General features: G+C 38.5%; 3 protein-coding genes and 1 long non-coding RNA gene across 14 annotated transcripts in view; 3 read left to right on the forward strand and 1 right to left on the reverse strand.

Moving 5' to 3' along the window:
• Positions 1 to 1,999, forward strand: part of naf1 (nuclear assembly factor 1 homolog (S. cerevisiae)) — a 4,691-nt gene extending 2,692 nt beyond the window's left edge. The window contains exons 6-9 of the mRNA XM_065290132.2: positions 670 to 830; positions 940 to 991; positions 1,150 to 1,240; positions 1,508 to 1,999. Of these exons, the coding sequence (XP_065146204.1) occupies positions 670 to 830; positions 940 to 991; positions 1,150 to 1,240; positions 1,508 to 1,839 (636 nt within the window). The 3' untranslated portion in view covers positions 1,840 to 1,999. The remainder of the gene's footprint in view (positions 1 to 669; positions 831 to 939; positions 992 to 1,149; positions 1,241 to 1,507) is intronic.
• Positions 2,000 to 6,372: 4,373 nt separating this feature from the next.
• On the forward strand, positions 6,373 to 46,548 carry ccdc136b (coiled-coil domain containing 136b). Of its 2 annotated transcripts, none has more exons than XR_010544719.2 (10): positions 6,373 to 6,413; positions 6,609 to 6,806; positions 26,501 to 26,815; positions 27,197 to 27,271; positions 29,847 to 30,158; positions 34,117 to 34,234; positions 34,420 to 34,681; positions 34,932 to 35,066; positions 37,956 to 38,020; positions 41,889 to 46,548. XR_010544719.2 is itself a non-coding variant. In XM_065289958.2 (10 exons), exons 2-9 carry the CDS (start codon positions 6,752 to 6,754, stop codon positions 38,009 to 38,011), a joined length of 1,377 nt encoding a protein of 458 aa, XP_065146030.1. In that variant the 5' UTR covers positions 6,373 to 6,413; positions 6,609 to 6,751; the 3' UTR covers positions 38,012 to 38,020; positions 41,889 to 46,548. The 2 variants fall into 2 exon arrangements, 1 of the variants encoding a protein (XP_065146030.1); XM_065289958.2 differs by having other exon boundaries at positions 37,907 to 38,020.
• On the reverse strand, positions 35,993 to 37,900 carry LOC141282020 (uncharacterized). Its single transcript, XR_012336543.1, has 2 exons — positions 37,556 to 37,900; positions 35,993 to 37,488 (listed from the first exon to the last, which is right to left on the reverse strand). It is a non-coding gene; the product is annotated as an uncharacterized lncRNA (long non-coding RNA).
• Positions 46,549 to 47,145: 597 nt separating the features above from the next.
• On the forward strand, positions 47,146 to 110,093 carry flncb (filamin C, gamma b (actin binding protein 280)). Of its 10 annotated transcripts, XM_065289946.2 has the most exons (50): positions 47,368 to 48,988; positions 72,680 to 72,928; positions 77,326 to 77,423; positions 78,258 to 78,408; positions 79,959 to 80,077; positions 80,197 to 80,274; positions 80,485 to 80,647; positions 80,847 to 81,047; positions 82,009 to 82,131; positions 83,764 to 83,901; positions 84,002 to 84,128; positions 84,244 to 84,380; positions 84,504 to 84,697; positions 84,783 to 84,896; positions 85,064 to 85,207; positions 85,422 to 85,545; positions 85,706 to 85,866; positions 85,970 to 86,060; positions 86,138 to 86,307; positions 86,389 to 86,506; positions 86,585 to 86,847; positions 89,728 to 90,325; positions 90,405 to 90,578; positions 90,699 to 90,861; positions 91,747 to 91,907; positions 92,151 to 92,318; positions 92,432 to 92,555; positions 92,995 to 93,151; positions 93,288 to 93,404; positions 96,318 to 96,507; positions 96,671 to 96,694; positions 96,893 to 97,140; positions 98,401 to 98,493; positions 98,786 to 98,885; positions 99,509 to 99,649; positions 99,797 to 99,925; positions 100,278 to 100,451; positions 102,390 to 102,551; positions 103,072 to 103,275; positions 103,381 to 103,533; positions 103,623 to 103,745; positions 103,992 to 104,237; positions 104,549 to 104,818; positions 104,985 to 105,122; positions 105,200 to 105,315; positions 105,623 to 105,755; positions 105,871 to 106,047; positions 106,134 to 106,352; positions 108,570 to 108,776; positions 108,928 to 110,093. In XM_065289946.2, the coding sequence occupies exons 1-50, from the start codon at positions 48,610 to 48,612 to the stop codon at positions 109,113 to 109,115; spliced, it is 8,439 nt and encodes a 2,812-aa protein (XP_065146018.1). In that variant the 5' UTR covers positions 47,368 to 48,609; the 3' UTR covers positions 109,116 to 110,093. The 10 variants fall into 10 exon arrangements, with proteins under 10 accessions (XP_065146027.1, XP_065146025.1, XP_065146018.1 ...); XM_065289953.2 differs by lacking the exon at positions 103,992 to 104,237 and having other exon boundaries at positions 47,147 to 48,988; XM_065289948.2 differs by lacking the exon at positions 98,401 to 98,493.
• Positions 110,094 to 144,179: the final 34,086 nt, after the last annotated feature.

Here is a 144,179-nt window from a genome sequence, read left to right on the forward strand (position 1 = left end):
GTCTGTACCTTTAAATGCAAATGAGCTATAGCTCCGCCCTCCATTACCAACATACATGGAGTACTTTCAGTTTAAATAGATCTGATTTATACAGTCTTAGACAATAGTATCTAGTGGACAGAGTACAACTTGCTGAGGGTGGAAACTATGGTAATGCAGGACTGGAAGTGGGTGGGGCTTTATCAGTGTGACCTCACATTGACAAGAGAATCAAAAACGGCATGTCTAATGAGACTGCTTTGGTTTATTAAGGATTAAAAAACAAGGAGTGGGTGGATTTTTTTCACAGTGTTTACACACTGCCAACAAACATTATGTCCAAATCAGTGATGCGCAGGTTGATCCGAAATGAGCGGGTGCCTGCGGTTACGAGTCATCCAAAAATATTTTTAATGATATTCGGGTCGCTGTCGGTCAGGTTGTTTGAAATAAAGATGCCTGTTAACTAATTTAAACAATTACTACTTTTAAAAAATGCGGGCCAGGCAGCGGGTCGGGTAAACTATTTATTTTTTTGCGGTCAGAGTTGCAGGCGGGCGGGTTAGTTGAAAATGTCGGTCGGATGCGGGTTGTTTATATATTGACCCGCGCATCACTGGTCCAAACACCTTGTTAAAGTGGATTTTGAATAATAGGCACCCTTTAACTAAAGCTGTTTTGTTTTAATAGGTTTTTGAAGTTTTTGGGCCTGTTTGTCAACCCTATTACGTTTTGAGGTTCAATTCAAAAGAAGATATCGACAAGAAAGATCTCAAAATCCAAGACCCGGTTTACTTTGCCCCCAAAATTAAAGATTTCACAGACTACATCTTTACAGAGCGATTGAAATCGTAAGTACCTCGACTGAAAAATCTAACTCTTTGATGTGTCAATAGTGTTGGGTTGATATCCTCAACACTGTTTTGCTGTTTTATTTACATATTTTTTATCTCGAACTAGGACCAAAGGCTCGGATGCATCCTGGAAAAATGACCAGGAACCACCTCCCGAGGTGAATGTGGCCAGTTTTATAACAATTGTTTGGAAATCAGGTCACCATCAGCTTAAATGTTGCAGATAGTGAAACGCTTGTCTGTATTATCTCATGTCTGTTCTGTTCACAGTAGTTGATCCTCTTTGCTGATTAATTTTCACTCTTTGTGTTTGCAGGCACTAGAGTTTAGTGATGATGAACAGGAAAGACTGGCCAAACATAAGTTGAAAGAGCAAAAGAGACGCCAACAAAATGATTCAGACACAGGTGGGTCCAGTAAGAACGCTTTAAAATGGCATTTTACTTATTGGCCCATTTTATTTATGGGTACAATAAAGATGGGACAGAAAGTAGTAGAGAAATGTGGGATTGGGGATTCTGTAAGTTAAAAAATAAAAGCATGATTCACATTTAGTTTTAGATACTTTCATATTTTAAGAAAATGGGACCATGCCTGTAAAAACCAATATAAAGTTGCTTAATGTTTTCTACATAAAATCATTCTTGATGCTCCTCCTCTCATTTTCTTACCAGATGATGAATCAGAAAGCCACAAAGCTCCGCCCCCTCAAAAACCATCTCGGCGGAAACCACGACAGAACCGCAACGTTCCACGCGGGCAGCATCACAATCGTGGTGGCGGTTTCCATAGCAACTATCACGCCCATCCTCACTTTCCACCTCCCGACTACATGTTCCCCCATCCTGATCCACACCGGTTTCCCTTCCAGGGCCCAATGTACCCACCCTATCCCAGACCACCACCACCCTTTCACATGGGCATGCCCCCGTGGCCCCCAGGGGCCAATCAGGGCTTTATGTTTCAGCCGCCACCTCCTCCCCCACCACCACCATCTAATCAGTAAACCTGTGACTTTAATCCACCATACAACGTTTAACCTGCGCCCTATGAAGGGATTATCATCTTTGCATACTAATTGAATTGTATACAGGTGTATAGTGTGAATGAAACAGTATTGTATATTATTAGAAATTAATTTTGTATTAAAAATGATTAATTTCTCATTTTGTAGTCTCTTTGTTGATTTCAGTGTACTGCTGAAGATAAACAGGTTGAACCAGAATGGTTTGATGGTTATCCTGGTCTATAAGTTGCTTGGAGATAAACAAGGGAAGTCCATGCACTTTTCATCTGAGTCCAAGCAACAAGTCCAAGTTCGTTGAAGATCTTTGGAGTGGTTTGGGGCATGTCTTAGGCGGCGGAGAGATCCAAGAACCATGGTGAACTGGTTTAAACTGGTTTAATCAATTAGTATAACCACAGGGGACCAATAACAGGGTTCCCACATGTCATTGAAATCTCAGGTTTGTGAATCTGGGGGAAAAATTCAAGACCCTGGGAAGTTTTTGAAAATATACATATATACGGACAGGTTATTGAAAGTGCTTGAATCTATTTTATGCAAGAAGTTTTAAGGAAAAAAATCCATATTATTCCCTGTGTAGTGTAGGATAATATCATAAACATTCTAGACTTTTTAAGCACACATGCTATACTGTTCGCTTTAAATGTTTATATCTTCTGTATGTGAATGTTGATTCATACCAAAATGATTTTTTGCATAGTTGTGTTTGACAAATGAAAACGTCTCCCTGAGAAGGGAACGAGACGCTGCGTCTCCCTCGCCATACTTCCTGCGTCCCTGTATGCCGTCTTTGGCAATATTTCAGATAGCGATATACTTACTGGCTCCCGCGTCACCCTGTCTTTGTCGTTAAGCCTCACCATTGGTTGAATTTGATATACACATTCAGACGCACTTACACCTGGAGGCGTCCCCAAAGTGTCACCGCAGTGACGCAGCGCGAGTTCCCTCGAAAGAGAACTGTAACAATGTATCTTAAAAGGTAACACAATGTAACCTTGCTCTCACTTGAAATGTGTCCCCACATTTAGTCCTTGAATTTGAGGGTATTGGACATAAAAAGTGCATGAAAGGTCCTTGATATTGACGTTAACTAAGGTGTGGGAACCCTGCATTAAGCTACGATGCAATAGATGCACCTGACATGTTTTCTCGTAAATAAGCCTTAGACTACAAGACTCCATGCCAAGATTTACCAGATTTGAAGCAGAAGTATTTGATAAACATATAAAACGTGCCAAGAGAATTTGCTTGAAATCTTATTTTTTTGATTGGGTGGCATTTAGAGGCTTTTGCAACTGAACTGCTCATATATAGGATGATTTTAAGTTGATTGGGACCATTTTGCAAATCATCTGAATGTCAAAAACTGAATGTCTGAATTCACCCTATATATAAAATGTAAATGTAACCCAAAAGCGTGGTGCTTCATGAAGATCTTTTGGTTATTAATATAGCCAGATGTTGATTAAGAATTGCATGCATTTTATTAATCCAGTCCATCCTGTGACCCTAAAAGGCACACGTGTCATGTTTGCCAATATTCATAATAGCATCAGCTCTCTGGTTTATCCCATTATTCCATATCCTTATCACCTTGTTGTGTTTCCTCCTGATGTTATGGACCTTCCGGGATGCTCTTTATTTTTCTCTGTTGTTGTGAAGCTGTGATTCTGACCCCAGTAACTCGAGCGCGGGGACTCAAGGTCGTTGTGTCCCTGAGACTGGCAGAGCTCAGAGCTATGCAATCCATTTGGGATCTGGCAGTTTCATTTCCTTCCATGGACCACCTGGACCGAAAGTGTGCACTGCGTTTGCTCTATGAACCATTGAACCGCTGAAGCGGGAAGGAAATTGGTGTCATTTATCTTACAGGGACATCGATTCTTCATTGTATCAGATCGTAAGGCCTTGCAGGTCTCTGTGTGTTTTTAAAAATACAAGTAAGTGCTTGATGTTTTTTGGAATGTAGGGTTCAACATTGATTCCTGTTGGTCTTATGTGGAGCGTTTGTTTTGAAGTGACAAAAGACTGGTTGACAAGAGTTAAAGGGATAGTTCACCCCAACATCTTTCTCACCCTCAAAAGTGTTATTTTGGGTTTTCTAATATGGGAGTGAATGGGGACCGCCACTCTCAGTAACCAGAAAACCATTCAAGCTTTCAAAAGACCCAAAAGTTTAAAATAAAAAACTCCACTTGTCTTGTGTTATATATTTTAAGTGTCCTGAAGACATTTACTCCTCTACATGTTTGCTATGACATTACCTAGAACAGATCTGTAAATAAATCCAAGTTTACACTTTGTACAGGACCTGTATCTGTTTCTGAGGATGCCCTTTACTGTTCTCATGTCTCGTTTAAGCTTCAGCAGCGATTCTGTCTCCATCCAGCTGTCCGCTTGGTTGCCAAGCAACGCCATCAAATTGATGTGACATGGAGTGGCAGCTCATGCCAGGTTTCACCATCACTTCCTAACAAATGCTTTGGAAAATTATCATGCAGTCCATGCAGAAGATTTGATGGTCAGTATTATAAAGAGAGATTGGGGAAAGCTGACACTTGTATAGGATGAGATCAAGATAAGCTGTCTAAGATTAGAAGAAAGCCTAATTATATTTTAGGATAAAGCTTAGTACAAAACGACACAAAAACAAGTTCTGGAAAAGATGTTGTCTTCGGGGGGTTTGCATTGCTGTGCAGTCACGTCTTCATTGGAAGTTTGCCACATCTGATCCAAAACATGCTGAAAGCATCCATGTGAGATGGTCATGTTGTTTCAATGTGACTTTAAGAGAGTAAGTCGCACTCATAATGTAAATATCTATCTTTTCCAAAGCTACTGTGATGTGTCATTTCTTTAGTATAATATCCCTAAAAATAATACAAATTCTGATTGGCTCTTTTGAAAATACCATTATAAGCTGTGCCATTACAAAATGCCTTTATTTAGTTAAAGGCTCTATTCCCATCTGGCAGATAACATCATATTAATACATTGCCATAGACACCAACATAATCCATTATAGTTCCATTGAAACCAATACAATTCCCATTATAGTCATTTAATCCATTGCAGTGTCTGTAATGGTCTCTGTTGTTTCCCAGTGAGGAAGTAATTACGTTAAACCATAATATTTACTGCCCCTAAGACTCTCTGAGATTCACGTATTTTGTAGTTTTAAGTTTAAAAGATGAAATATTAGTAAAATTTGAACAATAACTTTCCATTTCAAAGAAAGTATAAAATAATGTGTTATATAATGTTTTAAAGGGCACCTATTAAGCAAAATCCACTTTTACAAGGTGGTTGGACATAACATGTGTTGGCAGTGTGTGAACACAACCACCATACGAAAAAATCCACCCGCTTCTTGTTTTTTAGTCTCATTAGACTAAATGTTTTGATTCACTTATCAATGTGAGGTCATACTGATAAATCCCCACCCACTTTCAGTCCTCCATTACCGTAGTTTCCACCTACAGCGAGTTGTACTCTGTCCACTAGATACTATTGTCGTAGACTGTATTAATCAGATCTATTTGAACTGAAAGCACTCACTGTTTGTTTGTAAGGAAGGAAGTGAGGAGCTGTAGCTCATTTGCATTATTTATTTGCATAAAGATACAGACATTAAAACAGCGTGGGTCCACCCAAATAAAGTAATTTTAGACCTGCTATAATAAATGATCTGTGCGCTACTTTAAGTTGAAACTTTACACATTAAAATGCCATAGTAGGTGCTCTTTAACGTAATCTACTTTATAATGGTCCTAAATTAACCTAAAAACCTTAAATTATCGTAAGTGTGGTTTTTAATTTATTAGACATATAGTGGCATTACAGAAATAGTTGACCCAAACATGAGATTTCTGTCATTTACTGACCACTTAGCAGTGCAAAGGGTCACGGGTTTAACACACTAAAGATCTGGGGCACCATTCACTTTTAAAGTAGGAAAAAATAATGCTATGAAAGTGAATGGTGCCCCAGATCTGCTTGCTTTGTCTCTTCCTTTGTGTTCAGCAGAACAAAAATATATATATTTATACAGGTTTGCAACAAAATAAAGGTAAATGAATGTTGAAGGAATTTTTATTTTTTGATTAATTATAAATAAAACATTTTGCAAGAAAAAATACAATTTTGCAAGAATTAAACCAGCAAAAGATCACATTTGTGACACTGCAGCTTTGAAAAAATACATCCAAAAATGTGATTTTGGCCTATGGTTGGTCACTATAGTGAGAGAGTTGCAAATTTGTGGATACAATGGTTTAACAACCAATACCATAGTTAAACCATGGTTAAATTGCGTATAGGGGCCGCCCTTAAAAGTTTCCTGATTTGTGTCTGTGATAAACTGAGTACAACAATAGTTAACAGATGAGAAAACGCAAATTGAGTTTAAACGATGAAGGGGGAGCAAGAGAGCGCGAGGGAGGGAGTGAGCGAGCGAGCGAGAGAGAAAAAGGAACGGGAGCGCGCACTCGCGCAGTAAACGACAGATAACGCGTGAAGCCGTCACTGTCCTGATCCGGATCCCATCAAAGGTAAGAAAATTGCTTTCCATGAGTGTTTACAAGTAATTTTACACCTTTATCGCGGTGCCATGCATTGTTTTGGCGCTTTTGTGAGGTGGAGACAATGAGAAAGAGAGAAAATAACACAGGAAGAGCAGCAATTCGTTTTCATGCAGGATGTTGAATTAATCCGTGCGTTGGTTTGTGTTTGTTTGTGTGTTTCAGGATGTATCGACCGTTGCGGTACAGTGTGTGTGGAGATTGACATTTCTCCAAGGGCTTTGTGCGTTTATTATCACTGCGACTGCTTCATCCAGACCCCCGCCCCGCCCCTCGATCGTTTCCTGACGCCCGTCGCCACGGCAACCATGGACTGCGGATTGCGTTTGCCGCCCGTCATTGAGGAGGTCCTGGATGCTGCAGGTGAGATAAACAATACAATCAGAGAAGATGTAATAATGTTAATGGTTATTATGGGAATTTTAATGGTTTTATAGGAAACTAAAATGGTTTCCGTGGGTCTTTAATGTGTTGGCTTTTATTGGTGGGATGGGCACCATTGGAACACACTTGAATCGTATGGGAATAAGACCCAAAACAGAGTACATAATAGTAAACAGATTATAGTGGTATTTGTTTTATTCAGCAGGAGTGTGATGATGCTTGAAAATTATTGTTAGTTTTTTCCCTCTGGATCTTTCATACTTGGTCTGATGTGAAGCAGAAGTTTATGCTTAGAGGAATGAGATGTCTTGCTCTCTTTGTCTCATTAGAGAGAGAGAGAGAGAGAGAGAGAGAGAGAGAGAGAGAGACAGCATCAGTATGTCTGTGAATGATTCATCACACAGTTATGTGTCACAGCATATCGACTCTTGTGTGAAACTCGCGTCAGAAAATGTGGTTCTCATTAGACTTGGAAAAATCAGACAATTACTAGACTGTAATTATCGAAAGTGTGGTTTTTAGTTTATTAGACGTGGCATTAAAGGAAAAGTTGACCCAAACATGAGATTTCTATCATTAAAGGGTCATGGGTTTAAACCCATGGCACACTAGAGATAGGGTTGGGTACCGAAAATCGGTGCCAATAGGGAACCGGTTCTAACGTAAACGGTAGTAACCAGACCGAATACGAATGAAAAATTCGGTGCCTGATTTCGGTTCCTGACTTTTCTTTACCGCCACCTGGTGTTCCGATATGAAGACTTCAGATGCAAAAGCCTCTAAAATGCCATCTGAGATTTTCTTCTCAAATTATCATTTTTATCAAGCTTGTATGTTTATGTTCAGTTATTTCACTTTAATGTCAATGAAAATTACATATTAATTGTCATTAAAGTGAAATTACTGATCCAAAATATATGAGCTTGATAAAAATGCTCATTTTAGAAGAAAATCTCAGATATATATATATATATATATATATATATATATATATATATATATATATATATATATATATATATATATATATATTATAAAAAAAGTTCCAGTAAATAAAAGTTGGTTTTTTTGACAACGTGTGTGCCTTTTTTTTCTAAAGTACCGATATAAGAACCGTTTAAGAACCGGAACGGTTTAAGAAATACCGAGTAGGTACTGGTATCGAATAAAACCCAACCGATACCCAACCCTAACTAGAGATCTGCGGCACCATTAGGGTTGGGCATGGTTTAAAATTGATCAATTCCGATTCAAAATTTGTTTCTCGGTTTTGATTCCAATGAAACGCAATAAAACTTAAGCCTTTAATCTAAAAATGGCTTGGTTATTTTTGAACCATAATGGGTAAATATTGGACATAACACACCGCTGGGTTAAAATTGACCTAATGATGGGTTGTTTTAACCCAAATGTTGGTTTATTATACACCATGGAAACCGAGAAACAAATTTTGAATCGGAATTGATCAATTTTAAACCATGCCCAACCCTAATGGTGCCGCAGATCTCTAGTGTGCCATGGGTTTAAACCTATGACACTTTAATGATAGAAATCTCATGTTTGGGTCAACTTTTCCTTTAATGCCACGTCTAATAAACTAAAAACCACACTTACGATAATTACAGTCTAGTCTAGTTTATAGTTAAAAAATACTTTTTTGGTGCCATTACTTACAACTGAACAAAAAAGAGGCTATATAAAAACTTTAGGAGCTGTAAAACTTTTTAGCAAACATGGCTAGGCTAGCTCAAAATGATTTTTAAAGGGGACATATCATGAAAATCTGACTTTTTCCATGTTTAAGTGCTATAATTGGGTCCCCAGTGCTTCTATCAACCCATATGTACACTAGATGTAGCCTTGGCTATGGCAGTTCATTAGACCAAGTGCGTAAAAAAGAGCTGCCATCTTGAAACATGGGAACCCCGCATCAGCGTCATTGTAGGCAGTGGTGTAACGGAAATAAAATCACCATAAATTGTCATGAATGCGATTTTCTTGGTTTTCTTTTGGTTTGTTTCAACAGTCAGACATGTATTTAGCATTGAGTCCAGAAAAAAATAAAAGTTTTGATATTTTGAAAATCTACTTTTTCTAACTATAATGGATAGTTCTAGTCCATGAATTCGAAGTACAGGTGGAGATAGCAGCTTTACCTAGCTACTTCCTATGACAAGACCCCTGTTCCTAGATGGCGGCGGTTTTGACGCATGCTTAGAACCCCAAGGCGACATCTAGTGTATATATCTATGCTATCAACCTAGAAAATGTGAAAAAGATCAAACCAGTAACTTAATTTTGGTAAACCATTCTCTGCAAGCCATTGAAATTTGGCTCCCTTTGTGATGTCAGAAGGGGATCTTATTATAATAACATCGCCCCTTAATCTGCACTGGCATTTAGTGCAGAGATCCACACATTTCCAAGTCTTGTAAAATGTCCCCTTTAAATAAATCCCCCTTGTAACGTAACACCTACCTAAATGATGGTGACTCAACAACAGAAAATGCATGCAGGCCTTTCACTATAAATGATGTAAATGTGTCAGTTTTTTACTGTGTTTTCCTTTCTTTCGCCATTCCTGTCGACTATTGAAGAGTACTCGGCAGAGTCGGCACTCAGGGTGCACAACGCATCAAACAGGGTGCATTATTTTAATTCGATACGATGAACCAACCATAGATGCTTTGCCGTATTGCTGGTGACACCCTAATCTTGCAAAATAATAGTTTGTTACAAATATTACACTTATTTTTCTCTTTTTCTGATTATGCAAAATGCAGCCACTTTAAAAGCGACTTCCACTATGGTCCATTTTGTGAACTGACTTTTAGTATTTGAGCGGACGGTCCTGCGCACCGTGCAGATGACGTGAACATTATGTTACCGTGCGGTCCGGAATTGTCAAGTGGAATTGAAATTGTAATTTTATAACAAGGATCCGATTCCTTTCTTATGAATCCGATTCCAGAATTGGAATTGAAATTAAATTCCCAATTCACTTTTATAGTAGGAAAAAATAATGCTATGGAAGTGAATGGTGCCACAGATCTGCTTGGTTACAAACATTCTTCGAAATTTTCAGCACTAAAAAAATATTGTTAAAGGTTTGCAACAAATTGAAGGTAAATGAATGATGAAAGAATCTATCGCTTTAAGGTTGACATTTACTGAAACTCTTCCTCTCTTTTGTATCTCAAATCTCATTTACATTTTGATGTATTGTTTATTTATATGGAAATAAACCAGCTTGTTTTTGTAGTGAAAAGGCTTTGAAGGTATCACAGAGGGATTGTGGGTATCCAATCACTTGTTTGTCGATATGTTGCATGAAATCTAGTTTATTTCACATGTTTTGTGCATACATTAAATGCATTAAAATTCACATCATAGATCTCCAAACACCTTTGATAGCTATTTTATTCATGGGCCAAAAAGACGGCTTTATTCTACCTCTGATCAAAAGCAGCACCACGTGTGATCTTCAAAGCTTCGCTCCCACCTTCTCCCTTTCTGTTATCGTTCTCCTACGACAAAATACACCAGGATGCTTTCTGATTTTGTGTTATTGCAGTACATTAAGACATATGTTTCTGTAGGTGGACTTTTAGATGGAGAGATAGAGGGAGGTTTATAAGATCGAATAACGGCAGGGGATTGATCGAGAGGATGGTTTTAGCACAGCACACATATTCTGTTGTTAGCTGTGCTTCTGTGACAATTCGCCCTAAATGTCCTGCTTATTTTAACATCAGTAATGCTGCTGCTTCTGCTCCATACAGACACTCACCCACAAGCTCCACATTATTCGAATGCCACTTGCATTCCCTGTCCACCCCCAGATGATGAAAACACACTTTTTTCCCAACGCCTACGTACTTGGGATCCATAGCGCCCACATAGTTTGGATCCGGCCGAGCCCTAAAGTTTTGCTGCTGGAGTTACATCTGTTCTTTTTCTTCAGTTTCTTTTCGTCACTTTCAGTTTTTATGTTTTCGCCCGTGCAAGTTCCTCTTGGTGAATACATCTGATAACTGACGCTATGTGATTGAAAGGCTAGATTAATTTGACCCTGCAGTAGATTTTTTCACACTGATAGCCGCTTGTGTTAAAGGAATGTAGTTCTGGGTTCAGAACAGGTTAAAGCATCTGAAACATGCTGTCAATTGCAACTGAAAGCAGAAAATAGATTTTGTACGTATTTTACAAGTTGGCTAATTCGTATGAATACGTACGAAGTAAAATGAATAAAAACTTACAATTATTAGAAAAAAAAACTATAATGACACCCCACCCCTAACACCAACCTCACAGGGGCGAAAGAAAATAATACAAAAATATCCGAATGCAGTCGTACAAATTAGCCACATGGGAAAAAATTGTGTTAAAAACATAAAACATGCACTACAGTAGATACATTTAAGGGCTGTTCACATTATAACGATATCTATAATGTTAACTATAACTATATTAGCGTCCACACCACCAGACGATAATGATAACTTTATGCTAATTCGCTCGTAAGGCGCAGTACTTGCGCAAATCATTTACCTTCAATTCTATTAACTAATATTGCATATTTCCTATAATAAAAATGCTTGTAATTGTTCTAAAGTCATTAAATGTGTAAATATGCTAATATATTGTTGTAGTTGTGGTTAGGGCTGTGAAAAAAACCCGATACAGCAAACTATCGTGATACTTTTTTCACGATAGTGTATCGATATTTCAATCTCTACTATCGATATTTTAAAAAATGTATATAATCCCTCTGTGTGCGTCAAACGACCTCCTCTGCCGCTGCTGTAGTTGTCGCTGTCCAATATATGTCTGTCATATACGGCCAATGTCTCAGAAGTTAGCGGTAGTGAAAAAATGACAGAACATTTTTAAAAAACACCTGCAGCTTTCGTGTGGATGCACTTTGGCTTAAAAAAAAGTGTTAAAAATCAGCTCTATTTTTTACATTTTTAAAAAAAAAGGAAAAAGCATTGCAATGTATCGCAACATGCAACGTATTGTATCATACCGTGAGGCCCTTGCAAATACCCAGCCCTAGTTGTGGTGTGAACTCCGCTATTCTCGTTATAATAAAAGTTTATTAAAACTATATTTTTTATAATTACAGTTATTGTTACACTGAAAAAAATTATTCATTCAATTTACTCAAATTTTTAAGGTAAGTGGTTGAAATCTTGTGGCGATATTTAAACAAAAGTTTTTTGTTTTGTTTTGCCCTTCAAATTTTTTTTTTTAATGTAGCTTAAATAAATTGATTGCAACCACTTATCTTAAAAAATTGAGTAAATTGAATGAATATTTTTTTTTAGTGTATAATGTGAACGGTAGTGTGGGGGTTAAAGTATTGCAGTGGGAGAAACTTTACAAACTTTACAATATATAGTTTAGTGTGTGTATAGCCTCACATTAAGTAAGGGATAATGTAGAGGCAGCCGGTAGTTATTGGGAAATAAGCCCCGACAGTGTGATCAGGACCCGACGCGAAGCGGAGCGGTTTTTCTTACTTGCCACATAAGAAAAAAAACTGGACATGAATATGAATTTGAAACATTTTATTGGCATATTTGTTTTAAATTAAAATTTTTATCCTTCCGCGAAACTTTGCACAGATGCATAAAATGATCGTAATACCTTATTAAGATCCTCTGCTTCATACTTGTCTCCATTTTTTTCTCTTTTAACCAGTCTTTGAGAAGTTTTAAAGCCCATTCTGTATTTTTTTGTGTGTTGGCTTCGTAGCTGTCATGCTCTATTTTGTCAAGTTCAGTCTCAGTAAGCTCTCTGTGTCTTGTCGTGGTTGTCGAGTGTTTGTCACAAGATGGCGCCAAACAGACAGTAATCTTTATTGATCTTTATTGGCGCGGAGCGATTTTACTCGTGCAAGTAGTCCGGCTATGCGTTATTATTTTGGAGTGGTTATTATTTGAAAAGAACGAACCTGCAAATGTCTCAACTGACCAATCAGAATCAAGCATTCCAGAGAGCCGTGTAATAAAATTAGTTAATGAAATGTCTTCCTGTCTGTGAAATGCAGACTAAAGTCTAACTTCTAACATTTCTTCATTCATTCATTTCAAATTAAATTCAATCTTTTACATGATAACGTTGTCAATATTATTTATTATTATTATTTAAAAATGACTTTAGCTGGGTTTTCACAGACTGGGTCACAAAATGAATCTTAGTTGTGCATGCCATAGATGTGGTCAGTAGATATGGTCTTTTTTCATGCCAGAACATTCTGTTAGGGTGGAGGTTTGTTTTTATGCAAATGTTACCGATGTTTGCATATGCTGACCTCTGAACTTAAAGGGTGACACAAAGAAGTCATATCCCAGCTTTCCTTCCTCCACATCTTCTCCTTTTTCTGTCCCATGGGTTTCCTCCCTTTACTTCTGGCTAGGTTTGTCTCAGATGTGAGGAGTGACTCCTCAGAAGCTTCTAGAAGAGCTGACGGTGGAAATCTCAAGGACAGATCTCAAGTAATATTACGCTCGGTTAGCAAGAGAAGTTTCATGCTGAGAGAGAAACATTGTATACGCATTGCACCGGTTAGTGAGAGCTCACAAACTTGGAGTCCACTGGGAGAGATAACTTTCAAGTTTCTACTTTCAGAGATTCAAAGCTTGTATTTGGTTATTTTCTCTCTTTCAGCTTCTAGTGTTGTGTGCTCTGTGTGCTTCTACTTTACCCAAATACCAAATGCAACAAAAACTATTTATTTTCTTAATATTTTCCCTGACACATTGTGTATATTATTCATTCATGAACATTAGTGGTCGATCGATATGGGGTTTTTATGGCCAATGCTGATATTGAGATCAGCATACTATAAATGTAATTATAGTATGTGAATGACAAACAGGAAATCTGTGATACTAAATAAACATTTGTTATGCATAACATTTATAAATACATCCTTTTTACAGTAAGTACTTCATAATATTTACAAGACATACAAGACACCTCACTGTTACTGTTTGAAGAAGACTTTACTGCACACCAAAGTGTTTTTATTACGAACAATGAATTTAAGCATTGAGTGCCCTCGAAAAAAGAAGTCACCGACCGCCACTGAAATTAACCATGGTTTTACTACAGTTAAAAAAAACATGGTTACTGTAGTAAAACCATGGTAACCAAAAAATAACCATGATTTTGACATCCATGGTTTTGAAAAACCATATTTAAACAATGGTTAGTGTAATAAAGCCATGATTTTGCTGATAGTAATCGATACACCAAAGAACATGGTTACTACACTTTTACCACAATAAAACCATGGTTAATTTTTGTAAGGGTGTTGCTAACTGCTTACCCAGTTGAAAAGAGATGACCAAAGTTTGTGTGATATTCTGGATTGGGTTCTTAAGTTTTAGTCAATGTTAGTCTATGTGGAAATATTTTCCACAAAGGGCAGATCAGTTTTTATCGTTAGTTTAATAAACATTTAATTGTTTAATTGTAGGGATGCACCGATAGGATTTTTTTGGGCCGATACCGATTTAAACAGACAACTTCTGGCCGATACCGATGCCGATACCGATATTAAACACTTGTATACAATACTATACAGTTAGTCTATTTGCTAGTTTATTTCCGCATCAAATTATTTTTACTGAACATGGATTGGATCTAATTAACATTCAACTGACCAACATAATAAGAGAGGCACAAATTAAGCTAAAACAAATATAATAAGACAGCATGACAACCTTCAAAGGTGGTTTTTGCTATTCAGCATTTATTTTATTAACAACATTAACTAATTTTTTACATATAATGGATTTCTTTATGCAGTTTATTAATAAACAATCGGTATCGGCCTTTCTCGTGCTATTGCCGATATGCCGATGGTTTCAAATTCATCAAAAATCGGCCGATAAATATCGGCGGCCGATACATCGGTGCATCACTATTTAATTGTTAATAGACATCATTGATTTTCTAAACAGATGCCATGTCAGAACCAAACACTGCATTAAATGTTAATTAAATGGTTGGTTAGATGTTGTTACATGTTACAAAACTGTTTCGATACCAACTTTGTATACTATACGTTAGTTAGGGCTGCACAATTAATCCATGCTAACTTAGTTAGCAATGATGCTTTTGGGAAACGCACCTCTGGTTCGACGTGTCCTTAGCCAATGCGGTTGTAATTATTTGTGATTTACCTTATATTATTTGGTTTTAGATGCTAAAAAATTACCATACAGCTGCTTCACAGAAAGTTATAAAACAATGTAAAAACTATTAATCGAATAATCACAATTAATTATCAATGTGATTAATTGGCAGTTGTGTTTTTTTGCTACTATAGTATAGATAAGCACAGAAAGGTTTCAGTAGGACCTTTGTTGTATTTTTAGGCCTTCCTTTTGCGTATGTTAGAAAGAGTAAGCAGCAATCTTCTCTTCTGTTATTTTCTCTCTCCACCGACTCCCTCTTTCCTGCCCCCTCACATTTCTCTCTCTACCTTTCTTCCTACCCTCCAAGCTGATGTGAATAATTCATGCCTCTCTTCACTGCGCCAGAAACCCGACACGCTTACGTATAGACATTTAAAGTACTCTAATGCTTCTGGGATTCGGTACTTAAACAGAAGTCTCGCCATTCCTCTGCCAAATTCACAGACTCCTCGATTTGAATTCATGCTTTATGACGTTGTTTACTTTCTTATTCCAGCGGAAAACAAACGCAAGTGTCATGGTGGATGTTTATGAGTGCTGTTGGAAGTGATGTGTGTATATACACTTAGCGGAGGTTAAGATTGTTTGGCTCTATTGAACAGAATGCAAAAATCCTGAGTGTTGTGCAAACACTCACAACAGAAATAAAGATACGTTATGATTGTATTCCAGTGGTTTAATAGGTAGAGCTAAGGCTGGATGATATTGACCCAAATTCATATCTCTGTAATTTTGGGATGGATGGCGATATACTCTAGATATCTCAGTATTTTGATGAGCTATGGGTGGGCGGTTTTGAATGATATTCATATCTTTGTGATTTGGGGATGGATAGCAATATATGCACAGATATCTCGGTGTTTGTGCCGCTAGGGCTGGACACTAATGATTGGAAATTAAATCTCATACATTTTGGGAAAGAGTGTTGAAGATAAATATATCTTGAGCTATTTTTGTGCAATATTGCCTGCATATTTCTGTATTTGTGGGGTGATTGCCAGAATCCAATAGATATAAGCTAAGGCTGACCGATATTGACTGAAATTAATATCTCAGTTATTTTGGGATGGATGAAGACATACCCTAAATATCTCACTATTTTGAAGAGCTAGAGGTTGGCGGTATGGACTGATATTTAAATCTCTGTAATTTGGAGATCAGTGGTTTTCAAACTTTTTTGCTGTGTGGCCCCCTTGTGTAAGGTACATCCGTTCATGGCCCCCCAAAGAAAATGTATGACCTAAAACATTCTAAAACTAAACATTTTAATTTTAATCAATTTAAATTATACAATGTAATGTTGTTGGTTTAATTTGAGGTTTAATTACACATAATTTATGATATTTTTATATTTTTTAAAATGTCATTAAACTGGGGCCCTTGACACAATCTTGCGGCTCCCCAGTTTGAGAACCACTGCGCTAGATATCTTGGTGTTTTGTGCCCATAGGGCTGGACGCTATTGATTGGAAATCATATCTCATTAATTTTTGGGTTAAGTGGAGATATATACAATAGATATTTCGGTATTTTGATTAAGGCTGTGCAAAAATATCGATACAGCTAACTATCGTGATAAATTGTTCCGCTATAGTGTATCGATATTTCAATCTCTACTATCGGCATTTTTAAAAAACCATCAAATCCCTCTGTGTGCGTCAAACGACCTCCTCGGCCACTGCTGTAGTTGTTACTGTCCAGTTGTCTGTCATATACGGCCATTGGCTAATGTCTCAGAAGTTAGCAGGAGTGAAAAAAATGGCAGAAAATTTAAAAACAGCTGCAGCTTTCAAAGCCAACATGTGGAAGCATTTTGGCTTAAAAAAATCTGCTTTATTTTTACATTTTCGAAAAAAAAAGGAAAAGTATCGCAACATGTACCGTACCGTATCGCGACACATTGCGCAAAGAGGCATGCACCGCGATACGCACCGTACCGTATCGCGAGGCCCTTGCCAATACCCAGCCCTAACTTTGATGAGCTATGTCTGGTCAATATTGACTGCTTATTTCAGTATTTACAGGGATGATTGCCATCCAATAGATATCTTGGTATATTAGTAATCTAGGGCTGGCGGATATTGACTGCAATTCATATCGCGGTAATTTGGGGATGAATAGCATATACTCCAGTTTGAGAACCACTGCCCTGGATATCTTGGTGTTTTGTGCCAAGGGGGGCTGTACACTATTGATTAGAAATCATATCTCATTCATTTTGGGGATGAACGTAGATATACGAGAGATATTAGTATTTTGTTGAGGTAGGTCTGAGCAATATTGACTTAAATGTAGGGCTGGGCAAAAAAATAGATTATTCAATTAATCGTTTTTTAAAACGTGGTCAATTCAGAATCGATTCTCAAAGAGCAGAATCTATTTTTTTCTTTCATATTTATTTCTGCAAACATTGAATGAAAGATTTACGTTAATCGAATTACTAGTCTTCTTCACTAGGTGTCACCCTCTTTTTTGCCTTGCGCGATGTTACCAAGGAGCGAGAGGCAAGCCTGTCATTCATTCATGGTTTCAGGTGCTTCATCGATTTTATTAATTTCCCACTTGTAACCTGCTGTTCACTGTTCTTTTTATTAATATATTATTTGTATTAAATCTATATTCATTGAGTTGAATCGAGTATAAAAACCAGCCCGAGAACCAGAATCTAAAATAGAATCGAAATCGAATCGATTTGATAGCTTGTGAAACGAAATCGAGTCGATCTGGAAAATCTGAATCGATACCCAGCCCTACTTAAATGCATATCTCGTTATTTGTGGGGATGATTGGTGGTATCTTATTGATACCTCTGTGTTGTCGTTGGCCTGGAACATGGCAGTATTGACTGCAATTCATATCACGGTATTCAGAGGATTAATGCCAATATATGGCTAAGAAATGACTTGAAACTTTGGAAATGCAAAAGAAACCCCATATAGTCAACATGTGAGATTTTTACTGATAATGTTCTCCTAGGGATGGGCGATATGGCCTAAAATCCATATTGCGTTATACATTGCAGCCTCTTGCGATAGCGATATGTATTGCGATATAATAATTTCAATAGACTCGTTTCCGAACAGGTTATATAGACCCTTACAAAAGCCAAACTGCTAAAAAAGTAAGTAAAAGTAAACCGTTATGGCCAGATTAGTCTTGTTACCTCTCTTAGCTGGAACTTTTGCCTGACACACTCTACGTCAGGGGTGTCCAGACTTTTTTGTGTGGTGATCTACTTTTAAAATGATAAAGCCGACAAGATCTATCTGCTAAAAAACATATATATATGCATGTTTCACAATTACTAGACCATAATGCCAATTTCGCGCGTGGAGCAGCAGTTAACTTATGTAACTTATGGCTTAAATCCAAAAAATAGATGTTGCATCTGTCTTTTTCGCGAGTTCCTCTGTTTCGCTGACGCTTTCATCCATGTTTATTCGGCTGCAGCTCGTGGCTCTAAAGTTCGCGGGTAGATTGTTTCATTAACATGCATTATCGCGATAGTGCAATAGATTTAAAATCTCTATCGTATGCCAATTTTCTATCGTTTATATTGCATATTGTTTATATTGCCCATCCCTATGTTCTCCTCTGCTGTGACTTAAATTGATTTCACATTTGTGGTGTGTCATGAGGTGACAAACTAGGTATAAGGTCAGTAACACCAAATTTTGCAAACGGTGGTCACATGATTTGTATCTACATTTGCATATTTTGCATTTGTGTATGTTTTATGCAGCAGCAGGTGTCTGTTACAGGCCCCTCCATAACCCCATTCCCAAATATCCATTTTTTACCTCCTCTGTCATTATTATTTAGTGACAGGCACCATTTAGCTGGCTTACTCTGGGTCCTGTGTAAGACACATTGCAGTCTATTCTTATCCTGTGGTTATTGCAGCACAAAACAGCGACTGCATCATTTCCCTCAGTCAGTTATCCTGCAGCTTTCACCTCATGAGTACGCTTGACTTCATCACAGCTGTTTAGCATTATGACAAGTATAACTTTTAACCTATTACCAAATATGCCTGATGCATTTTGAAACAATGTTGTTGTAATCGCTGTTTTTGGCAGTAGCTTACTACTGATAAACAGCATTGCAGTCACGGTTTAATAAAGAGAAGGAATGAATTCTTTGCATGGTTGCAATTGTTTGTTTTTTTGTTAGCCTAGGTGTTATCTACTCTTTGGCTATGTCTAAGAGGTGATAATCAGATATAAGAAAATATGAAGGCATGCTTGACGTACATCCCGTCTGTTGAGATGCTTATATCCAAGTTGTCAATTATTGAAGACAGTATTAGGGTTGCAAAATTTTGGGGATTTTTTTCAAAGCTGGAAACTTTCCATGGGAATTAACGGGAGTATATGGGAATTAACTGAATGAATGGTAATAAACTTGGAATTTGAAATCATTCTGATTTCTGAAGGATTTTTGATCAAATAAATCCACGGCCCGATAATCGTAAGTACACTGTAAAAAAAATCCGTAGAAATTGCAGCTGGGTTGCCGGTAATTTACCGTAGATTTAAATTTATGTTATTTACTGGCAACATTTTGTTCAATGTTGAATGAACATTTAACATTTACAAGTCTTTGTCTTTACAGAGTAAAACTAAAAAAACAGCATCAAGCAAAACATTCTGGGAAACAAAATCTGTAGCAAAAAACAGAAAAAGGTTGATGATGATTTCTGGTTCCCAGAATGCTTTGCATGAGGCTGTTATTGTATAGTTTTATTCTGTAAAGATAAAGACTTGTTAATATTTAAAATTTATTTAACTTTGAACAAACTCTTGCCAGTAAATAACATAAATTTAAATCTACGGTAAATTACCGGCAACCCAGCTGCAATAACATTGTAATTTCTACGGATTTTTTTTACAGTGTATCAGGATTCTTCAAAATCTGTATTACCTTGCATGCATGTCTGCTTATGACCAAACAAAATGTTTATTTATGTTTGTATATGATAAAGTTTATATACATTTTCCTAAATTTCTAAAATAATTCCCATACATTTCCGTAAATTCCCATAAAATTTTATTAATTTCAATATATAAGGTATAGTTCACCCAAAAATGTCAATTCTGTCGTGATTTATTCACCCCTAAGTTGTCCATCGAAAAAAAGATATATTTTCAAATATAATTTTAAATATATTTCAAAATATACAAAAAATGCCCCTATATATGAAATATATAAAGCATTTATATTTACGTTGCACTGGAAGAAAAACTTTGTATGTTGTAACAGGTTTAAAAATATTAAAATTAAATATATTTTTATGTGTCAAACTGCAAAAAAAATATATACTTATAATTTAATATTTTATACATACTTATACATTTTATACTTTATACATTTTACAGAAACGTTTATATTTTGGCAGGGAAACATTATTTTTTTTGCCATATGGGTTGTAAAATTAGAAATATATTTATTATTATTAATATATGTTAAAGGGTACATTTCTTGGGACTTTTTTAAAATGTCAAATAAATCTTTGATGTCCCCAGAGTACATACATGAAGTTTTAGTGCAAAATACCATTTAGATAATTTATTATAACATGTTAAAATTGCCACTTTGTAGGTGTGTGGAAAGTTTATCGGAAATTTAACGGAAACTTTTCGCCCCTTTGCAACCAGTATAGATATGTACTTCATCGCTTATGATTTTCTTGTTTACAGGACTCAGGAAACTTTAAAAGGTCATAATATGCAACATTTGGGGTACAGATATGTAAAATGTTTTGTACCAGTATGTATATACCTTTGACATTTTTTGAAAGGGTACCATCCCAGTGACAGCAACGCACCATTTTTTTGACAGTGTATGTGATAGTGTCTTTGGCTTAGATTTATCCCAAAATCCTTTCCCTTTTAACTTGATTGTGTGTTTATTGGATTTATTCTGAGCCTGATTTTCCCAGGGTTCGTTAGGGATGACTATTAATACTTTTAAAACTCTTAAAATTATTTTAAAGGAGTGGTTGTGTTACATCAAATGCTTAAATGTAAAGGATGTATTAAGGTTAAGGTCGGTGTAGTGTTACCCCGGGCCAGCAATGGCTGTGAGAGCAAATCTATAAACAGGAAACTGATGTCACCATCTGGATTTCAGCCACACACGTGCACTTCATGAACAGACTGCTATGCGTGTATAGTCTGGTGTATAGAGAAAAGAGAGAACAGTGGAGTTTATTGTAGATTAGGAGATAAATGAAACACTGTCTTATGTATTAGGAGCAGATTATTCATACGGCTGTAGTGACCCCTGTTTCTGAGAGATCGAGCTCTGATTGGCTGCTTGCCGATACTGTTTTACATTCAAACTACATACATGTGACTAAAGTCTCATAATTTAATGATGCGATGAAGAGCATCAAAGTTTAATTTCAGTGTTTGAAATGACATGATCAATATTAAAGATTTTCACAGAATGATCTTTACATTATGTAGGATGATTTTATGTAGTAAACAGTAAATCACAAGTCTTTAGCTGGGTTTTCACAGACAGGGTCACATATTGTATACAGTATACACTGCAGTGAACTGTACGCTAGTTTTTTTACCCGTACTTGCCTGTAAACAAGTGAGGAAGTGTGCGAGACAAGGATGAAGAGCCATTCTGGCATCTAAATAGTGTCGTTGTTTGATTGATTTTGTTTTTGTTGAGTAAAAAAACTTATTTGCGCCAGCACCGTTGGCCAATCTGATCCTGTGAGATCAGGCCAAGTGTGTGTTTATGTGTGATGGGTGAGATGGGACTTTCTGTACCACAACATTTTGTACCACTAATAAAAAATATCAAATCTCACCCTGCAAACATGGAGATAACTTGCCCAAAAAATTAAGTAATGTTAGTGTGAACTAAAATAGGAGTACATTTGACTTCAAATTTCTAGTATTCCAACTAAATTTGGCAAGTTTGGTAAACTTAATTTTAAGTTGATTTAACAACTTAACTCATTGTTTACTTATAGTTTTTCTATCTACCTAGAAAATGTAAGAAAGATCAACCCAGTAACTTAGTTTTGGTTCTCTGCAAGCATGTGAAAAAATAGGTAATTGAAATTTGTCTCCCCTTGTAATGTCATAAGGGGATCATATTATAATAATACCGCCCCTTAATCTGCACTGTCCAACCACAGCACTGCCATTTAGTGCAGAGATCAGATCATTTGCATTTTAAAGGACACACCCAAAACAGCACATTTTTGCTCACACCTACAAAGTGTCAGTTTCAATATGTTATTGTAAATGATCTATATGGTATTTTGAGATAAAACTTCACGTATGTACCCTGGGGACACCAGAGATTTATTTGACATTTTAAAAAAAGTCCCAAGAAATGTCCCCTTTAACATATATTCAAAATGTATTTCAGGGGCAACAAATATATTTCTAATTGTACAACCCATACGGCAAAAAAATAAAAAATGTTTTCTGGCCAAAATATAAAAGTTTCTGTAAAATGTATAAAGTATAAAGTGTATAGGTATGTATAAAATATGTATATTTTTTGTAGATGAAAATATATTTAATTTGTATATTTTTAAACCTGTTACAGGTTTGTAACATAGAAAGTTTTTCTTCCAATGCAACATGAATATAAATGCTTCATAATATAGGCCTATTTCAAAATATACATAAAAATGGCCACAATAGCACATTTTTTTACAGAGCCCCTAAGGGGACATGGAGCAAAAATTAAATAAAGTTTAGTTTTGCGTGCGCACGTGAAACTATCGCGTGCTCACGTAAAACATTCGCGTGCTCACGAAACTAAGCTAAACTTTAAAAAAAATTTGAAGGGTTTCGTGTGAGCACATGAAAGTTTCACGTGAGCACATGAAACTAAACTTTAGAACTTTACTCCAATGTCACCTTAGGGGCTCGATAATTTTTTGGCCATTTTTGTATATTTTGAAATATATTTAAAAATATGTATTTTTTTGCTGTATGGACACCTTGAGGGTAAATAAATGATGACAGAATTTTAATTTTTGGGTGAACAATCCTTTTAATATAATTTCACATTTGTTTATATTTTTCATTCTAACAGCAAATGTCTTCATTACATTGCATTCAGGAAACCATTTGAGGAAGAAGATCAAAATCTATGTCAACCTATTTTGTCCATTTCTGTTTTGCATAACAAACAAAGCAGTCTTTTCTTCGGCTGTTTCCTCAAGCAGTCACCAATACACAAACAAAAACAATGAAGTTAGGCCTGTATGCTGTCAGGAATAGAGTTATTTACTGTCAGGGTCATTCTCACCTTTCAGATTATTTGATTTGTGATGCAGTGAACAGTGAGAGATGTTACAGTTTGGGTGTAGATCAGAATATCAGAGATGAACTGTATGATCATCTTAACCTATGAAGTTTCTCTGTCCCTACAGAATAATTCATAGTTTGGATGAAGCTGATTGGTTGCTATCAAAGCTGTCTGTAATCCTGAGAGCTTAAGACTCGGTCTCTGCTTCTGCTTTATGCCTTTGTGTGAGAGAGAGTGTAAAAGTGAGAGAGAGAGAGAGAGAGAGAGGTTTGCCACAGGGTCATTATTATTTGATAGATGTTTGGAAGGCTTTAATCTGTAAAGCTTGATCAATAATACAGTACATGGCTCATTACAGAAGGATATATACAGTAGCATTCAGGAATGGAGAGAGGGAGAGAGAGAGAGAGCAAATAAAAAAGTAAGAAATAAATAAAAGAGAAGCAGAGAGTAAACAGGAAAGAGAGAATGAAAGGGGGAGAAAGACAAGACAATTTATTTTCTGCTCCGACAGATTTGGTTAATCCTCACAGTCATCTGATCTAAGCGGATCACAGAGGTGAATTGTCCAGTCAGGTTTGGCACGGCCGACTGTCTCCTGTGTCACGGTGGGTAAAAGTCCGATCACAAGCAAGTTTGTCAGTCAAGACAGGAGAAACGTATACACTCCTAAAAATAAATGTACTTAAAAGGTACAGCGATGCCATGGAAGAACCATTTTGGTTCCTCAAAGAACCATTCAGTCAAGAAGAACCATTTCTTTTATACATTTTTTTATATTCTGAATAACGTTTATTTCACTACACAATTTTTTTATGAACAGAAAGGTTCTTCAGATTATTCAGAATAATCATTATGATTATTATTCATGAATGTAATTTGTCTACATACAAACTTTCTATTAATGCTCTTGTGCAAATAAAGACAGAATGGTAAAGCCTTTCCAATGTACATGACAAATAACAGCTGATTAACCAAAGACATTCATGCCCTATGGAGAGTCGTAAAGTTGGTGAGTGAGGTAATGGCCATCTGCGGAGGCGTAATTTTCGGATTCGTTTGAAGCGTTCTATCTGTTAAAAGATTTGAACTTGTGCGACTACACCGCATGCGATACGGCAACCGGAATTAATGTATTTCAGTGTGATGAAAATTATTAATCCTTATTTATCCTTTAATTGAATCCTTTAAAAAAAATGTAATGATAAGTAAAAAATTATTAATTTAATATTTGCACGTTATTATTTTTAACCTAATCTCAATATGTTCTCTTTAAAAAATATTGTATTTGTCTTGTATGCATAGGCGTTTATCGTTTCATTTATTTGTATTCATTTATTTATTCCACTATAGACCGTTTCAGGAGTAACAACATACACAAGCGGCTATCGCGGTCCGCACGTAACTTCCGGTAAACTCCGCTAAGAATAAATAACAACAAAGTGCTTTAAACATAGTTTATTTATATAACAAGCAAAAAACAACACATAGATTACCTAGGAAACCAAAACATTTGTTATTTTCGACGAGGCATTTGTTCAAGAGATCAGTTTAGCAACTAGTCAGACCATTAAAAAAACGAAACCGGAAGTAAGGTTCGGATCCAGACGTGTATCACGTGCGTACGATGAAACCGTCTATAGTGAATATTCATAGATTTAAGGCTCTTGCGCTTTAATGAGCTTCTCTCATTTCATGACGTCTGCCACTAGGGGTCGAACTCCAACAGTCTTGTCCGAATGTCGTGTACAGCAATGGCGGTTTAAGAGGCTATCTTCACCTGTATTAAGATGCGTTTTGGCCGATTGGTAAATGGGGTGTAAAACATCCACCTTTAAACACATATTAAGGTAGTTGAAAACACATTCGACTGGATTGCTTTTGTGTTGTAGACACGCAATGCGTTTGAATAGCCACAAAATACCGCCTACTCTCTGCCTATTGTGATGAGTCGAGCACAAAGTTTTACATCGTTCTTACTTCTAGCGCGAACCCAATCTAGTGCGAAAAACAATCAAAATCTCTCCGACAGAAACGGTCGAAAGTGGACAAAAGAGAACGCATCTTAATACCAGGTGTAAACAGCCTTAAAGAGAGTAAGAAAGTAGGAGAAATCAAGTCTGCTTAAATGTCTTGCCAATTAAATGGCCTGGTTTTCTAAGTACAGGAGTCAAAGTTCAGATGAGCGACACCAAAGTTGACACCTGTTGATACTACAGATCACACCTGAAGGGAGGGTGAGAGAGAGAGAGAGAAAGAGAGAGAGACAAAGACAGATGGCAGGTGGGAAATTAAGGAGATGGTGTCTGAAAGAGGGGAAGAGAGAAAGGTGTGAAAGCAGGTGAAGAGAAGATAGGTGATTATTTGGGCTATTTTTAACTCTCTGCCTTTATAGTTTGTCGGGTGATTAACACAGACAGGAGATGAGATGTGCTGCTTTCTTTACATGCAGATGAAAGATGAACTTATTTACAGTACAGTACAGCTTTTTACATTAAAGTACTCACTCCCACCACTAGAGGTCTCTCTGAGTCTCATTTTGCACCCGGAGCTCTTGACTGAGATTTTGTTCAGACCGTGTCTGTGTGTTTGTGAGCAGACAACAGGTGATAGCAGAGGGGCAATTCATTGCACAGTGGGGTTGGCCTAAATCCTTAAAATAGCGGACATTCCTGTAGCACGGGGGCCCTGGCGGCCCTTGGTGGGTGTTTTGATTGCTTAAGGGAGGTCTGTTGGGTCAGAAATGGGAGTCGGGGGCCAGCAGGTGATGAAGTGGTTCCACAAGGTGCTGAACTGGATTTAGCAGGTGCCCACCGGGGACAACAGGTGGAGGTTGGGGGTGGGAGTCTTGGACATGCGTATGTGCACATCTCCTTTCCAAATGGAGAAATGAGTGTGTGATTGAGTGAATGCTTAAATGTTAGAGACGCTAGAGATGTTTTGGTTCAAGTTAAATCCAGATCAAGATACAATAATGTGCAGGAAATTTGGGGTCGATCCCATAACGCAATGCTCTACCAATTGAGCTACATGAACATTATTTAGGACCTGTCGGTACACTTTTTCATGCCGATTTACAAAACAATTAAATAAATGGCCCTTAACTCCTCCCTGATGTTGATTTAATATGTCACTGATCTGTACAATTTCTCCTCTCTCTCATCTCAGATGATGTGTGCGACCTGAAAGCAGAACGGCCAGGCATAGGCGTTGAGATGACGGCCAAAGAGCGGGGGTCACTGGAGGAGAACGATGAGAGAGATCAAGGGATAGAGGTGGGAAACGGAGAGAAGGGGCAAGAGGATGAGCGAGAGAAGAATGAAGCCATGGAGGAGAAGGTGGAGGAGACAGAGGAACTGAGAGGAACCGATGATGAAGATGAGCTGGAGGTTCTGAGATCTCAGATGGTGCAGCTGTTGCTGGAGTTGGAGGAGACCAGAGAGGTGTCACAACGACACGAGGAGAGCTACAATGAGCTTCAAGGTGTGTGTGTGCATGCGTGCATGTGTGAACGTTTACTGGGGTGTGACATCATCAGTGGGTAGCACCCTCTCTGAGCATGCTCAGCTGTCACTGACCGACACACCACCTGTTCCTCAATTCTCACTGAGTCACTGTGTCACACACGAGTCATACGATAGGTCTTTGGCATGAGAAAAAGTAACAATGTCTGATTGACAAAGGAATCATTTGATCTGGTTCACAAAACCGGTCCAAGTATTTTGACTCATTTGTTGGATTAATAATCAGTTTTCCATGAAACATTCCTATGATATTTGATAAAAACTTTTCAGATCCCATTGATGGTGTCCTGTTAACACATTCCAGTATATCTGTTTTATTTTATGACTCATTTGCTTTCAGGTCTTTTGGAAGAAGAGCGACTGGCCAGTGCCCATCAGGCCGAAAGCTTTACGAGACAGATCCAAAGACTTCAAGGTATCCCAGTACGCACACACATAAACCTAAACATGCCAGTAAATGTACCCAGTAACTTCTATTGATGATGAATAATCAAATCAATAACATTTTAAGTTGTTTAAGACTTTAAGGCAGGGCTAGTCAACTGGTGGCCCATGGGCCAAATGCGGCCCTCAAATCATCTGTATCCGGCCCGCCGGTCATCTTGGTCTGATTTAAAATCAGCATGGTTACTTTAAAACCACTTTTCCACTGCACATGACAAGTGACGGCCAATAAACCGGTAGGAGAGTCGGAAAGGGGCTGTGTGGGGTGAATTTTTGGATTCAGTTTGAGCTTTGGATGCATTAAAAAAGTAAAAAAAACTTGTGTGCCTACACCGCATGTGACACACCGACCGGAAGTGATGTATTTCAGTGTGTCCCAATCAAAACACGGTGTGCAAGGTGAAATTAACAATCCTATTTTGTTCGACTTTATCAGTTACACTTGAATCCTTTAAAAAGATTGATTACTGGTAAGTAAATTATTAACTATAAATATATTTATAGATTAAAGACATTGCACTGGAATGAGTTTCTCTCCAATGTTGACATGAATTTATGATTAAACTAAGTGTTCATTACGACTGCCACTAGGGGGCGAACTCCAACAGTCGTGTCCGAATGTAATGTACAATGGAAAGGTGGTTTAGCCAATATATCTTTCAAATATTAAAACAGAAAACATGAAGTGCAATTTTAGTCATTAGGAGAAGGTGGGGTGCATGATCTCTGAAGCCAATGTTGACATTTGAAATCACCTAAACAAACACGCCTCTACCCCAATAGAATCTGGACCATCTTTTGATAGACCCAGCCCACACATACCCAACCCAGGCAACGATGTTGGTTAATAGACACGCCCCTTACTGCTGATTGGCTACAAGTGTGTTTTCGTACTCGGCCCGACTCACTTTTTCAAAGTGCTTTTTAAAAAATCATGCACCCCGCCTTTAAACAGTTATAGTTAGTGCTATACAAAAATACACATGTTGATTATTAACTCTTGCATTTTTGTTTTTGTTTTAAAGTTGTTTTTAAAAAAGAAATAAACGGCAGTAATAAATGGCAAAATACTGGATACAAGAGTTGTGCATCTTTTTTGAAAATGCATGTTTTTAATATATGACCTATAACAAAAAGTAACAAAAACAACAGAAGTTATAACATATATAATAATGATATAAATAATAGGTAAACGTAAAAAATATATAAAAGGTAAAAAAAAAGGAGTAAAAGTTTGACCCGCATTAAATTGACATTTTTAAAATCTGTCCCTCGAAGAAGAGTAGTTGAAGACCCCTGCTTTAAGATGTATATAACTAGTACAGCTAAAACAAGAACATTTTTGCATTGGTTACAGAGAAAAAAACGGATTTTCTGAGTGACGCAACTTTGTTCATCTGTGGAGCGACTCCAAATTAATTCAATTAAATAAACTGAGGATGCAAAGTAAAGCAGCATTTACTGTACTGCTGGCTGAAATTACAAATATGAAAAAACTATTTTCCAATGTTAGATTAATATATTACAGCTTAACCATTGAGGAACAGATTGATTAAAAACAGTCTGTGCCAGCTGTAGGGTCTCTTTGTAAAGCATCTTACTGCATATTTAGAGCGAGACTGATTATAGTTTTTCAGAAAAGCCCATGCAGAGTAAAATTCACCCTTGGCCCTGTTAGTTTGAGAAGTTTTGACATTTTTTGCCATTCGACAGCTGGACGTGCGGAGTGATCGCTGTAATGAGATGTGAAATGAAGGCCTGCATTGTTTCACTCCAAACGTCCTCTGTGATTTATAAATCTCTAATGGTCTTTATACATCCTTACAAATCCAAGTTTTTTTTTATGAGCTTACAGAACGGGGTATGCACCAATTGTGTGTGTATTTGTGTTATATTGTGTTGCTTATTTTATATTTTCTCATATTTTCTTTCTCCATAAGTTGCCAAACTCTTTGGTCTCTTTAAACTCGGCCACACTGTGCCCCCAGCATTGTAATAAATATTTTTAATTTAATTTAACTCAAAACTTGCTTAAAGTTATAATAATACGAGTTTTGTTGTCACGTACTCACTCTCACATGACTCTTTTTCCTCTCCTCTGAAAGCGAATGGTGACTGAGAATATCAGACCTTAAAGATGCATGCACACCGCCAGCAACTTTGTATTCTGTTTCTAATTCTGGTTGTCCTAGTAACAACTATAAACAAATTAGCTTCACTGTCATTGGTAGTCACACCCAAAAGTCGTTCGTCATTTGCATAAAGGTGAACTTTTAGCTGGACACTCCCACTTCCTGTCGCCAACGATCACTTTCACCCGAAGTCACCAAGCTTCCATTGAAATGAATGAGATTGTGTCGCTTCGCCGTTGCTAGTCGTTGGTGTGCACACAGCTTTAACTTACACAAAAAAAGTTTAAACTTTTACATTGACGTGACGTCAACGTGTCCCAGAATTCAAATAGATGACACAATTGTATTTTTTAGGTGAACTGTCCCTTTAAGTTTAGGTTTGTCTTATCTCATGTTTTGGGTTCTGCCCCATAGCCCAGCTGCGTTCGGTGCAGGAGGAGCTGGACAGCCTGGAGGAGGAGAAAGCCAGCGAGTTGTGGGAGGCGCAGGAAGAGCTGCGTGTAGCGCAGGAGGAGGTGCAGGAGCTGCAGCAGGCGGCTGAGGAGGCAGCCGCCGAACGAGAAAACGATATCGCTCTGCTGCAGGAGGAGCTGTGCCGTGTGCGTGCCGAGCTGGAGCGTCTCCGCGGCACCACGCAGGAGTACGAGCTGGAGTTGACCACCTTGCGGGCCGAGATCAGCATGAAGAGCCAGTGCCAAGAGGAGCGGGAGAACGCAGGAGGAGACGGTCAGTTGTTATACAGAATTACTCCAATTTCCCACATGAGCACCATGGCACAATGCCCAAATGCACGAACCTCAAGGCAAACTGGCTTGTGTATCAGCCTAGCTGGTACTAGCTAATTAGCCAGTAAGGTCCTTCTGGTTAATATGAAATTCACACTGGAAAAATAGATCTCATACAGACGTAAATGAGCACTAACGTGTAAGTGAGGAAACCTTTGAGCTCACACCCCCCCAAAACTGCATTCTGAAGTTGGCACGCCAGGCCCATTTTTTCCATGGGAGTGTGGGATCTCTTGACTATGCAGTCTTGTCTCATATGCTATCTACCCAAATGCATTGTGGGCAACGGTCCCAATAACCAATGGTCTGTTAAAAGCGCTATATAAATGCTGTCCATTAAACTAAACACACATGAGTAATGTTTTAGTGAAATTGTTAAAGGGGACATATCATATAAATTTGACTTTTTCCATGTTTACGAATAATTGGGTCCCCAGTGTTTCTATTAACCTAGAAAATCTGAAAAGATCAACCCAGTAAGTTTAATTTTGGTAAACCATTCTCTGCAAGCATGTGAAAGAAAAATAGGTCATTGAAATTTGGCTCCCCTTGTGATGTCAGAGGGGGATCTTATTGTAATAGTACCACCCCTTAATCTGCACTATCCAACCACAGCACTGCCATTTAATGCAGAGAGAGAAAAAAATAGAAAATAATTGACAGCACAATTGAGTTTTAATTATAACAAACCACCATTATGGTGATCAGTGTTTGCATTTAATCAGCTCATTTGCATTTTAAAGGACACACCCTTAGTGTTATAATAATAAATTATCCATATGGTATTTTGAGCTAAAACTTCACATACGTACATTGGGAATACCAAAGATTTATTTAAAATTTTCTTAAGAAAAGGTTTGTGTGAAGCTAAGGATTGCGGGGATATAAAATCATTTTCAATATAAGGAAATCCCTCAATAATAAGAAGTGAATGGCAAAGCCTCACCATTTTAAATAAATGTTTGAAGTTTTCCAGCAAGACTTTTCTTTATTTTACACAACTGCGTACCATCAAAATGACAAATCGCAATAATACCAAATTTGTCATCTGCTTTTCTTCACCATTTGCTCTCGCCGAGATAAAGCACATGCAAAAACTTACAGGAAAGTTGCATTTGGGTTGTGCACTTCACTTTAAAATGCCTGTGTATTACAAGTGTACATTCCTACATAGTTTGAGTCTGTGTTTGACATTCTGACAGAGCGCAGGACCTCCATTGAGTCTCATTAGTCTGAGTTGTAGTGCTAGTGTTGATGTCTTTCTCTGTCTCTAAGGACATTTGGGACGGCTTTTTGCTTCCCGGTCGCCATTAAAATGTACTATATTAAGATCTGTAATGATACCACATACTAACGGTAGACTGATGGTGGAGAAATCATTACAATCCATCACAAAATGCCATTGAAGAGCACATTAAAGCATTAATATAATGCATTCATTCATTTTTCTTCTGATCTGGGGACAGAGAAGGAGGGGTACAAATATTAAAGTTTTTTTAATAGTTATTTACACCACATACACATGTCGGCCTAATCGATGTGGTACTTCCAGACTTGAGACAGTGCTCCCGGGGGTTGAATGTTGGATTATGGGGGATGAGAAAACTAAACATGACTCTTGATTGACAGGTCAAACTGCTGCAGCAGGAATTTTGTGTTTCCATGGAGATTAGTTGCAGAGTTTGCTGTGTATTTACGGATCTCTGGTGAAATGGGTATAGATGTTAAAAAACATATCGTATTTTTTGGGGTGTACTTTTTCCAAACACTAGTAGGGCTGCATAACAACTAAATAAACGTTTTTGTTAACATCAACTAAAGGTTTGTGTACTGTGTATATTAATTATGTGTATATAAATATCCCACACATGCATGTATAATTTTATTAATATTAAGTATTCATATAATATAAATGATATATACATATAAAATGTGTATACACATGTAAATAATTCTTAAATATACACAGGCATGTTTGTGTATTTATATATACATAAGTATTATAAAAATAAACACACATATATGATTTTATTCTGCAAACGTTTAGTTGCGATTAGTTGTTTTGCAGCCCTATAGTAGTATACACATACTGTTTGTGTGGTATGCATGTTTACTATGAAGTATCCCGCAATGCAATGGCTTTAACTTGACCTTTCATTTTAAGCACAAGAAATGTAGCAAGCAAAATCCATTGCCATTAATATTATGACTTTATTCACTTGCTGTTTAATCTGAATGCTGAAAATTTCGACTTTTTTAAATGACCTTTTAACCTTTTTTGAGATGATAAAGGGCATCAGTTGTTGCTTAACTCTTTCCCCGCCAGTGTATTTGAAAAAAAAGTTGCCAACCAGTCCCAGCATTTTTGATCATTTTCACAAAAGTTTAATGCTTTCTAGAAAATGTTCTTCTTTAAATATATAAACATACAATATATATTAAATGAAAAAACAGATCCTCTGCTTTCAAACAACAACAAAGAAAAATATCCTTCCTTCATTTGTTCTCTTATTATCACCTCTCAAATATTCATGGAGGTTTCTTCAAAATACCAAATTTTGAGCAAAAAGCTTCTTATAGAAATTCAGAGCGATGATCAAAACATACTCTGATTTTGAACTGTTTAATGTGTGGGGTTGCTTCCAGGTTGTATAAGTTGGTAAGAGATACAGATTGCCGGAAAAACTCGTCATTTTCAGGGAAGAATTTTCTCTTAATTGATGAGTTACTCGTCAATGGCGGGGAAAGAGTTAATTAAACGTGCAGTTTTCTCTTCTCTGATTTGCTTGTTTGACAATGCGTCAATGCATAATTTTTCAACTTGCACGTAAGACGTGATTCAGGTAAGCATTGCACATTCTAGTTAATTGCATTACTCAGTTTGTGTCATTCGTGTCACCCGTTGCAAATTCACATTTATTCCCATTACACTGATTTTGTGCACATTTTGAAGTATTGCATAAGAAACAAGTGATGGAAATGCCAAATTTCAGTTAATCCCCCTAAAAACGCTTGCTTTAGGGGGTTTTTGACAAAAAAAAAGGGTCAAATCCGAAAAATGGGAGATAGAAATGCAATTGCTGAATAAATTCTGACATAGCGAACATTAAACACATGTGTGACTGATCATCTAACTTTATCAGCTGATGTTGTATTTACAATATATGGGGCTCGTGTTGTCGCATTTCTTCTTCTGTGTACAGCATTCAGTTTGGCATTTACAAGCTGCACTGCTAGTAAAAAACTTATAACTTGTATAAGATCTTGCCAAATCATAACTAAAGGCAGTCCTGTCTGTTTTTATAAGCGTGCCTTGTTTTATTTACTGTTGGTTATTCGCTTGAACAACTTGATGGAAATTTGAGTGGAAAATAATTCGAATTTGTTTGTTTTTCTAAAAAGATTCACTTCACATTTCGATGGAAACCCAGTAATTGACTATGTATGTAATCTACTCTCATAAAAATTTTAATTCACTTCTGGTGTGAATATGTGCATCGGTTACTTGCTCTAGATTACTTGATTTTCATGTCACATGTGAATGAAAATAATCCTCTCCTCCATCTTCTGATACAAACTGACGTGTCAATCTGGAAATGTCAGTAAGCTCTTCGCTGAGTGCCTTTCACATAGTGCAAATTTCTTGCTGAAGCTGAAATTTTTCGACACGTGTTTGTTGTACGCTCATCGCCCAACTCGCATCTTTGTATTCATTTTTTGTATTCGTGCAAATAATTAATTTCGCTTTTGGTGTGCAGACACCATTACAACAGACATTATATATTCCACACTGTGCAGTGTGCTGTTAGCTGTATACCATTCTGAAAATAGCCTGCGTTTTGTTCCTCTTCTGCTTTGACCTGCAGCTGTTATTTTGATTTTGTGCTGTGACTGAACAGGTGACGTGGACCAGCTGATAGAGGAGTGTCGCTCTTTGAAGAACGAGTGCCAGACGCTGAAAAATGGCAACAAGCACCTCTCTGAGAAACTGGAGATGTTGGAGCAACAGAGAGCCAGGTGATTGGCCAACACAGCCTGTCAATCAACCACAAACAAGTTACAATTGGATCAAACCTAATTTAATCATCTGTCTCTTCGGACAATCTTATCAATTCATCAAAACATAACCCAGTAAATCCATTAGTGTGCACTACAACATGTGTTTACAGGATAAATAAATTATTATTTTCTCATCCTGATAGCTCCACCGACTCGTACCTGAGTTTAACCACAGAGCCGAACGATGGAGAAAGTAACACAGAATTGGACAAGGAGGTGAAGACAGATTTTGTGAACACATTGGGGGTCGAACAGAAGTGGGTGGACGCTTATACCCAGAAGAACATTTCGTTTGAGGGTAAACCTGTCACCCCGACGAGCACGAGTGGAGGGTTTGCTGAAGTCTTCTCGCTTAGAGATCAACTAAAGCAGGCTGAGGAGAAGGCCTCACGGGTTCAGAGAGAGGTATAACACATATACAGATACACCGAGAGATCAGACAGGCCATCTGTTTTTATGTTGCCTATGAAAACTCAAAGTCGTTTTTGTGATTTAGTTTTGAAAATAATAAAAATGTGCGATTAAGTTGCGATTAATCATGAGTTAACTCATGACAATCAGGCGATTAATCTAGATTAAATATTTTAATCGATTGCAAGCCCCAATTAAAATCATTGTGAAATGTTAATTTCTTTGTATATATGTATTTCTTTAGTGTGATGGACTAAAAGGAGAGCTCCAGGAACTTCAGGGGCTCTACGAGAGCAGCCAGAGGGAGAGGGCGGAGCTAGAGGCGGAGCTACATCGCTGCAGGGCGGAGCTGGAGCGTCTGGCTGGAAGGAAGGCTCAGGTGAGGGCTTTAAAGGGGGTCAGATATCACCCACACACACTGATCCACAACAAGCTTTGTGGGATACAAAATGTGACCTCAAATAATCATTACACTGTATGCAAAATAAAAAATCATGACCTCATCAGCCTACTGTACTGTTTGTCAGCGTTTGAGGATGCTCTGTACATGACTAACATGGTGTTTGCTGACGCGGGCATCCTTCAAACAGCAATTTCGCATCACACTGTCTAACTTTACCACTCGGTCGAGTGTCTGTGTTTCATCTTGGGTTGTTTTGTCGCACACGTTGACTTTGGGCTGTGTGTGTGTGTTTTCTCGTCTTGTGTTTGTCAAACCTTTAGCTGCTAACTTGGGTAGCTTGTTTTCTTGATCCACTCCTGCAATGTAATTACGCTTCCTTAATCTGCTTTTGTGTTTGTACGATGTGCACTGACATAGAGGTCTATCTACTGTTACACCTGTGCTGGCATTAAAATGATCGGTTACATGCTAATGTGATCTTCCTGATTAATTCCCCCCTTCAGTAATTCAAATGTTAACCCCAGTATAGACTTTTCCAATGAAAGAGTCTGTCCAGTCTGAGTACCGTGTCAACCATCCGTCCTTCATAGCAGTAGTTTAAAGACCCCATGAAATCTAATTGTGAGTATTTTGTGGTTAGCATAAGTGTAAAACGATAAAATTGTCGAAAAATGGGTTCTTCAAGTCAAAATTAGTTTGGTGCGTCATGTGTGCGGTTCATCACGTCAAAATATGTATTCGGTGCGTCATGTGTGCGTCTCGTCATGTCAAAATATGTGTTCGGTGCGTCATGTATGCCTCGTCATGTCTAAATATGTGTTTGGTGCATTGTGTTTGTGTTCGTCATGTCAAAATATGTGTTTGGTGCGTCATGTATGCGGCTCTTCATGTCAAAATATATGTTTGGTGCGTTATGTTAGGCTTGACATGTCAAAATACGTGTTCGGTGCGTCATGTGTGCGGCTCGTCATGTCAAAATATATGTTTGGTGCGTTATGTTAGGCTCGACATGTCAAAATATCTGTTCGGTGCATTGTGTGTGGGACTCGTCAAGTCAAAATATGTGTTCGGTGCGTCATGTGTGCGGTTCATCATGTCAAAATATGTATTCGGTGCGTCATGTGTGCGTCTCGTCATGTCAAAATATGTGTTCGATGCGTCGTGCACGCCTCGTCATGTCTAAATATGTGTTCGGTGCAGTGTGTTTGTGTTCGTCATGTCAAAATACGTGTTCGGTGCGTCATGTGTGCAGCTCGTCATGTCAAAATATATGTTTGGTGCGTTATGTTAGGCTCAACATGTCAAAATATGTGTTTGGTGCGTCATGTGTGTGGCTCATCATTTCAAAATATCTGTTCGGTGCGTTGTGTGTGCGACTCGTCAAGTCAAAAAATGTGTTCGGTGCGTCATGTGTGCGGTTCATCATGTCAAAATATGTATTCGGTGCATTGTGTTTGTGTTCGTCATGTCAAAATATATGTTTGGTGCGTTATGTTAGGCTTGACATGTCAAAATACGTGTTCGGGGCATAATGTGTGCGGCTCGTCATGTCAAAATATATGTTTGGTGCGTTATGTTCGGCTCGACATGTCAAAATATGTGTTCGGTGCGTCATGTTTTCGGATGAAAAAACATTGATCAGGCTTTCATGGGGTCTTTATTTGTGTGGATAACCCCTCACTCACACTGTTCTGCCTACGGTTCACATGATCTTTATAAAGGAATGTTTCAAGTTAAGCTCTACATGATTATCACAATTATTCATGATTGATGTTACTGATTATTACTCCCATTAATCCCAACTCTGAGGTAGTTTAGTAATGATATATGCCTCTGTAAAAGACACAAGATTTCTTTGCGACATACGTAGTAAGTGGAACAATCATTCAATGATTTGTCTGTCACAGTTGATGGATAAACCCGTTACATTCCTTTAATAGATCAGACTGGCTGTGCGGTGTGGGCAAGGATCTTTAAATGACAAGATGGCGACCTTGGCTCTGTGTCCATAAGCCGCAGGGTGGAAACGGGCACAAGGTTTCCAATTTGTGTTTAATCATCTTTGCTGTGTATCTAATCTGGGTGTATTTTCCTGTTTCCCTGCTCTCTCGTGGTCTTCCATTGTTTTCTTTCTGTTGCTTTCTGACCACTGAACACATGCATACCATAAACAACCATACGATCACAACACACACTACACTATATCAAATTCCTAACAAATTTGATGATTCCTAATGAACTGCTGGCATATCTATCTATCTATCTATCTATCTATCTATCTATCTATCTATCTATCTATCTATCTATCTATCTATCTATCTATCTATCTATCTATCTATCTATCTATCTATCTATCTATCCTACATCTCTATCTATCCTACCTTTCTATCTATCCTACCTCTCTATCTATTCTACCTCTCTATCTTTCTATCTATCCTACCTCTCTATCTTTCTATCTATCCTACCTCTCTATCTATCCTACCTTTCTATCTATCCTACCTCTCTATCTATTCTACCTCTCTATCTTTCTATCTATCCTACCTCTCTATCTTTCTATCTATCCTACCTCTCTATCTTTCTATCTATCTTTTTATCTGGTTGTGTTTTGTTTTCCCTTCATCCTCACTTTTCATTCTTTCTCTCATTTTTTAATTATTTTTCATGTTTAATTTGTGTGTTATGCGACATGTGCACAAACCTCCCATGTGTATTCATATATTTATTTGATGTCTGTCATTCTTTTTCGTTTGTCTCTCTCACCTTTTCTTCCTCCTCTTTCTTTCTCCATCCCTGCACCCCCTTGTGTTTTTCCTCAGAGCTCCACTCCTTCGTCTGAGTCCCCTATTCTCTCCATACCCTTCATAGGAATGGTTGTAATAATGGGCCTGATATGGTGCTGCTGGATGGAGCTCTTGTCCTAAAGGGGGAAGGTATGGCTTTGCCTTTTCTTTCTCTCAGAGAACAGAGACTTTTTGCTTTTTTATCCTAGTCAATAATGTGACTATGTATAAGCCATAACTGTCGTACTTAAAACAAGGCAGTTTTCGCACCGCTCAGGGTGCTGTATTCTTTACAAGGGCCTTTTATGGACGTGCACATTGTTTCAAAATCATAGCTTTTCAGTCTGAAGGAACGCCTCCTTATAAAATGTTTCATACAATTCTTGTTACAATGTTTCAGGACAACATTTTTTTTTTTTTAATCCTGGAAAAGGTTTGTGGATGAACAGACAAGGGGTCTGTTTATTGAATATGGAGTCTTAATGATAAGCAAATTTCCATTAGCACAAATTTCTTCAAAACCTCACTTAATTTTCCTGTTCTTTATCTTTACTATCATTACTAAACAGAATATTTTACCATCCGACTGCATTCATTCCTGGATGACAGCAGGTTTAAAACCTTCATGAACTGAGCAAAAACATTAAAAACTTATTATTAAGCACTTATTAATCTCAGTTCATGATAATTTCAGCATTTATAAGATAATAATACATGTTTAAATGTAAATATTGTAACTAGGGATGCATTGATATATCGACCTAGAGTTGGTATCAGACATTGGCTGGTTGTTTAATAATAGCCATTGATCAACCAGATTATATCCTGATAATCACAAGCGGCAGAAAATTGATTAATTTGAAACTAGGAGTAAAAAGTAAAACTATTGATATTGGTAGATGTCGAAGTAATCGAAATCGGTATTGGCACAGAAATGTTTCGGTGCATCCCTAATTGTAACTGTTAACATTAACTCTTTCCCCGCCATTGACGAGTTATCTTGTCAATTAAGAGAAAACGCTTCACTGCCAATGACAAGTTTTTACGGCAATCCATATTTCCGCTATTATCCACTAGATGGCGCTCCTACCCAACTTATAAAAGAATGAAGCATCCATTGATTCAAAAACAGTAAAAACTCTTGTGTATGTATCTCTAAATGCAATTAATTCAAAATTTTGTATTTTTGAAGAAACCTACTCATATTAAAGAAGTTATAGAGAACAAATTATGGGATACAATCATTGATTTATTGTGTTTGAAAGCAGAGGGTCTTCATTTTGATATATTGTATGTTTATATATTTTAAGAAGAATATTTTCTGGAAGGTATTTAACTTTTGTGAAAATCATAAAAAAATGCCGGCGCTAGATGGGGAAAGAGTTAAATGACATTGGCAATAAATAATAGAATAAGGATAATAAATGGTCATTGTTAGTTCATATCAGTTAATGCATGTACTAATGTGAACAAATATTGTAATGTAAGTGTTGCCAACAGTGTTCAAGTTGAGGGGGGCCGGGGTGGTCCCGGACCTCCTATAGGCATTGAGGGACCCCATATAAAGCACAAAAATATAAATTAGGGTTTTTATTCAAATTAAAATACTACATTTAAAATGAATACTACAATTTTAAAATCTTGTGCTGCTCTGCCACAAAGCAATACTATGCATTTTTTTCTCAATTTCGCAATAGACTAATCCAAAAGATTTCTGTCTGAAATAAATGAAAACTCTCAAGTGCAGATTGTTAGATGTAGTATTGGCTTAGGGGGTTTAAAAAAAAATTCTTCTCAAACAATTATTTCACACTAATTTAAGAGTAAAATATGGTTACCCATATGGCCAAAGTATAGAAGTTTATAAAGTATATTTTTACAGCTGAATATATACTTTTAACCTTTTCAAACATTTTATGTTTACAGGTTTGTACCGAGCCCCTAAGGTGACATTGGAGTAAAATAAAGTTTCATGTGCTCACGCGAAACCTTCATGTGCAGAACTTATTTTAAAAGTTTAGTTTCGCGTGCTCATGTCAAACTATCGTGTGTGCACATGAATCTATCGCATGCGCATGTGAAAGCAAGTTTGATAGATTCACGTGTGCACGCGAAACTTAACGCGAAAGTTTCACATGCGCACGCTAAACTAAAATGTATTTAATTTTTGCTCCATGTCCCCTTAGGGGCTCCATAGGTTTGTAACATATCACAAGTTTTTCTACCAGTGCAATGTGAATATAAATGCTTTAAAATATATTTATTAAATATACATAAATGGCCTAAAATATATATTGCTGAAATTTTTTTTTTTAAACATATTTCTAAATATATTTTAGCAAATATTTGGTTTATTTTGAACCATTTTTAAAATTATATTTGAAAATATATTTTTTGCTGTATGGTTAGGGTTTGAGTTAAAGGGACATTCCACTTTTTTTAATATATACTTATTTTCCAGCTCCCCTAGAGTGAAACATTAGATTTTTACCGTTTTGGAATCCATTCAGCTGATCTCCGGGTCTGGCGCTAGCACTTTTAGCATAGCTTAGCTCAATCCATTGAATCTGATTAGACCATTAGCATTAGCAAATCAAAGACTTTGCAGCTATAACATGGCTGCAGGAGGCGCAATATTACGCAGCAGACGAAAATAGTCCCCTTAGTAACTTTCAATAGCAGGGGACTATTTTTTGGGCAGTGCGTAATATCACTACGCCTCCTGCAGCCATGTTACAGCAGCAAAGTCCTTGATTATTACGCCAGAATGAGAGTATAGTCCTATAGCCATATCTGCCTAGAAAATCACAAACTTTTAATTTTCTGCCTCATTAAACGATGTAACTACAGAAGAGTCAAGTTTTAAATAGGAAAAATATCAAAACTCTTTATTTATTTTTGAGCGCAATGCTAATGGTCTATCAGATTCAATGGATTGTGCTAAGCTATGGTAAAAGTGCTAGCGCCAGACCCGGAGATCAGCTGAATGGATTCCAAAAACGGTAAAAATCAAATGTTTAACTCTAGGAGCTGGATTAAAAAAATTATTTGTCACTTTAAGGGTTTTTTTGATACAGGGCCAACAAAAAAGTGAATCCAGAATCACATCTTACTTTGTTAAATCATGATGACCCGTTAATGACGGGTTGCTTGGTCGGGCAGGCGGACTAACCTAGAGGACCCCCATAATCTTTGACATAGTTTGAACACCAATGGTACTTAACGTTTCACACATTTAATTCAAACATGTACTTTAGAAATGTAAACATTTCATGTAATTGTAAATCTAGCACGGCCAAATTTCATAATTTGTAAACAAAACAAAATGACTGTGGTTGTGTTTGAGATGTTTAGTTTGGTATTATAAGGAACAGCGGAGAGTTCACTACCATTCATGAAGTCATCTCGCATGACATGAGGTCATATTCAGATGTCCCAAAAATCATCTCCGGCCAAAACACAACTCTGATTTCAACCACACCGCTCGCTTCTGCTGCCCAGCCGGGCCGACCGAAGCCAACGCGCACACACACAAACACTTCTCCACTGTCCCGGACAGGCATTCGGTTTCTGCTGCCAATCTCACCAGATGGAAAGCGAGAGAGAGAGACAGTAAGAGAGAATACAGGAGAGAGAGTGTGTGAAAGTGATTGAAGTGTTTACTGGATCATTGCTCTTGGATTTGTGTCTCTCCAGGTTTCTAGATGAGTATATTTAGCTCTCATGTCCAGTGCTATTACAACAGATTATTGAAAGTAAACAAGAAGAACTCAGATGATTCATTAAAACCATGTTAGACACTTCAAATGTGGACCAGATCTGCTCGTAGCTTCAATCGGTGTCTTCCAGCCAGGAAACATTTGTGATCCTACAGTACATCAGTTTTTGGTTGTGTAGTAGTGATCGCATAGATGGAAAGTGCGTTGAATTGCATGTTTATGCCAAATGCATAAACGTAAATGTTGATGGTTGACTTGACCTTTACCCTCTGTCGTTATTTTCTTCCTGTTAACCTCAGGAGGGAGACTGGAACCTGGTGATGGTTGTTGCCATGGCAGCAGCAGCAGTTCTACTCATTCCCAGTTTGACCAGAGCCTTGGCCTGAGTGCTGGACAGGAAGTGACCTCATCCTCAGTCGTCAGCTCAACCTATCAGCTCTTCCCATGGTACACAATTCAATCCACATTTAACCACCAATGGGATTTGAAACCATCATGCACCTGTGGCACATGGCTACTAAATTTCGTTGTGCATCGTAATGCTGGTTGTTTGCCGTTTCGACTGCTCGCTTTGCTTTTGTCAATCATATCTGTTTCGACTAGCCATGCTACAAACACTGATGTCATGGGTATTTAAATGGTTACCATGGAGATGAACTCCCAGGAGCTGCTGATTGGTCCCAACTTCATGTTTTCTTCTTTCTTTCCTTACTGGACAGCTGACCATTCACAGGTCCTCCAGAAACTCTTTGCCTTATTGTTGTTTTTGGAAAATAACGTTTGCACATTTTAACCTTTTTGTCTATGAACAAAAGATTACAGTTCTTCATCAACAGCGCTTCGGATTGCTTTACTTTCATTTAGGTAGCATGCAGTACTTATTTAATCTTCCTGGATCTTCCTCGGCATTCTTAATAGTTATGTATTTAAGTCACAATTACTGTCATTTGTGTTTAGGTTGAACTTCTTTCATTTCTTTACTAGCATGTTCTCCTTTGGTTTCAGACTAAATTGTAGAAGATTTCTATATGCGATCAAATGAGAATTATCATGTGATGTGTACTGTGTGTTGTTTTTAGGTAAAATACGCACTTGATTTCGTTGTTGAACAAAAGTTTTAGGAATTCAGGGGGCTAAGGTAAGTTAAAGGGATAGTTCGCAAAAAAAAAATATATATATATATATATATATATAATTTACTCTTAAACCTGTATGCATTTTTTGTTCTGTTGAACACAAATGAAAAGCGTTAATAACCAAACAGATCTGGGGCACCATTCAGTTCCATACTATTGTTTTTTTTTCTATAGAAAGTCAATGGTGCCCCAGATTTGCTTTGATACAAAATATCTTCCTTTGTATTCATCAAAACAATACAGGTTTGAAACGACTTAAGTCATTTTCATTTTTGGTGAACTATCCCTTTAAATGACCCAGCAGGTAAACACGCTCTTTTCACGTTGACTTGATATTGACTTGTTTTAAACCTACACAAATATTTTTGTATTTTAATTGTTTATTCCAAGACATGAAATGTATAGTTTGATTTTGTGCGTATAGATTGATACACAATGTTAAAAGAGTGGTAAATATTTTTATATGACGGTCGACTAATGCATACACTAAAATCACACTAAAGTAGCTCTGAAACCAACGTATCATAAAACTAGCACAGATGATACTCGAGGTTATTTGAAGTGACAACACATTTTATCTTGATGCAAATGAATTATCTTCAGATGTTCGTTAGCAAGACGTTACAGAAAGTGTAAAACAGTGGTTCTCAACTGGTAAGTCATGGGCCAAAAGTGGGTCGCAGCCTCGCAGGTTTGTTTTGATTGGGTCATAGGTGGGATGCTAATGCAAATAATCACATAATCATGTACAAAAAAATAGAGAAAATCTCTAAAAAAAAATGTTAGCCTGGTTTATCTCACGTCTGCTGTTGCTAAGCATCTAATTTTCAATTCAGTCTATCATGTTAAACATTTTGCATGTTGTTGGGTCTATATGCAGTTATGCTAAAACTAATGTTGATATAAAACCATCTGAGAACCACTGTTACAAAATCATTGTAGACAACTTTCCTGAGACGTGCATCTTTGCTTACAATGCAATTCAAATCTGTAGCAAACTTGATAATATGACAGCTATAAGTAGAAACCTACCTACATTCTTTCACCAAACAATGTTATGATGATATAAATTAATATGTATCCTAACTAAAGAGGTTTAAAGAGACATATGTAGCTTTTTATGTCAAAGGTCTGTGTAATTTACAGACTGTGATTGTGTTGATTCTGATATGAAAATGTATATTACCTTCATGGATTTCATTTCCACCAAGGGTTCTGGTAAATTAATCTTGAGGTACTAGAAACAAAATCTATTATGTTATTACTTAAAATATCTATTAATAGGAATGCACCGATGTATCGGCCTATAATCGGTATCGGCAAATAAAAGCAATTATAGCAGAAATCGGTCGGTGGTTTAAAAACATTCGATGATCAGGATTTCACAACATAATATGTTGAAACACGTAAACTATCGATAGATGTCATTCTAAGTAATGGAATATCGGTATCGGTGCCGATACATCACTATCTATTACTGTATAATCTTGATCTTTTTAAGGTATTCAACAACACAACGTAGACAATTTTTGACAAATCTCAGTAGAAATCCTCTCTTCTGTACGATTGACTACCGTAGCATCGTGGCAGTGAATTGGTGCATCTCTATGTAGTGTGGATTTAAAATGTAGAAAATACTCTCAATGTTTGGGTTTATCTGCCGTATCCAAAGTCTGTGCTGTTTTTACAATCCTTACAATAGATTCAGAACTCAATGGTAGCACAACTGAATGTTTAATGTATCAATGCTTATCAAATACTTTCTATGAGGCAGTGCATGTCGCACCGTGATTTCTTTGTCTTTAAAATAAAAATGTGGTTTTGCTTCTGCACTTCATTACAAGATTTCTTCCTGTTCTGATTGAAATGTTGCTTTATCACTTTGACGAAGTAACGTTTTACTGAAATTGTTTTAAGAAGCATACTGTATTTTATTTTAGGTCAAGATAAACAAGATCTTCCACCCCACACTTGTACATGATGTGATATTTACAGATTGCATTTTTGCATGTCCATCTGCATGCACACCGATAGAAACCAGTGTTAGGTTGGTTAGATTTTAGCTCCCGTGACAATTGTGGAAAAGACTTTGCATCCGATTCTGCTCCTCACCCGAATTGTTGTTAAAATTCTTGTTTGTTCATTTGCAGTTTTTGAAACCTGTTTTGTGTTTAAGATCTTTGTAGTCCAATGTTGTTTGTGTTTTGTTTGTTTTTATTATTGAAAATGGATGAAACCAATATACACTAACAGATAATACACACATTGTAAAAAAAAATGCAGCATGAAATTAAAACCTGGTTTTTCAAGTCAATTCAACCTACTATTTTAAGTTGACATAACATATTATACAAGTTAAAATAGTTGTTACTTCATTTGTTAAGTTAAAGTAACAAATTTTTTTTTACAGTGCACACTGTAAACAATTCCTTGTCACACTTAAATTTTCGAGTTTAATCAACTTAAATTAAATTTTCAACTTCCTGGTCTTGTGAGGAGATGCTATAAATTATCAAATAAAGTTGCATTACACTGTAAAAAATACTTTGCTGCCTTGATGCCACATGATTTACAAGTCATGTCAACAGAGATGAGTTGTCACAAATATAGTTGGGAAAAGTCAACTTAATTTTATAAGTTATAACAACTCTCGTGTAGTTATAACAACTCATCTCTAGTCAAGATAAATAATAGTAAGTTGAAATGACTTGTAAATCCGAGTTGATTCAACAAAAAAATTTAAGGCAGCAAAGTATTTTTACAGTGTACCTTAAGTTATTTTAACTTTATTTTTTTAAATTTATAGCAATGCCTCACAAAAATATAAAATTTTATTGTAATTTTAAGTTGATTAAACTTAAAAAATTAAGTGCAGCAAAGAATGCAGCATGAAGTTAAAACAACTTGGTTTTGCAGGTCAATTCAACCTACTATTTTATGTTGACATAACTTTTAAAAACAAGTAAAAATTATTGAACTTAATTTAACAAAAATGCTGCATTTTTTTACAGTGTACACTGTAAAAAAATCTTTGTTAAACTTACATTTTTAAGTTTAATCAATTTACAATTCATGTCAACATTCTTGTCTATTGAGGAAATGGTGTAAATTAAAATAAAGTTGCATTATTTTAAGTTATACATTTTTATAATTTATAGCAACTCCTCACAAAAAGTTTAAATTAATTGTAATTTAAGATTGATTAAACTTATAAAGATTTTTAAGTGCACAGAAGTTAAAATTTGGTCAATTTAAGTTACTATTGCTTTGGCCTGTGATAAAATGATTTAACTTTTAAAAACAAGTTGAAATCGTTTCATTTGTTAAGTTAAAGTAACATAAAATATATGTTGAGTTGTCAAAAATGTTGCATTTTTTTTTACATTATATTATCAGTTTATCATGAGCGTGGTAAAATATTTGGACGAGTGGATGATATTATCAGATTTACTAATGCTATGAGGTATCAGTGAAAAATCCTGAATGTTTTTTAATTCCTAATTTATATCCATACTATACTTTCACACCTGTCCAGTGTCAATCTTCTGTTTCCTAATTCATGTCATGTTTTGAGAATGACTTCTTTTAAAGGTCTGGGAGATTTGTAAAGAGTAAATGTATGGGAAGTGTTGGTGTGGCACTGCTGCTGTTTGTGCTTGTGTAATTGTAACCGTACTGTACAGTGTCTTTGACATGTTTATATGTTGTCCTGCCTTAACAGGCATTTATGTAACAGAAAAAAAGACAATTTTGAGTATTTTGGTAATTATGTATATTTTGTACAGTAAATGAACGGGCAAAATAAAGTAGTTTATCCACAGCATTCTGATTTCATACGTTATAAATTATTTCTCTTATTTGTGAACTCTATTGTAGATGTGAAAAAATCTGTTAATTTGTTTTATTTTAGAGTATAAGGTGAGCTAAAAATCTATCACTATTCGCAAACTTATGGACAGATTGACATCTGAATATTATATCAAGACATTACCTGAGCATCTTCTCTGTTCCTTCTGTTTGCTTTTCTGTCTGTTAACACCCAAGTGTGCAAAACTGCAGAAACATGCTGAGGTGCTTAGTAATAAGTGTGACATCATCGATGAGATCAGCACATTGAGGTACTGAGTCACACGTGTGACATCATTATGGGCACAGTGAATCAGTTCTATATGGATTTTTTGTGTCAGTGTTTGAGAAAAGTTAGTTTTTGGTGGACACTCATGATATGTGTGCATGTGAATGTGGGGCTGCGTGACACATAAAGCACGGTGCCTGTGGGGATTCCTTGTTTTCCAGTAAAAGTTTAGTCACGTACCACAAGGGCGAAATGATCAACGAAATGATTATAGCAGACCATATAGATAAACACACTTTTTATTAAAGATTCATAAGGTTGGTATAGTGAAATTAGTTAACTCATAGGTAAAGCATTGCATTAGCAGTGCAAAACATCATGGGTTTGACCCCAGGGAACATGCATACTGAAGTGAATAAGATTGAGAGAACCTCTGGTTAAGTGACATTAAGACATAAAAACTGTGACAACTTGCCCCTATATCACCAGTATAGTACATTTACACAACCCATGGCCTCTTTAATAAACCATCACATTTAACACTAGTATTACATGCCAAAGTAAAAAAGTACAAATTATTACGCTCTAACCCACATTCCTTCTCTATATGAAGTGTTTCAGAAACAGCCAAAAGAGTTTTTAAAACCCTGATGACTCTATGACAGTGGTCTCCAATATGGTGCCCGAGGCGGGCACGGAGTCTGTGAGTTGCCCACCAAAGCACATTCTATTAACAATCTCAATTTTAATATAGGCCTAATGATTTATTACAACATTTTAAACATAAAACATATCACCAAATAAAATTAAATAAAATCAACAAGTAAAAGAAAAAAGTTTTAAATAGACTATATCAAAAAAGTAGCCCTCCAGCCCTGTTATATCCATCGTGGTAGCCCTGGCTCACAAAAAGGTTGGAGACCCCTGCTGTATGACTTCATTGACCGGAACAGGGGTTTATCCATATTATGTTCATTATGGTCTAGTTATAAACAGCTATTTATTAAATATTACTTTGATGAGTCTGTTAGCACACTGTGTTAAATCGTCTCACTGACTTCATTTATATTGATGCTGTCATTTGCTTTTTCCAGCCCCAATTGTTTAAAGAGAGCACACTTTTACAACGAGCCCAACTTTAGCCCACCCATGTGCCCAATTTGGTGTTTCTAAAAATAAAAATGACTGTCGCGGCGCTCGAGGGTCCAATCACCTTCCCCGACGCGCGCTTCGCCCAATCGAGGGTCCGTCTCGCTATCTCGGTCAGATTAGAGAATCACCCGTCCTGAAGTTGTATATGGTCATGATGACAGCAGCATACCAGGAAATCCAGCAGCCTGACGTGTGAGCGCTCCTGCAGGGGTCTCAGATGTTTAAAGCGCTTCGTTTGGTTTAACTACTCAAGTATATGAAGACGCGCGCTCCTCTCCGCCTTGCGCCTCCGTTTTCCGTCTTTCTTTTCTTTAGTACAGTCTTCGAGAGCTCTATAAACTTATCTGAAGAGATATTTAGAAGTTTCTTTAATTTAATTTAGATTATTAAATATAGTGCCGCGTTTCGGAACGCGAGTAACGGGATCGTTTGCTCCGCAAATCTTCTTTTGTCTCAAGGACCGACCAGAGCTCATATCTCAACTCTTCCTTAGCTGTTTCATAGCCTTGTGTGTTTTTTCACAATCGCTTCCAACTTTCAAACTTCTTTCTTTCCACGCGAGAGCGAGCGAGCGCGCGCGCCTGGCACTGCCCCGCTCCCCCGTCGACGTTTCGCACGCTGATTCCAGTATAAAAGGGGCTTGAAAATCAGAAAAACATGATGAGCAATAATACATACTACGACCAGCAGCTGCCGCCGCAGTATTACCAGGGCACGGACAACGGCGAGGACGCGGACGAGGAGATGCCGGCCACGGAGAAGGACCTGGCCGAAGATGCGCCCTGGAAGAAGATCCAGCAGAACACCTTCACGAGATGGTGCAACGAGCACCTGAAATGCTTAAACAAGAAGATCAACGACCTGCAGAAGGACCTGAGCGACGGGCTCAAGCTCATCGGGCTCCTGGAGGTTCTCAGCCAGAAGAAAATGTACCGAAAATATCACTCCAGACCCAATTTCAGGCAGATGAAACTGGAGAATGTGTCCGTCGCGCTGGAGTTTCTAGAAAGGGAACACATCAGGCTTGTATCCATAGGTAAGTGTTGTTTGATTTACTGTGGCGCGACAGAAACCGATAGTGTGCAGGGGTAGGGGGCGTTTTTGACTTTTCAAAATCACTTAATTTTCTCTCATAAGTGTACATCTTGGATGACATATTGATAAAACGGTAAAGTGTTATTTTAGGTTATCTACACTTATTTGTACTTTCCTTGGTGTAAGACTATGACTGTCTGGTTTGTAGACATATATAAGGGTCATTCATCTGTCCATGAAGCATTTAACCGATGCAAGCTTTGTTTTTAGTCCATGTGCATTTAAATATCAAATTAGAATCAAACATTTATGTCATAGGTGGTCCCAACTAACAACAATTACATGCAAAACTTTCCCACATTTACATAAGATTGAGGTATTATTAGGGAAAGGGTTGTATTACGCTTTTTTATTTGAAGCGCATTTACAATGCGTACACATGTATGCACATAATAAGTCAATGGTCAAATACTACATGCAACCCTAATATCAAATTTGATCACATTTCTAGCTATTTGCAATAAATGCGTATAATTAAAAAATTCATATCATGTTATTTAAATATGTTTTTAAGTTGCATCATGTTCTTGTGTAATTTTTGAAAAATGTTAATGCAAATATTTATACAATTTTAATACTTATTACAATCTGACTGGCTGAAACAGATCAGCTAACACAACACTTGTTAGGGATCATTAGTCATAAGAGAGGAATTTTGTACTTTGCATGGAGAAATTGCGTGGTCCCAAACCCAGCACAAGATCAATGCCAGTATGGATTATCAGTATGGATCCACCTCATTTGGATAGAGCCTACAGGCATGAAATGACCGTCCCATATGAGTTATTTGTGTACTGCTTAGTGCAAACTTTTATAAAGGAAGTTGAAGTCATGTCAGATACATCGTATTTACGAGATGTACACGTATGAACCCAACCACAAAGTCGTAAATACCACTGGGAAACTCGAGATTTACTTTAAACTCTGATTTGGGCGCGTGTCCTTGAAAAACATGGCAGAACCAGACAACGCCTCATTTACAACAAAAATAAGTCTGTACAAAATGTGATAGCGGTGCAATATAACAATTAATAAGTAACATTACAGTTTACAGCAGCCTTATAAATGAACTTAAAATGCAAAATACACCTGATGCCCATTCTTAATTTTCTATAAGTAGAGTTAACAAACCTGAACTTACCAGCCCGTAATACGAACAACCCAGGAGGACTTTGTTGACATTGCATCATTTCCATCAAATGGTTGTAGATATGATTTGGGAAAACATCTTGCACACGGACCCCCAGTTCTGCGAAATGGTCTTAGTATCATTTATTTGTAGATGCATTCTGGTTTGATATTTTGTTGCGCAATGCAATGCAATTCAAATGTGTGACTTAGTTGTCCATCTTGTTCAAAATTATGATCTATATGTGATTGTTTATTATCTAAAGTGACTGTTATTGTATTGTCTGTGAAAGAACCCTTGGATCTGTTCCAGGGTCAGTGTTGGTGTTTTTACAGCAGGGAAAGCATTAGATTGTTCTGGTGGCTAATGGGTGGGAGTCAGGGCAGCGTTGCATTCTCTCAAAACAATTCGACCTGCAACACCAATGTTATAATGAGAGAGTCGGTAGTAGATATCTGTGAAATGCTCATTTCTGTGACTCGCCTTATAGCATTGCCAAAGTCAAGGGTTTGATTCCCAAGCAATACATTTTAAAGTGTAAGTACAGTGGATGCCAAGTGTATGTGCAGAATGTAATGAAGACGGACAATTGAATAATTGAGAGTGATTTTGATTGGGCAACAAGGACTTGTGGAGTGCTTGACTCCCTACATGTGGCCTCCATACCGCAGTACAGATGGAGTGGAACGAGACGGCCGTCTGACACATGACAGCAGTGCTTTCAGTCCGGCTGTCATTGGTTAAGAGACGGATCTTTCCAGAAGGTCACCTGATTCTCAGACCCCCCTCCCCTCCCTTACGCCAGAGTTTAGGGTGACAGGCAGGGAAAATGTGTGTGTGTGTGTGTCACGTGCCTGTACAGGAAACACAACGCACCTCTTTCAATTTATCTCTACACACCCATTCACTCAACATGAAGTGTGAATATTATATGTTGCTGATAGGTATTCATGTATACGTACACATGCAAAAGTTATCTACTGTGGTCTTGAATGTGTTTAATGTATGTTCTCACTTACATATAACCAACATATAACAAAAAGTCACTGATTATAATGCAATTAATTCAGTAATGAACAAGGTTTATTGTATGTGAGAAAAAGAAAGATATGTAAGAGTTTTGTGTAGAAGTGACGATGGCTTTTGGGATCTTTACCATTTCACTGAGTGATTGATAGATGGACAGCTGGGCTCTGTGATCCATCCAGTAACAGGTGCCTAAAATAGTCCTACAGACCCAGATTACAGGGACGGGTGGGGAATGTTGGGATAGGGTATTTGGATAGTAAGTCATTAGATGGATCATTGAGAAAATTTACTAAATGTGTCTCACGCCTTTTTTTTCCTATGCTCCTAAAAATAAAGTTAACAAAAATGGTCTTTGTCAAATATTTTAGTTTGTAAAGTTTTACAAATATGTTTTTTTTCTTACAAATTCACATCGGTTGTCCTCAGAAGGCCTTTACTGAAACCGTGTGGATTACTTCTGTGAAGGATGGATGGCTTTATAGCATAATAAAGCTTGGAAGAGCCAGGAGATTTTCTAATATAACTCAGATTGTGTTTGTCTGAAAGATGATGATCATATATTGTATGGCTTGAGAATGAGTAAATCATGAGGAACTTTCATTTTTGGCTGAACTATCTCTTTAATATTAACTAAGATTAATTCTGTAGATGCATTGTTCATTAATACATTAACTAACTAATGCATTAACTAATGTTAATTAAATACATCCTTATTCTAAAGTGTTACCGTTTAAATGTTTACTTGAAAATTTGTATCAATATGTAAAACTATATACTGTAGAAAAAAAGATAGTTGAAGAAAGTTGAAATGACTTGTAAATCCTAATTGATTAAACTTATTTTTACAGCGTAGTTTTGAAATAAAAAGTAACTTTCTGACATTGCAATTAATGCATAAATATATTTTGAAATATGATGATATTAGTTATGTCATGGTGCAACATGTTACTAATCTGTTTTTGCACTGTTTAATTTTATCTTAATTTTTTTATGAAATTCAGTTTGGTTTAAATTGACAGCTCGACATTTGCAATACGTAAACACAACGAGGGACAAAATGTAAAATAAAATATAATAAATTAGTAAATTATGTAAAAAATGACTTATGTGTATATGTACAGATTCAGGGCAGTAGGTCTCTCTCTGTCTCTCTTTACAATTTTTCAATTGTTTTCCCCTTGGTGACGTATATCCGAGTGAAACGGCTTCTGAAATGAAATAAAGGCAGGGCTGGACTTGAATTCCTCCATTGAGAATTGATTGGATCGTTTGAAGTTGAGTAATGTTGCTATTTGCTCATCGCAACGATATCCTCATGGACCGTCAGAGATCGTTTCGAGGAGGAGAGGAGATTTGCGGTTTTGATTTAAGATTATGAAGCTCACAGATAAGTCATTTGAAAAAAAAAATACATCATTTCAAAACTAATGACAGTTTTTCATTTTAATTTCTTTAAGTCGCTTTATTGGCCTGACAAAAACTGTACACTTGTATCGCCAAAGCATTTGCCGCTGGGCTGCGTACAAATAGTGCAAATAAAAGTAAAAACAAAGTTGTGCAAAATTAAAGTGAAATAGTAAATTATAGAAATAAAATAAAAGAATAAGGACAAAAGGCTAAATACAAGGTGAAATAAGAGAATATAGCAGTAAAATGCATTAAAGGATTACTCCACTTTCATAAAAAAGTTCAGATGATTGACTCACCCCCATGTCATCCAAGAGTTTTTGAGGAAAACATTACAGGATTTTTCTTTAGTAGACCTCAACAGTTTACAGTTTCAATGAGGCTTTAAAGGACTCTAAACAATCCCAACTGAACTGAGACATAAGGGTCTTATCTAGCTAAATCATCATCATTTTCTGCATGTAAAAATACTTCTCATCTTGCCTTAACTGTGTGATATGATATTACGTATTACGTAATCACGTCGAAAGGTCACGCGTTACACTGCAAAAAATTATTTTCAAGAAAAAAAGTCTTAGTATTTTTGTCTTGTTTCCAGTAAAAATATCCAAAAATTCTTAAATTAAGATGCTTTTTCTTGATAAACAAAGCAACCCAAGAAAATAAGTCTAGTTTTTAGACCAAAAATATCAAATTTAAGTGATTTTGTGCCAATGGGGTAAGCAAATTTTTCTTTAATTTAGTGTTTAAGAAAAAGGTTCAAGATTTTTTTGCTTACCCCATTGGCAGATGTTTTGCTTGTTTTATGCACAAAATCACTCAAATTTCTTGGGTCGTTTTGCGCATCAAGAAAAAACATCTTAATTTAATAATTTTTAGATATTTTTACTGAAAACAAGACAAAAATACTTAGAAATGTTTTTCTTGAAAATATTTTTTTGCAGTGTACGTATGTAAAACGCACACTTGTGGACTATTTTAAACAATAATCTGACACAAAGACATTAATTAGTATCACACATACAACAACGTCTGAATGCTCCTCTTTCTCCACGCTGGTAAACACTGGAGCGGTAGTTTCACATACGTCATACGTCATTATGTAATATGTAAGGTCGTGCTGGCACATCAAGACGAGAAGTTGTGGTTTAAAAGTTGGTCTTGGTTAAAATGACAATGGTTTGGCTAAATAAGACCCTTATGCATCGGTTGTGATCGTTTAGAGCCCTTTGAAGCTGTGTTGAAACTGTAACCTGTTGAGGTCCAATAAAGTCTTTTAAATTGAGAAAAATCCTGGATTTTTCTGCTCAAAAACATAATTTCTTCTCGACTGAACAAAGAAAGACAGCAACATCTTGGATGACATGGGGTCGTCCTTTATTGTTTCTGCTGAATGTTTGAACTTTTGCTGGACATCTCAAGGTTCAACTCTGTGTGAGCTTCAATCGCCCTTCAAAAAATTTATTCTGTGGATATTTGAGAATCAGGCCTGATAGAAATGACTACGGCTTTGTTTTTATGAGCAACAAGAGTAGATTGAGCAATCGAATGTCTCTCTCTCGCTCTCTTGTCCTCTTGCGTATAACAGCATCTTTAATTGTTAACATCTGTCAGAGGTTCGTCAGTTCACTGGAATGTTTGAGCCCGGCCAGCGAACGCACACACACGCACACACACTTACACACATTACACTCATTCTCTCCAGAGATCTGACATGGACTGCTGTGGTCCTTTCTGATATTTGATCTACTCCCAGTTGGTTTATTAATAAATCAGGTAATGAAGGCTAATATGTGCATTTTTGTTTTTATGCACTGCTGGATATCTTCAATGAAAGCTATAGACGGCCCAGGTGCATCCTGGGTAGGCGGATATCAGGTGTGTGTGGGTAACAGTTTTGCAATAACCGTTTCCGCTTATAACTTCATAGTTCCTGTGGGAAACTCGAAAAACGTTAAACAAAAGAGAGCGTTGTGGGTTTTTTTGTTAGTCTTGACTTTGTGGCCACACTAACAGCTCATGTGATTTGTTGCGAGCAAAAAAAATGAATTCTGAAATCTAGAATAAAATGAATCGCTCATGGCAGCAATAAGGAGTTTATTCAGAATAAGGTTTGATCTTGTGCTACTGTCTAAATTCAAGACCATCATCAAACTCAAGTGCTTCATGATGGAAAGCAGATGAATGTAAATCGGTTTGGATTATAAATGGAGTGATTTGTACGCAATCTCTGTTGTAACTGATATCACAAAATCTCTTCGGTGTGTTCAGCTGCCCACACCGGTCCTGGGATAGAGTATCACATCGTAGGGGACGTTAATTCATCATATATGTCTGAGATCCAGACTCTTCTTAAAGGGACAGTGACCCGTAAAACGCATTATTCTTTCATTTAAATATTCATTATTCAAAATGTATGGAAATACTTGCATTGGTTTCTGTAAGAGCAATCATGCATGTGTCTCATGAGAATCTATCTTGGGTTAGTGGTAGGGTCAGAGGTCAAGTTCATAGATGGTTTGCCCATAGCAGGTGTGTAACATCAGCTGTTTCTGTGTCACCTGTCTTTGTCTGTTGTATTTATTGTCAATGCAATGCCTTCTGGGATACGTCTTTGGCAGACACAAAGTTGTTCTTGTGTGATTGTCTGTATTGTGTTATCTGAAGCTGAAGTGCACTCTGGGGGATTTGGTGTCAGCGGTGTCAGGCGCAGAGGGCTGTCGGCGTTGTGCTGATGATGTCATCAGTTGACTTCGCTTGGGTTGCCAGATTGGATCAGACAGGAAAATCCATTCGATCACATGGCCAAAAGCATCCGAGTCATGGGTCACACTGTGGGATATTTTGAATTGGGTCACAATGAGAACAAAATTATAGTTTGTATATTTTTACATTTAGCAGACGTTTTTATTCAAAGATTAGGATGCAATAAAGTGATTTGTCATACAGAGGGAATAATACAAAAAGTGGTTATACAAAGTTACTCTTCTAGGATTTTGTGACGTAATAATTTGATTAAAAAGCAAAACTATCGGCATCCATTAAGTTTTAAATGATACAATGCATCGATGCAATATGATGTACCTTTATTTTGACACTCCTCAGTTCTTGACTTAACGTCTATCTCAGCTCAGTCTCACGAAATTTCGTTATATAGTCACGTATTTTTTTGATTCTTTTTTCGTGCTATTATGACGAAATTTCGTGTTTTTTCGTGATCGTATAACGAATTCCTGTTTTCGTGTGATTACCACGTATTGGTTACTCAACTGTTTAGTCCTATTTTCTTACCATTGTCGCTTCGGTTTAGGGTTAGATTTACATAAAATGACATCCCTAACCAAACCCAACTCTAACCCTAACGCCAGGCGACATATAAAAAAATAAATCAGAAAAAATACTATAAACCAATATATAACGTGACATTCTAATGCAAGCACCAAATCTAACCCTAAACCGAAGCGACAATGGTTTAAAAATAGGAAAAAGCAGTTGAGTAACCAATACGTGATAATCACACGAAAACAGGAATTCGTTATACGATCACGAAAAAACACGAAATTTCGTGATAATAGCACGAAAAAAGAATCAAAAAAAATACGTGACTATATCACGAAACTTTGTGAGACTGGGTAGCAGATCTATGCATTTCCGCTAAAGCGTGCATTTTTGCTTATTTCTGTGTACTAGTGTCACATATCTGCAGATGTCATTCTAAGTAATTGAATATCAGTATCGGCTAGGCTATACGATACAGTATCAATTATCTTTGCAGATACATCAAACATTTCTTTGATGCAATTACGATTTGATTCAATTTATCTATCAATACTTTATTAAGTGCATAATTAAGCAGTTACATTTTTAATAACTCACGAATGCAACCAAAATATATAACATGAACGTTAAATAAATCTCTCAAAATCTCTGTCCCAATTGAGACATTTACAACAACAAACTAAGAAAAAAATACACTTTTTAAATATAGAAAACGAGGGGAAAAAAGTCAGATAAAATCAAGCTTATGATGGCAACAGTCAAAATCATTAGTGTTTCAGCTGGTGCTGCCAAAGGTTTTTTGCCAATCTGTCCAATCCATTACAAAATATTTCCAAACCCACGATTTGCATCCAATAGCAGTCACGACATCTTCTGTCTCTTTCGCTGTGTTTTCGCTGCTACAAATGCTTTGTTGCTGCATTGCATTCACTTGCTGAAATGCATAGATAGACGTTACGTCAAGAACTGAGGAGTGTCAAAATAAAGATACATCATATTGCATCGATGCATTTTATCATTTAAAACTGAATGGATGCATTGATGCACATCAATGTATTGTTTCATCCATAAGATCGGCTTAAACTTCTGTATCGGGGCCTCTTTAGTTGTTATATATCAAACAATCAAAAACAACATATTTCCATCCATTACATAAGTGAAATATATGTTGAAGATTTTCCATATCCTGTTGAATTTCCTAACAGGAAACCTGAATGTTAAGTTTCTCCATCATAACTATGGAAAAACTTGAACTTTTTTTTCTCATGAGTGGTTTTATAATGGATACTTCTGGCATCATTCAGGTTTTTTCTGACTGACAGTTGACAACTTTATCTAAAGGTGGATGTGTTTTTGTTGGATGTCAGCACAACTAATGGTCCACATGCATGTAACAGGGAGTTATTTCCTGAAAGCACACGAAAGGCCGTGTGGACGTCTCATGTGTCTGTCTGTGTTTATAGCAGTGTGACCTGACTCGCTGAAAGGTCCTTCTCCACGTACTGTTGATCTTTTCTCATTCTTTGTCTATGTAAAGAAACTCTATACCTTCAGTGAAACTACTACTACTTTTCTTACTTTACATAGATTTTCTTTAAAGCAAAAAATAGATTTTCAGAATATAACTGGTTTGCGTGTCTTATCTGCTGTGACCTTCTTCATGATCCCTTGGGCGACTGACTCCGTCTCATTCTGGGTGCTTGGAAATTGGGACAAAGGCTCCTGTGTGTCTCTTCTGGATGAATCTTAATATCTGAAGCTTTGTTGAGTGATTCGGTGGAGAGAGAGAGCGAGGCTGTGTGTGTGTGTGTGTGTTCAGGGGAAGCAATATCTTTGAACACATCAGTTGTCGGTTAAGGACGCCTGTTAGCAGCTGTGAAGGCAGCTGACTGGGTTCACTGAGGAGAGACGATCGCCTCTATGCTTCACTAACTACACATAAAACTTTGATTGCCTCACAAAAATACTTTATACATGAATGTAAAAGCAGCACTATGCAGTTGTCTCGCTATGACGCTTTTCTGAATCTAAACAAAAGAAAAAGATTACAAGATAAAAGTATTTTTTTACCGTGGTATTTTCTTTCGCTGTGTGAAAAACCTCCTGTTGCGTTTGGGTTTGAAGAGGAAAGAGGCTCTTAGTTTGGGCCTCCTGAGCTCTGACAGACTTATTACAGTGTTTTATTACCGGTTTACATTAGAGATTGTTTTTTTCTGCCTGTTTGACTGAAAGAACATCGAACGAGACAGAATTACAAGCCCAAGAAGTACCTTTCATGAAACACCCTCTTAAAACCCTTTTTATATAACGTGACCCTGTTTTGTGAAGTCCAGTTTAAAACCTCAATCCAATGATGACATTGGGACAATCAAAATATAGTCGATTAATCTGAATATGATGCAATCTGAATATAGTTAATTAATCTAAATATGATGTCATTTAAATATAGTGAATTAATCTGAATGCAATCTGAATATAGTTAATTAATCTGAATATGATGTAATCTGAATATAGTCGATTAATCTGAATATGATGCAATCTGAATATAGTTGATTAATCTGAATATGAAGTAATCCGGATATCGTCGATTAATCTGAATATGATGCAATCTGAATATAGTTGATTAATCTGAATATGATGTAATCTGAATATAGTTGATTAATCTGAATATGATGTCATTTGAATATAGTCAATTAATCTGAATATGATGTAATCTGAATTCGATTAATCTGAATACAATGTAATTTGAATATAGTCGATTAATCTGAATATGATGTAATCTGAATATAGTCGATTTATATAAATATGATGCAATCTGAATATTGTTGATTAATCTGAATATGATGTCATTTGAATATAGTCGATTAATCTGAATATAGTCGATGCAATCTGAATTAAATATAATCTGAATATGATGTAATCTGAATATAGTCGATTAATCTGAATATGGTGTAATCTGAAAATAATGTAATCTGAATCGGTGGAATTCTGCAGTATGGATTTAAATGTGTGAATACGTATTAAACTGAGTTTAAAAACTACATTCATAGAGGTTTCATACTTGCAGTATATACCCCAGGGTACTTTTAACTTCAGAGTACTTTTTAGCCAGGATTAAATTTTGCCAAAATATTGAATAAATAAACATGCAGGGGAATGTGTGGACCTTTGTAAATGATGGGACATTTCATTTCTAGGGGATAGATGTACATAATCTAATGTTTCTTGCTTGTTTCACGCTTGTTACTTGCTACATAAAAGTGCTCCCACCGGTCCCATCACCAAGTTTGGGGTTATCCTTAAAATGTTTTACGATTGTAAGACTGAGGTGAATGACCTCAGTGTATCTGTTTGAGTAATTCCAAACTATTTTTGCTTCAGTCTAAAGAGGCGTTTTAACAGCCCACTGGAGCCATTTCGTTTCATTGCCCCCTCGAAATGCATCCAGCTGTTCTCACATATGTCTAACATAGATCAGCTGAACTGTGTGTGTTGTTTATCTTATTGCTCAGTGACATTGTCATCACAGGTTAGACAGGATGGGAAAACAAAAATGTGGGTCATTGATGTCCTTTTATGGCACCACCTGCTACAACACTTGTGCCATGTGACATGTCTCAAGATGGACTCACAGATTTTGTGTGTGTGTGTGTGTGTGTGTGTGTGTGTGTATGTGTGTGTGTGTTTGTTGAAAGGCATTCATTTGCATTCCCACCTCTCAAAATTCTCCAGAATCATCTTTCAACATGTTTAAGCACGAGATGTGTATATTTAACCAAGCATTGTGGTCAACGTGAGGACGCGGAGTCTGTAGTTGTGTCTGACCGGCTTCTGCAGGCTCTGAATCAGCGATGATATATTAGTGTGTAAAACGTGTTTATGTGAAATGACGTTGATAAATGAACCGCTCTGTCAATGTCCAGACCCGCTGTTTCAAGAGCTTTACAGTTTGTTTCTCTTTGACCTAAATGTTAAGCAGTGAGTGAGTCAGTCAGAGTTCCCATCGGCTGCCGTCTGACAGCGTTTGGCAACTGTGGTCTGGGGTTTCACCGCACACCTAACATTTCATTCTGTAGTTTGTGAATTAGAAGAAATTTCTTGAAAAGCTAAATTGTGTCACTTGTAAAATAGTTTTTCCTTCTGAGCTTTAATATGCTGAGACATTTTTAACTTAAAGCCATTTGTAAATTAGTTTCTACAGTATTAACATTTCTACTGTATGACATTTTTACCCAAAGTAACTTACAGTGCATTTAATTTATACATTTAATTTTACCAGTGTGGGTCACATGGGATCGAACCCATGATCTTTTCGCTGCTAACACAATCGTGAACACTTTTAACATTTGAGAGTTCTAACCAGAGCAACATTTGCTCAAACAATGGTGTGAGATGGGGGCGGGGCTGTTTATGTAATCCACCAATGAGAGCTAAGAACGATGGGTCTCACTCACTAAGCATGCGTATGCACAAATTTGTTCACAAAATGTGCGAACAGACGTTTTAACCTACAAAATGTGATTCAACAACACTTTCAAACTAAAATTTATTTTAAATGTATGCAAAAACGTAAGACCTTACTTAGGCCACACGTGCGCAATAATCATGAACAAGGAAAAAATATATAAAAGATATATATTATAGGGTTCTTTTTCCTTGTTCATTATTATTGCGCACGTGTGGTCTAAGTTGTTCTTACGTTTTTGCATACATTTAAAAAAAAATTTAGTACGAATGTTTGTGGAACCTGTTCGTAAAACACACGTTATTTTGAAATTTCATTTAAAGGAGACAGAATGATTGAACAGGGTATTTATTAGGGCTGTGTATCGCCAACAATTCCCCGATACGATACGTATCCCGATACAAGGGTCCCGATACGATGCGCATCACGATACAAGACTATTTTGATTTACATTTTTGTTCAGAATTTAGTAACATTATTATTATTATTATTATTTGTTTATTGTACATTGAATAAGCAGTGTTGTAACAGTTGTGTTTTTGCCATTCATTTATTAGCTATTAGAAATATTTAAAATCCCAGAGTTAGTACTTAACTTATGTTTTTTTAAAAGCAGTTTTACAAAGATGGCGCCTTACTCTTGTTTCTCATTATTCTACATCTGTGAATATATCTATAAACATGCAGTCAGACTTAATACTATTTAATAGAAATCAGATTATTAATGTGACAGTTATAGTTTGAAGTAGCTATGTATCTCTTCTCTAGACGTACACTTTTCACAAGCAGATCTTTGTCGTGTTTCTTCTCAAATGCGTTAGTACTGTTTTATAAGAGCATGGCTAATAAAGCCCTTTGCAGTAGGGTAGGCTAAGATATCTGCGCTTTCATACTGAACTCATTGACTTTAATGCGCGCGAGAGAGAGAGAGCGCGAGTATACGGCTCACTATGCAGACACGTGCGCCAGCGAGACAGACAGACACGCAAAGTGAAAGTATATCCCGCCACCTTTAACTCTACGTACTCCGCGGGACACATGCGTCCTTTCCATATGGATCGCGGATCAACAGCAATTCGTCACGTTACTTTCAAAAGTACATCCGAATCGATACGGAAGGTGCTATATCGATGCGGGCATCGTCAGGCGTTCATGGCGATGTATCGTCGTATCGATATGTTGAACACAGCACTAGTATTTATCCTTGTTCTGTGATGTGACATGTAGACAAAAATGTTTTTGTTTGGGTCTGTAATGCCTTAGAAGCTTCCTAAAAACCTCTCTCAGATAGCTCTATTAGGGTGGGGGATTTTAAACAAGTGGTTTTGCACCTATTTGGCTCCCCCTACTGGCTTAACTTGCAATCTCATTACTGATTGGCTGACTTTGCTGCCACTCTAAAAATTTTGCCAATTATTGTGAAGGGGCAGTGAGATGCCTGTGATGTCATAAGCATCAGTTTTTCAGATTGGGCCGTTTTCTGGCTGACATTTCTAAAAGAGGAATTTCTATGAGACTGAGATGTTTAGCATGTCTAGCACTTTTTGTATGTTTGTGAATGCGGGTAGACTACCATTATTCAACAAAGACAAGGTAAAAATGGTTTTTCATTCTCTGTACCCTTTGAAGATGCTAGTGGTGCAAAACGTACACATTTAAAAGTGTCAATCGTGTCATTACTTACATTAATTTGATGGAGGGTCAACCCTATGTCACACCTCTTTGCCACACCCCATAAAAAAAAGACAATTCTTATTTTTTATGGAATATTGAAATGTTTATTATAAACAATTCATCCATGTGGGTCTTTTTTAATTCATGTGCCCTCATAAATTTGAATCAAAATCTGAAAATGTCGGCGATCCTTTTCTGATGACATCAGCTTGACAGCTTGGGTGGAGCATCCGTTTACTCCGCCCCCTCCAATTGTAAGTCTGCTGCTACTGCCTACTTTTCTATATCCAATTAATTAACCATGGAACACACAAGCCACGCCCATTATCTAAAAATAAGGTGGATGTGCAGTGTACACTTACTAAGTGTACTGCATACTAATTGTAGTGTAAAATGTGGAGATGCATAGTGAATACTGCATGGTAGTTCAGTTGTTGAACATTGTGTCAGCAATGCAACGATTCTCACTGAGCACACATACTGACAAATGATGAAAAATGTACCGTACAGTAAGTCGCGTTTGGATAATGGACCACTGCTTAGATAGCAGCCATGTAACTGTGACTACATACTAGCACATAAAGGTTCCTCTTGGTTTAGGATGATGTAGATGTGTTGTACATGTGCTAAGAATCAGTCATAGTGCTTTGCCTGGGGGGTCATTATTCAAAGCTTGATGTGTGTGCGTTTTCTCTCACAAACACACATCTATTGTCCTTTAGAGATCCTGTGGAAAATCTGAGGTTTGATGGCATGTGTCCATGCAACCAACTTGGTCAGAGATGCAGTAATGGAATTAAATGTTACATCGGAGAACTGTGAACTTTCCCTCTCGGAGAGTGAATGGACACTCGCACACACAATGTAATCTGTGTTTGGGGTCAGGATGTGACTTCAGACAGGCCTGTGTGTTTTCTGTTGCTCTGGGAGAATCTTCGATAACAGGAACTTCGTCTTATCTTTCCATAACTACAGGGGGAATCCCTCGATTACTTTATCAGACTGACCTTGCTCAGGCCTTTGTGTACTGACAGAAATGCTGACTGGAAAATCAACCTGATCTTACGGAAATGTATATGTATTTTAAGTAAGAGATAATTTATAGATAGCATGTTGTTATTGAAGAAATAAGCCCCGACCGTGTGATCAGGACCCGACGAGAAAGGGCTTATTCCGCGATAACAACCTGCTGACTGTACATTATTCCGCTTATTACACGGCTGAGTATTAAATATTGATTTTTAACAAATACAGACCTTCCATTAGGAAAACATGTTTACGTAAGGAATAATTGACGCGGGCCGATGAATTATAAGAAAAAATGTCATGCCGTTACACCGCGGGTGTGCATTATTTTCAAATAATTAAAAGGACCGGAGTAAATTATTCCACGGTTACGACAATAATTGCTCTGGTGCCTATTTTTAAGACATTTAACAGGTCAGGTGTGCAGCTTACAGAAAAATATTCAACACCCATGGAACATTTCTCAACCAATCAGAATAAGACATTCGACAGGCCCGTGGTATAATTTGAGATAACACACTATTTGGATTAATCATTTGTAAATATAATGTCATATGTGTTATTAAAATACTTATTTATATTTCTTTTTAATATGAAACTGTACCTGTCAAAATAATTTGCAGCCGTGTGTTATTAGTTTTGAGCGGTAGTTAACTAAAAAGAAGGAACCTAGGAAAGTCACAACTGGCCAATCAGAATCGCCAATCATGTGAATCGTTAAAAACCATACGATTATCATTCAAAAACAATAAAGACACCCCACCCCTAACCCTAACATTACAGTGGTTAAACAAATCATACAAAAAACGTATGAGTGTGGTCGTACGAATTAACCACCTCGTAAAATTACGAATTGCCATGAGATTGCGGTGGGAATATAAAACTACAGGATCAACATTTGTGTGAAACTATTGTGTAGTCTTTTATTTAAATAATATTTATTTACCTATTGTTTTCTTAAAACTTGTCAATCAAACTATGCGTATAACTTTAGCATTTTGGTAACTTCGCATCACATGACCTCAACTCACTTGTGACCACACACATAAGGCCGTGGTTTATACATTTTGAAATATTGTTTCCTTACAAAAATCTATTACTTTGCCTCAGAAGATATTTAATAACAATATGGATTAGTTTTTGATGGATGGATGCGCTTTTTTGGAGATTTAAAAATGGGGCACTATCCAATGCCATTATAAAGCTTAGAAGAGCCAAGATATGATTTAATATAACTCTGAGTGTGTTTGACTGAAAGAAGAAACAACTAGGATAGCTTGAAAGTGAATATTATAGTGGCTGATTTTTAGTTTTGGGTGAACTATTCCTTTAAGAGCATTTTCCAGCTGGCTTAGTTCTGCGTTACATTGCACAAAAATGTTGCATATACTGGATGCTTTTTTTGTGTATATGTGTGTGTTTGTGTAGCTGACCTGCTTCATGTCTGTCAGACCCTTGTGTGTTTTGTTTACATCTCAGATCTTCACTGTTATATGCTTGCATGTCTTGATGTGCTTCATTGCTTTTTCTTTCAAGGCCTCCAGGATTTTCACTAAGTGCATGCATGTTTAAATAGTCATCTGATATCATACCAAAACATCATTTCATTTAAAACCTGATAAAGATTTGACATTATTGCTGTTTCTGTGCAATATTGCATTTATTCAAACCGGCTTTAAATGAAAAGTAAAAGGCAGGTCATTCTTTAAAACTTATTCTTTTGGTCTCTATGGAACAATGAAATGTATTTACATCTAACACATTAAGAAAAGCCACTTTTATCCAAATTGACGGTGTATAATAAGGTATGCATTGTTTTAAATGAGTAAACCCATGACCGTTTGTGCGGCTAACACAATGCTCTACAACTACGCTATGAGCAAATTGTTTCTTTAAGTTTTATAACAATATGCATCATTTTTGCCTTTTAATATCAAATAACCTTTTCAGTCCATGCATACACATGTACGGTATTTGTGTCTCTTCTTGTTCATTGTATTTTGATTGATGAGTTTGTCTTCACAGAAACAAAAGACCGCTGATTTATTTTATATTCTCTCTAAAAGAGACTTGTATGTGTGTGTTTGTGTGTGTTTTTGTGCATATGCTTGTGTGGGTGTAGGTTGAATATTTCCAGAGTCAAAATATTTGGTTCACACAGAAGCCATTGTCTCCGTGTCTTCTGTGATCACAACCAAATTTCCGTCTCCTCCAGGGAGACTCTGATGTTTGTTTGGTTACCCAAACTACGCCCGACCGTCACCTGAGGCTCTTACCCAACACACGCTGCAGAAGTTCATTCGAGATTTGTTATGATCGTGTAAAGGACAGAATGACATGAGATCTTCTCAATGATAAGATAACCAGTATATAGGTGACACCCAGCAGTTTTCTACATTAGCTCATCCTACATAATTTAAAGAACATACTGTGAAAAATATCATCATGATGTCTTTAATATTGACTGTGGTGTTTAGTAGACAAGACAATGTTTTTGATGGTCTTGGTCTTGTCTCGGCCCCGACTGTCTTTGGTCTCGGTCTTGTCTTGGTTTTAGAATTAATGGTCTCTGGATTTTATTTCAAGACCACAAATGCAGGAATTTCACCAAATTAACAACATGGCGCCAAGTAAATAATGACAAGATTTTTGTGCAAACCGCTTTCTTTCATCATCCATAACCTGACAGAATAAATAAAGACACAAGCAGACTAAAGCTCCGGTCTGGAGAGAGAGGCATTTGGGAATGATCACTGAAAGAAATACAACAAATAAATATGAAACGCAAAGGTCAAGTTTGGGTTTAAACTAAAGGAGTATCTGCAGATGGGTGCGTGTTGAAAGACTTCTTTCCAGTAATTCCCAGTGAAACGTGGATGGGGGGGTTATGCATCCAGCTCGAGTCCCAAATCTAGTTTATGACCTCCAGAGTTAATGTTCTTCCCATCCATCTGGGCTGAAAGTTTGATCTTCACACCTGGTTTGAGGGACTGAGTGTAACCAACACCAACTAGACTGGAATTTTTGACTTTATCACTAATAGATGCCTGGGGTCCAGCGTGTACTTGGCGGCGATGACGAATTGGGTGCTGAGATTTTGATTTATGTGTTAACATCATTAAAAAGGACATATCGTGAAAATCTGACTTTTTTCATGTTTAAGTGCTATAATTGGGTCCCCAGTGCTTCTATCAACCTAGAAAATGTGAAAAAGATCAACCCAGTAACTTAGTTTTGGTTAACCATTCTCTGCAAGCATGTGAAAAAAAATAGCTCATTGAAATGTGTCTGCCCTTGTGACGTCAGAAGGGGATCTTATTATAATAATACCACCCCTTAATCAGCAATATCCAACCACAGCACTGCCATGAAAGAGAGAGAGAGAGAGAGAGAGAGAGAGAGAGAGAGAGAGAGAGAGAGAGAGAGAGAGAGAGAGAGAGAGAGTAATTGACAGCAAAATTTCAATTTCAACAAACCACCATTATGGTGATCAGTGTTTGCATTATCAGCTCATTTGCATTTTAAAGGCACACCTACAAAGTGGCAATTTTAACATGCTATAAATGAGGACACTTCACATACGTACTCTTGGAACCCCAAAGATTTGTGAAATGTCCCATTTAATGTGATTGGATGTTAAACTTCTGGGTTTCTGGATTGTCCAAAAAGAAATGTCAACAAAATTAATACAAAGGCCCAAAATATCCAAGATGTAATTCCATCAAATTTTTGATGGTCTTGGTCTTGTCTCAGTCTTGACTGCCTTTGGTCTTGGTCTTGTCTTGGTCTCGACATCCCCTGGTCTTGGTCTAGGTGGTTTTGATTACAACACTGATTGACTGATTATGATTATGAGACTTTAGTCTAGATTTCACAGGCAGGATCACAAATAAATAATAAACAACAAAAAATTATTAGAAAACAATAAGACAGAGTCAATGTAAAATACAATCATCGCTATGGAACATGCAATATTTTTTTGGCAAAATAAAGTTGTTAGAAAGTTTCTTGCCAGGAAAACTGCACTATGTGATGCTGCCAAACTGATTATGTTCATGGAGGGGAACTCCTTACTCCAAAATTAGCAGATGCCTCATGCCATATCTAAATAAAACAAGATTTATTTTATTTGTTAAATCTGAATGTCATATGACCATTACACAAACCTATATCAGAAAACTTATGCGAAATAGACAGATACATTTTATGCACCAATAAAAAAGGTCCAATAACAGGTAATAATAACAATAACTGTGTAAAATAATACTGATAAAAACTGAAAATAAATGTTAAACATGCAAATGTGCTATTAAATTATTAAAACATTTACTTAAAATTTCAGGGTCTACCTCAAGTAAATAATTTTGTTCAAATGGGTTTGGATGACAAAAAGTTTGAAAACTCCTGATGTAGCAGAATAAAAAAATTAAGTTGTAAAAGTGAATTTACTAAACGTAACTATGTGGTGTTTTAGAGCAGAATCCTTTTACCTACCTGTCTGGTGAATGTGGAGTGCAATAGAGTTAAATAGTAAAGTAATCAATCATTAACAGCTGGGTATCAACACTCAGTGTAACAACAACACTACATGTGTTTCTCCTATAACAGTGACTTTATGAAGAAATATTCAGCATTGACTTTATCTATACTGTGGTTCAGAGGAGGAGCAGACCTCCTTTAATCACTGAGGAAATTCCTTAAACAGCAATTTTCCAGGGAAATCACATCACATTATTCTTTAAAGTGATCCGTAGCGAGTACATTCCCATTGCATATATGGAAACATACATTAAAAATGCACAAAATATCAACTAATATATCAGTTACAGCCCCATTGCTTAATTTTTTGTTTATTATTTTTCCTCTGTGTTCCTAATGAGTTATTTCCACATCTCCTCTCTCTTTTTTTCACTGTTTGGTCTTTTCCCGAGCTCTGATTTCATGTTTGTTTTCCCTCTCGTTTTGTGGTTGCGCTGTATCCGAGCAGCCTGGATTTTTTGGCTCGTGTTATCTCCGATTCCTCAAAACTCGGAGGGTTCGTTTGTCGCTCTGTGTAGTGTTTTCGGAAGGAAATGTTGTGTTTTGACATCTTTCATTAAACATGTTTGATTCAAGCTGTTTTGCTAGCGCCGTATGTTGGAGAATCTACAGTACCAGTCTATGTGAAGATTGCACTTAAATTAGGAAGAGATATCATGTTTTCAACCCATAGTAAACTATGAACCAACCATTACGTAATAACATATGCTGGGTTATTTTAATCAAGAGCTTAGTTGTTTCATGGCACATATAGTGTGATATGCTATTCTCATCTTTATGTGCTGTACTTAAATGTTATGTATGTGAAGTGTGGTTGTACCAAATGTACATTGACTTACGCTTTCATGCACATTCATATATATATAATACTGTCATGTTGACAAGACTAATGCATTTAACTATTTACATATTAACAGCTTTACAGACGTAGATTTCTATGTATCCGATTCATAAATACAAAAATGGTGGGCTTTGGCATTTCTTACTCATATCAATGACGTGTTTTCAGTCGTTTTTCTGACTTATTTACCTAATAAGATGTTCATGGACTTCAGAGAATTACTCAATATTTAATAAGACTACACTTTAAAACTTTATGGGAAAGTTTCCCAGACTGGGTTTAGATTAATCCAGCACTAGCCCTTAGTTATATTAGAAAATATAAGTAGTTTTTACCAACAAACCTTACAAAAAATTGGTGTGCATCTTGAGACAAAACAATGGCACTGATATATGTTAAGATAAATCAGTAAAGGCTTTTTTCAAACATGCATTTCAGTCTGGGTCTAGGATAAGCCCTATCCGGGAAACCGCCCTATAATGAATAACATTTCTGTAATCATTTAACCATTTTGTTATTTTTAACTTGTTTGCCATGACACACAAAAGGCGTTTTCTTCTATGCAACAATATTTATTCACAAAAGATGTTCATTTGATTCATTCGCTGTAATCCACATCTTTTAAATTCATACGATTGTGAGGAACAGATCCAAATTCAGCCCTTTATCCAGCGATCTTGATCTTAGTTCTCATCAGCGACCGTAAACGTCAAATCTCGAGTTTGTTATAAATTCAAATTTAAATATTGCGCCTCGAGAAGCTTTACGACACATTGCTTTAAGGCAGTGATATCAACGCTCATTGGCTCTTGCATGCTGCATCACAGGTTTGCGACATTGCCGTCTTTCAGTCGATGTACTTTTGAAATTTGAAATGTGCGCCTTGACAGACAGAAGCTGGATTAATTTTCTTGTCGTGGATTAATAACTTTATTATTTCTCTGTACTTCATAAATTTCAGAGAGGACCGTGGCTGCAGCACATCTGCATTTAACTACTTTTGGTTCTGCTTTTGAAATTTCGCAATAAATAAATTATTGTGATTACACTTGTCTGTCTGTTATGCTTTTTATTTCTAACAGTACATGATTTTAATAAACTTTTTTTTTTTGGGGTAGGACTGTATTTGGGGCTTGAAATATCTTTTAAATGCTACATTGTTACTAAAATTTTCCTATACATTTCTGTCCATTACGTTGCATAATATAAAACCTTTTTAAATTATTGATCAAATAATAAGTAACAATATAAGTATAAAATAAGCAACATTATCGATAAAATGGTTAAAGGAAAATTTTACAGGAATCTTTATGGTATAAAAGATTTGTAAATGTTTACCTTTTGTAGCTGTAAAGACATAATAATGCTATGGTTAAATGTTACATCTACGGATATGTCTACATTTTATGCTTCAGCATCTATTTGAACATACAAAAAAATATATATATATATTTTTTTTTTTTGAAAGTTACGTATTAATCCTACGTATTAACAGTGAGACCAGGCCGCCTTTTCACATTTAAAAAAATACAAAAAGAGGGGGGAAATTATGCAAAAGTAGGAACCTGAAAATTTTCAGTTACTCTCTCTGTAGTGCATTTTGATTCTCTCTCTCCCTTACTGTATATCGCCTCTCTTAACCCCACATCTCAAATTCTTTCTCCGTGTCTGTTTCTGTTGTGCTTGGCTCTGATGCACATACAGTACATTTCTGGATCAATCCTCCGTAAGAATCCACAGGAACCCAAAAACCTTCTCCACAATGTCCACAATCAGCACGCAATACGCTGTGTTCCCCAAAAGCTCAAGAAAATCCCAAAAGTCAGATCTTAAAGAGCAGCGAAGTCTTTTTTGATTACAGCGAGTGATGCATAATGAGAGAAACAGAGGTCTGGCAGTATTATATTATATGATGGGAGGGATCAGATTACCGTCTGATCTCTGCATGCGTACTGCAGTGTTCGGTGTAGAGAGCAACATTGGGGGTTGAAGCAAAGTGTAGTCTGATAAAGCCAACGTCCTGATTGAGTTTCACATGACTGTGTGTTTTATTTAAACTGACCTCATTCCACTGATCCAACATCAGGATGACATCATGCCTTTGGCGTTTAGCTGGTGACTGGATTTTGATTCATGCTCCATGCTGTAGTTATGAGTCCTCTGACAGGATAAACGCTCCAACAGGGGAATTTTGTGTGATTGTTGGGTTTAAAAAATGCATGCAAATTATTTGATGAAGGGGTTGAAAAAGCTTAAAAAAATACAAGCATTTAATAATGGACTCATTTTAAGTTTTGAGCATGCAGGCTCTTCATTGGACAGATTTAGTAAATTTCCCCAGTGATGTGCACGCATTTCTTTTGTTAACACAAATGATGATGATAATTGTTTCTTTATTAGGGATGCAAGTCATAAAATTTCTGTGCCGATACGGCTATTCGCTTATTTATGACATCTACCGATACCGATAAATATCGATAGTTTTGCTTTTTACTCCTTTTTTCCAAATATTTTGTTATGAAATCCTAGAATTGCAGAGCATACAAATTACACCTCATTTGTCATTGAAACCCAATTCAAAATAATCACACAGTTTGAGTTTTGACGAGTGTTTCATCTCTTTGATTTCCAGAATATAATCTGCCCGGATCACTGGATGTTTTTAAACAATCGGCCAATGTCCGAAGACATGCTTTTATCGATTATAGGCCGATATATCATGTATCTCAACTTATAATACATTCGATAACACGGTTCCATGTTTGAGCGTGAATTTTTTTTGTTAAAATTAAGAACAAAAAACAATATTATTTAGTTGAACTCTTTGCATGCTGTTAACTCTTTCCCCGCCATTGACGAGTTATCTTGTCAATTAAGAAAAAACATTTGCATAATAAAAGTGTTCCTGATGAAATTTTATGTTAATCTGCAATACCGCACTTACCCTATTTATGAAATACTGAAGCCAAAACATCATTTACTAATTTTAAACTCTGTGTAAACTGCAAAAAATTATTTTCAAGAAAAAAATTCTTAGTATTTTTGTCTTGTTTTCAGTAAAAATATCTAAAAATTCTTAAATTAAGATGCTTTTTCTTGATGAGCAAAACGACCCAAGAAAATAAGTCTAGTTTTTAGAACAAAAATATCCAAAAAAAAATTTTGTGCATAAACATAAAAAAAAATTCTTTTTCTGAGTCGATCTTGAATTTAGTGTTTAAGAAAAATGTTCAAGATTTTTTTGCTTACCCCATTGGAAGATTTTTTTTAGCTTGTTTTAATTTTTAGATGTTTTTACTGAAAACAAGACAAAAATACTACTGTAAGAAAAATTTTTCTTGAACATTTTTTTTTGCAGTGTATGTTTTGATAATCGTTCTGAATCTGATCTCTAGCAAAATTCTTTCACAAAAATGCAATTATTTCAGCTTTTTGCTAAAAAAAAAAACAAATTATTTTTTAAAGAAAAATACCCATATTTAAAAGTTTATAAGCAGAGAAAAAATATATAGATAGGATAAAACTTTTTTTCCGGTTTGTTTGTTTGTTTGAAAGTATAGGGTCTGTTCTTTCATTTGATATATTTGTATGTTTATATATTTATAGAAGAATATTTTCCTGCAAGGCATTTTGTGAAACTTTTGTGAAAATCAAAAAAAAAAACTTAAAAAAAATGGCTGGCAGGGAATGACTTAAATGGGTCCAAATGATGTCACTTCCTGTATGTCAACATTTAATAAATTGTGCCATTTTTTAAAAATCGGGAAACCATGTGCAATAGCCTGTCGATATTTTAAAAATATGTTTTTTATGAACCTTTGGACAATTTTGTGCCCTAACTGTAAGACAGTAACTGTGATGTGTTTGTGTGCATGTTTTTAACCCATGCGCTCAGGGTTAAGGTCGTCCTGTTTATTTGTGCACATCTGAAACTGTAAAAACTATCAACACAGCAGGCAAACAGAACAAACAGCGGGCTGTGAATCTCAATGGATAAACAAAGGACGGCCCGACGGAGGCCAAGAAACCAAACACGCAATGTCGGGTTGGGCTAGGTGAAAAATAAACACAGATGTTGTCATTATTCCAGCCAAGGTAGAGTTGTGAACTCACATCTGGCCCGAAAGCAGGTTTTTCTCAACAGGATTTGGCTCTCGTACACAAGCCTCGGTGCCAGAAATCAAAATCTTTTGTTTATTTATCACTTGTGGAAGAATAAGACTCCCTATTTCTCTCCTCACAGATAGTAAAGCTATAGTGGATGGCAACCTGAAGCTCATCCTGGGCCTGATATGGACCCTTATCCTGCACTACTCCATTTCCATGCCCATGTGGGAGGATGAGGACGATGAAGATGCCAGGAAGCTGACGCCCAAACAGCGTCTTCTGGGCTGGATCCAGAACAAGGTCCCGCAGCTACCCATCAACAACTTTCACAGGGATTGGAGAGATGGCAAAGCATTGGGAGCCCTGGTGGATAACTGCGCCCCTGGTGAGTACAATTACAATTCGAGTTTAATAGATCAAATTTATTCAGATTCAGATATTTAAACATCATGAATTGGCAATAAAGGGAGATGTTTTTGCATATACATGCGACCAAATGTTCGTTCTCAACATACGGTCTTAAACCGTAACTATTCTTTGTTAACTCTTTCCCTGCCATTGACAAGTTATCTCGTCAATTAAGAGAAAACATTTGCATTAAAAAGTGTTCATGATGAATTTGTATGTTAATCTGCAATACTGGGATTATCCATTAGATGGCGACGGTACTTACCCATTTAATGAAAAAACTGAAGCCAAATGTTATTTACTAATTTTAAACTCTGTGTATGTTTTGATAATCATTCTGAACCTGATCTCTAACAAAATTCCTTCACAAAAATGCTATTATTTTAGCTTTTTGCTAAAAACAAATATTTTAAAGAAAAAGACATATATTTAAGAGTTTATAAGCATAGAAAAAATATTTTGTTAGTTTGTTTGTTTCTTGTTTGTTTGAAAGCAGAGGGTCTGTTCTTTTTTTTCATATGCTTGTATGTTTCTATATTTTTAGAAGAAAATTTTTCTTGAAGGCATTTTGTGAAACTTGCTGGCGGGAAATTTTTCAAAAAAAATGGCTGCCGGCGAATGAGTTAATATGTTTAATTAGATCCATGTAGCAGTAATTTTGATCTGGTAAACAACCACAGATGTCTGGATGTTATGTTGCGGTTACTGGGTCTGAAAATGAAAGCGTCAGCTCATGACCTCACTGCAAAGATGAAAGCCAAGATAAAGCAAAATACAACCTCGATCTGTTCGATCTAAAACAAGCATTCATAAATCAAATATCTCTGGATAGGTTTCAGAGTTATATTAGTGGAAACCTGCATTGTTCAATAAGGGTTCAATGGAAAAGTCAGGTCCATCTGGGAATGTGGGTGTCCATCCTCGTCCACACTGTAATCAAAAGCAGTCGTTGCCGGCAGTACTCGGTCATATATTACAGAAGGGTTGGATAGATCCAATGAAATGAGAACAGAGCTGTTTTAAGCCATTACGTTATTTTGGAGAGACTCTTGGAGAGAGATTCTGCTCTACAGTTTAACCCTAATACCATAATATATATATCCATTTGGTGACTTATATAATCTGACAAGGAGAAGAAAACTACCAGTTTAGACTTTTATTTTTTGGTTTTGGCACATTAATATAGAATTGAACTACTGTGCGTTAGTTACGTCAGATTTTTGTGCTTCAAATGTGACTCACCCAGCCAACCATAATATATTACAGGTTTGACTTTTTGCACTGATGCTGTGTTCAGCAGATTAGCAAGTGTTGATATGTTTGCACATATTCTTTGACAAGAAATGTTAAGGTGTGTTGAAAAGACACACATTATTCACAATAAATACACACAGTGCTCTCATTAGGTGAACTTAATATATTTGATAAAGATAACACGTGTCTGTGGTAAATACTGTATTGACTGAATTCCCCACCCATACACATTAAAGAGCTGGTTCACCTAAAAATGAAAATTCAGTCATAATTTACTCATTCTCATGTTGTTCAAAATCTGTATACATTTTTTTGTTCTGATGAACACAAATTAAGATATTTTGAAAATGTTAATAATCAGATCTGGGGCACCATTCACTTCCACTATATTATTTTTTCCTATTATGGAAGTCAATAGTGCCCCAGATCTGCTTGAATTCTTTAAATATATTCTTTTGTATTCAGCAGAACAAAGAAATTAGAAAAGGGTGATTAAATGATGACAAATGATGATGATTTCGGCGAACTATCCCTTTAAACCCTGAACTACATTGATATTTAGATTTTGTGTTAAAACATATAAAAAAATATTATGAAGAAATGATGCAGTGCAGTCATTGTTATATTTTTCTATATAATCTTTTTAAATAATTGTAGGTTGAAATGCTAGATCAGGTACATTTCTGAAACTAAAAAAGAAATGAAGAGTTTGGTTCCAAAAAGAGATTAAAATTTGTCAAAAATCTTGTTTTTGCATTCCAATTATTATCAATCAAACTGCAATTGGTTTATTTTGATTTAATCTTTCATAAATAAAAACCATAATAATAATAAACATGTTTTAACAAAAAATTATTTCATCTTGTTTTTGAACCAAACTCTTCAAATAATCGTTGACACATACCATTGAATGTTATAGGTGCGTGTTGTCCCAGTTAATGAGCCGCTGGTCTGTCATCTAACTGCATGAAATGTGTCTGGGACTAAGAGAGCAAACATGCATAAGTGATAGCACATGCTGCTGTATGCATTCCTGCCAATACACACTTCATTATATTGTTGTGTGTGCGGAAGGCAGAATTCGCATTAAGAGAATTGTGAAAAGTTAGCATCGGTTAGCTGGCTTGACATGAGAGGTTTCATCCCAGAACAGTTAGATAATAATAATAATACAGTATTTGTGTTTTATTGTTTTTGCAGTATTTGCAAAGTAATTTTAATATCCCTTACATTTCTTTTTATTTACATTTTTTGTGTTAATAAGCTTAAAAAGTTAAATATTAAAAAGTAAATTTTACACTGACACAATGTTTGCTATTTCAAATCTATACAATACTAGCAATTATGTCAATGTAATATTTGCATACTTGATTTAAATTGGTCTTGTTTTACAAAAATTGGATTACACGATTCATTGATATAAATAACATTTTACATCCAAATGCAATCGGTGATGAGACATACGGGCGCCAATGCTATTCACAATCAATGATCATGTAATGTATCGTTTCTTCTGGTGCCAGTTCTGAGTTTTATAGTGGATGGTGATCGCTTTTGCATCTGTTTGTCACATAAATCGATCTTTAGACCTCGGTACACTTGGAATACACTTGGTTTTGTATGCTGTGTTTTACAGTATATTATATAATACATGAATAAATCAATCAATCTATTTATCTATCAATCAATTATTTATTCATGATCAATTTATATCAAAATAATAATAAATAAATAATAAACTATATTTTGTATACCACCTTTAAAAGGTACTTTTCAAAGCGCTTTACAGAAAAATAAAAATAGTAAGAAAAAATAAAATAATTAAAGTAACATGGTAAAAATAATGAACTTATTAAATAGAAAAAAACGATAAAGTAAACACCACACATAAAACATAAAAAATATATATTCTGGTTTAAAGCTTTTCAAACAATGACTTTTAATTAAGAAGGGTCCAAAACCTCTATTAAAACCAAACCCTTCTGTTCAGCATTTTTCTTTGCTGTTAAAATTATATGAGCATAACAATTTAAACAGCTGAGAATTTTATATTTGGAACTTAAGCTAATATGGAAGTGAAATTTGATGATCCATATCATCCCAGGAGGATTTAGGAATGTTACAAAGTGAAATAAAGGAAATCTGATTTGATTTAATTATCTGAATAATGACCTACACTCTCAGAAGTAGCGTGGTAACCTTTTAAAAAGTGCATCCTTGTATCTAAAGAGTGCATATTATTACTTTTTTAAATGATTTCATAGAAACAGTTCTCATTTGACTTCAGTTGGCTTCTTTGTTTACATTTATCAAACCCTGTAACATGATTTCATTTCCACAAATAAATTAGATTTCGATTGCAGAATTTCAGTGTGGTCACATTCAACATTTGTTTTCCTCTCCTGTAATTTTATTCAGTGAATATATTCCTAATGTTTGTCTTACCTTTGGCTTCCATCTTGGATCTACAGGGATGTTTAATTGCCGCTCTTGGCAGCTTTAAGTGTATTAAAAACCTCAAAATGTGTCAGTGTTAAGAGGCCACCCAATACAGATACTCACCTTCTATGCCAAGTATGAGGCTCGCTGGTGGATCTAGGGAAACAAAACCAGATCAGATATTAATTTTTGGCAGGCGTTGTTGAGTCTTGTGGTTTAAGGGTCTCTGGTTCCATTTGAACTAAACGCCTCTTGCTCTTTAAGTTTAATCCTGAACATAATAACTGAAGTGTTTTTATTTCAGATGGCACCTAGCGTGTGTTCAGGGAAGCGTTCACTGCTATAAGCCTGACCGCACTTGGAAAAAAGCGAATGCTTATTTAAAAATCGTTTCAGGTCAAGATAAACCAAATGGATTAGTTGATCCTTATGCCCTTACGAAATGTTTAATACAAAAAAACATGGTGTGTTTTATATATACATAATTATTATACACAGTACACACACATATATGATGTAAACAAAAACAATATGCGAATGATTAGTTGCTCTAAAACGAATGCACAACCTGCAGAGTATATTGCCGTAAGTGACAAGAGCTAGTAAAGTCATATGCAAAAAAGTCTTTTAATGTTGGTTTGAGTCTGTTTATATCAATTTTCTTTTTTTTCTCCATCTAAGGCCTGTGTCCTGACTGGGAGACATGGGACCCAAGCCAGCCAGTAGAAAATGCGAGAGAAGCCATGCAGCAGGCTGACGATTGGCTCGGCGTGCCTCAGGTACGAACATTCACTTATATTATAGTGTCCAAATCATTTTAGGAACACTGTATGCTTTTATCAAATAGACCATTAATCCATTAGGAGAAATAAAACAAACTACAAGTTTAAATGACAAGCTGCGTATTTCTTTATATCCCTGTTGGCCTCCCTCGCTCTCTCTTTCTTTAGCTCTGTTAAATACCATATAGAGCTATTTGCAGATAGCTCTCAACATTCTAGCCTAGTGTTAAATATAGCAGGACACTTAAGCAGTAGGACATAAAAGATGGGACTGAGCAGAGCAGTGAAAGTCAGACAGCTTTTAAAGTTTAGTGTATGTCATTGTGTGCATCATAGTCTTGAGAGTTGTGTTTTAATCATCAGTCCTGGCAGGAGCAGTACATTTATGCATTTAGCAGATGCTTTAATCCAAAACAACTTACAGTGCATTCGATCCATACATCAGTATTTGTTTTCTTTGGAATCAAACCAGCGAGCCGTACCTCTTCTTTGTTTAGTAGGTGTTTATCGGACCCCTGCTCCTATGTAAAAGCTTCCAGCACTGCTCATTTAAGGTGTCTAAATAATCTGACACACCCAATTCAGGTCATGAAGTCTCTCCTAATGAAGTGATGAGATAAACCAGGTGTGTTTTATGTGGACGACTTCCAAAATGTGCAGTGCTGGTGGACCCCCAGGAGCAGGAAATTGAGAAGTGCCGCTCCAGGAATCTAATTGGAGCCACTCCTGCTGAAACAGACTCATGTGCACAGCAGATGTTCCAGAATGTGCACAGACTCTTTCCACATTTACACTGAATTTAGAGCTTTTACTTTGATCTGTTTCGTCCAGGTGATTGCTCCCGAGGAGATTGTGGATCCAAACGTGGATGAGCACTCTGTGATGACCTACCTGTCTCAGTTCCCCAAAGCCAAACTCAAACCTGGTGCCCCTCTGCGGTCTAAAACCCTACACCCCAAAAGAGCCAAGGCTTATGGGCCAGGTGAGGCTGACAGATTATGACAAACAATGGTTATATAATATTCTACCTGTTCACATCTAGATCTTGACTTCTAGGCCTTCACCTCTACATATTGACCTCTAGACCTTTACCTCTAGGTCTTTATCTCTAGGCCTTCACCCCTAGATCTTTATCTTTAGGCCTTCACCTCTAGATCTTCATCTCTAGATTTCCACCTCTAGACCCTAACCTCTAGATCTTTATCTCTAGGCCTTCCACTCTAGATCTTCATTTCTAGATCTTCACCTCTAGGCCTTCACCCCTAGATCTTTACCTCTAGATCTCCACCTCTAGACCCTAACCTCTAGATCTTTATCTCTAGGCCTTCCACTCTAGATCTTCATTTCTAGATCTTCACCTCTAGGCCTTCACCCCTAGATGTTTATCTCTAGATCTCCACCTCTAGGCCTTACCCTCTAGATCTTCATTTCTAGATCTTAACCTCTAGATCTTAATTTCTAGATCTTCACCTCTAGGCCTTTACCTCTAGATCTTCACCTCCAGGCCTTTACCTCTAGATCTTCACCTCTAGGCCTTAACCTTTAGATCTTGACCTCTAGGCCTTCACTCCTAGATCGTTTTCACCTCTAGATCTTCATCTCTAGATCTCCCCCTCTAGGCCTTCCCCTCTAGACCTTCATTTGTAGATCTTCACCTCTAGACCCTAACCTCTAGATCTTAATCTCTAGGCCTTCACCTCTAGGCCTTCCTCTCTAGATCTTAATTTCTAGATCTTCACCTCTAGATCTTAATTTCTAGATCTTCACCTCTAGGCCTTCCTCTCTAGATCGTAATTTCTGGATCTTCACCTCTAGGCCTTTACCTCTAGATCTTGACCTCTAGGTCTTCACCCCTAGATTTTTATCTCTAGGCCTTCACCTCTACGCCTTCACCTCTAGGCCTTCACCTCTAGATCTTCACCTCTAGGCCTTCACCCCTAGATCTTGACCTCTAGGTCTTCGCCTTCAGGCATTTGCCTCTAGATATTGACCTCCAGATCTTCACCCCTAAATCTTGACCTCTAGGCCTTCACCCCTAGGTCTTTATCTCTAGATCTCCACCTCTAGGCCTTCCCCCAATATATTAATTTGTAGATCTTCTCCTCTAGGCCTCCACCCCTAGATCTTTATCTCTAGGCCTTCACCTCTAGGCCTTCACCTCTAGATCTTCACCTCTAGGCCTTCACCTCTAGATCTTCACCTCTAAACCTTCACCCCTAGATCTTGACCTCTAGGTCTTCGCCTCAAGGCATTTGCCTCTACATATTGACCTCCAGATCTTCATCTCTAGATCTTCACCTCTAGGCCTTCACCCCTAGGCTTTACCCCTAGGCTTTCACCTCTAGGTCTTCATTTTTAGATCTTCACCTGTAGGCCTTTACCTCTAGGCCTTCACCTCTAGATATTAGCCTCTAGATCTAAATCTCTACATCTTAAGTGAACCAATTTTCTCAACCTAACACCTCCTTATCTCTCTCTCTCTCTCTCTCTCTCTCTCTCTCTCTCTCTCTCTCTCTCTCTCTCTCTCTCTAGGTATTGAGCCCAGAGGTAATGTGGTTTTGAGGCCAGCTGAGTTTGTCGTTGAGACCGTGGAGGCTGGACTTGGGGAGGTGCTGGTCTACATTGAAGATCCAGAAGGTCACACAGAGGAGGTCAGAATCAAGCATCATCTAACATCTAGCAGTTCAGACTCAATAATTCAACTCAATAGTTCAGTAAGGAGCAGTTTTTTGTTTTATCCACTGTAAATATATCTTAATATGTTTTACAGGCCAGAGTCATTGCCAACAACGACAGAAACAGAAGCTACTCTGTGGTCTATGTGCCAAAAGTAGAGGGTCTACATAAGGTACCAATCAAATTCGAACACAACAATTTATTTATCACCAAGTAGCGCACGGTGTGTTGCTATCAAGATGCATCAGTTTCTACACAGCACACTTGGGTCTTGAAAGCAGGCTGAAGACGCTTTGTATGATGCACGATTGTGACAGCAGAAATGTCGTAGGGTAGTTGATCTTCATCTCTGACAGACAGGGGTGTTTCTGTTTTCCTTCAGGTGAAGGTGCTGTTTGCTGGTCAGGATATTGACAGGAGCCCTTTTCTGGTCAATGTGTCAAAAGCATTGGGAGACCCAAACAAGGTTCAGGCACGTGGGCCTGGCTTGGAACCAGTGGGGAACGTTGCCAACAAGCCCACCTATTTTGACATCTACACAGCAGGTAATGGCATCATAATTACATTTGCTTTTCTAAACAGAAATATATCACAGAATATAAAAGTATGTAGACATTTTGAACATTTTAGCTGTCTAAAATCATAAATATCTTTACATTTGTAGTTGATTTTCTGTTTATGAAAAGCTTTCTCTTGTTCATGCAAGGCTAGCTCGAGACATTTCATGTGTTTGTGACCCCTCAGGTGCCGGAGCGGGTGATGTCGGTGTGATCATCGTGGACTCTCAGGGACGAAGAGATACAGTGGAGATTATTCTGGAAAATAGGGGCGATAGCGTTTTTCGTTGCACCTACGGTCCCATTCTAGAGGGACCCCACACTGTGTATGTGACATTTGCTGGCCAGCAAATACCCAGAAGCCCTTTCACCGTTCACATCTCTGAGGGTGAGACCAATGTGCTGTTGTGGTTGATCAAATTCTGATCTGTTTTCATGCGACAAATTGATTGTTGTAGTCAGAAAGCCTTCGAAAGATTTTGTCCTGTTATCATTTTTTCAATTCAAGCTTCCATTGAAGGATGAAGAATATTTAACTCACAGGAAATGTTTTGCTTAGCCCGAGGTTTGAGTGTTTGCTGTCACATTCACATTATTTAACAATGTAGCCTTAAATGCATCAAGAAAACAAGTAGTAGTAAAAAGTACATGAGTACCAATGGCCTTAACAAGAAAACTCCACTGTTGGAACTTGAAACCTTGTTGTTTCTTCATGCATTAAATGCTCACATTTATGTAGAGTGAGTGTGAATTCATATCTTTCTAAATTGTCTACACTTTTATAAATAAAGGTTCCCAAAAGGTTCTTCTTCAAGCTGTATGGCTTCATAAAGAAACTTTAACCTTTCTGTTGCACAAACGGTTTAATGCTTCTTTGGATGTTGGCCTGAAAGTTTCTTTGGGGAACCAGTAATGGTACTTCTAAGACTTCACCTTGAAGAACCCTTTAAGAGCCTTTATTTCTTAAAAGTATACTACCACTGCTGAAAAGACCAGCTTCAATTTCTGGTTTAGACCAACAGTAGATCACCATTGTTGCTTACTGGTCAGTCTTACCAATGAGGACCTGCCAATATCCAGTACCGGACATCAGCACCCAAAATACAGAATATGCTGGTCTTTTAAGCAGAGGCGTTATGGCTTTGTAAATTTGTTGACTTCTGTATTTCCCCCTTTAATGACTTCAGGGTTGTTCGATTGACAGCATGAAAATACCCTGATGGTACCGACTGAAACGTGGTTGTTTGGTTTGAGCTCTGTGTGTCCTCTGCTTCAAGGGTCTCCTCCACCCTCCCGTTGATGACGAAACGCTATATTGTGTTTCTCTCCTTTCGCCTGTGTCATTCTAGCTCCTACGAGCGGCCGGCAGATCGGCTCCCCGGTTAACATAATTCCTCAGTCTATACGCACACCACCCTCAGAAAAGGGCAAGAAACTCCCTCCCCCAACTCCACCCAAACCCAGGCGACCAAGTTAGTACGGGCCACCCCGGGGGCGTGGCTGATGCCTGCTCGAGCTTGGTCCCGCACCCTTTCTTGTCTCTATCCTTCCCCACCCTGGATGTGTCCTCTCGGGCACATCAACCTCTGGCTCTTGGCATGCGCTGGCGCTTTGCCCGCTTTGGCAGCTAAACAGGAAGCTCATAGACAGACAGGAAGTGATGTAATGGAGTGTGTGTGAGTAACTTAGTAGTAAGTTACTTTGTCTTGTTTTTAGCTAAAAAATTCTTTAAACAAGATAAATTGAGCTGGGAAACGAAATTGTGCAAGCTAATAAGATGTATCTTTGGTATTTTAAATAATGTAAATTTTTCTTACCCAACTGACAAATAGTTTATACAATTTCATAAAATTGTTACAATTCCCAGTAAGCAATAGCCGTCATTACACCGTCTAGGTTAACTATAGACCCGATATAGTCCTGCAATGAATAACTCCACTTCTAGCCAAAATAAACTTGAAATTGGTTACATGTGGTGTTTGCCAAAATAACTTGTAAGATGTCTGATATTTCATCATGTAAGCAAAGTCAACAGTGTTTTTGTCTAATTTTTGGGCTATGGTTAGACATCTATTACATTTTCACTGAAAGCACAAATTTTGCCTTGCTTTAGCACATATGTTTTTGTGTTTGCAAAATTGGTTGCAGGGTTTAAAATAAGTATTAGTGGGCTACGAATAGTCATATTTTTAGTGGAAAACAAGACAGAATGTTGGTGAAGAAAGTGTTTTGTGCAACAAATTAGAATTAGACAATATGGTGAATGAATGCTGCATCTTGTCTTTGTCGATGTAGAACAAGGCTCAACTATGGCACTGGGCCTGGACAGACACTCTTTTGATTTCAAATTATTTACTTTAACATTGAACGGACCTTAGATTCAGTTTACACCTATAATTTTAAAACCAGATTTGTAATACAGACAATATGGCAGTACTTCAATTGGCTTTAGAGAACCAATGTCTGAGTGACTGTCTGGGTGTAAAACGTTCATCTCAAAAGATCAATGTCTTCATCACATCATCTCCAACATTGTTTCATCAATCTTGGTCATGCCATTCAATAAATACTAACTCTAAAGAATGCTTTGATTATGTCTAGACAGATCCAGTCAGATCTGTGAAAGAAATTGTTATCCAGGCGAGCTGATTTAATGGACATTTTATTGCATGAAGGATCTCATTAGTAAACTTAGAGTTAAACACCAAAGCCCTGCTAGTAAGCCATAAATTATGTGACATTTTATTAGACTTCAATATTATTGATGCATTTTTAATCTTTTACAGCTGGTTCTTGCATTAAAACAGAGAAAGATACTTTGCTATATCTTTTTCATACACACTAACTATTTTGCTTCTAGTTTTCTTCGTCGTAGTCTCACTGCCTTTCCATGATGTTTATGTATGCATTAGGACAGAAACGGTCTGAATGAGATTGCTAATAACTTTTCAAAGGAAACCTACTTTCATTCAATGTTCTTCATTGCACAATACCTTTGGCTGTATTCATTTTGGTCCATGCATAACTCTATACGCCAACTAATATCGCCTTCGCCTCTTGTATTTTTTGATGAGATCAAAAATAACACTTTTTACCTTTTGCAGCGAGTAATCCAAATGCATGTCGGGCCATCGGTCGTGGCCTGCAACCCAAGGGCGTGCGTGTGAAGGAAGTTGCAGATTTTAAGGTGTATACAAAGGGGGCGGGCAGCGGAGAACTACGCGTTCAGGTCAAAGGGCCAAGTACGTGTGGAACTCTTATAATTGCTATTTTTATTTTAACATTTTATAGATTTGGTTTGCATTTAGGTGCATTTTAAAATGTGTGTATGTGTGTGTTTAGGAGGTGGGGATGAGCCTGTTAAGGTCCAGGAGGTGGGAGATGGAGTGTACGAATGCAACTACTACCCAATTTTCCCCGGAAAGTACATTGTCACCATTACATGGGGTGGACACGCCATCCCTCGCAGGTAATGATGTTTATACCCCAAGCCTCGGTTCTGTAGCATCATTTAGAGAAATATTGTCAAAGTCCGATTTTTCACTTCTGATCAGTACGTTGTGTGCTTCAATGTGTGTCTGCAGCCCATTCGAGGTAACCATAAGTGAGGAAGCAGGACCCCAGAAGGTACGAGCGTGGGGTCCAGGCTTGGAGACCGGCATGGTGGGCAAATCAGCTGACTTTGTGGTGGAGGCCATTGGCACGGAGGTTGGAACCTTAGGCAAGTGCCACCTAAATTGGTGTTGGATCCAGAGATCTGTGGTTTCTGATAAAAACACCTACCTTGAATGCACTCGCTTCGGATAAAAGCCAAATGCATAAATGTTAATGTCTGCACATGCAGGTTTTTCCATCGAGGGCCCATCGCAGGCTAAGATCGAGTGTGATGACAAGGGTGATGGATCGTGTGATGTTCTCTACTGGCCTACCGAGCCTGGTGACTACGCGGTCCATGTCATCTGCGATGATGAAGATATCAAGGACAGCCCCTTTATGGCCCACATCCTTCCTGCAGCCAATGACGTCTTCCCTGAGAAGGTCTGCCCAATGGTTATTGACTAATCATTTGTGAATTTGAGAATAACTCCTCACATCAATGAATGAAATTCATCTTTATATTCAGGTCAAGTGCTACGGTCCTGGGTTAGAGCCAACCGGGTGCATCGTAAACAAACCCGCCAAGTTTACAATTGATGCACGTGGAGCCGGCAGAGGCCATCTACAGATTTACGCTCAGGTACATCTTGCTATTTGTTTGTTGTAGGTTGCTGATTCAATTCCCAGATGTTGGACGCCATAGTTTATTAGTGCAAATTAAGAGAGACACTTTGCATTTGAGGAAAAGGGTTTCATACAGTAGATGGGCTCAATGTGTTTTTCTCATTCCTTTCATTTCAATATCAGGACTCGGAAGGTTACCCCATCGACATCCAGATCACAGATAATGGTGACAGCACATATTTCTGCATCTATATACCTACTAAGCCCATCAAACACACCATAATCATCACCTGGGGAGATGTCAATGTTCCCAACAGTCCATTCAGGGTGAGCACTTGCTGTCCACTGGCACAGTTTTGCCAACCTGTGACATTTTGTCGAAATAGTGATCATAGAGTTCATAAATTGGAAGTAAAACAAAATCAGCCTTTCATTGAAGGTTTATGACCATAATTTTCCTTAAAATGAACCATTAGGTCCTTCAAAATTGTACCATCCTTGTTATTGAAATATACAACTGTGCACCTACTACCTTCTACAGGTGACCATTGGAGAAGGTAGTCATCCAGAGAATGTGATGGTGCATGGACCAGGCGTGGAGAAGACTGGGTTGAAGGCCAATGAACCTACCTACTTCACCGTAGACTGTAGCGAGGCTGGGCAAGGTCTGAGAAAGTATACATTCTGTGAAAATATAACCTTGATATCTTTCATAATGACTCAGTAAGGTCATGCCAAAGATTGAAATCAAACTTTGATGTTCCTAATCTCAAAATAACATTATGAGTAGTTGATGAAACTTAACTTTGTCTTCTTGCTCTTTAGGAGATGTAAGCATTGGGATTAAGTGTGCACCTGGTGTGGTTGGACCCGCTGAAGCAGACATTGATTTTGACATTATTAAAAACGACAACGACACGTTTACAGTGAAATACACGCCCCCTGGAGCCGGGCGCTACACCATCATGGTGCTATTTGCAGATCAGGTCAGTCACAACGTCCACCAGGCACTAAACACAACAGTTGGTCTGGTTAGGACAACTACCCAAAATGCATATTTTGACTTATCCCTTTATTATGTATGAACAGGAAATTCCTATCAGCCCCTTCCGGATCAAAGTCGACCCATCCCACGATGCTAATAAAGTGAAGGCAGAAGGTCCCGGTCTCAACAATACAGGTCAGTTTTATTGTTAGTCATTGAAATGATGACAAGACTAAGGGATGTCAGCTTAACTGTATTTGTCTGTGTGACAGGTGTGGAAGTTGGCAAGCCGACCCACTTCACGATCTACACTAAAGGTGCGGGTAAGGCGACCCCTGAAGTTAAGTTCACCGCAGCTGGGAAAGGAGAAGCCGTTAGTGACTTTGAGATCATCGATAACCATGACTATTCCTTCACTGTGCGCTACACTGCATTACAACAGGTTAGACACATCAGGAAATCACATGGTAGTATAAATCACATTTTATATAACGTGCTAAGCCTTGTTTTATTTGTGATACAGGGTAACATGAGCATATCTGTGTGCCATGGTGGTGACCCCATCCCTAAAAGCCCATTTACCATCACTGTTGCTCCTCCTTTGGATCTCAACAAGGTCAAAGTTCAAGGGCTCAACAACAGTAAGTCTATAGGAAACTTTAAACTTCTGCCTCAAAGCACTTTTCATACAAGTCATTCAATATGCCCTTGTCGTGCAGAAGTGGATGTGGGAAAAGATGAGGAATTTACCATCAACACTCGTGGCGCGGGAGGTCAGGGAAAGGTGGACGTCAAGATTACGTCACCCTCTCGTCGACCAATCCCGTGCAAGGTGGAATCCGGAACGGCCAATGAGGTTCACTCTGTTAAGTACATCCCCCCGGAGGAGGGGCCTTACAAAATAGACATCAGCTATGATGGAAACCCTGTGCCTGGAAGTCCATTTACAGTGGAGGGGGTGATGCCTCCGGATCCCTCAAAGGTACTAAGAGGAGAATGTGATTCATTTGTTTACCTTCATCATCTTATCCGACCGTAATTGTCATGATTAGTGTTAATCTTTTTGATGAACAAGCACTTGTTACCTATATAATGTCACGCCTAAGGCTAAAAATGATTCAAGAGCTGGCTGGGTTGGATAAAACACTCCTTAAGATGAGATGCATGGGATGTGAAGGCAGGAACTGGACTGTGGAGTGCAATCTGTACCTCGCAAATCTGTTTTAGAGACCTTCAGTAAGTTTATGAGGCACTAAACAGTGTCAGAACGTTCAAACTAAACCAAAACCAGATTTCGTGAAACTATATTTTTCGAGTATTTCCTGCTTGTGCTGTAGAAGTTTTGCTGTATATTTCCAGCAAGGTAGTTTTAGGATAACATAAAGACATTTCTGTCTGTTGAAATCTCTGAAGTTGTGTGTTTTCTCTCCTGATAATACTTATTGCAGTTATTTTTCACAAAAGAAATTAGGATAGATCTCACAAAGAACGCCCCTGAGTCGCATTTCACTAAGAAAGCGTTAACGTGCATCTTTAAAAGGATTTTAATGAGTATCATAAATCATCAAACACTATCCATGGAACCTAATACTGTCTCACACAGGTTCAGATTAACTACAGATTTTGTGTATGCATACATTTGTGTGTGTGTTAGGTATCAGATTACGCTGTCAGGCGGGCCGTTTCTCTGCTCGTTCCTTTCTGTGAACCAGATGCTCCAGATGGTATATCGGTTTATTCGCTGGAGAAGCTTAAGGCAACATGAAAGGACATTTAGCCAATGTAGGAAATAATTATTGGATGCTAATTCATCAGAGAGGAATGAACTCAAAGATAGTGGCCAAAGAAGGTGCTCATCCACATTTGGACCTATTAAAGGGATAGTTCACCCAAAAATGAAAATTCTGTCATGGTAAGCATTGACTTCCATAGTAGGAAAACAAATATTATGGAAGTATTTTGATAAATGATGAAGAAGATATTTTGATAAATGATGTTAAGCACACAGTTGACGGTACCCAATGAATTCCATCATATTTGTTTTTCCTAACATGGAAGTCAATGATTAAAATCAGCTGTGCTTATCATCATTTCTCAAAATATCTTCTTTTGTGTCCATCAGAAAAAAAGAAATTCTGAGGCTGAAAAAAGATGACAGAATTTTCTTTTTTGGGTAAACCATCCCTTTAAAAATCTGTTGCTGGTTCGATGTTGCGCTGTGGATGATTAGAGAGTTTGTCTTTTTTATATTAACACATCACATGTGGATTTCTGACCGTAATTGGATACAGAAGATCAAGGCCATCTGACTTTCTTTCAACTGCACTACTTTTAAAACATGTTCATGAAAGTTGCATTACAAAATTATAAAAATATTCAGTGCATAGCAATTTAGGTGTCGAGTATGCATTAATTTTTAATAACAAAATGGTACGACATTATTTATTCTGTTAGCCGCATATAGTGTACGTGTTCATGTGAAGACACAACTGTGAATACCCCAGCTCTTAAATGATACCAATATATACATTTTTTTTTGTATTTTGTATTACTCTTTCTGATAACCTGAAACATACAAATGTAGAAATAACGTGATGAAGTGATTTGGTAAATCTGAAATTACTTCAAAGCTGTACAGTTTTAAATTCATAACTATTTGACGCAGTGGCTCATTTTAATGAATTTAATACAATATGAATCGTACAAAAAAGTTAAAACATATAAAAATATTCAAAGATGATGCCCCACCTCTACCAAAGCTGTGTTCACACCGCCAGCAACTTTGTCACTGTGTGTCGCCCAATTCTTTCACAACTATACTAACTATAAACAAATGTGTTACCACCCACCACAGTAAATGACGAGAGATGGATGACGTAAACACAACTGCTGCACTCTTATTGGTAGTCACTCGTGAAAGTCACTCATCATTTGCATAAAGTTTAACGTTTTTGAGTTGCTGGACCCGCCAACTTCCTGTCGCCAATGTTCACATGTCGCTCATGTCAACGTAAGTTGGTCATCATTTATAACTTAACTAATGAAATTGCATCGTTTTGCTGTTGCCCGTTGCTTGCGGTGTACACGCAGCTTGGCACGAAAAGCAGATCAAACTTAACCATAACGAATTCATACGAATTTGCCACCTCATAAAATAATTACGAATTGCTATAAGATTGTGTTGGAACTTAAAATTCTCAACCAAGCAAATTAACGAATTCAACAATGCTAGTATTAAATATTATACAATGCAAATACTCAGTGGATATTTTCAGAGTATAGGAAGATTATACATAAAAATTAAATTCAAAAGAATACCAATAGCACTTTTCAGAGTTTTGCATTGTATCAAATCAGCTATAAAGTAAAAATAATGACTGTAGGAACAGAAGTCTTAAGGGGATCGCACACAGCCGCACCGCTCAGCGCCGCGCCGTTCTAAAAAAATCGAACACATTGTTTTCTATGAGTGTACGCACACCGGCACCGCCAGGTGGCGCCTGTATGTGCCGCCCAGCTGTGACTCAGGAAGTTGCTCAAATCCCTGTCGCGCCACACAGCGCCACTCACATAGTTTAACATTAAATAACATCCTATTTGTCCCACATCATTAATGATTAACATTGGCTGCTAACGTATATTTTACATTTTGAAGTAGACGCTATCTGACGAAGCTCGCGCTATTTAATGTGCACTTCCGGTTTACATTACCTCCGAGTTGTCCTAGATGCGACTCGGCGCGACGCTGAGCTGCGCGGCCGGTGTGCGATCCCCTTTAGAAGAGCCAGTTAGATTTATTGTAAGATTTATTTATTGTCCAAATTTATTGTTGATTACATGCTTATTATTTCATTTGTTTAAGGTGCGAGCCTATGGCCCTGGTCTGAAGGGAGGCATTGTGGGTAAGCCCGCTCCATTTGCCATTGACACCAAGGGTGCAGGCACCGGTGGCCTGGGGTTGACAGTGGAGGGCCCATGCGAGGCCAAAATCGAGTGCCAGGACAACGGAGATGGCTCTTGCTCAGTGTCCTATCTGCCCACCGAGCCAGGCGAGTACAGCATCAACATCCTGTTTGCCGAAGCCCACATTCCCGGTTCCCCCTTCAAAGCCATGGTGCAGTCCGTCTTCGATCCCAGCAAAGTCACAGCCAGTGGACCGGGGCTGGAGAGAGGAAAGGTGGATGAAGCAGCGTCATTCACGGTGGACTGCTCCAAAGCAGGGGAGGCGGAGCTGACCATCGAAATTATTTCAGATACAGGAGCGAAGGCAGAGGTCCATGTTCAGAACAACAGCGACGGGACGTATTCCATCACCTACATCCCTCCTTTCCATGGAATGTACACCATAACGATTAAATACGGAGGACATGCGGTGCCCAAATTCCCTGCGAGGGTGCAGGTAGATCCCGCTTTGGACACCAGCGGAATTAAAGTCTACGGTCCAGGAGTGGAACCCAGAGGTTAAAGAAAAATATTTATCACAATATTTATTACAAGTTTTTGTGTGGCATTGCATTTAACCCTGGTGTGTGCTCACAGGTGTACTTCGTGAGGTCACTACACACTTTGCCGTTGACACACGGGCTCACAGTATTATGGGAGGCAACCACATTAAAGTTCGTATTGTTAACCCATCTGGTGCCAACACGGACGCATACATCACAGACAAAGGGGATGGCACATACAAAGTCGAATATACAGCGTACGAGGACGGTAAGAGATCTAATATATAGTCTGTTTGCTTTTATTAATGAATTGATTCACAAAGCCGGTCAAGAATACATCCATGGCACATTTCAACCTTCGTAGATTGAATGTTGTTCTTTTATGCAGGTGTGCATCTGATAGAGGTCCTGTATGACGATGTGCCCGTTCCCAAAAGCCCTTTTAAGGTGTCGGTAACCGAAGGCTGTGATCCCACCCGTGTACGGGCCTATGGTCCCGGTCTGGAAGAGGGTCTGGTTAACAAACCCAACCGTTTCACTGTGGAGACTAGGTACGAATTACTGAATGGAGACTCTTGCCATCAGTTAAATTTTTTGGTATGGTAAAAATGTACAAATGCATATTTACTGTTGAGGTATTGCGTATGGTAGTTCAAAAGTAGCTTTTATAATCTGTTCTTTTATATTTTTAAATGAACACGCCGACTATTTGGGACTTTAGGTCTTTCACAGTATCCCCCAGAGTTAGATAAGTCCATACATACCATTTTAATTTCCTAGCTTAGCTTAGCTTAGCACAAAGACTGGAAGTGAATGGCTCCAACTAGCATAATGCTCCTAATAAGTGACAAAATAACACCAACATTTTCCTATTTATATGTTGTGATTTGGATAGTCACAGTGTGTTCAAATAATAACGTCATATGAGACACAGCCATCTTTTAACCGTATACTACACTCAGGTGCTGCCAGCAAATCACTCCACCCAAGTAGCAGTGCTTCGCCTTCTGAGCATATAGTCTCATATGACCTTATTATTTGTACATGCTGTGACTATACAAATCACAACATATAAATAGGAAAATGTTGGCGTTATTTTGTCACTTATTGGGAGCAGTATGCTAGCTGGAGCCATTTACTTAGAGTCTTTGTGCTAAGCTAGGCTAGCAGTGGGTGCGTCAGACAGACTTACGGCACGCACGGAGATGAATAAGGTATGTAAGGACTTTTCTTACTCTGGAGGATACGGTGAGTAAGCTAAAGTCCCAAAAAATCCTTTAAGGTTTAAGTCATTTTTTATTGCTCAAATAGTGATTATAAAAATTGTTAACTTTTATAAGAATGTTGAGTCACTTTGGACTATTTTAGTTTTGCTTTAAATGACATGACTGTATGGCATTGGTTCATGACTGAAATCTGTATTTCCTCTCTTTCAGGGGTGCTGGTACAGGTGGGCTTGGTTTGGCCATCGAGGGTCCGTCAGAAGCCAAGATGTCCTGTAAAGATAACAAAGATGGCAGCTGTAGTGTGGAGTATATTCCCTTCACTCCTGGAGAATATGACGTCAACATCACTTTCGGAGGTCTGCATATTCCAGGTATGATGTCATGACCTCCTGCCTAATTCATTCCAATGATGTTTATAAGGGAACTCAACTCTAATTTGATATTAAAATATTTTGGCATTAAGTGAATACCAGAACATTGTGTTTTTGATTCATATATTTGAAAGAATGAAAACAAATCATTGTGACCTCATTATGTGTGTCAGTTTGATATAAATATTAAATATTTCAGTGTTATTTATACATGTTACATGTATTCATTGGGGAAATATTTAGGGAGTCCGTTCAGGGTGCCTGTGAGGGAACTGGTGGACCCCAGTATGGTGAAATGTTCTGGCCCAGGTCTGGGCAGTGGAGTCAGAGCTCACGTCCCTCAAACCTTCACTGTGGACTGCAGCAAAGCTGGACTCGCCCCACTGGAGGTTCTGCTGTATGGACCCACAGGTCAGAAAAGACATCCAGAAAAGTCTCATAATTTAATCTATTAGATTATGAGAATTAAAGTTTGATTTCACAGATGACATGCAAACCTCAGCTTTGTTATTCTGTGTAACCAGGAATGGTAGAACCGGTAAATATTACAGACAATGGTGACGGCACACACACGGTGATCTACACCCCTGCGAAAGATGGACCCTACAGTGTGTGTGTCAAGTATGCAGAGCAAGAAGTGCCACGCAGGTGAGAGAGACGCTCACAGACCTCACAGCATGAACCCCAAAAAGGACTCACTTATCATTTTATAGTCATTTTGTAATGGGGCAAGTAAACAAAAGTCTTATTTTACATTAAGGGTTTTGTTTGGACATTTATGCATTTGGCAGAAGCTTATATTCAAAGCAACTTGCAGTGCATTTAAGCTATACATTTTACTAGTGTGTTTGCCATGGGAATCAAACCCATGAAATTTGCATTACTACTGTAAAGGAACACTATAGGAATTTTATGTCATAATTATTTATATTTTTTAAAAGCTGCATATTAAAGTGTTTTGGAAACTTAAAAGAGATTAATAATTCTGTTGTGTCAGAATTTAAATATCCCTTTAAGATAAATATGTGAAGCAATTTTTTACATTTTTAAATTTAAGATGATCTATTTATGTTTTCTTTTTCATCAGTCCATTTAAGATCAAGGTGCTGCCCGCTCACGACGCCAGTAAAGTCCGTGCCAGCGGTCCAGGTCTGAATGCCTCCGGCGTGCCCGCCAGCCTACCCGTGGAGTTCACCATCGATGCCCGGGACGCAGGGGAGGGGCTTCTTACCGTACAGATACTGGTGGGTGACACTACCACACATGAGTCTTCCTTTTAGATGACCCTTGATGTTCAAATATACTTAACGGCCAATGTCCCCCCCTTCCCCTGCCCTCCCTCTGCCCTGACCTCTGACCCCTCCTCTGCTGTTGCTGTAGGATCCGGATGGGTGCAGGCGAGAGGTCTCTGTGTATGTGGAGGACTGGGGTAGGAGGGTGTGGGAGAACCACATTGTAAAGGGCACCATCCCCTTCCATACTCTTAGGAAAGGATGTGTAAGACGGCCCCTACGTTTGCCGTCCCTTTGTTGTTATAATAACTCATCGTGTCTGATGTCGCTCCAATCCATCCTCCCTCCCTCCCAACAGTCTGACCCCTTCCTACTGTACACTGTCTCAGGTTTAGCCCATAGTTTGTTGCCAACCGTACAAAGTGTATTGCCCACAATACATTTTTTGAAGTAGTAGGCATTAAACTTATTGTCTGACTCATGTATGTGTAGACAGGCTTTTTGTTATCACAAATTAAAACAGAATTTCACAGCATTTCATAACTATTGTAAAGTTAATAACCATTTGTTACAAACTTTACAAGGTGGCTAATTTGTATGAGTTTGTCTGATTATATTTGTAGTAGGTTTTAGTGCGATCTGCATTCACCTCTGCTTTGGCCGCTTCATTCTTGCTTTTTTATAACAATCATTAAATTTTTGTATGATTTATATCTTTCAAATTCATATGAAATTTTCACCTTGTAAAATAGTTACATCTCCCATAAGAGTGGGTTGGATATGTTTTTTTTTTTGTGTAGTTTGTATAGTTTTTACATTACTGTATTTTTGCGATGTACTATAGACGGTTTCCGCAGTAACAACATAAACAAATGGCTTTCGTGGAACAAACGTAACATCTGGTTTACCTTCGCAAAGAATAAATAGCGACAGGCTTTTTAGAGTAGTTTATTCATGATAACAAGCAAAATAAACAACAGGTAGATGACCGTAGTTCAAATCATAGCTCAAGCGTATCAACCATTATACTGAGCTAACTTTTACTGTGTAAAATGTGTACTATATAATGTATTACAAACCTCCCTTCACATAGCGTTGATAATCGCCGTCTCCCCTCTTCTTAACGGAAACCAAAACATTTGTTATTTTTGATGAGGTATTTGTTCCAAAGTTTAGGTTAGCCACTAGCCAGACGATTAACCATTTTCTGAAAAGTTGCCTGCTAGCGTTTTTTGTGATTTTACAAAAGTTTCACAAAATGCCTTCCAGGAAAATTTTCTTCAAAAAATATATAAACATACAAATGTCTGCTTTCAAACAAACAAACAATAAACAAACAAACAAAACGGGAATTTTTTTTTCATCCTATCTATATTTTTTTCTCTGCTTATAAATTTTTAAATATTATAATTTATTAATATTTTGTGAAGGAATTTAGATTCTGAACAATTATCAAAACATACACGGAGTTTAAAGTTAGTAAATAATGTTTTGGCTTCAGTTTTTTTCATAAATTGGGTAAGTGCAGATTAACATAAAAAATTAATCAGGAACACAATTTTTTAATGCAAATGTTTTCTCTAAATTGACGAGATATCTCGGGGCGGGGAAAGAGTTAAACAGACACAGACCATAAGTTAAGTTACGTCCTGACGTGTAACGGCGACAACACATGTGCGTCTGATGAAACAGTGTATCAAAGTCCCTTTAGGGAAGTCGTCACCATGCGGCCATGTTTGCCATTATTTCAGTCATGCAAGACTAACATCCTATCACCTTGAATTGAAAAAGACAAATATTTCTTAAGTCTTGTGCTAAAATCACAATTAAACAACATATTTCTGACCATCAACTGTACCATAATGTTTGCTTCTTAACTCTTTCACCGCCAGCGTTTAAAAAAAAAGTTGCCAGCCAGTGCCAGCGTTTTTCATGATTTTCACGAAAGTTTAATGCCTCCAGAAAATGTTCTTTTTTTAAATAAATAAACAAACAATATACCAAATCAAAGAACAGACCCTCTGCTTTAAAAAAAAAAAAAAAAAAAAACGTTTCATCCTACCTTCAGTGGTTCTTTTGTTCTTTTTGTAAACATTTTGAGCAAAAAGCAGAAATAATTCAATTTTTGACTTTTCATAGAGATTCCATTCAGAGCGATCTTTAAAATAGACACGGACATGCATCCGCTTGCCATAGGGCAATACTTCCGGGTTTAAAAAGTTGCGTGGATACCTGGTGGATAATAGCGGTATTGCGGAAAGAAGGAAAATCTCGTCATTGGCAGGGAAGCGTTTTTTCTTGATTGACGAGATATCTCGTCAATGGCGGCGAAAGAGTTAAGCTTAAATTGCGCTAAAAAAACTCTCTTGAGGTCTTTTTAGCTACTGTGCAAGCGCAAAGGTTGACAAGCGCCTCATGCGACTCTATATAGACCTATAGTACTATAACCCCGCCCCTAAATGACAAATAAAACCAAACAAACTTTGAGTGGTTGCTTCCACTGTGAGATGGATCTTCCTGTTAGTGGGCGATTCTTGCTCAGTTTTAACTACAGTAAAAGTCTGAGACTACTGTACACTACTGTAGTTCCTTTCTTTTAGTTTTCCTAGTAATCCTTTAGTTGTTTTTAATCATTCCCTTCATCCCTCAGTCATTATTTCATAGTTCTTCATTGCCCCAGCAATGTTTTACCGTAAATGGCCTTTTCTATCTATCCGTCCTTTTGTTTTTCTTTTTCTTGTGTCCTTTCCTATTCAGGTGTATTCCAAAAGGCCAGATGCACCGTGTGAATTATAATTTCCGAATGGTGGTGACCTTGCATTTCCGTTCTTTAAAGAAAAAGAGAAACTTTACTCATTTGTTATGCACATTCAGAAGCATCTTTATCTTTGGATGTGAGCGTGAACGTTTCTCTTACTTGTTACCTTTGAGGGGTCTTTGTTTTTCACCTATAATCCACTGGTCTCCGTGGACTTACTGTACCTGTCATTAGATTTAGGCTAATCCATGTGGTTTTTCACTACATGACTAACAGTTGTTTCTTTTTCTGCATTCTGCATTTAACGTTTGTGGTACCGCAATGCAGGTTTACAGGATCTGACATCGACCAACATATTGTGGTGGTGCACAGATGCACATTTATGCATAAACACACTTTAACAATTCGTTATTTTTATAGGACCCAGAAGGCAAACCAAAGAAGGCCAATATTCGGGATAACAGAGACGGGACGTACACCGTGTCCTACGTACCAGACATGACGGGACGCTACACTATTACCATTAAATACGGTGGAGATGAGATCCCGTACTCGCCATACCGTATCCATGCACTGCCTACTGGAGATGCCAGCAAATGTCTGGTGACAGGTGAGTTACAAATGTCTGTGTACTTAGATTTTAAGCACTTATAACATGGATATATCTCATTCCAGTATATGATCAATATCAAATAGATATACTGTACACACATCTGTCAGTGTAAATGCTATGATCATAAATTGTAACACTTTGTTTTATTCAATTTTTTTAGTATCTATTGGAGGACACGGACTAGGTACGTTTTTTAAAAGCATTACTGACCTTTATATAAATGTAATGTTAAATGGCATGTATGTTAGACCACTTTATGTTGAAATGGATGACAAAAATTGGTCCAGTTTGTTTGAAATGATCATATAATGATGCAAAACCTGATAATGAGATGCGTATATTGGCTTTACTTTAAATGGATTTGCTACTGTGCCATTATTAGGTTCAGGACTTGGACCCACTATTCAGATCGGAGAGGAGACGGTTATCACTGTGGATGCAAAGGCCGCTGGGAAGGGAAATGTCACATGCAAGGTGTCAACACCAGATGGGGCGGAGCTAGACGTGGACGTAGTGGAGAACTCTGATGGCACCTTTGATATCTACTATACCGCTCCCGAACCCGGGAAATATGTCATCACCATCCGCTTCGGAGGAGAGCACATTCCCAACAGTCCCTTTCATGTGGTGGTGAGCACTGTTTCTTCTTATGCATTATGGGTAGAAATACTAAATATGTGTTTTGTAGGGGTGCATAACGATTAATCGCAATTAATCATTTGCAGAATAAGTTTTTGTTTGCACCATATATGTGTGTGTACTGTCTATAATAATTATGTTTATACAGTATAAATACACACACATACATATATAATTTCAAGAATTTTTTTTATATTATATTAAAATTATATATAAATTAGTGCTGGGCCCAGATTAATCGTGATTAATTGCATACAAAATAAAACTGATTTTAATATATAAAATAATATAATGATATAATATATAAGTGTGTGCTGTGTGTAATTATTATCTATATATAAATACACACACACACGCACACACACACACACACACACACACACACACACACACACACACACACACACACACACACACACACACACACACACACACAAACACACACACCTTCATATATGTATTTAAGAAACATTTACAAGTGTGTGTATATATATATATTCATATTTTTATATATTCTATATTATATATATATATATATATATATATATATATATTCATATTTTTATATATTCTATATTATATATATATAAAAAATAATTATATATAAATAACAATTTCTGAAATGTGTGTGTGTGGGTTTAAATATATATAATAATTACACACAGTACACACACATATATTATGCAAAAAAATCACTTTTTATTTTGTAAGTGATTAATCGCGATTAATCTTTGCACAGCAATAATATTAATTTAAAAATGTACACATGTAAATATTTCTTAAATATATATACATACATGCATGCATGTATATACATAATTATTATACACATTACACAGACATTATGTAAACAAAAACGTTTATTCTGCAGGCGATTAGTTGCGATTAATCGTTATGCAGCCCTAGTGTTTTGTATATGTTACAACTATATATTTTATAACAAGTGTTCATAGTTCATGACTCAAAGTAGCAGGCTACCAGTGCATGGTTTGTTATTACAATTAATTTTGATATTTCTATTTGAAAAAAAGTTCCTTCAAAATGATAAATTCTATCATTGATTACTCACCTACTTATCCTTTAAATGCAGTTGTGTTATTGTAAGGAACCTTTTCACTGAGTTCACAGAATTTTTCATTTTTGTGTAAACTAATCTGTCAACTAAGCGATTCAATTCCAGTTCTGAGAGTCGGATTGAATTGAAATGTGTGTAGTGTGAATCCCTAACTATGTGACCACCTCCCTCTCCAGGCATCTGACACCATCCCTATAATCGAGGAACCGTGTGATAAACTACAGTTACAGCAGCCCTACGCCCCCTACCAGGGTTACACCCCTCATTGGGTACACATTAAATGACATTTGCTCATTGGCCTTCATCATCACCCTTTTATTTCATCCATCTTTCATTAATTTCTTATGAGCTTGGCTGCTGACGTCTTTTTACAAGTTCTTGCTGGCTGATCGTGGATTCGCAGTGTTAACAAACATGGTCCATTTTTCATGCTTCTCTCATTCGCCCCTGTTTTATTTGTATGTCACATCCACTAACCTTCGCCTGCACTTATTTTAAATCCGCCCACTGTTTTTAGTAAACAATACAGTGTTGCTTACTGTAAATCTCTTTGTCCTCCAGGCTACAGAAGAGCCGGTCACTGCAACGGACGTCATGGACCCGATGCTCCGTCCCTTTAATCTGGTCATTCCATTTACAGTGCAGAAGGGGGAGATTACAGGTATTAACACTAATGAAAACATACATTAAAGGGTGCATGATTTAGCTAATCAGCCAATCAGCAGTAAGGGGCGTGTCTACTAACCAACATCATTGCCAGGGTTGCGTATGTGTGGGGCGGGTCTATAAAAAGAAGGTCCAGATTCTGTTGGGGTAGGGACGTGTTTGTTTAGATGATTTCAAATGTCAACATTGGCTTTAAAGTTAACTGAAAAATTAAATTCCTTTACTTACCCTCAAGTTGTTACAGACTTTAAGACATAAATATTATAATTAGATAATTATTAAATTTTTTTGTAACCAAGCAGATCTGGGGCACCACAGACTTCCATAATAGGAAAAATAATACTGTGGAAGTGAATGGTGCCCCAGATCTGATTATTATCATTTTTCATTATTTTCAAGTTAAATTGGGGGAGTAAATAATGACATAATTTTTCTGTTAACTATACCTTTAACCGTGGAGAACCCGAGCAGATTTTGGGTAGCATCAATTAACATTGGCCAAATTTGACCCCGAGGGTTCTCCAGGGTTAAAGAAGCCATATCTAGATATATTCTAATATCATAGAGATGATGTAATGGCATCATAGTAAGAAATGACAATACTTTTTATTCTTTCAGGTGAGGTGCGTATGCCCTCTGGTAAAACCGCTCGCCCCAACATCACTGATAACAAGGACGGGACCGTCACAGTCAAATACGCCCCTACTGAGAAAGGCCTCCATGAGATGGACATCAAATATGAGGGGAATCATATACCAGGTATTAAAAAACTCCAATGACATTTCTTTTTTTACATTTCTTAACAATTTTAAGTGATCAGTTTATAGTAAGTTATGAAGTATAATTAATAAATAGAGTTTACTGATTTATTTTATTTATTATCTTTTTTTAAATATTTCCCTTTAGGAAGTCCATTGCAGTTCTATGTCGATGCCATTAACAGTGGGCACGTGAATGCATACGGCCCTGGTCTGAGTCACGGCATGGTCAACAAACCCGCCATCTTTACAATCGTAACCAAAGATGCAGGAGAAGGTAAAACAAATGAGAGACCCGGCCGGTCACATTGCTGTACACTGTTTAAAATAAAAGCAATGCCAAAAGAGAGTTGTTCCCCAAATAACCTATTAGTCAGTATTACTTAAAAAAATAAACTTTTCTTACCTTTGTGTAGTCTGAAGACGTTTTTTCCACCATTCAGCAAAATAAAATTAAAGACCCTTTATTTTTAAGAGCGTAGTCTTATGCTTGCTAGACTTTTGAAAATCAGCATGAATTCTGGTCCAGACTGCCAAGAATAACTTACAGACAGGGAGAGACCATCTAATTGTTATGTATCTTCTCATCTTTTCTCCTTCTTCTTCTTCTATTCTCTTCTTCTTCTCAGGTGGTCTTTCTTTGGCAGTTGAGGGTCCATCTAAAGCAGAGATCAGCTGTAAGGATAATAAAGATGGCACCTGCACTGTGTCCTACATGCCGACGGCTCCAGGAGACTACAACATAATTGTCAAATTTGATGATAAGCACATTGCTGGAAGCCCCTTCACAGCTAAGATCACGGGTATGTGTGTGTGTGTGTGTGTGTTTGTGTGTGAGAGAGAGAGAGAGAGAGAGAGAGAGAGAGAGAGAGAGAGAGAGAGAGAGAGGATGAGCAAGAGCAAAGGGGGCAAAGTTATGTCTCCCTGAAGGTCTCAGTATCACTTTATTTAGTATGGGTGAGTTTATGAAGGTCTATAAATTGTGAATGTGTGTTAAGTGTGTGCGTCGTTACACCTGGAGTTGTTCACCACAGAACCGCAGCTGTGCAACGCTTCTAAAATTGGAGGCAGATCGAGATAATTTTTAGTAACAGGAAGTACCCGTTTCCCCTCTCCTTCGCTCTCGCTGCTCTCAGCAACACTACTGGGGTTGCACCCGGTTTATTTTTAAAACTTGAGTTAATATTATGAGTTCAAGTGAATTACAATGATACTGTATTACTATCATTATGTTTCATATTAAGCAATGTGCTTCCCGAGGTTCAAATGCAGTCTTTAGAAAGATCTCATTCTTAGTTGTCTAACTGTTCTTTTTTACTGTTTTTATTTCTTTTTAATTTATTTTTTCTGATGAACACTAATCAAAATATTTTGATAAATGATGTTAAGCACACAGCTGATTGTAATTATTAACTTTCATAGTAGGAAAACAAATTCAATGGGTAACATCAACAGTGTGCTTACCATCATTTATCATAATGTCTTCATCATCATTTATCACAATACTTCCATTTTTCCTACTATGGAAGTCAATGGTTACAATCAGCTGTGTGCTTACCATCATTTATCATAATATCTTCTTTTGTCTTCATAAAAAAAATAGTAGGAAAAAATGATGACGGAATTTTCATTTTTGGGTGAACTATCCCTTTTGAAGGAAACATATCATTAAAATCTGACTTTTTCCATGTTTAAGTGCTATAATTGGCTCCCCAGTGCTTCTATCAACCTAAAAAAGTGAAGAGATCAACCCAGTAACTTAGTTTTGTAAACCATTCTCTGCAAGCATGTGAAAAAAAATAGGTCAATGAAATTTGTCTCCCCTTGTGATGTCAGAAGGGGATCTTATAATAATACCACCCCTAATCTGCTCTATCCAACCATGAGACTGACATTTAGTGCAGAGGTCAGCTCATTTGCATTTAAAAGAACAAACACCAAAAACATTTTTGCGCACACCTACAAAGTGGCAATTTTAACATGTTATAATAAATTATCTACATGATATTTTGAGCTAAAACTTCACATACGTACTCTTGAAACACTAAAGATTTATTTTATCTTAAAAAAGCCTGGTGCAATGTTCCCTTTAACTAAAACTAAAACATGTCTGTTTTTTATTTAAAAATTTCAGCCCAAATAGTAGTTGAAAACCTTAAACAAAAATTTTGCCTTAGCAATAAACTAAAATAAGTTTAAACTGAAACAAAAACTAAACTAAAATAAATGTAACTTAAATGGCAATATTAGTTAAAAATAAACTAAAATGACAAATGCTTATAGCAAAATTACTAAAAATAATAATAATTTAAAATTCACATGAAAACGAATGTTTCCGACCAACACATTTGAAATCGCCTACTTTCGAGGAAACTGGTCCGAATCATAGTATTCAAAAAACAACACCCAGATGACCAAATTAAAAAGTGAATATAACAGAAATAAGGGAAATCTATGAACTCTTTAAGTGATTTACATACCAAGAAATGTATTTCCTGTTATTTCATTGTTTAAAAAGTACAATGTATACATAAATTACAGTTGCCGTTCTGATTACATCATAGGTCAAAGGACATACAGGTGATATATGACAATGAAAATACATTTAGACCTTACTGTTTTAACAATAAAGCAGCAGGTACTTTGTCTAATTTAGTACGTACTTTCACAGTATGTTATTTTTGGCACAGTGTAATATTAGAAAAATTAAATATATATAAATGTTTTTGCTTTTATGTAAGGTGATGATTCCATGAGGACATCTCAGCTGAACGTTGGCACAGCGACAGATGTTTCTCTGAAGATCACGGAGACGGACCTGAGCTCTTTAAGCGCGAGCATCAGAGCCCCGTCTGGCAATGAAGAGCCCTGTCTGCTGAAGAGACTCCCAAACCGGCACATCGGTGAGTTACACGAGGTCCACCAGCACCAGACGTCACTACATTTTATTGGACAAAAAAGACCCTCAAGAGTCCTGACATAGCAACACTACTATATTCCTAAAGCTTTATTGATGGAGCATTGCAGCTAGCACTTAAAACGTCATGGGTTTGGATCCCAGAGCAAACACATACACATCAAATCAAATGATACAACAAAACTTTTTTGTTTTGCAGACAGCTAATTATAACATAAACATGTTTGAGGAAGCACAAAATCTTTTAAGGTTTTTCAAAACAAGAAAGCATCAGACTCATCTGAGCAATCAAACATTGAGACGCTTTGATGTAGTGAAGCTCACCTCCCTTCAGATAGCTGGAGACTAAGAGCTCCTTCCTGCAATTTCAAAGGAAATCGACTTTTGGCTCACAAAAGGCTTTTGATGTACAATGCAGTCAATACCTTTCTTTTGTGTTAGATATGATGGCGGTATCATAAAAAGCCTGAACAAAGAAATTCAATCCAGTTTCTGTTTGCTCGTAGGAATATCCTTCACACCTAAAGAAGTGGGTGAGCACGTGGTCAGCGTGAAGAAGAACGGAAAACACGTCACCAACAGCCCTTTCAAGATCATGGTGGGTCAGTCGGAAATCGGAGACGCCAGTAAGGTGAAGGTGTTTGGGAAAGGTCTGATTGAAGGACACACTTTTGAAGTGGCCGAGTTTATTGTGGACACCAGAAGTGCAGGTGAATAAAATGTTGCATCCATAATGTAGATATGTTTTGCATAGAATGAGAAAACGGATCACATTGGCTTGGTTTAAGTCTAATACTCTTGGTTCCGGTCCATAGGTTATGGAGGTCTCGGTTTGTCCATCGAAGGGCCCAGCAAAGTTGACATAAACTGTTCAGATGTGGACGATGGAACGTGCAAAGTGACTTACTGCCCCACAGAACCAGGAACCTACATCATTAACATCAAATTTGCAGACCAACACGTGCCAGGTACACCACTGCCCTTGATATTCAAGACTTGTGAAGTCTTTCTGAACTGGACAGCTTTTTTAAAACTCTTTTTTTATGGATTTCCACAGGAAGTCCATTTACGGTGAAGATTCTGGGTGAGGGACGAATGAAGGAGAGCATCACCAGAAGGAGGCAGGCGCCCTCCATCGCCACAGTGGGCAGCACTTGTGACCTTAACCTTAAGATCCCAGGTGAGGATTTTTTGCATTGGGGAGGGAGTGTCAAGCCATTGTATCTCTCTCTGTACAGTATCTCTCCTTCCACCTGACTCTTACAAATTCCCACTGCCATATGTCACTTTCTGTCTCTTGATCAAGAAACACGTTGCAATTGAAAAAATGTCCATTCTGCTGGCATGCATGCATTTCTTATTCACCCCTTTCTTCTTTCTCGTCTCCTTTCCTTTTTCCTCTTCTTTTGGGGTTCCTCGTCTGTAGGGAACTGGTTTCAGATGGTATCAGCCCAGGAACGGCACACTCGAACCTTCACTCGCAGCAGCCACACCTACACGCGCACCGAGCGCACAGAGATCAGCAAGACCCGTGCGGGAGAAACCAAACGCGAGGTGCGGGTGGAGGAGAGCACCCAAGTTGGGGGTGACCCCTTCAGAGATGTTTTCGGTGGATTCCTGAGCAGAGAAAACCTGAGTCCTTTCAGCGGCGCCCAGGCCCGACAATCAGATGGTGTGTGTGTGTGTGTGGTTGTAATATGTGTTTAGTGAATTGTGTGGGATGATGTAAGTTTACAAGTTTTCATGGCGAATGAGTGCAACCTCTCCATTACGGACATTTACGACGGAGAAAGAAATGGGATGGAAAATCTGAGCTGTGTGGTCAATACAGCCAAAAATAAAACAGATTTTATAGTTGTAGACGGGCCTTGACTTTTATAAGAAATGTCTTATATGACTCCCAGACTCTCTCTGTCTTTCACTCTTCTGTCTTTCTTACTTTCTCATTTGACTCTCTTTCTTTATCACCTCTCTCTATCTCAGGTGAGTCAGGTACTCAGGAAATGACGGCACAGGTGACAAGCCCAAGTGGAAAGACGGAAGATGCTGAGATCATAGAAGGAGAAGACAGCGCCTACAGCGTGCGCTTCGTACCTCAAGAAATGGGAGCTCACACCGTCAATGTCAAATATAGGGGCCAGCATGTCCCCGGCAGCCCCTTCCAGTTCACCGTGGGCCCTCTGGGAGAGGGAGGTGCCCATAAGGTTCGAGCCGGTGGTACTGGATTGGACAGAGGAGTGGCAGGAGTTCCTGGTAAGACAATTAAAATTGTAGTATGTAAGGGTTAAGAATTAACATGAGGATGAGTAAATATTTAAAGCTGCACCAAAAATTTGGCAAGGGCGGGTCACCACTTATAGTCAGAGCTGTGTTGAAAATGACATTTTGATCGACTTCTGTGTGTATTTGTGTTGGTTAGCCGAATTCAGCATCTGGACCCGTGAGGCTGGCGCTGGTGGTTTGTCCATAGCTGTCGAAGGGCCCAGCAAAGCCGAAATTTCCTTCGAGGACAGAAAGGACGGATCGTGCGGTGTGGCCTATGTCGTACAGGAACCTGGTAAGACTTGTATACTCTTCAGCCTAGTTTACAATGTTACAGATTGATTTAACCCTCATTCATACATTTAATAACAGGCGACTACGAGGTGTCGATCAAATTTAACGATGAGCACATCCCCGACAGCCCCTTCATTGTTCCTGTTGCATCGCTGTCAGACGACGCCCGCCTGCTTACCGTCACCAGCCTGCAAGTGAGTGATTTCCCATGAAACACAATTTCTCAGACGCAGGTTTAGGGACTCCTTGAGTATGGATGGCAGATACTTTATCACCAGACACTGAGAGCTTGTAAGGGCTCTTGATGGAGAGCAGAAAACTCAACTTATCATTAAACGAGACAGGTGTACACGCAGCGAGAAGAATAAGCTTTGAGCAATTTTTATGGTGGCCTTTGTGATCTTGAGTGTTGTCTTTAAACTGATAATCTGTACAATGATCAGGTTAAGAATCAGAGCTGCTTAGTTAATGGTTACTAACTCAAATCATTTCTGTCTTCAGGAAATGGGTCTCAAGGTGAATCAGGAGGCTTCGTTCGCCGTGCAACTGAATGGAGCGAGAGGAGCGATTGACGCTAAGGTGCACACACCTTCTGGAGCAGTGGAGGAGTGTTACATCACTGAACTAGACAATGGTGAGCATAAAGTTCATATTTAATGTCTCTCAATTGCTAGTGTTTGCTTTTTCAAGACTGGGAAATCATTTGATCTTGGAACATTAACTTGAATATTGTATGTCTGTGTGCGCAGATAAACACGCAATACGGTTTATTCCACGGGAGAACGGCGTCCACTCCATCGATGTCCGTTTTAATGGAAGTCACATCCCGGGGAGCCCCTTCAAAATCCGCGTTGGAGAACCCGGCCAGGCCGGAGATCCCGGAATGGTGACAGCTTTTGGCCCTGGATTGGAGGGAGGAACTACAGGTGTGTGATCACTCATATGTTGTACGTGATATTAAGGTAGTCAACACAAGTCTTAAGATAAATCCATAATCTTCTTGTTTACACAGGCGTGCCTTCAGACTTCATTGTGAACACGTGTAACGCTGGGTCAGGGGCTCTGTCTGTCACAATCGATGGTCCGTCGAAGGTAAAGATGGATTGTCAGGAGTGTCCCGAAGGGTACAAGGTCACCTACACACCCATGGCTCCCGGCAGCTACCTCATCTCTATCAAATACGGAGGACCACAGCATATCGTGGGCAGCCCCTTTAAAGCCAAAGTCACTGGTGAGAGATCATGCACTACATTGCACTTAACAGCAGATATGCAATGACATGCAATGTGTTTACGCGGATTATGGTTCAAAAAAACACATTGTTTTTACTTGTGCATTATTGTTGCTCTTCTATGTCCCACTTTTCTGAAATGCATAGATGTTTACAAAGCTGATTGGCCAGCTATTCAGTGCATTGATATTGGCTGAATACCCCAAGCGTGTAATGGAAATGTTACCTATTTGGAATTTCAGCTCCCAAAGCACAGCGTCTCCACGACACGGCAGTGCCGGCATTAATACCACAGCGAAAATAAAATTCTTTGCGTATACATTTGGCGTGTTTGAATGAGGCATTTTAGGAAGGCGTGGATGAGCCGTCACTTTTAGAAAGAATTGCTATGGGCTTTAGACTTAAATCTTTGCGACTTTACGGATCGTCTATACGCACAAACAGCATTTAACACTTTATACGCAAAGGAAACCATGAAATCGCATTATATGACCCCTTTAATAATCATGGCATGTAACCCAAAACTTTGAGGTTTAAACTTCTCCATGATTTATTACCATTGTGCCCCCTGTGCAAGAGACTTAACATTAAGCGTTTCTTCTGTGTTTATGTTGTTATATCCAATTCCAGCAATCCAAGTTGTGTGATTATAAATGAAATAGATTTTCTCTAAATTTATGAACTTTTATTGCTATGTTACATAATAAATCACGGTAAATAGCTCAGCAAAGCATGATGAGATTTACAGCAGCTGTGCTGAGATGGGTAAACATAATTATGAGATTATATGATCAGTCAGGATTATAATGCAATATGTTGAAGTGGATTTGAAAACAAATAAGCTTTTGAAAAATATGGAGATTAATGAAACAGACCAGTGACTGAGCATAAACTTGTTTAAGAAATAAACTATGCAAATAAAATTAGTATTTTTGAAATATGAGCCGGACAATCCTTTCTGAGAATGAATGGTTTATTTTTATTCACTGTTTAATTATATCATCTTCAAAATAAGGAACCGATCTTTCTGCGTAACCTGAAATACGTTTCTCCTGGTACATATCGCTGCATCTTTTGACGTAATGACCACTAGAGGCGTTTAGTTTCTGTCCGTTTTGACGCAAAAATTATTTTAAAGTTACGAAACAGACATGTATACAAATTTCATCTCATTTTTGTTATTTAGATTTGTGCATATTGGTATGTATTTTTATGATCATATGCACACAAACGTGCGACATGCTTTAGTGACTTACAGTACATAAGTTTTAATTTCAATTAAACAAGTTTGTCACATAGCTTGGCCAAACATGATCAGTCCTGACAGTATCACCTTCAGACATTTTGCACCATAGTAACACAAGCGTGAACTAAAGAATATATGCCTGTAATGTTTTGTATTGTCAGCTCTGTAACCATGAATGAACCCACATCAAAACGCCATAAAAGCGCCCCTAGTGGACACAGCAGATGCGCATTTCAGGATATGCAGAAATTAGCCTGTGTAGGATAATGCTGCATTCACACCAGCTGTGGTAGAGGTGTCAAGCGCAAGTGATTTCAATGTTTAGTCAATGTTACAACGCATTGACGCGCGTCTGGAGGTCTCACGGCCCGAATGAGGCGTTTAGCGTTGCGCGGTAGATGTGATTCCACCTCATTCGCGTGTCTAGTTCGCGAATTGAGAGTTGCAAGTTAAAAATTTTTAACTTTGGCGAAAAAACCTCCTGCGTTAACCAATCTGGAGCTTGCTGTACTAGTGACGTGATTACAGGAAGTGAGCGGAGTCGCAGAAGCCCCTCCCATGACTCGAATTTCCTAAATGACTAGAATTTCAAGCTCGGCTTTCACGCGTGAATAATGCGAGTTAACTCACAACGTTCAAGCGCAAACTAGACGCGTTAGATGCGAATTTGACGCCAAAGTCATGCTACGTACACACCAAACGCGGGGCATCGCATTACTCACTCTAGATTACTTGCGGGATTTAACTTCGTGTCGAGTCGAATATTTTCAACTTGGGCGAAGACGCGTTTGAGGCGGATAGTGTGTGTTTTCGCGGCAAACGTGCCGCCCATATTGCGTCATTAATCTACTTGCGCAAATTGTTGAACTCGCGTCTGGTGTAAACCCACAGTAGTAAGACTGTCTGCGAAATCCCTTAATGTGAAATATAAATGTTTATTAACTATAAATAATTAATATTACATTCTCCAGGTGCACGTTTGTCCGGCGGACACTCTCTACACGAGACCTCATCAGTACTGGTGGAGACGGTCACAAAATCATCCTCAGTGGCCGGATCTTTCTCCTCTCTGCCGAAGTTTTCATCCGATGCCAGTAAGGTGATCTCGAGGGGGGCTGGACTCTCCAAAGCCTTCATTGGTCAGAAGAACACCTTCACGGTGGACTGCAGTAAAGCAGGTACAATAACACACACACACACACACACACACACACACACACACACACACACACATTATATATATATATATATATATATATATATATATACTACATTATATACCATATTACAATATATAACATACATAATGGCTTTATTTTCACCTCGCAGGGACAAACATGTTGATGGTAGGAGTGCACGGGCCAAAAACTCCATGTGAGGAAGTTTATGTCAAACACATGGGCAACAGAATGTACAATGTCACATACACAGTGAAGGAAAAAGGAGACTACATACTGATAGTCAAGTGGGGTGAAGAGATGGTGCCCGGAAGCCCTTTCCACGTCACAGTGCCTTAAAAAAGACCTGCCTGACTATTCAAAGACTCCAATAAATGAGACGGGACTCACCGACAACGCCCCGTGCCTGACCTTTATGATGATACGTTTTTACAAGCAATCAAGACCTCTGATATTGGCAAAATCCTGCGCCAGTTGTCTTCCATATACGCTTTATCCAAAGAGACACCGAGTGTGTTTACATGTGCAATACAATGCTGATAAAGTTTTGACAATGCAAACAATAATGCGTTTACATGAGATTCGAAAATCATTTGGGTTACACCCATACATTGAATGTGTTGATCAATATTTCTAAATCAATATTTGCATTTATGACCGATAATACACTGTTGGGTTATTGCGCATAACTGGTGCATGTAAGCACACTTATTATGAGTTCAGTTCACACAATGGCTTACGCACCCTAACCTGTTTTGTACTACGTTGTTTTTAGGTTGTGAGATTAGTCAACGTGTGATGGAAAGTAGAACTGAACTAACATGCGATTTTACATCAAAGCCACCTTGTTAGTGAAATTATTGTCAGGACCATAAGTTAACAGATCATTTATTTAATCTTTTTATCTACTGCTAAAACTGGTCTTATTTTTATGATGGAATAACACAATGTTGTCTCTTAAACCCTAAACGAGTCTGGATCAGGCAGTCCTGGTCAAAGGCTTAGTTTAAGTTAGAGATGTTTTTTTAGCTCACACTGGGTCTGAACCGGTCGCAAGTGGCCCGACGCCCTGCAGACCGAGTTATGTGATTGGTTAGATGAGATTTTTGTACCAAGCGGTGTAGCCAAAGCCGTTAAAGCATGTGAATGTTTGAAAACCCACAGTTTTTACAGTGACACAACAGAGCGACATTTTATAGTGATTTTATATGTATGGATTTAAAATAGAAATGTATGAAGAGACACTAATAATTGTTTGATATTTTAACCTACTGTTTGGTAAAACTGTGCTGGCATATTAAAGTTTTAATTGCTATGCTTGATTTTGTTTATTGATTTTGTTTCATGTTTATAATTTGAAATTTTTATTGAGGTTTTAAAGTATTGTACTAGTACTTAAAACTTACAGTAGATATGTATACAAGGCTTAATGTTAGCAACATTTTATTTTAGTTTATCATATAATAGAGCAAGTAAAATTATTTTCAAATATAATTTTAAATATATTTCGAAAAAAAAAATGGCCAAAAAATATCTGTAGCCTACTGAAAAATATTTACAAAAATGTATTTATTTTTTGGCAATTTTTTGTATATTTTGAAATATATATTTTTAAAAATTATCATTTTAAAGCATTTATATTCACATCACATGAAAGAAAAACTTTGTGTGTTACAAACCTGTAAATATAAATATAATTTATTTTATAATAATTTTATATTATATATTTTTAACTGCAAAATATATAATTATAATTATATAAATACTTATACATTTTTTACTTATAGTTTATACATTTTATACAAACTTTTATATTTTGGCTAAGAAAAATATATTTTTGCTTGGGTTGGTATTGTATGAAAAACATTTGGAAATATATGTTATGAAGGTTAAAACCAAAGATATTTTTAAATTCCAAAATATATTTAAATAAGCTTTACTTTCTATAAAATGTATTTAGCATATATTTATATTTTTTGCCAGAGAAATTAATTTTTTGTCATATAGGATAGTCGTCATTTCACGTCTTGGTATAGACCTGATATAGTCTGGTTATAAGTAACCCACTTCTATCCGAAATAAACCTGAATTTGGTTACATGTGGTTTTAGCCAGAATAACTTGTGATATATTTGATATTCCATCATGCAAGCGAAGTCAACATTGATCACAAGCTGTTTGTTTTCATTTATTTATTTATAGGCTACATGTATGGTTAGATGTCTGTTCAATTTCACTGACAGTCCAAATTTTGCATTGTTTTAGCCTAGACCTCTGGCCTTTTAAACTCAAAATTGCTTGCTATGTTGTTTGTGTTTTGTTTTTGTAGTCTTTGTAATCCATTTCACAGACACTAGAGGGCAATCTCACACAATTCAATAAGCCAGGTGTTAGTAAGAGGAGGTAATGAGAAATTAAAGGTTGCAGGTTCAATCAATATAAGTTGCCCACAGGAAAGGTCCCTCAGGTCAGTGTTTGAAAGATTCAATTTATTGCTCTATAAAACAGATATGTTTTCCCGATAAATCCATACTTTGAAAGCCATTTGATGTAAAGTGAGCAGAAATATTGTTTTTCTGAGGATATTAGATTATTTGATGTTGATAAATGTCTCTCTGGTTCAGTTATATTATGATGAGGATTGCATTTTTGCTGGAAATTCCCCAGGCTTGGCCTAAGAAAGATTTAAAAATTGCACCCTTGCAGTTCTCAAAGTGATGCTGTTAAAACTCATTTTGTCTTTGTTCATGGCCTCGGTCCAAATTTGTTATCTACTTGCTTCAGTCCACTAACACAAAAGCATTATAGCGTTTGGTGCAGAACAATCTTAATTCTTCACATGTACACAATAGTGTGACTAAGATTAAATATCTATAAAGCTCTTAAACTCATTTTTCCAGAGAGATATGAATGTGACTTGAGTGTATTTGGTTTGTGTTTAAAACAAATGTGTGTATTTTAATATGAAATGCTAGAAGCATCACTAAGCTCCAGTTTAATGAGCACAATGAAAATAATCTTTATTTTATTCTTATCTTTGTGCCACTTGACTTAATGAAATATTCTCTCCCATAAAAATTCAATTAGCTCATGCAAACTTAAGTTATTTCGCTGGAGATAAGCTAGTGAAAGCCAAAAATTTCGTTTCGTTAAATATGTGCAGTTTAAAATATATTTTCCTTATCTATAATTGTGTCAGAGTCCTAACGTAAAAACGGAGCCATCACTCATATGTACTCCGCTGAACTCTGGTTAGTGGTTTATACCCCAAAACCTTTTAACCCTGGATAAATCTACAGTTAACACATATTTCGTTAGCTCCTTAGTTTACCAAGTCAAGTTTTTAAAGTAACCCTGTGTCAAATGTGTAATGTAATGCGCCTCCGTGCTTCATTAAACATATTAATGGCACTGCACTATGACATAAACTCTCGCGCGCTGTTTGAGGAAAACTGTTTGAGAGGGCTTCTTTAAACACTGGAGTCCGCAAGAGACACGGTTGTTTGTTTTAACAGATTTAAAGAAGGTAAGACCTGCTTTTATCCTTCGTGGACGAGGACAAATGTGTAATTCACCTAAAATCGATGCGCCCTTTATAAAATCTTAATGCACAGTGGATGTCCGAAACATTTCGTGTTGTTTATATTGTAGAGAAGCATGATAAAGTTTACTGTGAAGGCATTCATCGTTAATTAGATTTAATGAACTACAATAGTTGTAGGGTTGTATTTTTTGGTCACTTATAGCAGATATAAGACAGATTTATATGGCGAGGTTTGAAGTGTGTATGTGGCGACCGAGGTCGCGTGCAGGTGCCAAGCGTGCCGCACAAGCCCTGAAAAGTGAAGCCAAAACGTCTCGATCGCCCCCCAGTGACTGGTCCCAGTATAGGTCATAAACCCCGCCTCCCCATGTTATTCAATGGGACTTGAGACCAACTAAAAAAATTAATTACACTTCAATTATCTTTTTTCCGAAGCTGGTTTCTGTCATTTACTGTAGTTTTTATCACACTGATGTAAATTCAAATGTTTGTTTTTAAAATAGGTTTGTGTTTAGTTAGTTATTTAATGATATAAAAACGGTGGTGTCACGTCATGATTGACAGCTGTGATATTGTGTGATATGCGCATTCTACGAGAGCGAGGGCGGGGTTTTGACTTCGCGGCTTCCCTTCCTGCTCACTGCTGCGCATGACTGGTCCCGAATTCGCTATTGCGCAGACTCAAGACCCAAGATGTCAGCGCCATATCGGGACTCTGGCGGCTTCACTTTTCACCAATGGAAGAGAGCGAACAGGCGTCGTCCATCTTTTTTTAGAGTCTATGGCAGGTGCAGGAGACGTCAGTGATGAACACAATTGTGAAAAGAGGAAACCAGAACATATCAACTAACCAATGGTTCACCCACTGTAAACTTAAAAGTTAAAAATAGTTAAGGGCTAGTTATAGTTGTGCGTAGGCCCTACTACGCGTGGATTTTAAAAGGGCTGGGGAAAAATAGATTTTCCGATTAATAATTTTTTTTACGTGGTCGATGCAGAATCATTTTTTTTTCATATTTTTTCCGCAAACATTGAACGTAAGATTAACGTTAATCTAATTACTAGTCTTCACTAGATGTCACCCTCTTTTTTGCTTGCGCAATGTTACAAGGAGCTAGAGGCAGCCTGTCATTCATTCAGTGCTTTAAATGGCGGTTTCAGGTGCTTCATCGATGTTGATGCCACCCAGGGGGGCAGGGTTTCATATTTTATAGAAGCTTCCCCGGGCGCCGCCATTGCTTAGCGAACACCCACCTGCTGTTAGCATCCCATTGACTCCCATTCATTTTTGCTTCACTTTGACAGTGAATAACTTTACATCTGATGTGTTTAAAGACTCCAACTGTCCTTTAATTATTTCTAAAGAAACACGAAAATGTATAAAAGGCTCCATTACCTTGTATCTTACGTTATGTCCCAGTAGAAGCAGTTTTTGTAAAAATATGCTAACGATTGCGTCATAACCTGCGACTCTCTGTCGCACAGTAGAGAAATTACCGTATGGACAGGAGGAGAAGCTCGGAGGCAATCTTTTACTGTTTATGAGGCAATCGGGTGGACATGGAGGCATAAAATCAAGGGAGATTATTAATCAGAATACTTACCAAAATGTGTTCCTGTTCACACTCGCCGTCTCTGCAAGATTCGGCGGGTGATTCAGATTTCTCGTGGCACGGTTATTAGAAGACTTACAATTGTCAGACAGGTTGCTCACGTGATATCTACGTCATTAAGCTCAATTTGAGTCTGCGCAGTACGCTCGACACCCAGGAAGTGCGTGCTTCTAATTGACTTCACTTGTCTCCGTTGAATTCAATGGGGTCGCTGTGTCCAACTTTTTTACTGCCTATGATGCCACCACCTTCACATAAAAATTCAGATGTATGGAAGAATTTTAGATTTCTCGAACAAGACGACGACGATAGTGTTGTGGCTTTTAATTTCTTTTTATTAATTACCCACTTGTAAACTGCTGTTAACTGTTCTTCTTTATTAATATAGTATTTGTATTAAATCAATATTCATTGAGTTGAATCGAGAATCGAGTATAAAAACCGACCCGAGAACCGGAATCGAAAATTTAATCGAGAATCGAAATAGAATCAATCTGGAACATCTGAATCGATACCCAGCCCTAGTTCTCACACATACTTATGCGTGGTCCATGTCGACGTGCAATTTCACATTCAGACCACTAGTAGGCAGTATCCACACGTGTAACCACAGTAACGTTAAATGAAGCCGCCACAGAAGTAGCAGCTTGGCCAGTTAACCCACAAACAAAGAAGCAGCAGCAGCAGCAGCTTGTTTTGTATGATTTGAGAAGACCAGCAGTGATGTAAATAGTTGCAGTTTGAGTTAAATCACTCCTCAACTTGGCCCATCTTTGTTCTCATCATCACAAGCGGAAACGCCTATGAAGAAACACGACAATTTTTTTTTAAGTTATGACTTTCACCGAGAAGCTAGGCAAAATAGCGCTCATAATCGTTGACAAATCGCCTCCGATAATGTATGCGATTTTGCCAAGCTTCTTTGTGAAATACGGCTCTGTGCAGTAAACGCCGTTCCGTTGAAAGCAGGCGATGCCGATTTACTACTAATTTCGAAACCGGCTTAATTGATGAGATATGCATGAGAATCGCAGCCGATTTATCGCCCACCCCTACTCGTTTGTTAGATTCACATCACTTGCCCTATTTGAAATGCGCTCCAATCCACTGATTCGAAACAAAATATTTGTAAATGTTTTTGAAAATACAGGAATTTTAATGGATTTAATGGGAATTGTAATGGACACTACCTCTATAGATGTTATTTGATGGATGGAAACACAATGTTACGAAATATTGTAATGGTTTAAATGGGGAAACCATTGATGGTTGACAATGGTATTTGTATAAATGAAGCCATTTATTGTTTTTCGGCAGGTAGGAACCTCTTTAGGTTATTTCTACCACTTAATCCACTAATGCATTAAACATTTTGCTATCGGCTGCTTTTGCATAAGTTTTGTGCCACCTATCCCCAGATATGCCCAAATACATTTCTGAATGCAGATACTGTAGATTCCCATCGGTGGCACTTTCTTACCTTCAATGCAGAACTTCTTCAAAAGACGAGTGATCTTTTTCTTTTTCTCCCCGGGAATGGCTAGAGCCCATCTTAATGAGATACCGGGGATGACAGAGACCTAATAGATTTCTGGTCATTTGTAATGAGGATGTAAATGGCAATATAGCTTCTGCTGCGTTGCAAATCAAGCTGCATATTTCTAACAAAGAGAGACGCTGGAGTCGTTCAAACGATTTCTAATTATAGCGATAGTAGAGAAAGGAACAGACGGGGAACAGCTATTTAAAGGAGAGGGGGGATTTTAACACCTGGTGTGTGTGGGAAACAATCACGTCGCTATGTAAGTGACCTTGCACATGTGGATGGAGGTATAACAAGGCACGATGTCCTTCATTTGACAGTGTTTGATCAATTGGTTTTATTTTCAGCCAGAATTGTGATGCAAACTAAAGAGCTGCTGGGTCTGAATTTCTGTTTCTGATAGACGGTTTGATAGATAAAGTCACATTAAAGCAAGTGTGTGTTCATTCAATTCAAGTTTATTTCTCTAGACTAGTGCTATTCACAGTTTTGTATTGTTGCAAAGCATATTTACAGTAAATATAGTTTATAAACCTTTTTGCATTAATAATGAAGCAGTAATAACAGTCATTTATTAATTTGTGACAAGATTATGCAGCAAACCGTTGACACCTAGTGGCTGTTGTTGGTAAAACCACTACAGAAACCTCTTTATTTGTGCTAGTTGATACTTTATTTTTGTAGTGTTCTAGGAGTAATGTAGTGTTTTGTTTATATAAATTTAATTTAACTATTTTTTACTGAGTTTTTAAACTTTTAAACTTTACTCCAAAAAAAGTGTCTTCTTTAAAAGGAGACCAAGAATTTGCTTAGACCAAATAATGCATGAGTTATGTTAATTTGAAGTTGCACATCATCTTTTTAAACCTTGCACTAGTGTTTGTGTAGATTAATCAAACAACAATGGACAAAAAAGGATCACTCACTGATTCACTTTTTATAATAAGAATTAGGAAAGCATAACGATTAATCGTGATTAATCTATAGCAGAATAAAAGTTTTAGTTTACATCATATGTGTTTGAACTCTGTATAATAATTATGTGTATATAAATGTACACACATGCATGTATAATTTTAAGAGAAAATAAATATTTATATATAATATAAATGATCTATACATAATTACTACAGTTGACACACACATATGATGTAAACAAAAACTTTTATTCTGCTATAGATCAATCATGATTAATCATTATGCATCCTTTAATAAGAATAAATCTAGTGAAGACTGCATTTTTTGCTTTTAATCTAAAAAATACAGTACTGTTAGATCAATAAAAAAAAGTATGTTTCTTTTGTTGTATTTATTTGTGCTATTGCTCATAATTTGATTTCGTTCTTATTTTATTTACTTTTTACTTGTCTTAAACAATATAAGAAATTTGAGGTAGGCTAGTAGTTTATAGTGTTTTAACTTTATTTATTAAGGTTACCTGGGTCAGAAACAAATAAAATCAAGTGAAAAATCACCCTGAAGGGCTTGGTTGTTTTATCAGTAAATGCAATCTGCTGAGTTTACTGGGGGAGAGGACAGATTGTGGGCATGATGGGAAATTTCCATCACCTGCTTTTTCACTTACAGCTCGCCGCACATCTTAATTTGAAAGCGAGCTTACTTGCAGAGATTTTTCATCCTTCGGTGAGGCTTATTAATTTATGTGTGCTGTGTATAAAAGTGCATACATGCATATGAAGGTGTAGATACTTTAGGCCTGTGTTTCAGACACATATAATCCAAGTCATATCCAGCTTAATCCAGGCTAATGGAAAATGCACAGCCTTCTGTTTTTCTTCATGAATCATGAATAGGAGCTTCAATTGATGCTCTGAAAGAGATGCAATATTGTAGGTATGAGGCGGAGGGAGGGGTAAATTATTAAGGCGCTGTGATATGTTGCCGATATGTTAGGGTTTCTGTGGGTGAATTTGTTTCTGTGCAGATTTCTAATCGAGGCTGTTAGACTACACTGATCCATGTGTTTAAGAAGACTTTATTTGTAATAATGATGCAGGATGACTGTAGATGTTTATCCTGACTGGGTGCAGTTTCAGACTTTGTCCACTTGATGGCACTACAGGAACAAACTGGTTAATATTAAGGAACATTGGCTTTGTCACTGTACACATAGATGAATGATTTAGTGAACACTAGTCTATAAAACTGCTTGATTTATGGGGTTTTAGTCAACTTTGGACACTTTTGTGGACGTTTAGGAATTAAACTCTCTTAACCCACTAACTTATTTAATTCGTCTATCATACGGTAAATGTCTGGCAGTGGATGAGCATGAATTGCAGGAAAAATAAAATTGATTGTTTTGTCATTTTTCAAAAGCAACAAAAGGGCAAAAATATATGCACTGCAAAAAAAGACTTTATTACTATTTTTGTCTGGTTTTCACTACAAATATGATGAGCAAAATGACATAAGAAAACAAGTCTTGTTAAAAAATGGCAATTTAGTTGAAATTGTGCTTAAAACAAGCAAAAATAAATAAATAAATCTGCCAATGGGGTAAGAAAAAAATCTTTAGCTTTTTTCTAAAACACTTAATTTAAGAAAAATTCAAGAAAAATGTTCTTACCCCATTGGCAGATTTTTTTTGGCTTGTTTAAAGTGCATATTATTAACTTAAATTGTTTATTTTTTATTTGTCTGCAAACTAGACTTATTTTCTTAGGTCATTTTGCCCATAAAGAAAATGATGAAATATTTGCACTGAAAACAACAAAAAAAAGAACAAGTTAGAAAGTTATTTTTTGCAGTTTGTGACCCTTCCTGTGAAATTCAGGTTAAAGTCTAATAAGTTAATTTTGAGATAAAAAGTTTTGGTAATGATTTCAATCTTTGTACTCAGTCAGAGTTAAAGTTATCAACACTATTTTTACAGAATGTTCTTTGATGACTTTATGTAGAAAAAAAAAAAAAAATGTTAGCGCATTTTTACAGGCAGGGTCACAAATGTTAAACTGTTTTAAAATTATTGGACATAATGAGAAATTATACAATGGTATTAAATTTGGTATATAATTTTAAAATGATACTACAACATTGTATCTCAGAACATCACCATGATGCATATTAAGAATAAAATCACGGCATTTACAAAAAAACAGTGATACCATTGTAACTCACAGTTTTGAAAATGTCTCAATGAGAACTATTGTAGGGAAACCAGGGGTCCATGGCCCACAGAAAGGGGGCTCAAAATGTTCTAAAATTATAAAAATTGGACAAAACAAGCAAAAATCTAAATGTTTCTTATTATTTGGTCATTTTAGTAGTGAATATACATCTGTCTAGTCATCCCAAGCTCTAGTTAATTTTATTTGGAAAACATTTAGAAAGTGGGGGGCCTTCAAATATTGTTGTGGGCAACTAGGGGCCCTTGAAGTGAAAAGGTTGGGAACCACTGACTTCGTATTCCATCCCGTTTTGTGATGCTGATTAACGCCGTTGTTTTTCTTCCTCCCTCGGACCATCTGGGCAGCAGCTCAATGGACCACTGCAGTCTGTCCACTAACCAACCCTCCATCTCTCCCCTTTAAACCTCTCTCGCTCTACTGCCCTCTCTGAGCATCTTATCCTGATTTTACAATCTGTTTTTAAAACTCATCGACCTGTGGGAGAAAAATTACTGTGCGCTCCTCCGAACTGTATGGCTTCTAATGGTCTTCCACGTTCTTACGTTTGTTGCTTTTGTATGTATTATTAGGCCGAACGGATGATTTGCAATTAATATCATTCAGTGTAGGAAGGAAGGGAAGAGGGAGGGGCTGTGGAAGTGAAGGAGAAGACCAGGATATTTCTATTTTTATAGGCCGGATTTCTAATCCAGGATTCATGACGCACCAATTCAACCCATTAACAGACCAGAGGATCCGAGCATCATTTCTTCCCTCTTTTGGATCTCATCTTTCATTATTATACAGTATTTATAAATATCTTTAGCACTCTTTTACTGTGAGGCAATCACACCTCTAAACATCTAGATTTCACACATGGTTTTAAATATAACAGAAACACAAAAATACCTTATTTCTTTATTTTTATTAACTTCTTTTTTAATGTATTTCTTTCCTCTCTATCTCTCTCACCTTTTTATTTTCCAACCCAGTTGATCTGGACAAGACTTGAAGCCCTTGGAGAAAATTCGTCCAGTAGTGCAGTCAGAGTCTGAAGTGTGTGTGTGTGTGTGTGTGTGTGTGTGTGTGTGTGTGTGTGTGTATTTGTGTCGCTGTGCGGCTTTAGCTATTGAACAAGATCTCAAAGTGTTTGTCCTTCTTTCTGCATAAAGTATCCATGATGCATTATTCAAATGCCTGAGGTGCCAACAACTCTCTCATAAACATAAGCAAACAAACATCTCAGTCCACTTACAGTAGTTGGAAAACAACCTACAGTATTTGAATCCTTTCTCATCTTTTTCAAAGGTTTGATTTTGTGTACAGTGCGTGTGTTGATATAACACGTGTTCATGTTTTGTGTGTAAAAAACTTGATATTTTTCACACAAATTACTTTTCTCTATAGCGCTGTTTTCACTGTCCTAAAACGGTCCCTGCTTCAGAAAAACGTAACGAGTTCTGATTGTGTAGCTTGTTTAGTGTGTTGTGGTTGCAACCTAGTATCACGAAATAATGTTCGTATAGTCATGTAAATTTGTGATTCTTTTCCTTGACCCGGTTACGTTTTTCCACATTTTTACGTGACCGTATCTGAGAATTCTCAGACCGTACCTTATGAGAATGTAGTTCCCAGTATGTATACTGTTAAAAGATGGCTGTGTCTCATTTGACCTTGTTATTTGTACACGCTGTGATTATACAAATCACAACACATAAATAGGAAAATGTTTGTGTTATTGGGAGCAGTATGCTAGCTGGAGCCATTCACTTCCAGTCTTTGTGCTAAGCTAAGCTAGCGGGGGCTGCGTCAGACAGAGTTACAGCACGCACGGAGATGAGAAAGGTATGTATGGACTTATCTAACTCTGGATAACATCCTTACCCAAACCCAACACTAACGCCAGGCCGCAATGGTTTAAAAATCTGAAAATATAAACAAAATTAATACTTAAAGTGACATCCTAAGGCAAACACCAAAACCAAAGTGACAATGGTTTGAGTAAGCAATACGTGACAATGACACATAAACAGAAATGCATGACACACAAAAAGTATCACAAATTTACATGACTATAGGAACATAATTTCGTGATACAGGGTTGTGTGATTCAACAGCAGCTTTGCGCACATTGTCCAGAAAGGTCATACCAGATTGTGAAAGCTGTCTTTAGCAAAGGCCAAACAAAGGGGTTTGACTACGGGATGAAAATAACAGGGTTATCTCAGTGGGATGGCGACAAAAACACTCCACTAACGCAACTCATCATCTTCTCCATGGAAGCCCATCAAGGTTATGCCCTTTTTTGGCGTATTCTTGTAGGCGGAGTTTAGTCAGAAATTCAGATTATTGACATCATATTACTGGGAAGTAGAGGGCTGTAGTCCAAACCACTCATTCTCTGTAGTTCTTGAAGAGCGAATTGTAAATATATCGCTTGGCATTGAACTTTGAGCTTAATCATTTAGCAGGTGTTAAAAGTGGGATCAGGAAAAACGGCACTTTTAAAAGGTGATCTTTATAATTTTAAACATGGACTCTTCTCTTGCCTGACAAATGTGTTGGTTAAGAAGTCCGAAATTGTATGCGTTTTCATAGACGTCATCCAAAACATTTGTCATACACACAAATGGACAATGCAAATGGAGTCTTTAGAATGTTGGCATTATTCAATCGAATGGATGAATGACATTAGCAACAAGCTATTGTTTAGCTAACTTGAGCACAGTGCTGTATATCTTTCGTACACCCTTTGCTTTGAAATCATTACCTATCATCCTGTTTTCCAAGCTGTTCTGCAATCATCAATCTTTCATTATATTCTCTCTTTGTATTTTGCACTTTGTTTGTCATACAGTCCCGCGAGACAAAGTAAATAAACTTGTCAGATGCCATTTTGGATGTTGCCATTATCTGAATTGTCAAATACGTGCTACAGATGCGAAAAAGGAATTGAACACAATCCAATTTTTTTATGATGGATGAAAGTTTTAGAGGCGTTGTGTGAATGTGATTGACACCACATATTAGAAACGCTGGACTTCAGGAAAACTTTTGCGATGATGTTTCTACAGTGTGATGACAAGGAACAATTACGAAGGACTTTTAAAATTGAAATGTGCAGACGGTTTAACTATACTGTGTTTGGTTTGATTGTCGGACAAAATGGTGAATAGCACTAGGTGACATAACAGCTGTGTTTGATTGACAGGTGACCTGACCAATCAAAACTCCTTGAGAAGGGTCAATTAACATCAGTGCTAAGCAATTATTCTTCAGTAATGAATTACTCCAGTGATCTCAAATTGAGATTTAGTAAATTGCTGTAATTCTTTAGTAATTTCTCTGTTTAATCAGGTGAACGTCTTGTCGCTTTGCCAACCCTCCAGCGACCTCTAATTGGTCTAATGAAGAACCAATCTCAACTGGCATCACATTGTCGTGCACTCACCATCTCTCGCTCTCTTTATGATGCCATCTGTTAGATGTTATCTGCTACATACTACTGACTGAAGATGCAGGAAATCCATAAACTGCATTGCAACGGCTAGGAAAATATTTATTTAAAGTGTCTAATGCTGATTAACATTTTAAGGAGAAAATCTGAAACATGTTTTTGTGTTTGAATGCTGACACTGAATCGAGAAAAACATTTTCTGAAAGGCATAAAACTTTCGTGAAAATCATAGAAAATGCAGGTGCTGGCTGACAACAACGCTGGCGAGGAAAGAGTTAATTATAGCCACATACCTTAGATATGAAAGAACAATTTAAAACATTATTTCAGTGCGTTCTTTGGCAACTTTAATGGATATTTTTATGGCGTGTATATATGGGGATACAGTACGTGCCTTTTAAATGCTGCTTATGTGCTTTGTATAGACGGTCGTAAATGTGAATGCCAAATAATAAAATGCAGTGTAATGGGTGGTAAAGGACTTTAATTTTATCCTGAAGGGGTTTATTTTCTGTTAATGACCAGTGGATTGTATCCCTGCTGAAAAAACAGCATAGACCAGCATAATTCCCATGCTGGTCTGGTGCTGGTTTAGCAGTGGTCACAAGCATACCAGCACCAAAACACAACCAAGTGATGTCACTGTTTGTTGATGGATGATGTCATCACTATTGGAAAGATGAATTTTCATCGGGTGTGAACTGCTGGGACAGATTGGAACTTTAACCCCGATTGTCCTGCCGTTTGTGTCTAAACTAATGGGGTCAGGTGTTTGGAAGAGGGTATAATTATCTGCATGATGAATGTGCACGCTGTTACCTCACTATTTCTCTCTTTGTGTTGTTTTGGACTAGCTTTCTCATGCTGTCAGGTAAAGGTCTACAGTGCCCCAAAACATATTAAGATACACTTGAAGTAACTCTTGCTTTTAACATGATCCTCTTTGTTTCAAAGTGTTGCAATATTTTTTGTCTTCAGGAGGACAGGAAATCTTATTTACTTATTCTCCAAATGTATTTGGGGGGCACAGTAAATATAAACTTTTACAAACTATAATTAGGAGTACTGCAGGTTATTGAAATTGATTTGAGCAACTTTATTGTTTTATGAAAACCTGTTTTTTCCCAGCAGCGTCTCTATGGGACGGTTATGAGAGCGGTGGTGAGAATGTCAGCGTGTAATTAGATGGAGGTCTGTTTGTCCTTTTCTGGATGTCCCTGACTCTCAGAGCTGCTTGGGCTGTTAATGGATGGCTTGTTGTTTGTGTGCCGGACACGTGCACTTGTCCTTGACCAGGTGAGAGACCTCTCTTCTTGCCATTAAGGAGTTTAGGACCACTTGATGATGATGATGATGATGAGGGGGAGTTCTGTGGCCGTCCATGCATGAATGCTCATGCTTGTGGCACCAGCAGATGTGAAACCTTATACTTGATAAAGGTGGTGTGTGTAAATTTTAGTGCCATCTAGTGGTGAGATTGCGAATTTCAACCAACAGCTCATCCCTCAATTTCAAAACGCATTGTGAAGCTATGGTGGCCACCACAGGACAAACACTTCATCGTCTGAGACAATGGCCCTGTTCCAAATGGCACACTCCGGCCTTGTGGTCCTCCGCAGAGTCTACCCTTTGATGACATCATGTAGTGCAGACTTTAGGGACCCTTGATGCAAGTCCACGTGGGTGCACCGGGGTTGTATTTTGAGACAGACTCGAGCATCACGCCGGAAATACGAAGAGAAATTGCCCGTCAGTGTGAACTTCTCCCTTCTGTCGTCTAATTGGTCTGATTGCTCTTTTGCAAGGACTTCTGGGTTGGTAAAGTGCGCAAAGCCTGCTGCAGTGCGGGCTTTGCTGAAGACCGCATCAAGGGGGCAAAGGGGGCACTGATGAGCACACTTCGAAGTGCAAAAATGATAGATGGGACACCCTACGGACTCGTAGACTAAGCGAGCACGCGCTAATTAAAGCCAGAAGACCGAAAGTCCACATGAAGTGCACCATTTGGGACCGGGCCACCGTAGTGACAAAACGCACTCTGTAGATCAGTTTGTCCACTTAGGGCTACTGTAGAAACATGACAACGACTTCCATGTAAGAGGACCCATGGTGTATGGAGATAAAAACGGCACAATCTAAGGTAATAAAACAACCCAGCTAACAATTTTTGGTTCCCAAAACGTTTCCCTAACGTTAGTTTTTGGTTCTGAAAACGTTCCTCTAATGTTAGTTTTTGGTTCCAAAACCCCCCAAAAAATAACCATTAGAGAACGTTATGTATACGTTTTTGTTTAGGTTATTTAAAAATAACCATCCTGCAACGTTATGGGAATGTTATTTTATGGTTGCAAAGATAAAACCTAAAAAGAATGTTCCCAAAACGTTATTATTTGGTTCCCCCCAAAAAGAAAGGGTAATGTTCTGTGTTTGCTGGGATTACAGTTCATTATGTAAGGTCTGTATACACCACGGATAATATCGTTTTTTATATTATGTTGCATTTCTGTCAAGATATCCTTTTTAAAAGTTACACAATGCACATTTAAATCCACTCAGTTTACTCAAATATAATATCTATAGTCATCACTGCATGGCTTTTCTTTTACAAAAACAATATGTGCAACATTGCAGTCATTCTAAAGGTTATGTTAGTTTTGTTTGTGCAACCTTCAGCTTAATTCATTATTCAATAATAAAGGATATTTTTGAGGTTACCTGTCAGGCCTTTGTTAGAAAAGCAACCAATCACAGTTCAGCTTTGTTTACAGGTGAACTGCGCATCTCACGAAAAACCTGTAGATTCACCCATCAGATGTTGTCTTTAAAACTCCTGAAGTGTTTGCAATTTTGTGTGCCTTATGCAGCATGCACACTGCCAGCTTTGTCTGCGTGTCTATTTTAATGAGGCCGGTAAGAGGCGTTCCCAATTCTGGTTGTCCAAGTAACAATTATAATAGTAACCGTCCTCTCAGTAAGTAAAGAGAGACGGATGGCAACTCCACTGCTTCACTCCTATTGGTAGTCGCTCCTGAAAGTCGCTCATCAAGTTAAACATTTCTCAACTTTGTCACTTAGAGAACATTCGCCTTCAACTTTGATATTCTTCGGTTTTGAACGTACCCCTTCAATAGGCTTTTGAGGTTGCCATGGTTACATGTCAGGTCCATACAACAGTTGTCAGGAAAGGAATGCACATACGAGAGCTATCAAAAGCCTTTTAAGCATTTCTGATGCATTATGGGTAAATGGCTCCATTCCTGCGGTCAACTATCAATGCATCATTCAAAACTGCATATCTGACAACATTCCTTTCAGATGCTTACCTGAAAGAAAGAGATGGATGATGTAAGGTAAAAATCTTGTGCTTTCAGCCACGTTATTAGTAAACATTTTAAAGGGCAAATGTTCTCCAGTTTTTATTTCATGTCATTGAGTGTGTTAATGATCCAGCAGCTGGATGCCGCTCTGTGGGCTGTTTTTCATTTATAAATGGTTTTTCATTCATCTGCGTCGCTTCACCCAGCTCTCCTTTACAGCCCCTTCGTGTAACCACATCGATCATTTCTCTTAGTGACCTGTTTTTAAGCATGGTAGGCCAAACTCACTGTGGACATGCCACCGTCCAATAAAATCACAGCGCTGGGGCTACACCAAAGTCAAAAATTTTGCGTTTTCACCTAAGCAGGATTTAAATTTTTTTCGATTTTCAGATGCTTTGGGCGAGAGCTCCTAAGTTTGATCCTCAGTGGTGGCAGATGTTGGGTGTTTGGCCGCATTGCTGTTTTTGCTTTCTTTTTGTTTGTTTTTTAATTGGAGAGAAAGAAATCCTAAGGCTTAACAATAAAAATAGCTAATGAAAAAACATAGCGATGCGTTTTAAGAGACGCATTTTTGTGCCAGATATCTTATGCATCTAATTTGAAATCCTTGTCTCATTGCCCTCAGGTTAAGCCCTTAATTACATAAACCATTTACCACGGTTTAGTTCAATCAGAAAGTGTTGATTAAAATCTCTATGGCACAATCAGTTTTGGCTGGGATGAGTTTTATGGCTATGAGTGTTTCGGGACTGTGTGAGGTGGAAATGCAGCGCTTCATATATGAAGTCGTCGTCCTGTTCAAGGTCACCATCCCATTGTTTCAGAACTTTGTAAAAGTGGTTCCCATGACGACAGTCATAGTCAGTCTGTCTTTGAAGTGCCCTGGCCCGGCTGTGCCTTTGCTCTCTGCGATGAAAGCTATCATGACCTCTCTGATTCACTCATTAAGTATTTTATTTGTCATTTAAAATGTGACACAGTGGCCTTTTTCCAAGTAATTTGATGCTTTGTGCTTAATGAGAAAAGTCACTCTGGTTCGGTTGTCCTCATGTACCCTCTGCTGGGTTGTTTCAACCCATGGTAAGAAAAATATAGACAAATCAAATCATTGCATTTAAATTAACTTAGGCTGGGTTCTTTCAATTAAAAATGGTATATGAGTATCAGACGTTATGCGTGGATCTTTTTGCAAAGCTTTCCAATGGGAGCCGTGTACGTTTATAGCATCGTTTTACTCACTCGTTGTGTCATTTTAGTGTTAAACTTGTCCTTCTGTTTATTTCATGTCCTCCAGCATACCCATCAGTTCCATCACCAATCCGTTTCCCTGAAACCTCTAATTTGCAAATTAGGCACAGTTGGGCACAAATGACCATGCAGTTGGTTGGCATGCTTGCGTATGAATATCTGTGCGCTCATGCACATGTGGTACACGCTCGTATAATAGCATTGTTCTCTCATTTGGCTTTTTGGTGATGGGAACAGTGGGCACAGCTGTGGTGATGCTGTCAGCGGGTGCCATGTTTTCTATTGTCTGGGTGACATCATTCAACCAAAAAAAGCAACAAGTGGGAGTTATAGACAGAAGGGCCTGGCATTGGACCCTTTACCCATAATTAGCCTGTTCTGTTAACAGAAACCTGACAAGAGGAAAAACAGCCTGCTCTCTTCCTCCAAATTACATGGTATTTAGATCATCCGTGTTTCACAGAGAATTACAAGGATAAAACTGGAAAAAAAATGGTTGGAGAACATTTCGTGGGAGGCTCAATGAATCCGGAAACGTTCCTCTTGATTTTCGTAGGCGTTCCGTAGACTTTCTCTGTGCATGTGGGTCTTTCTTCATGTTATGTCTGCTGTAGGGCTTGGCGTTACATTGAGTTTTGGTAATATATCAATATTATTTTCAGCTGGATATTGAATTAATCAAACAATGTCCATATTGGTATTGTTCATTGTGGTCAGATGTAAGCTTTTGAATGTTGTGCAGTTGTATATTTTCAAACAGGGACGAAAACGTGTCTCTTAATTTTATTTTAATCTTACGCTGTTTTAATAAACATGATTTCGACATGCAAGCTTTGACCTGCATGTAAACATGTATTCCATTTTGCAGGAAATACAGAAATATTTATTGCATATCGCCAAAATTACAGAGATGTAAATTTGGGTAAATATCGCCCAGCCCTAGTCTGCTGGTTTTAACCAAGGTGCCTTTGCGTCACCTTCTGAAGATGATAAACATAATAGAAACAGTAAGAAGATAGAAACAATTAGTGACTCTGTCTGTGAAATCCAGACTAAAGTCTTTTAATCTATATTTTGTATATAAATCAAACTTTGATGCTTCTAATATCAAAATATATTTAAATGCTTTTGATTTGGTTGGGTTGTATTCTAATTACATAATTATGGTGTATTTAATTTAGGCATCGGGTATTTAACTCTTTCCCCGCCATTGTTATCTCATCAATTAAGAGAAAATATTTGCATAAAAAATGTATTCCTGATGAATTTTTATGTTAATTTGCAATGCTGCGATTATCCACTAGATGCCCTCCAAATTTATGAAAATATTGAAACCCAAAACGTTATTTACTAATTTTAAACTCTGTGTATTTTTTAAAAATCGTTCTGAATATGATCTCTAACAAAATTCCTTGACAAAAATGCAATAATTTCAGATTTTTGTTAATTTTTTAAAGAAAAATACCCATATGTAAGCGTTTATAAGCGGATAAAAAATATAGATAGGATAGAAACGTTTTTCCTGTTTTGTTTGTTTGAAAGCAGAGGGTCTGTTCTTTCATTTGATATATTTGTATGTTTATATATTTTTAGAATGGAAGGCATTTTGTGAAACTTTTGTGAAAATCACAAAAAAATGCTGGTGGGGAATGGGTTAAATTGGTTTAAACGCGCTTTTACTTTCCGTTCGCGATTCGGCAAAGCCAGTAATTTACTCTCAATTTATTTGATTTATTGGCAACAGTTTTTCAAGGTTAAATGAACATTAAACATTAACAAGTCTTTGTCTTTACAAAATAAAACTATAATATAATAACCTCATGCAAAGCATTCTGTGAACCAGAAATCCTCATCAACCTTTTTCTATTCCCAGAATGCTTTGCATGAGGCTATTATTTTATAGGTTTTTTTTCTGTAAAGAAAAAGTCTTGTTAATGTACGGGTTTCATAGACGGGGTGATATTTGCTGGATGTATAAATGTCACTCCAGTGACGTGTCTTTTTGTAGATACGGTCATGAAATGATTAGCAGGGTCATGAAGTCAGATCTAATTGTCCTTGGAGTTGATACTGTCTCACTAAGGATGTAGGATGCTAAAAATAGAAGTTAATCTGATGAATACGGTAAATTGGTCTATGATTGCATCATTCTGTGTGTCAGTTTTGTTTGTGCATGTGCATAAACAAGGACAATGTGGCATCACCATGTTCATGTTTCTGGGAATTTGGCATCTGTGATTTTGATTAGGACTGTAGAACATCCTGTTGCAGACATTTTATTCAAATGATCTTATGCTTGTCATGTCGGGGTATTAAATGGGGACAGCTTCTGATTCGGGCCTTATCACATTGTTTGAGCGATTAGAGTCATGGAATTTGGGAACATCGTTCAAAGTCCCCACACAGAGGGTCACAGCTACTGTCTAATACTGTTGGCGGGCAGCCATAGGGTGCTTGGGTTTAGATTGAACTCTGGCTGATGTAAGATGGATTAGAGCTGCGATGGGGATTCCAGCTGGCTGTTATTTCTTCTGTCCCTCCAGAACCCTCATGTTACCTAACAGCCCGAGAGAGAGAGAGAGAGAGAGAGAGAGAGAGAGAGAGAGAGAGAGAGAGAGAGAGAGAGAGAGAGAGAGAGAGAGAGAGGCATGGAATATCAATACTTGGAAATGATCATCTCATTTATTTGTCTTTCATAAATCAATGAATATTGTATAAAGAAAAAATTCATCAAAAATTGATTTTCTTACACTTATGTCGTTTTATTTATGGAACGCAAAAGGAAAATCTTTTTATGCAGTTTGTTGTTATTTTTGCACAGAAGAGCAACCAATGATGTACTTTAAAATGTTTAATTATCAAGTCAAATGATAATGCAATGACAAAAGGGTAGTGAATGATAACATCATATGACAAACAATTTATTTTTAACAATACATCTAAGCTTAGTCTTAGTGGAAATACAGTGCTTAAGATATTAGACCATCTGTCTGTCTTAAAGATCATCCAGTATCACACAGTGCTGACTCTTTACTCTTCAATAGAGTTCTTGATGTTTTAACAGTAGTAAATTTGCATAACATTCAACCATTAAAACTTATTTTTCTATTACAGGATTATTCCACTTTCATAAAAAGTCCAGATATTTACTCACCCCCATGTCATTCAAGATGTTTATGTCTTTCTTTGTTCAGTCGAGAAGAAATGTTTTTTTTTTGTTTGTTGTTGTTGAGGAAAACATTCCAGGGTTTTTCTCCATATAATGGACTTTATTTGACCTCAACAGTTTACAGTTTCAATGCAACTTTAAACGATCCTAACCGAGGCATAAGGGTCTTATCTAGCCAAACCATCCTCATTTTCGTAAAAAAAATGTAAGCAATTTTGAGCGTGGCATGGTTGTTGGTGCCAGACGGGCCGGTCTGAGTATTTCACAATCTGCTCAGTTACTGGGATTTCCACGCACAACCATTTCTAAGGTTTACAAAGAATGGTGTGAAAAGGAAAAAACATCCAGTATGCGGCAGTCCTGTGGGCGAAAATGCCTTGTTGATGCTAGAGGTCAAGAGGAGAATGGGCCGACTGATTCAAGCTGATAGAAGAACAACTTTGACTGAAATAACCACTCGTTACAATCGAGGTATGCAGCAAAGCATTTGTGAAGCCACAACTCGCACAACCTTGAGGCGGATGGGTTACAAAAGCAGAAGACCCCACCGGGTACCACTCCTCTCCACTACAAATAGGAAAAAGAGGCTACAATTTGCACAAGCTCGCCAAAATTGGACAGTTGAAGACTGGAAAAATGTTGCCTGTTCTTATGATTCTCGATTTCTGTTGAGACATTCAGATGGTTGAGTCAGAATTTGGTGTAAACAGAATGAGAACATGGATCCATCATGCCTTGTTACCACTGTGCAGGCTGGTAGTGGTGGTGTTATGGTGTGGGAGATGTTTTCTTGGCACACTTTAGGCCCCTTTGTGCAAATTGGGCAACATTTAAATGCCACAGCCTACCTGAGCATTGTTTCTGACCATGTTCATCCCTTTATGACCACCATGTACTCATCCTCTGATGGCTACTTCCAGCAGGATAATGCACCATGTCACAAAGCTGGAATCATTTCAAAACGGTTTCTTGAACATGACAATGAGTTCACTGTACTAAAATGGCCCCCACAGTCACCAGATCTCAACCCAATAGAGCATCTGGGTGAACTTGGGGAAAGTCCTGGAATGTTCATGGCCAAAAATGGCAAAATCTGGCTGGGGTTGCGCTAGTTGCGGCCACGGCTGGGGTTGCGCTGGCTGCGCACACGGCTGGGGTTGCGCTGGCTGCGCACACGGCTGGGGTTGCGCTGGCTGCGCACACGGCTGGGGTTGCGCTGACTGCGCACACGGCGGGGGTTGCGCTGACTGCGCACACGGCGGGGGTTGCGCTGACTGCGCACACGGCGGGGGTTGCGCTGACGTCTGAGTCCACGCCTCTGGGCGCCCTGGCGGCTGCGTCGACGGCTCTGGGCGCCCTGGCGGCTGCGTCGACGGCTCTGGGCGCCCTGGCGGCTGCGTCGACGGCTCTGGGCGCCCTGGCGGCTGAACCAGACTCCCCTTCCTCCTGTTCTTCCTTCGGGGTCGCGGAGCAGATAGAGGATGTGGTGGTGCTCTTAAGTCGGAGGAGGACCCCCCAGATGAAGACTCCCAGGAGATCCTCCTCTCACGCTTCCCTAAAAGGGACAGAGGCGGGGAGCGGCTCTCTGGAGCCGGAGGAGAGAGTTCAGGGTCGCCGAACCCCCACATCCCAACGGTCCTTCCCTCTCGGATGGACGGGAGTCGATGGGGTTAGGCGGTTCAGGTCGGGTTCCACCTGACGTTGGCTTCGGGTCCGCATACGAGCGGGTCAAAAAACTCGTAACCCGACTCGTATGCGGGACGGGAACCCTTTCCCCGTCTCACCAGGCGAGTACCGGTGTACATGTCCGCTGGGTTCTTTTCGGGCACGTTCGTTCTGTCAGGAAATGGGGTAACACAAAACACGAACCCAGATGCGGACGTAACAACAAAAGGAATTTATTAAATACATGGGGAAAAACAGGAAAAAACAAAACCCACGAGGGGGCAAAACAAGACACGGGAAACACAGCACTAAACTGACACTAAACGTAACAAACTAACAATAAACTCTTCAAAACATAAACAGATCAAGACTAGATATAATACAAAAACTCACAGGAACCGACAGGGCATGAGACAAGACGAACGTGCACAGAACAGTAAACACAAGGACAATAAATAGGGACAAAGTAAATGACATACACCTGGAAAATAATCACGAGTAAGGGATCGGGGAAAAAGTGACGAGACCCGGGAAATGCGTGGTCAGAATAAACCAATACTACAACCACACATTTCCCACATAGAACATATGTACTGTCAGAACCCTGCCATGCTAAACTAGATCTAAATACCAACAGGATTCGGCATGATTTCGGCAGGATGTGCATCCCACGAATCTCCATCAACTGCAAGATGCTATCCTATCAATATGGGCCAACATTTCTAAGCTTTCAGCACCTTGTTGAATCAGTGCCACGTAGTATTAAGGCAGTTCTGAAGGCGCAAGGAGGTCAAACACAGTATTAGCATGGTGTTTCTAATATATACAATATTATGTAATCATGTTGAAAGGTCACACTTAATAAAACTTAATATTTTTTTGACTGAATTAAGGCAGACATAAACATCTTGGATGACATGAGGGTGAGTAAATTATCAATGTTTTTGTGAAAGTGAAGTAGTCTGTAATTGAGCAACTAAGTGGTTTACTATTTTTGCTTCCTTTCTTGTAAAACAGTACATTTTAATATTCATGGATAAAAACAATTATATTTCCGATATCACTAAAGAGCATACAGATACTGATGGATTAACCATTACACAAACATAATTTGGTAATCAGCAATACTGTAACCCAATCCTTGGATTGACTAGTGGTCTTATACATTTTTAAGCACTTTATGTTTAAATATAGGATGGGAGGAGAAAGGACACATAGGGGAACAGGCAGCACATCTGTCCACCAATCTCATTTCCGCTGTCTGAATGGGCACGTTGCGGTTCTTAATGAGACCCAGGTTCACCGTTAGGTCAGTCTAGGGACACGGCTGACATCTGATGGATTCATGAGAGTTTGAACTTGTTGAAAAGCCATTTGTCTGGAGAGCAGAGTGCAGATAAGTGTATCCATCAGAGCAACACCAAGGGCATGAGTGATGTTCCCACATGCTCCTTTACTCATTTACAGGAGTGATATGACATGGAAATATACATCACTGCAAGGCTTACGTTATTTATAAAGCTCCTGTCCGCAAAAGTAGGTTTACCCAATGAGATGCGGTCTGGTTTATGCACTTATGCAAGATGTGCTGCCCATCATTGCTTGTGTTAATCAGCTCTGCGTGACACGCCGTCAAGTTGGGTTTTGACAGTCGGTACATCACAACGATAACATTTCGGTGGGTGTCTAATGTGCTCATCTCACACAGCAAAGCGCAAGGCATTCGTTTACCTCCAAGATTAAAGCGCATGACACCGTCATCAGGAATTAAGGTGTAGTAATGTCCGCCCGGTTGGCTAGCAGAAATAAAATATGGTCGCAATACGGTAATGGTTTTCTCAAGGAGGAATCCATATGCAAATTTATTCAGATGGAATGTCTTTAAATACGCTTCTGAAAAATGTGTTTTTGGTTCTTTTTCACCCTGCATATATAAAAGGTTAATTATTCCCAGTCAACAAATCTGACTTCTAACTCTGCAATTAATCTTCATCGCTCTCGAGGGGAAACTGATGCAGTGTGGCACTAATGCAGAAACACCGTGTCGCCTTTGCAAAACTGTTGTGTGTGTGTGTGCGACACCTTCCTCTGTAATTGCATACATACTCCATACTCAACCCATCAGCATGTAACACTCGTGTTCCTCGTCACATTGCTGTGCACACTTCTGCCAAGCACTATATTTAGCATTTTCATTTATTTTTAGTATTTAGCCATAACCAAACACTCTCCCCTGAATCCCCTCCCAGCAAAGATATTTTAAATTCTAATAGTCATCCAAACACAGCCCAGACGTCTAAACAAGGCACAATTTGTGCAGTCAGTAAAAAAGTTAAAAGGTGTCTAACCATAGCCTAAAAATAATGAAAAGTAAATAAATAAATGAGAGCAAACAGCGAGCAGGGTTTCCATTGAAATGTGAAGTGAATCTTTTCAAAATTTGCAAAAAAAATGCGAATTAGGCGCGGTTTCATTAAGTTTTATCAAGCGAATGACGGTGGTATTGGTAACCTAACCAACAGTAAAAAAAACAAAAACAAGGCACGCTTAGAAAATGGATACAGGTTTGCAGAAAGGGACGACGAGGTTGAGCCCCATAAATGGTAAATGCAACAATAGCGGATTTAATGTTTTCTACGTCAGAATTTATTCGGCAAATACGTTTCCATCTCCCATTATTTGCATTTACTCTTTTTCGCATAAGTCAAAATCCACCTCAAGCTAGCACGAAAACTTTTGTGCAAATTAAGGAATATTTATTAGAATTTTGGCGTTTCTTATGCGCTACTTCAGAATGCGCATAAAATCGGTGTAATGGAAACCCAGCTAGTGTTGACTTTGCTTACATGATGAATATCAAACATCTTTCACAAGTCATTTTGGCCAAAATGACATGTAACCAATTATCAGGTCTATGTTAACCTTGACAGTGAAATTGAAATGTCAGACCAAGATTACCATTTGTTTATACTGTTCAGGAAGTCGAATTAAGATTCGTATCTGAATAAATTAACTATATTGTAACTAAATCATATCTCGATGGATAAATTCAAATCCAGCCCTGCCTTATTTCATTCCAGAACCCGGTTTCACTCGGGTGTACATCATGACATGGAAAATAAGACAATCTTCTTCCGTTTCATGGCGACTTTAAAGGGACATTCCACTTTTTTTGAAAATATTCTCATTTTCCAGCTCCCCTAGTTAAACATTTTGATTCTAACCATTTTGGAATCCATTCAGCTGATCTCCGGGTCTGGAGCTAACACTTTTAGCATAGCTTAGCACAATTCATTGAATCTGATTAGACCATTAGCATCGGGCAAAAAAATAACCAAAGAGTTTCAATATTTTTCCTATTTAAAACTTGACTCTTCTGTAGTTAAGACCGATGGAAAATCAAAAGTTGCAATTTTCTAGGCAGATATGGTTAGGACTATACTCTCACTCTGGCGTTGCGTAATATCAATACACCTCCTGCAGCCATGTTACATCAGCAAATTCCTTGATTTTTACACCACAATGAGAGTGTAGTTCCTAGCCATATCAGCCTAGAAAATCACAACTTTAAATTTTCTGTCGGTCTTAGTACACGATGTAACTACAGAAGAGTCAAATTTTAAATGGGAAAAATATCGAAACTCTTTTTTTTTGCGCGATGCTAATGGTCTAATCAAATTCAATGGATTGTGCTAAGCTATGCTAAAAGTGCTAGTGCCAGACCCGGAAATCAGCTGAATGGATTTCAAAATGGTAAAAAAAAAATTTTTAACTTTAGGGGAGCTGGAAAATGAGAATATTTTCAAAAAAAGTGGAATGTCCCTTTAAGTCGCATGTGTATATTTGTATCAATTGCCAACAATACATTGTATTGATCAAAAAATGATGCCAAAAACCGTTGGGATATTATGAAAAGATCATGTTCCATGAAGATGCTTTATACATTTCTTAAAGTAAATATATAAAACACGTATTTATCATTAGTATTATGTGTTAAAAACGACTTAATTTAGACAACTTTAAAAGGCGATTTTCTCAGATTCCAGATTTTCAAATAGTTGTATTTCCGCACAATAATCCTAACAAACCATTCATCAATGGAAATCTTATTCATCTTCTTTCAGATAATGTATGAATCTCAACTTAAAAATAAGATCCTTATTATTGGTTTTGGGTCACACATGCTTAAAAACATTTTGCTATCTTTTTTCGTTTGCAATTGTCTATATAGAAACACAATGGTTACCTGATAAAATACACTGTTTTTCACATGGCCTGTATACACCTGTGTGACTGCCTGCCTGTGTTCTGAGGCATGGAGCGTGAGGTGGGATGGGTATGATGTAATATATTGTTTTGGGATAAACGTGCTTTAATACCTTGGCACGGCAATGGGGAGTAACAATGCCCTCCACCAATCGGTGTATGGTACATATCTCACGCTGTAGCTGTGATTCTTGGCAGGAGACGACAGTGGGTCTGATCCCAGGCTGCGGCTATTGTTTGACAACTAAAATTGATTCCGAAAGAAATGAGAAGACTCTGGTCCTATTAATTTGGGGTGGTGCATGTGGGTTGTTCTGATCTCATGTGTACTGTAAAAATAGGTCTTGTGATAAATTGTCCTGTGTTATTGCAGAACATGAACTCCCATTCAGGGAAACACACATGAAACTCCTTACAGTATGTGTATAAGTGAATTACGCAACTTCATCTGTAGTTTGGTAATAATAATGTAATAGATATTAGGCTCTCAAACCCTTTGGATTTATACGATTTGCCCTATTTTGTATTTTAAACCTGTTAAGCATGTGAGAAAATAGCGTGTTAATGGAAGAAGGGCCCAAATGGGTTCTTTGTTATTTGTGTATTGCCATTTACTTGTAATTACCCTTGAGGATTGGGAAGGTGGCAACCTATAACTAAAATTCCCTTAAACCCTCACATTGACCATTGCTGTAATTAGTACAGTGCCACTAATATAACTCTTAAGTTGATTCATCAGTAATTTACTGTTGAGATTTATGGAAAGGTTCATTCCTGCAGTTTCGCCATGATTATATAGCAGCAGTTCTGTATTGAGCTGTAGGAGATCCGCAAGGCTGCGCTCTAGGGCCGCTGTTTGTTACATTACGGAGACTGCAGCCACTGTTTGCCTGCTCAGACTCCTCACATCTCCAATATTTACTTCAGTGCTCTGGCAGGCTTCCATTATATTTCACCGTTCTGCTGGTCTGGGTGAGCTGCAGGGATTGAGATCTGAGATGCTCAACTCACCCCAGCCAAAAAAGAGCACACACACATTGAGATGCATGAGGGCTGAAGACATGAGCGAAGAGGAGATTTTGGGAACAGTATGTTACTCTGACTCCAGTGTATCGCTGGAGAGTTTGTGTATATCTGTTTCGCTTTCAAAAATCTATTCTGTTTACAGCCCGTGGCTCGCACAGTTTTTCTTCCAGTGAGTATGATATGGGTTTTTTTGGAATGAGCCTAAAATTAAAGTTCCCTTTCAGTCGGTCACTACGACGTCACGTCGTGACCGACGAATTGGGAACTCGCTTAGAGAGACCAATCTGCTTCGAATACTACTAAAACGCCAATGAACTTGGCATTGAGATATTTGCATAATGCTGGCGCCGCCCCGCCAGGTGCGTATATAAGCAGCAGGTGCAAATGAGGAAATTAGCTTTTTATCGCTTCGAAAGCCGGCAGTATCTGCTACTGAGAAGCTACTCTACTCTGGTGGGATTCGATTGCTGAAGTTGGTTGGACTAGCAGTACCACAGCGGACGCTTCGCTTATTCCACGACTCTACATCTTTATTTTGTTTTGAGTTTAGTGTGTGCGTTGCCTTCCTGTGCGCTCATCAACTAAGCATCTGAGTGAATTTCCCTAAAAGAGTGATACGAGAGAGCTTTGTGCCTTGTTAAAGGCAGCCACTCTCTCGTATATCCGGACATCAGCGTCCTTTTCAGGATGGCTTTTCGTCCGTGCGATCTTGGGTGCGGCAAGTACATGGGTCCGAAGGACGGTCACGAGCGTTGTCTTTCGTGTTTGGGCATCGAGCACGCAGAGGCAGCGTTCGCTGGGGGTAAGTGTTCTCACTGCGAGAACATGTCCCTTGTGGATTTGCGCAGACGGTTGTCTTTCCTCCGGGAAAAACGCAACCCTCGTCATGCGAGTGCTGAACGCCGCCACGGTGCGGCTGTGAAGCTCTCAAAAGACGACCTGCGCATCACTGTGCTGAGCCGAGCGGGGGATTCGTCCTCAGGCTCTCAGCCTTCTCGTCCACAGCCGGTTGATGTGCCGATGGAGACTTCAGCGTCGTGTTCTACGATGACTCTAGAATCCATCGTGCCGCCCTCCGGGTCCACCGACGCCGCAGCATCCGAGGGTGGGCCTCCTCCCCCTGACGTGGACCCCGACGCCCTTCCTCCCTCTGGTCGGGTTGGGACGCCGGAGTTCGATCCAGAGATGGTGGCCGTGCTCGCTCGAGCGGCGGAGACCGTAGGGTTAGAGTGGGTTCCCCCCCCTCAGCCCGAACCGTCCCGCCTGGATGATTGGTTCTTTGGAGCTGCCCGGGTTTCACAACCCTCTCCACCGGTGCCTTTCTTCCCCGAGGTGCACGAGGAGCTGACTAGAACCTGGAAGTCGCCGTTTTCCATGAGATTACGGCCGTTTCAGCCCTCCCCCCTCACCTCCCTCACCAGCGGAGCCGCTAAGGGTTATACGGGGATCCCTCCCGTGGAGCGTGCCGTCGCGATGCAGCTGTGTCCGGCACACGCTCCCTCTTGGAAGGACCGCCCAACCCTCCCCTCTCGTGCCTGCAGACAGTCCTCCGGTTTAACGGGCGCTGCCCACCAGGCATGTGGAGAGGCGGCCTCAGCCCTGCACGCAATGGCGTTGCTGCAGGTTCACCAAGCCAAAGCCTTGAGGGATCTGCACGAGGGAGGACACGACTCGCCTGTCCTTTCGGAGCTCCGGGCTGCCACTGACCTGGCTCTTCGCGCTACGAAGGTGACAGCGCAGGCGATTGGTCGTGCCATGTCCACGATGGTGGTCCAGGAACGCCACTTATGGCTATGTCTGGCTGACATGTCGGAAGCGGACAAGAACAAGTTTTTGGACGCTCCAGTGTCACAGGCTGGCCTCTTCGGTGAGTCGGTGGAGTCCTTTGCCCAGCAGTTCTCCGCCGCCCAGAAGCAGACAGAGGCGATCGCACAGATCATGCCCCGGCGCAAGCGACCTGCATCTCGCCCTCCAGCGCCGGCGGGCCCGTCTGCTCCTCGCCGAGGGCGCCCTGCGGCGGCTGCCTCCGCCCCCCCCACTAGAAGATCTTCCAGGCCACGGAGGGGGAACAGCCGTCGACAGCCCGCCCCGCCCGCCCCACCCGCTTCCCGTGGCAAACGGAAGACGAAGCGGCCCTGAGACGGGCGACCTGGGATTGGATGGGATCACTCTACGGGAGACGGTGATGGCATCGCTCCCTCCACCGGTAGAGGGCCGGGTGGAGAATCTTTGGTTTCCTTTTGTTTCTGTTCCGCCGGCTTCTCAGCCGGCACCCACAAAACCACAAAAAGAGTGCATTCCTATTCCTTCTCCAGGTCTTCAGAGGATCGAGAGAGATGTGAGCGGGCATTCACATGCTCTTCCTCCCTCTCCTCTATCGCCAGCGGGTGTTCTGAGGAGTTCCAGCTCTCCGCTGAGGAGACGGGACCACCAGCACCCTCCTCGGAGTCTGTGCTCTCCGCTGAGGAGACCAGACGACCGTCACCCTCAGCGGGCTCAGGTCAGTGTCACACACACACATACTGTAGATACTTATGCTGCCTCAGCAGACGTACCGGCAGTACCACCTGTCCCGCTCAGCCGCCCCACCGCGGGTACCCCGACAGTGCCGTTAATTCCCCTCGTACGGTCCCCAGCCCGTCTCGTTGGGTTTTACGCACTGTTCGCCTCGGTTACGAAATTCAATTCATCCGGCACACACCCAAATTCTCGGGCATTCGTTTCACCACGGTGAAAGCGTCCGATGCACACGTACTGCGTGCAGAGGTCGAAGTCCTGTTGGCGAAGGACGCGATCGAGCCGGTCCCTCCAACCGAGATGAGATCGGGCTTCTACAGCCCGTATTTTATAGTACCCAAAAAAGGCGGCGGGTTGCGACCGATCTTGGATTTGCGCGTTCTGAACAAATCTCTGCAGAAGAGATCCTTCAGGATGATAACACCGAAGCAAATATTAAATTCAATTCGCCCCCAAGATTGGTTTGCGGCAATAGACCTGAAAGACGCGTACTTTCATGTGTCCATAATCCCTCGTCACAGACCGTTTCTCCGGTTTGCGTTCGAGGGACGGGCATACCAGTACAAAGTTTTACCGTTCGGGCTATCCCTCTCTCCCCGTGTGTTCACGAAAGTAGTGGAGGCGGCGTTAAAACCCCTCAGAGAGAGCGGCGTTCGCATATTGGCTTACCTCGACGATTGGCTTATAATAGCGCATTCTCGACGGACGCTGTGCGAGCACAGAGATTTAACGCTTCGGCATCTCGCCCGTTTGGGTCTTCGGGTCAACTGGGAAAAGAGCAAACTCTGCCCCACGCAGAGGATCTCTTTTCTCGGGATGGAACTGGACTCGATCGATTTATCGGCGCGTTTGACAGAAGAGCGCGTCCAGTCAATTCTGACTTGCCTCGGTTCATTCCGAGGGAAGAATGCGGTCCCGCTGAAACAATTTCAGAAGCTCCTGGGGCATATGGCTGCAGCAGCGGCCGTGACACCGCTCGGACTGCTCCATATGAGACCGCTTCAGCGTTGGCTTCACGATCGAGTCCCGAGGAGAGCGTGGCGCGCCGGCATCCATCGTGTAACCATTACACCTGCGTGTCGCCTAACATTCCCCCCGTGGTCGGACCCCGCGTTTCTCAGGTCCGGTGTGTCCATGAGACAGATCGCTCAGCATGCTGTTGTACACACAGATGCGTCCGACACGGGCTGGGGTGCCACGTACGACGAGCTTACAGCTTCAGGGGTGTGGACAGCACCCCAGTTGCACTGGCATATCAATTGCCGAGAGTTGTGGGCAGTATATCTGGGACTCGTACGCTTCGCTACGGAGCTGCGAGGGAAGGATGTACTAGTACGCACCGACAACACTGCGACCGTTGCGTATATCAACCGTCAAGGCGGTTTGCGCTCCCGTCACCTGTCGCATCTCGCTCGTCATCTCCTCCTTTGGAGTCAGAAGCATCTGAGGTCCCTTCGTGCCATTCACATTCCGGGCTCGCTCAATACAGCAGCGGACGCGCTTTCTCGAGCTGCGCGCCCCGGCGAGTGGCGACTCCACCCCCAGACGGTCCAGCTAATTTGGAAGAAGTTCGGTCATGCGCAGATAGATCTGTTTGCGTCGCCGGACGATACCCACTGTCGCCTGTTTTATTCACTAACCGAGGGCAGCCTCGGCGTGGACGCATTGGCACACAGCTGGCCTCGGGGGATGCGCAAATACGCATTCCCCCCAGTGAGCTTAATCGCACAGACACTGTGCAAGGTCAGGCAGGACGAGGAGAACCTTTTACTGATCGCCCCATATTGGACGAGCAAGAATTGGTTTCCAGAGTTAATGCTCCTCGCGACAGCCCCTCCCTGGCGGATTCCCCTGAGGAAGGACCTTCTTTCTCAAGGAGGGGGCACATTATGGCATCCGCGCCCCGACCTGTGGGATCTCCATGTGTGGTCGTTGAGCGCGCGCAAGGTTTAAGTGATTTACCGCAAGCGGTATCTAACACAATCAACGCGGCACGAGCTCCGTCTACGAGACGGGCTTACGCGTTTAAATGGAACCTTTTCGTCACCTGGTGCTCTTCGCAACGCGAGGACCCCAGAGAATGCCCTATTAACACCGTGCTTTTATATCTTCAACATAGGTTAGACGGTAGGCTGTCACCCTCCACCGTTAAAGTTGATATCGCCGCTATTTCTGCTCATCACTCACTTATTAACGGCAGAACAGTTGGCCAGCATGATTTGGTTGTTAGATTTCTAAGAGGCGCTCGTAGGCTAAACCCCTCGCGCCCTCCTTCTATTCCTCCCTGGGACCTGTCCATGGTGCTGAAAGCCCTGCAGGCCCCCCCCGTTCGAGCCTTTGCAGTCTGTGAGTCTGAAGCTTTTATCAATGAAAGCTCTGACCCTGCTAGCATTGGCCTCAGTGAAGAGAGTAGGGGATTTACATGCATTCTCTGTTGACGACTCGTGCCTTCAGTTTGGTCCTGCTGCCTCAAGCGTAACATTGAGGCCCAGACCAGGTTACGTGCCCAAAGTTCCCACTACTCCTTTCAGAGATCAAGTGGTGAGCTTGCAAGCGCTGCCTCCGGAGGACGCAGACCCAACCATGGCTTTGTTGTGCCCCGTACGCGCACTGCGACTCTACGTGGATCGCACGCAAAGCCTCCGGACCTCAGACCAGCTCTTTGTTTGTTATGGTGGCCAGCAGAAAGGGAAAGCTGTCACTAAGCAGAGGATGTCTCATTGGATAGTTGATACTATCGCCCTGGCTTATAATCTTCAGGGCATTCCTTGCCCCTTTAATTTGAGAGCGCACTCCACACGGAGCGTTGCCTCATCTTGGGCTCTAGCTCGTGGTTCCTCGCTAACAGACATCTGTAGAGCTGCTGGTTGGGCGACACCTAATACGTTCATTAGATTTTACAGTGTTCGTATCGAGCCTGTATCCTCTCGTGTTCTTTCCTCACCAGGGAGGGCACGGAGAGCAGACTCGCAGGTCGGCTTGCAGCCTCCGACTGATGCTTCATAACTGTGTCAGTATGGAAGGCCTTCAGAGCAAAAATGCGTAATGGTTTGAATTGCTCTTCCTCCGCTGCCTTGGCAGCCTTTGTTGCGGAGCATTGGCTGTCAGCCTTCACTAGCTGCATCCTCGCGAACCTATGTGTTGGCTCGGGCTCCACATTGTGTCCCACCGGGTTCCTTTGTGAGTATTTTTCCGTGGGGTTAATCCTACTAGCCCACGTTTCCCTTAGCAGAGCACTGCTTTGCTTACACAGCCACGGCTGTCATTTTACCTCAACTACGGTTGACTTTCGCCCACCATTAACCCTTAAGACGGGTGGTGGCTTCCGCAGCGTTCCTATCCCGCTCAGGTAGGGCGCTTCCCAGTCGCTGGCACTTCTGTGGGGTTAAAGGAACATCTAGTGCCCGGCCTTCTGCCTTAAAACCTAATTCTCCTTATCCTTAAGTGGAACCGGAGGGCTTTACGCAGACACTGGAAGAGGTCAGCCCCTAGTGGCGTTTTGGTAGGGATTCCCAATTCGTCGGTCACGACGTGACGTCGTAGTGACCGACTGAAAGGGAACGTCTCGGTTACGGATGTAACCCTCGTTCCCTGAGGGAGGGAACGGAGACGTCACGTCCCGTCGCCACAGGTGCTGCCACCTGCTGTTACGGCCGGTCACACTTTCCGGCTTTCTCAGCGAAAAAGAAGCTAATTTCCTCATTTGCACCTGCTGCTTATATACGCACCTGGCGGGGCGGCGCCAGCATTATGCAAATATCTCAATGCCAAGTTCATTGGCGTTTTAGTAGTATTCGAAGCAGATTGGTCTCTCTAAGCGAGTTCCCAATTCGTCGGTCACGACGTGACGTCTCCGTTCCCTCCCTCAGGGAACGAGGGTTACATCCGTAACCGAGACGTTCTACTAGCAGTTACTTTTTTCGCAACACTTTTCAATGCCTGGTGAATTGCAATAATGTTAAAATAGTGAATAATAATTGCTTTTTACCTGTTTGCTTTTAATAATTACCCTTATGATATTAAAATCACTTTTTGTCATTTAAAGAAAAAACACCACCGTTTTTCAAAATTTTATGCTCTTACCTCAACTTAATTAATACATGCCTATCTTTTTTTCAATGCGTGCACTTAATCTTTGTACATTGCGTCATGAATGTGTTAGCATTTAGCCTAGCCCCATTCATTCCTTAGGATACAAACAGGGATCAATTTAGAAGCAACCAAACACTTCCATGTTTTCCCTAAAGACTGTTACACGAGTACTTACATGACACAAAAAATGAGTAATGATGTTACTGTGCGCCGAGGTCCAAGTGCTGCAAACTAAGTGCTCTTCCCCAATTTAATATAGTTCTCTTTTTTCCACTTAAAAATCACAAAGTTTTATTTTGTGCCACCATACTTACTCGTGTAACGACTCATGTCTTTGAATAGGGAAAACACGGAATTGTTTGGTTACTTCTAAATTCATCCCTGTTCGGATCCTAAGGAATGAATGGGCTAGGCTAAATGCTAACACATTCAAAACACACTTTACAAAGATTAAGTGCCTGCGTGGAAAAAAGATCGTTATGTATTAATTCGTCTAAGTTGAGGTAAGCACGTAGTTAAATATTGAAAAATGGTGGTGTTTTCCTTTAACCATTTAAAGATCACGTAACACACAAACTTTTTGTTAATCTTGGGTACCTATAGAGTAGGATTACATCCTTCATATATCCAAAGAGTCTTTAGTGTTGTCAGATTTATAAAAGAAAAAAACAGCCTTTTCCGTTTCTTTACGAAAAAGGAAGAACTCTTGAAAGCGTACGGTGGGAGGAGATAAAGAGTTATACTGTAAGTACAGTACAGCACAGGTTCGTGCTGTTTACATTATATGCACTTATGTGCTGCTGATTGCAACCA

Source organism: Paramisgurnus dabryanus, chromosome 1, assembly GCF_030506205.2.
Source record: "Paramisgurnus dabryanus chromosome 1, PD_genome_1.1, whole genome shotgun sequence".
NCBI classification, from domain to species: Eukaryota; Metazoa; Chordata; class Actinopteri; order Cypriniformes; family Cobitidae; genus Paramisgurnus; species Paramisgurnus dabryanus.

Coding starts and splice junctions, on each gene's coding strand:
- ccdc136b (XM_065289958.2), top strand. CDS start 6,752: ATGGACTGCGGATTGCGTTTGCCGCCCGTCATTGAGGAGGTCCTGGAT. Junction 34,682..34,931: donor CCTCACGGGTTCAGAGAGAG/GTATAACACATA, acceptor GTATTTCTTTAG/TGTGATGGACTAAAAGGAGA. Junction 35,067..37,906: donor TGGCTGGAAGGAAGGCTCAG/GTGAGGGCTTTA, acceptor GTTTTTCCTCAG/AGCTCCACTCCTTCGTCTGA.
- flncb (XM_065289946.2), top strand. CDS start 48,610: ATGATGAGCAATAATACATACTACGACCAGCAGCTGCCGCCGCAGTAT. Junction 78,409..79,958: donor AGCCAAGGCTTATGGGCCAG/GTGAGGCTGACA, acceptor CTCTCTCTCTAG/GTATTGAGCCCAGAGGTAAT. Junction 84,129..84,243: donor GGACACGCCATCCCTCGCAG/GTAATGATGTTT, acceptor GTGTGTCTGCAG/CCCATTCGAGGTAACCATAA.